Source organism: Cynocephalus volans, chromosome 10, assembly GCF_027409185.1.
Source record: "Cynocephalus volans isolate mCynVol1 chromosome 10, mCynVol1.pri, whole genome shotgun sequence".
Lineage (NCBI taxonomy): Eukaryota > Metazoa > Chordata > Mammalia > Dermoptera > Cynocephalidae > Cynocephalus > Cynocephalus volans.
In genome coordinates this window covers 119,198,229-119,320,124 of record NC_084469.1, presented here as the reverse complement: position 1 = coordinate 119,320,124, position 121,896 = coordinate 119,198,229, and the positions used below count along the sequence as shown (strand labels likewise).

Below are 121,896 nucleotides of genomic sequence, written 5' to 3'. Positions count from 1 at the left end.
CTGATTGGGGTGAGGTGATATCTCAGAGTGGTTTGGATTTGCATTTCCCTGATGATTAGTGATGTTGAGCATTTTTTCATATACCTGTTGGCCATTTGTATGTCTTCCTTTGGGAAATGTCTATTCAGCTCCTTTGCCCATTTTTAAATTGGATTATTTGTTTTTTGCTGTAAAATTGTCTGAGTTCTTTGTATATTCTGGATATATATATATATACATATATATTTTAAAAGATGACCGGTAAGGGGACTTTAACCCTTGTCTTGCTGTTGTCAGCACCATGCTCTCCCAAATGAGCTAACCGGCCATCCCTATATAGGGATCCGAACCTGTGGCCTCGGTGCCATCAGCACCACACTGTCCCAAGTGAGCCATGGGCCGACCCTTATATTCTGGTCATTAATCCCTTGTCAGATACATATTTTGCAAATATTTTCTCCCATTCTGTAGGATGTCTTTTTATTCTATTGACCATTACCTTTGGTGTGCAGAAGCTTCTCAGTTTGATATTATTATATTTGTTTATTTTTTCTTCTGTTGCCTGTGCTTTTGGGGTATTATTCACAAAGTCATTGCCCAGTCTAATTTTTTTTTTTTTTGGTGACAGGCCAGTATGGGAATCTGAACCCATGACCTTGGTGGTATGAGGCTGTGCTCTAACCACCTGAGCTAACCGGCAGCCCCACTATATATGATTTAAAACCCATGTTTCTTGAAAATCATCTCAGCGAGTGTGATCAGATCCTTAATTCTAGCTGACTTTCATTGTGACAGAAACACAGAAGGCAGCCAGGTGAGAACTGCTATAACCAACGGTAAGAGCAACAGCCCATTCCGAAGAAGACACACTGAATCACCAGTTCCAGAGCTTCTGCCATGACCATGGGCTTTAAACCATTCAACCACCTCCTGGAGGTCAAATGGCTGAGGCTCATAGCCTAACTCTTTCTTGGCTTTCTCTAAGCTAAAGTGATGTGTGACACCAATTTTGTAAACCTCAGCACAAGTGAGAAAGGGCTGGAAGTTGTAGAGTCGACTCAAAAAGATATGGATCACCTCTGTAAGGAAAGCAAAGCAGTAGATGAGGGTAAATGGCAGGCGGGTGGATGGGAAGGTGTAGCCCAGGCCCTCCACCAAAGGCCGGAAGAACTCAAAGTTGTTGACAGGCGTGCCGTCTGAGATGAAGTAGGGCTGCCCGGAGGCAATGTGGCCCTTGTCAGGTTTCAGAGCCTCTGAGGCCAGAATGTGAGCCTGCACCAAGTTATCGACATGGACAAACTCCATCAGGCTCTTGGGGTTCCCAAACACAAACCTGAATAGGCCCCTTTCAATGTAGCTCACAATCCTGGGAAGGTGCCTTTGTTCTCCAGGCCCATAGATTCCAGCAGGCCTCAGAGCGCAGGTTCTTAAGACACCATCACCCCTGTCCAGGGCTGTACCATTCGCCTCCAGCACCTTCTTCTCTGCAATGGATTTGGTCCGAGAGTAGTGATCAGGGTAGAGGTGAAGAGGCAGGTAAGGCAGAGATTCATTCCCGTTTCTGATAACTTGACCTCCAAAGACCACATTGGAAGTGCTGGTGTAAATTAATCTGGGCACCCCTCTCCTCCGACAAACCTGGAGGACATTGTCTGTGCCCCTTATGTTGACTTTTTCGATCCGGGCTCGATTCAGTTGCTCCCGCCCTGACATACCATAAGAGGCAATATGGAACACGCAGGTGATATCCGCATCTTGGAAGGCTTTCTCTATGTCAGAGAGGTGGCAGATGTCTCCAGGCACAAACCTGATTCCTTCTGGAATGGTTTCAGCAGGGCTGTGGATGTCAAACAGAACCACACGGACCCCCTTCTGGTTCAGGGCACAGCCTAAGCTGAAAGACAAAGAGGAAGTTAGATCAAGCCACTCTTGAGTCATGCCTAGAAGGGTAGAAAATAAGTCACTAATCAAGTTGAGGCTGAGCCAAGTCTTCTTGGCTCATCCTGAGTCCCTCACTTTATGTGTTCATTGGTACAAGCCTCACATATTCAAGTACTCTAAAATGGTAGTCCTCTCATCTTCCTAAATTATGGGAGAGGCTTTATTTTCAAAGAATGGTGGCATCTATTTTACGTATATTTTTCTCTGTTCTAAGACCCACTATCCGTTCTTTGGAATATTTGTGAATAATAATATAACCATGGGAGAAAAAAGCTATTATTTTAAATTGTTTTTGGTGATGTGAAAAATCGCCCCTTCCCCAATTTAACAGCTGTATGAAGAATTTTTCTTAAGGTGGAATACATCTGAAGTTCTGGTTTAAGACTATACAAACAAGTAGAAGTCTACCCTGTATTAATGTCAGAGTTGACAGCTAACCTTTTTTCAACAACTGTCAATAAAATAATTCCATGGACGTATTTTATAGATGCACTGACCGGAAACCAAAATAGCCACTTCCTCCCGTAATGAGGACAGTTTCCTTTGGAGATGTTTTGGAGTCCATCTGGGGTGGTCAAAAGATAACCGGACCTATAAGAAATAAGCACACAACACTGTTACTGACCCAAATGCAAATATGACTCTCCCTCATTTAGAGTTAACAAAGACAAAAAGGTGGTATGTTCCATTAGAATGGAAAGCTAAGGCAGGGATTCTAGTCATTGCTACGTGACAAAAGCCAGCCCTCTTCACTTCCTGGGCTTCAAATTTCTTGATATGTAATATGGGGACAGTTACACCTGCCCTGCCTACCTGACCAGGTCAATGTGAATGTTAAATAAGATAATGTACCTGGCAGTGCTTTGAAAACTACAGACCATTTTTCAAATGTAAGGCATTATTGTTAATTCTTGGAAGAGATTAGAGCCTTTTTGATAAGAATTCATTCAAATTTGGTAGGGAGAGGCACTTTCCCCTATGCACCAGCAAATCAAAGACAGAACTCTATAAGAACCTTCCAACATCTTTTGTTTAAAATCATATACTGCAGCATGGTTTAATACTGTTTTATTAACCCTACACTTTTTTTTTTTTTTAAAAGATGATCTGTAAGGGAATCTTAACCCTTGACTTGGTGTCGTCAGCACCATGCTCTCTGAAGTAAGCGAACTGGCCATCCCTATATAGGGATCTGAACCCGTGCCCTTGGTGTTATCAGCACCACACTCTCCCAAGTGAGCCATGGGCCGGTCCTAACCGTATACTTTTTTAAAAAATAGAGGAAAAGTCCTTTAAATAGTAATCCCCTCCCCCAAGGGGAAATCCTGCAAGTATTTCAAGTTGCTCAATGCCTTTGAGATCCTGCTTCTCTCTCTCCCCTCTATGTCTCTCCCTACCCCCCCCCCGAAAAAATCCTCTCAAGGCTCCAAGACCCCCTTGTCTCAAAAACAAAACAAAACAGTCCAAAGTGGTTCACCCAACTCCTTCATAAGGAGAGAAATCGAAGGTACTATTGATAACCCTCTTTTTCAGCTGAGGAAAATAAAACACATGGGGGTAAAAACTTTCTCAAGCTTCCTGGATTCACACCCAGTAGTACTTTGGTTCCAAGGGTCCACACCCTTTATCACTAAAACATAGTCTTAGGTGGACAGATAATGGTCATTGGAGTCCACTTGACAGTTGTGTGACCTTGGGCCAGTTCATCAAACTGAATCTGTTGCTTTAAAAAGTGGAGCCGTTAAGAACAGGACGGAGGCTACTAGAGGTGGGAAAGGTGGGGAGGGTAGGGGTTAGCGAGAAATTGGTAAAAGGCCACAAAAAATGACTACATTGTGTAATATTGAATATACTAATTATCCTGATTTGAGCATCACATATGGCACGCAGGTATTGATATTCAGTGCTGTACCACATAGATATGTACAATCAAGTATGTTCCAATAAAATTTTTTTAAAAAAAAGTTCAAAGGCTTATGAAGACTGAATGGGATAATGTATAAAAAATGCTCAAGAAAACACCTGACATAGTATGGGCACTCAGATGTCATTTTTCAAATTTCCTTTTCTTCGAGCTCTAAAGTTTGGAGATTCTGTTAATCTAGCACATTCCCCACAGCATGATCACGTCTCTCAAAAGCAGAGGGTCACAGGAGTTTGGTGCATTCTTCTGGATGCCTGTACTGAGTGCGTCAGATTGCCAGTGAAGCTAATCATTCACAACAATCAGTTGTGAGACACTGAAGTCATGGTTCAGCAAGTGACCGTCTCAGTGGCCTGAGGGTGCACGGAAGAGAATCAGAGTGAGAAAGATGGGGAAACTGAGCAAAATGGTGTGGAGGATAGCTGATGGGTTCCAAAGGCTCCAATAAACAATTGCCACAGTTGTGCTTATGAGAAAATTCCTGCACAGCGAACACACCAGCACGCCTCAAAACACCTAACAGTGACCTTGGGATGCTATTTTTTTCTGAGTGCAGAACAATCCCATTTGGAGAAGCCATAAAACCCAATGCAGTCAATTCTAATATTTAACGTAGTCACATGACTTTGTCACGAATGCTATTTCCAAACACAGTGGATACCCGTTGCCGATATTTCAATCCAGACTTCTTACCTTTGCCTCCATGAACTGGTCGCAATTTCCCACTCTTTTGCCATCTAGACTCAAGCTCCAACCACACAGACCTCCTTTCCTTTCCTTAAAGATATAGAGCTCATTCCTACTGGCCGTTCTCACCTTGCTGTGACACACTGCTCTACCAGGTCCCTGCCTGGACACATCTCCCTTGGTGTTTAAGTACACCCACGTGTCATTTTTGCAAAGAAACTTCTCTGATCACCCTATCTAACCCTGCTTTGTTTTCTTTGTAGTATGCCTCACTATCTAAAACTATTTTTTATTATTAATCTCCTTCCCGTAGATGTAAGTTCCATGAGAACTGAGGCATTCTGCCTTTTTCACTGGGATGTCCCTAACAGAACTAGGACACAGTGGATGTTAAATTAATTTATGGATGATTTTGAACACTGTAAAACACATCCAATTCAGTAAAACTGTGAGGGGCACAAATGTGCAGGGTCCTGCAGTGTCTAAACATCATTGTTATGCGTGCCAACTAATGTTGCTGTTTTTACAAGATATCTCCCCTAAAGTACCAGGTTATGGAATGAAAATTACAAAGCTAAATGAGACAGAGCTACTGCGTTCCAGACCTTAGGATGGAGGGAGGCTTTTGCAAATATCTTCAGGACAAGGTAAAAAGGTGGAAACAAGATTACTATTATAAAGTAAATATAAACAAAGTGGTGGGGGACACTGTGGTGGGGTGTGGAGACTAATTCTGACAGGGCAGAACAAGGAGGATGTCATGGAAGAGCGAGCCTTAGAACTGGACAGGGACCACAGAGGATTTAGCTAGGACGAGAAGAGGTGGAGAGTTATTATAGGCCGAGGGCATGTCACAAGTAACAGAAGAGTGACAGAGAAGGCTGTACTGGGCGTCGAATATGGTGAGTCTGCTGTGGCTGCCATGCAAACTGAAGCCCCAGTGTGTAGCTGGTGCTTTAGGGTGGAAAGATAGCCTGGGGCCGCCTTAAGACAGCCTTTCTTGCCCTTCTGGGCTGTTAGAACTCCATCCTGTAGACAGTAGCACAGCCTTTGTAGGTTGAAAGCGGGGAACGAGCAGGTTGGCCTTGGGCCTTGTGAGAAAGAGCAAGCTTCCCTGCAGGACGGAGAACCAGGAAACAGGCCAGAGTCCTGGGCAGGGAATGAAGACCGGGGCTAGAGGGTCACAGTAGAGGACAAAATGCCAGTGTGCTCAGCTAAGGTCAGGGCAGAGGCTGGCGAGCAAGCAAATGAGGGGCAGCAGGCAGCGTCCAGGTGCAGTTTGAGGCAGGTGACGTCACTAACCAACACAGCGGGTTCTGGAAATGTTCCATCCAGTTAGTAGAGTTTTGATTAATAGGATGCAGATAACAGTTTAAGATATTCTTAATATCTCTACAAGAATTCCACTGTAAGGTATTCAGAAAATAGACGAGGCCTCCAGAAGCACAGTTCAAGAACTGCCAACAGAAAAATCTCCTAATTTTTAATTCTTTTTTGTTTTTAAAATTATACCTTCCAGTCCAGATCAAACACAACCACAGATTAAACACCGCTCATGTGCTGTAGGACTAGGGTAATCGTATTGTCGGGGCTATTGTTGGAATCCTGCTGATGTAGCCAATTGTATGGCCAGGGCTAAAGCTATGACTGGGGTCAGGGCCCACAGACCTTTCAAACTTGTTGTACAGAGTGGGTGACAGACCCCTCATACACCAGGCTGGGTCACTATACCCCTCACGTGGCTGGCTGGGTCATCAGACCCCTCACATGCCAGGCTGGGTCAGCAAACCCCTCACATGCCGGTCCACAAGTTAGGTAACTGGAAAAGATCCCGGGAGCCATTGGCAGATGACACAAGCTCAGTCCTCAGCTTCCTCAGCAGCAGTAGCAGCAGGTTTCAAACAGATGCAGTAGTGGCAGTGGCAGTGGCAGTGGTGGCAGCCTCCCAGAGCACCCCAGGGGCCCTGGCAGCAACAGCAGCAGCCTCCACATGCCCCTACCTCCCCAGGCATCCCTGGGGTGGGGCCACTGTGGATCAGAGCCACTCGTCCTTTATACTTAAGTCTGATAACCTAGGACACCTGGGCGTGAGTCAGAGAACCCAGGAACACCTGAGTGCACATTCATACATACATTAGACAATAAGCAAGAAACACCTGGGCACATGCATGTTTACATCAATTGCTAGGAAAGATTCTGAACATCTGAGGGGGCCCTGACCATTTTCCTATATTTTCCCTACATGTGTCCACTGATCCAGTCAGGACTGTGAAGTTTCAGATTATTAAAGCTTCAGGGACCCACCAGGTCTTTACTCCTCACCTGCCAACTAGTTCCAGAATGATCTGAGGCAAAACCTTTAAAACTGACCTGACCAGGCGGCTCAGACGAGAATGGTACGGAAAAATTAATAATTTAGCAGGACAAACAGCAGTGAAACCTACCGATCAGGTTGGTAAAACCTTCGCAGGTTACCAGCCATTAAACTTGCCATTTAGGCTACCACTGGGAGCCACCCCCACCCTTCTTGATCCCCTACATCAACCGCACATAAAAATCTCAGCAAACACATTCCATAGAAAGCCCCGGGAAATTCTCATGAACGCTAAGCCAGCGGTTTTTCTTCAACCAGCTGTTAGATTTTCATATTCTTTATGGTTTCTGTTTTATTAATTAGTTTCCATCTGATTCCTTCTATGGCTGGACACACAGTCCTGTGTCTACGGTGGCCACTGCTTGAAGGCTTGTTCAGCAATTGCTTTCCTTTGTGGGGAGGGTTATATCTGACCTCAGTGGATACAGGTTAAAGGTATGCACACAATGAAGAAAAGGAATCATAATTACAAAAAGGCATAAACAACAACAACAACAACAAAAAAGTGAAAATCGCCTGACCCTTTGATAATACTAAGGTAATACTAAAGTAAAGTGAGGGTAATAAAGTTGACATCTCCTAAGGAAGTCATGAGAAGAAACTAATAAAAGATGGCTGGAGTCCTTTGGATTAGCAAAAACCTAATTAAATGCTAAGGATCACTAATAAGAATCTTAGATTATGCACACAGTTCCTTGATCCCTGAGACTTCAAAATGATGATGGAACTAATCCTCTGATATTATAATGCAATGTAGAAATCTAAGTGCCACTAGCCGTTGACCAACAGAGACTATGGAACAGAGAGAATTTAAGACTGATTTCATAAAAATTAAAGATTACTATATGTAGGTTAAGAAAGATAAAAATATCTCCCTGCCTTCTCCCCAAATTGTGTAACCCTATGATTAGGTGTTTTAAATTTCTGCACAGGTACTGACCAGAGGTAAAAGGTAACTGTGTTCTTCTTGTATTGAGATCTGGAAAATATGTTGAAGCTAGAGGGCTGGTGACATGGTGCAGTTCAAATTCTATGCATGATCTAAAAATGATTTACTTGTGTTTAATACAAAGCAGTCAAAGCCATAAAGATGATGAAGCCGTTAGAGACGATAAGGGGACGAGCCCTGATGCAGATGCAGGGGACGTGAGGGGTAAAACCTAAAAGGCCAAACACATTTGGGAAGAAGACTGGGGGCACAGCATTGCGTGAAGAGTAGTATTCTCAACACAGATAAGAGAATTTATGCCCACTGTCTTGAAACTAACTGAAGGCAGCAGGACAGCTGTCTTTAACTCAGGGTCATCACCTTAGCTGTATCAAATCTTCTTGTCCAGCTCCCCACTCAAACTCCTTTCACCCAGTTATCTGCTGCACAAAAGATCCTTGCAATTCTTCACAATGCTGATGACAAAAGAGATGAAATAATTTTACAACTGATATTTCCCATCTGTTTCCCAAACTACCGTATAAGCGCCCTATGAACACAGACCAGCAATATCTGCAGGGATAAGGAATATCTGGCAAATTGTAGACCCAGTAAATCTAAACGGGATGAATACTTCGCAAGCTCTTCAAATGCCCCTTTCTGCCACATCTGCAAGGAGTACTACACTTGTACTCCTCCCTCACTAGGTCAGCAGTTTGCCCCTTCAACAAATCAAAGTAGTGTCAGCTGACATTTATCAAGCTCTTACTCTGTGCCAGGCATTGTGCTAAACCCTGTCCATAAATTATTTCACTTGATGCTCATGACAACCCTCTGAGACAAGTACTAATTTGTTAAATTCCATTTTACAGATGAGAAAGCTGAGGTGCAGACACAAAGTGACTAACCCTAAGTCCTAGGGCTAGCAAATGGTAGAGCAGGGAGCCATACCCAGGGGAACCAAGGTGCATCTGACCCCAAGCTCACGCCTTAACCGCATCACCCCCTGGGCCTGTGCAGAATGCCTGAGCTGAAATGCTGGATACCGAGCCCATGCTGACCTGAGTCCTGTGCAGGCTTTCACAGTTAACGCATCCTGCAAGATCATGGGGACCCCCCAGATACCGGAGGAAAAGGAAGAAGGTACCGCATCTCCTCTATGAGGCGGTGATGAAGGTTAACATTCCTAGGTTGGAAATCCGACTCCTAGCCTTGGCTCTTCCACTAGTTCTCTGCATAACCCTGGGCAACTTGCTAAAGCTCTCTGATCCTGTTTCTGCTTCCCTAAAATGAAAATGAAAACCATCACCATCACCACCACCACGGCTACATGTATTATTTCTTCTAGTCTGGGCACTTTAAATGTTTGCCATCTAAGCCTCAGGACAATCTTCTGAGGTAGTTACTAATATTATCACTAGTTCCTCAGAGATGAGGAAGACAGTTCAGAGGTTAAGAAACATGCCCTGAAATTATGTAAGTCATAAGAGATTGAGCTGCATCCAGGGCTTGAAGCCAGGTCTGTACAGCTCGTAACCACAATGTATAATGCCTCACACTAGGGTAGCGCAACGCAGTGCTCACTCAGGTACTGCCTTACCACTTTTACAATTTGTCATATGCGGTACAATGGTTACTCACCTTTTACAACAAATATATTCACTTTAAATGGGAACCTCACATTGCCACTTAAAATGGGAAACCGGAATCATTCTGATGTCAGAGGTAGAGTCAAGGCTGCAGGGGCCCAATATTCGGCCTCGACCTGCCCAGTCCTCTTCCAGGTTCTTGACTCCACCACAGGAATGAATTCAAGAGCAGAGTCACAGTAGAAAGTGAGAACAGGTTTAATGTAACAGATAAGAAATACAGGTTCCATGGAGAGAGTGCGGCCTAGCTCCACAGACTGAGCAGGGTCCACACCACGTTTAACACAAAACTAAGTTCAGAACAGACATCAAGTCTAACACAAAAGCAAGAAACATAATTAAAGATCAGTACAGAGTGCAGGCTGACTCAAGAGAGTGAGCAGCCACCTGTTGAAAGTAAGTCTGATAAAGTAAAGCATACACACCTCAGCCAGCAAGGTACAGCCTGCCTCCAGGAAAATGAGCAGCAACCCTGCCTTCGCCTGGGATTCTGCTTTTACAGCTTCTCTCTCTAATGAGTATTCAATTAAGGGGGTGGTTCCCAGTTTTGTAGTATTAGTCTTGCTATGCTCTGTAGGGCTCTTCCTAGAGCATATTCATTGGTCAGACCCTATCACAGGTACCAGACATATTCAAGAATGTTCTGTGTTCTCCCACCTCTGGTGGAAGGTCATTCAGCTACCAGGGTTATACAACCCTTCTCTACTGAGCTTGCCCGCACACTGGATTTGCATAAGCCACCCCCTTTGTTCTCATTTCCCCTCTTGCTGGTGCTGAAAATAGGTCTAAAGGCAACAGCAAGCTTCTCTAGGGGAGGGCTCAGAGGAGGGGCCTGAGACCTCGGGGAGTGGCTCCAAACCCAGAGGCGTGTCCTGAAACCCCAGCCCAGGGAAACTGAGCTCCTCCTGTATCGATTTGTCATAGAGAGATGCTAATCTTTCCCCGAAGTGCGATGAAAACGAGAGACAGGCATCAAGTTTAGCTAGAAGCTATTGAAAGCTCCCAGCTTGGGGCCTGCTGTCTTAAAAAAAAAAAAAAAAAAAAAGAAAAGAAAAGGAAAAATAAAAGAAAAGAAAAGAGAGGCGAGCCAGTGTTTGACGCACTGCGACATTCTAGAAAGCCCAGCTGAGTCCGACCCCTTGGAAACAGATAGAGAGGTAAAAAGGGGATGATTTTTCCCGCCACCAGGGTCAGCGTCCCTCACTACCGACCCCTCCTTGGGGCTGCCACCTGTCGTCCATATCTGCACCCTGGCGCGCGGCCACAAGGGGCGCGTTCCAGGGCAAGGCCGGCCTTGCTAGCCTGGCCCGGGCTCCCCCTGGAGGCGCAGAGGCCCTCCGACCTAAGCCCGTTCACGGCGGCGACAGACGAGGCGCGAGATAGCAGGACCAGACCTCCCCGGCGGCCCCTGACCCCCGCCTCGGCCCGAGCGGTCGGCCCGACCCCCTGGAGCCACTTCCGGGCCTCTCTAGGAAGCCGGGAGGTCTCGCGTCTCTATGGTTCGCAGGGTCCTTGCCGAGCGGGCGCCGCAGGTTCACTCCGTGAGTCTCGCCCACGTCCCCAGCCCCCTTGTCCAGCGTGGCGGGAGCACTTTCAGGGTCACGTCTACTGCTCTTCCCACCTCCAGTTTCTGCCTTTAGGTTTCCGCCTTTGTCTTTGTGTACCCCCAACGCTGAGCATCCTGGTAAAGGGGCGCTGCTGAGCACAGTCAGTATTGCTTGGATAAACGTGTTGACCTAAAAAAGAAACTGAGGCCAAATCCACATAGCAAGGATTTATGAGCCAATATGACGATCGCAGCCGGAGAGATGCAGAGTCAGGTCACCCTGAGAAATGTGTTCCAAGGAGGCCAGCAGAGCTTAGCGGTTTAGAATCCCAGGAGGAGAAGGTCACAGGAGAGACAGAGAAAGGCAGCCGGATGTGATTACTTCATCAGGTTTTCTGTTGGTTGTACATGATGTATAGATTTGGGATTGTTACCAGGTTACATAGGGTTACAGGAAGAATTTGAAGTTATTTTAGGCTTTCTGGTGCCAGTAAGTCTGCTTCTAAGTAAAAGCGGTCTGTGATCATGTGTTTCAGGCCAGGTAGACGTGACTACTGATATCTCAGATCTCTCAAGACAGTGTGATCCAGCTGATCTGGTCCCAGCACATTCCTCTGGTTATCAGATGGACGGAAGGATGGTGGATGAGACTCCCTGAGACAACTGAATATTCACTGTCCATCAATCTTTTTCAGCCTCTGTTATCTCTGAGTCTCCTCATCTATGTGTGTCCATACGTTCTCCTGTGTCCCTGATTTTCCTTATATTTTCCGGCCTCACTTGTTCTCGTCACTAAGCAGGTAGTGGTGCCAAGACCTACTTTTGTTGCCAAAGGAACCAAGAACTTAAAAGCCCACGAAAGGGGGCAGGACCCGTGGCTCACTCGGGAGAGTGCGGGCTAGTAGCTCCGAGGCCGCGGGTTCAGATCCTTTATAGGGATGGCCGGTGTGCTCACTGGCTGAGCGTCGTGAGGGCAGCACCGTGTGGAGGGTTGCGCTCCCCTTACCGATCAGAGAAAAAAAAAAAAAAAAAGCCACGAAAGGAAGGTTGGAATTGTCATTCTTTTTAAAAATTTTTTATTTTATTTTATTTTTTTTTGGAATTGTCATTCTGAGCCATCCCTGAGAGGCCCACCTTTGTCTCCTCATTATGAGGGTGATTCTACAGAAAGTTGCAAACTTTGTGCACACACACACACACACACACACACACACATGCATGTGCTCACACACTCACACGTCCTGGAATGGACCCTGGCTGGGGAGGATTTTATTTTGGTGGCTCAAAGGATGGAGGTTTTGACTTCGTGTGCTGCTCTTGCCAATGAAACTGGTTCCACATTCAGACTCAAAGAGGCTCCTGTGATTTACAATATTTGTTGCTCAGTTTTCACCAAGAACACAAAGTCACGAGGACAAACTCAAGGCCTGGGATACAAAAATTAACAAAGGCCACGTGATGAAAACCAAGTTCCTGGCATTGGCCTCTCTGATAGGATCCTCTGACTTGCCTTCCTGTCTTGTCCTCAGCTGTGATCTGGCCATAAGTCTTAGGAGACTGAGATATGGTTGTACCAAGCAGTCTTAAGGGACAGCTTTGCTGTGGCTGCTCAGGATACATAAAGATTAGAAGAGAAGAGGAAGTGTATTCGAGGAGCTGGGAGACAAGCAATATGCTCTTGAGACCAGCTATGGAAGAAAAGTCTCCTGAGGATGCAGCACAGAAAACAGATTTCCCTGGGGGGAAATCAGAATGTCTTGGGGGATTTCAGGATCCTCTGAGGGATACCCAGATTTACTGTGTGATAAACATGAGAAGTGGTGAATTTAAATGTTAATATTCTTGTGCCATCAAGGATCTTTTAAGATATAAGCAGTTAGGTTTTTAAAGGAAAATTACAAACTTTATAATTACTTCCTTAGCTTCTACTGCAATTTCGTGAGTTGATTTTGTAAAGGTCTGTACAAGAAATCTAAGAAAGGACCAGAGAAAAAAGTTGACCTCAGTGTGAGTTTATATGTCAATCTTTGTTTAGTTTTGTTCCCCCCAATAATATATCTTGACAGTGGGTGATTTGAGACAGATCAGTTCGCTGTCATAATTTCTCACAGGTGTGCAGCACTATATATGTTACAAAGCACTTTCACACCATTAGCTCACTGAATTGTCACAGATATTGGTGTTAAGGTTCTTTGGGTTTCAAGTGGTAGAGAGCAGCTTTAGTTAACTTCAGATAAAAAGGGCAAGTTTTAGAATCGCCGAAAGAGTTGAAAAGCTGTTAGTGTTTATGGTAAGCAGTGCTAGCTTCTATAACGGTTAGCCCTGCAATGTCAGTGGTTTAGTGCAATAAAAGTGCATTTCTCACTGTCCTCACAGTCCGGTTCAGTCTGCAGGGAGGGGAAGAATGCTGTCTGGTCCACACCATCACTCAAGGACCCAGGCTTCCTTCATCTGTTATTCCATTATCTTCTACATGTTGCCTCCGAGGTCGCTGCAGAAGAGGACGTTAGAACTTGGCTCCCTTCTCCCCCCCAGTTAAAGTCTCTTGCAGACACTCGAGATTCTTCAGTCCCTTCACAGCACTTAGCCCATCTGAAATTACCTTGCCTATTACTAGAATGAAGTCTCCATGAGGGAAGAGACCTGCTTTACGGACTGGTGCATCTCTGCTGCCTATAATAGCGTGTGGCACAGAGAGAGAATTTCAGAAGTACTGCCGAATGGGGCTGGCTGGTTAACTCGGTTGGTTAGAGCACAGCGTTATAACACCACTGTCAAGGGTATAGGTCCCTGTAACAGCCAACTCCAAAATAATTTTTTTTTAGATTTAATTTCATTTTTTATTTTAACTTCTCAATGTACATTGTAGTTGATTTTCGTGTCCCTTTACCTGTTCCTCTTTCCCCGCTCCCTCTTTCCCCTCCCCGCTGCTATATCATATCTGTTCACTTGTCTTTACAAGTTCAAGGAATTGTTGTGATTGTTGTGTCTTCTTCCCCCACTACCCTTTATTTGTTTGTATATTTATTTATTTATTTGGAGCTCCAACAAAAAAGTGAAAACATGTGGTATTTCTCTTCTGTGCCTGACTTGTTTCACTTAATATAATTTTCTCTAAGTCCATCCATGTTGTTGCGAATGGTAGTATTTCATTCTTTAAAGTTAAATTATTATTTTTAAAAAATGAAAAAAATATTTTAAAAAGTATTGCTGAATGAAAGAGCAAGTGAATAAATGCTACATCTTTGGTTGTTCCTGTTCAAAACTCCAGGTTTGCAGGTGAGACTTTCTTTTACCCAGTTTGTGTCAGAAATCGCTTCTAGTATAATCAGCTATGGCAAGGGGGTGTAAGAATAGCTATTAATGTCTCGCTGCTGTAAACTGGGGCAATTTCTAAAGAAAATCATTTCGAGCTTGAAAGACACTCTAAAACCCTGTTACCTGCAAGTGTGGACCAGTAACATCAACATTACTTGGGACCTTATTTAGAAATGTTAAGTCTTGGGTCCCACTCTAGACCTAATAAATAAAAACCTACATTTTAGCAAAACCCCTAAGTAATTCCTATGCACAGTAAAGGTGGAGAAGCACCTAATAGGTGCTTTTATTAAAATAATAAAATAATATTTCATATAATAAAATATGAAGTAATAAAATATGGTAAAATAATGGCCCTAATAGGTGTTTACCATTATGACCATCTGAGGTGGGTAAGAGAGTATTTGTAATAGTCCCACGCTGCTCCTGGAAACCGAATGAGATTAAGGGACTTGCTTTAGGTCACAGAAATAATAAACGACAGAACTAAGATTAAAAGCCAAGGCTTCCGACTCCAAATTCCTCCACACTCCATGCTCTTCCCACTGTACTGCTCTATTTCCTGGATAAACCTATTTACTCTCACTAATTAAAAAAATCAAAAGGGGAAAATAAATAGAAAAAATAGAGCTACATTTAAATGTGGTTAATGGTTTCCAGAACTGATTTGTTTTAGAAAAGAAACAAGCATTTGTCATTTACACTGCATTTGTTAAAATGTTTTTCCCATTTCATATTGAAGACCTCTGCAAGGAACAATGAATGCCTCTCTCAGTCCTGATTAAGCTAAGTGTTTAAATGGTGCTGATTAAAACTACATGTTCTTTTCAGTATTTTGGCCAAGGGCTGCCTCTTCAGGGCTCAAGCATTTGGAGCTTTCCTAAAAGGGCTTGAAGGACCCTCTGAAATAGTAAAATAGTCTGCCACTTTGTTCTATAGTGTATTCAGGAACTGAGGAACATGGATACCAACTATGTTAGTTAGGTATCTTTGGGTAGCAAGTCACAGAAATCCATCCCAATACAGGCATATCAAAGGTAGAAGTGATTGGCTTCTGTAACTGGAAGCTCAGAAGTTGGCTCTAGCATCAGGGCCTCAAACATCAGAGGATTCTCTGCCCACCTCTCAGCTCACCTTAGTAATGTTTGGCTGGACCCCTCCCTGTGATAACAAGATGGGATTTGTTGGCAGCCAAAGCTGATAACTTCCTTATACCTTAAATCTGTTTTTCCTATTAGTTCCAATAAATGTCCCAGGGAAGACTCTGATTGGACAGTCATGGGTCCTGTGACCATCTGTTAACCAATCATTGTAGCTGGGAGATGATATATTCTTATTTGCTGGAGCAGATGATTATTCACCCAAGATGATGTATTAGTTTCCTGTTGCTGCTGTAACAAATTTCCATCAACTTGATGGCTTAAAACCACACATGTACTCTCTTATTATTCTGTAGGCCATAAGTTGGAAGTCACGTTCACTGGGCTAAAGTCAAGGTGCTGGCAGATCTGGTTCCTTGCGGAAGCTCTAGAGAAGAATTTGTTTTCTTGCTTTTTCCAGCTTCTAGAGCTGTATTCTTTGAATCCCTTGGCTCATGGTTCTTTCTTCCTCTGAGTCAGTAGCATAGCAGCTTGAAATCTCTCTTTGCTTCCATTGTTATCACATGACATTTTCTCTCTTCTGAGTTTGATTTCCCTTTGCCTCCCTCTTGTAAGGATACAGATAAAGATACATTAAGGACCCATGCAGATAATCTAGAATAATCTCTTCAAGACACTTAATTTAATCACATCTCCAAAGTCCCTTCACCATGTAAGATAACATTCATAGGTTCCAGGGAGTAGAACATGAATATATTTGGGGGCCATTATTCAGCCTAACACAGATGGGATTTAGTCCCACCCAACCACTGGATGGAGAAAGATTATTATAGAACATGTAAGATGTGGTTTCCCCGAAGGAAGGGACTTTTGGCACACATCAAAGAACCTACTCACTGCATCAACCAACAAAACTAACTTGTGCTTTGTAGAAAATTGCTGGTTGTTACCCAAAATATGTCCTTCCCTTCTTCCATAATAATGTTGTTTTACTAGAACATGTCCATCCAGGATAAAGCCACATTTGCTAGCCTCCCTTGCAACTAGATATCCTGTGTGGCTACATTTTTGCCAATGGTGTGTGAGGGAAAGTGATGAGTGCAATTTCTGCATCACATGCTTAAAAGGACATTGATTGCCCCCTTCGCTCTCTTCCCATGGACCAAAACTCACCTTAGTCAGTGACTTGTCTTCAAACTTGTCAATGAAGATAGCACCCTTGGGGATACTGGAACAACAAGATGGAAGAAACCTGAATCCCTGAATGACCTTGTAGAGTAGAGCTGTCTAGATTACCTGTACTGTTACTAATGATACAATATATTTTTAGTTGAAATTTTAGTTGAGATAATTGTAGGTTCATATACCATTGTGGGAAATAAAATAGAGAGCTCCTGCATATAGTTTGCTGAGTTTCCCTCAATGATAACATTTTCCAAAACAATATTATAATATCACAACCAACTTACTGACACTGATAGTATCCACAGATCTTATTCATATTTCTATTTTATTTCTACTCACTGGTGTGTGTGTTTAGATTTTTACAATTTCATCACGTGTAGGTTAGTGTATTTAGCCACTATATTTAGAGGGTTTACTTTTTTATAGTAGCTTAGACTTTATGCTAGCAAAGATAGTAGAGCCACATGTGCCAAGAAGAATGATGTATTAAAAAGCAAAAGATCCTGAAATGCATTCTCCTCACTGGTCTGCAAATTATATCCTTATGAAAGATAATCAGAATTTATTGGGCATCTGCCGTGTACCAAGCATCATGTTAAGTGCTTGGACAATGCAGTGAGAGGTAAGACAATCCCAGGAATGAGAACTGCAGTGGTTCCATTTATCATCCAAGAAGAGTTCTTTTATCTACTCCTGATTCCTCTGCAGCAACCCAAACATAAAAGACACTCATCCCCTAATGACTGGATCCTTGAGAAGACATCAGCTCCTGACCTGCTTCTTTTGGACTTCATTAAGAAAATGAAGCATAAACCTATTATTACATCCTTGTTGTGTGTAGGACCTCCCCTTATGAGTGTGTGTTTCAGAATAGTTTCTGCAAGGAATTCTGGTGTGATTGGATTGTAAGAGATAATCACCATGTGTTAGTTTGAGTTTTCTCAGAAACAGACCTCGAGGAAAGGATTCTAGTGCAAATTGTTTATTTTGGAAGTGATCCCAGGAAATACCAGTAGGGGAGTGTGGAAGTGAGACAGGAAAGGGAAAGAAGCCAGTTATTGCTGAGGATAACAGGATGGTGAGCTCACTCCTTCTGGAGAGACTCTGGAATGCAGTGTAAATGCCTTTCTGAGATTTACCCTATCTGAGGGGTAAGGCTGCTTGCTATTTACTCAGTAACACCCATTGGTTACTGGTTGAGACAACGTGTGGGGGGTGCATTTATTCTCCATCACTTCCAAGCTTCCCTGGACAAAGAAGTGCAAAAGAATTCATTCAGAAGGTGGGCAGGCGTGCACTGATGTGGTGTTGGGGGAAGGCAATGGGGCACCAGTAGCATCTCCACACTCCAGGATCTTGTAGTGCCTTTTGAGGGTGTTCTGTACTGGGGTTGTATCCATTGTCTCTCCTGCTCCAGTGGGTTCTTTGGGCACAGCTCCCAAAGTGTCTATTGAGGACGTGGCATGTAAGATGAATCTTGAAGAACACAGAGGAGTTTGCCCAGAGAGAGACATTTTGGTAGAAGAAATAACAGGGCAAAGACAGAGAATCAGCACTCGGTGCCACATGTTAGAGGAATGAAGAGGTGCTACTATGTCTGTGATGGGAAGAAAAAGGAAATAATATTCTGTATACTATTCAGAGTAATCAACCTGAAGGGGAAGGCCTTGTCCATGTGTTGGGAGTATCCAATAGGCCATTGAATGGTGGAAGAAGTCTAGAGGAGGGTGAAGGTTTACTCCAGATCCCTGATTCCACACTTTTCCTGAGATACCGTCTGTCATAGTCAGTTCAGGCTGCTATGACAAATTACCATAGACTGGAAAACATAAATGTAAACAACAAACATTTATTTCTCACAGTTCTGGAGGCTGGAAATCTAAGATCAGGGTGCCAGCATGGCTGGGTTCTGGCAAGCGTTCTCCTCGTGGCTGACAGTTTGCTCTCCTCTTCCTGTGTCCTTACACAGTGGAGAAAGAGCTAACTAGCTTTCTGGCCTTTACATATAAGGGCACTAATTCCATTCATGAGGGCTCCACCCTCCTGACCTAATCACCTCCCAAAGGCTCCACCTCCTAATACCATCACCTAGGAGGTGAGGATTTCAACATGAATTTTGGGGGACACAAACTTTGAGACCATAGCATCCTCTTCCTCAAAATAAGCATCTCCACCACTACTGGAGCATCTTTAGAGCTCCAGCATCTGACAATACTGTCCTGATACTCTTTGAGAGCCTCTCTCTAGCCCACGATCTATTCCTCTAGAGAACCACATGTTAAGATGTGGTGGTTTTCAAACAGGATGGTTGTGATCAGCTAAGAGGTGTTATAAGTAATGTCTTACTCATAGTATAGTTCACTAGAAGTAATGACTTCCCTTTCTAATCTTTCGACTTAGAGGAAGTAATGCAAAGAGATTAGAAGCATGGCTTTTGGAATCAGAGTGTTGGAGATTTGGATCATGGCTCTGCAAATAGGGGCTCTGAGCAGATGAAATGAGATGGTGCATGTGACCCCTACAGTCACCCTCTGGTGGTATTAGCTGCTCTTGTTATAGATTAGGTTCAAGATGATGTGTGCAAACCTTGTACAGGAGTGTTCCGTGACTGAAGCATTATTCGTAATAGCCTCAAAGCGTAAATAACCGAAATGTTCATCAACTGATGAATAAATAAATTAAATATGATATGTTTATACAGCAAAATATGATTCAGCCATAAAAAGCAATGAAATACCGATACATGCTCCAACATGGAGGAACCGTGAATAAATCATACTCATATTTTCATTAGCCAGTTTCAGAAGCCCGTCACTAAAGGCCACATATTGTGTCATTTCATTTACATAAAATGTCCAGACTAGGCAAATTCATAGAGACAGAAAGTAGGTTGGTGGTTTCTGGCAGCTGGGTTTTGGGGTGAAATGGGGAGTGACTGCTAATGGGTATGGGATTTCTTTTTGGAGTGATGAAATGTTATGATGGATGTGCAACTTGTGAATACTAAAAGCCATTGATTTGTACACTTCAAATGGATAAATTGTATGATATCTGAAATACACCTTGTATTAGTCTGCTTCTGTTGCTCATAACAAAATATCCAGAACTAGGTAATTTTCAAAGAAAACAGGATTTATTGCTTACAGTTTTGGAGGTTGGGGAGTTCAAAGTCCAGGTAGCACATCTGGTGAGGCTCTTCTTTGGCGGACTTCAGCAACACAGGGTATGACATTGAGACCTTTGTCTAACTCCTCTCTCCTCATTTTAAAGCCCTCAGAACCACACCCATGACCACCATTAAACTATCAAGGGATTGATCCAATTACTTAGGCATGGCCCTCACAATCTAATGTCCTCTTCAAGGCTCCACCTTTCAAGTATTGTAGTACGAATTCTCACCTTCTTAACATTGTCACAGTGGGGACTAAGCGTCCAACACATTAAAGTTTGGAGGGATACAATTCTGACCATGATATTCTGCCCCTGCCCCCTCCACCCAAAACTCATGTCTGTTTCACACACAAATACATTCATTTCATCCATAAAGTCTTAACTTGTTTCAACTCAAAAGTCCAAAGTATGAAGATGCCATCTGTGAAATCAAAACAAGTTATTTCCTTCAAGACACAGTGATGGGACGAGCATAGGGTACATATTCCCATTCAAAGAGGGAGAAATAGGCCAAAAGAAGGGTGTAGCAGGTCCTAAGCAAGTCCAAAACCCAGCAGGGCAGGCCTTGAATCTTAAAGCTGGTGAACTATGTATCTTGACTTGATGTCTGGCATTCTCTGCACACTGGTGTGGGGGATGGGTCCCTGAGTCCTCAGGCAGCTCCGCTTCTGTGGCTTTCCTGCTCTCCAGCCATGCTTCAGTTCTCCCAGGCTGGTGTTGCAGGCTGGTAGCTCTACAATTCTGGGGTCTTCATGGCAGTCCCACTCTCAAGGCTCCTCTAGTCATGGCACTGGTGGAGGTTTCCTGCTGCAACTCTTACCCCACGTTTCCTCTTGGCATTGCTCTAGTGAAGGTTGTATGTGGTGACTCTGCCCCTGTGACGGATCTCTTCCTGGGTCCCCAGCCTTTTCCATACATACTTTGAAATTGGGGTGGAGCCTGTCCTCAATGCCAAGTTCCAAAGTTGCTTCTCATTTTCAAATATTTGTTATATGCAACACCCCACTTCTCTGGTACCAATTTTCTGTATTAGTCCGTATCTGTTGCTTAGAACAGAAATGTCTGATACTGGGTAGTTTATAAGAAAATGAAATTGATTGCTTACAGATTCAGAGGCTGGGAAGTCTAACATCCAGGGAACACATCTGGTGAAGGCCTTGTTGGTGTTGACAGTGGCGCAGGGTCTCACATGGCAGATGGCGGATCAGAGAGAGAGCTAACTCCTCGTTCCTGCTTTTCACACCCTCAGAACCACACTGACGACCACCATTAAACCATCTATGGATTCATCCATTTACGTAGACATCGTCCTCACAATCTAATCACCTCTTCAAGGCCCCACCTTTTAATTACCATAAAGGATTTCCCACCTTCTTAACACTGTCACAATGTGGACTAAGCCTCCAAGAAATGAAACCTTGGGGAGACAAAATTCAATCCATAATACATCTTGATAAAGCTGCCGTTAAAAAGAAAGATACACCCATAATAGCATCGTTCTCATTCTAATTTCAATGTTGTGCTTGTGGGAGAGGACAGGATGGCCTCTCACCCTGGACGTGCCCATGGAAGTGTGTTGTGGATGGCAAAATCAGTGTGGGTCAAAGTTAGGAGGCACTGCCTTAGAAACATAAGCACGATTCTTCTTCTATTCCACTCTCTCAACTTGAGACTTTGCCCCGGGACCCTCCTGTCACTTTCCTCTCTCTCAGGGCAAGGAGAACAAGCACAAACCGGGAGGGAAAGTGATCTTTGAATAGTAAGTGGTTTTCAGTGAGCTGTACTGAAAACTGAGAGTCGACTTGTATTAGTTTTCATGATCCAATTACTTCATTTTGTCTCTCCTCTGACTGCGAGGGTAATTTTATGCCAGAATTATTTTAGTCATTCTGCTTATGCGTGCCTCAATATTTAGTGGGTGTTTACCTGGTCCACAGCAAACCCAAATGCTTTTGCTCCTTCAGAGGCCATGGCAGTACGCTGAGATATTACTAGGGGGCACGCAGTATAAAGTCCTTTTATTTCCTCACCCTTGTTTGGAAGGAATGTTGGGGTGGTGTTTCTTGGAAAGCAGTGTGTATGCTGTTCAGATGCATCTGCAAAACTGAAAGCAGTCCTGTGAATGCTGTGGGTTCAGTGTATGATACTAAACTCCATTCCACCACAGATGTTTCATTAGGGATTCAGCTATGTAAGACAAAGTAAAGTGTACCATTTGTTTCGACTTTCCTTTTTGCAAAGAACCTTTCCTCTCTGTCTGTCCTCTATTTGAATTTCTCTGTCACTGACGATATTGCTCATCCCCTTTTCCTGTAGAATCCTTTCTCTTTTATCTAACATGTCCCTGCGTACCCTGTGCTGTGTCGTCTCCTCCATTACTTTGTCCTCTCTTCTCCCTTCTCCGTGCTCTTGTTTTTGGTTCCTTTGACAGCTCCTAACTGGGTAAAACCTGGGAATCAACCTTCAGCCTTTTTTTCTTCTACACCTACATCCTTTTTCTAGAAGAGCTCTTCAGTTCTCTTGGTTTCAACTCTGAACCCTAGGCTGATGACTCCCAAATGTATATGATCTCGCCACTGGGAATTGTTTATGGGACGGTCCAACTGATCTTAACCCAGGGTCCAGAAGGGGACTCCTTATCTCCAGCAACATTTGGCACTGGTCGTACCATTTTGACACCCCCTTCTTTCCCTTCATGCTCAGATTAGTTTAATTTTGCTTTGCAAAATCTCTCAGACCCTTTTTCTCTTTCTATTCCTTCTACCACCTCCCTGTCTTCCTGATGGCCTCCTAACTAGTGGAACAACCCAGAATGCCAGCAAATTAACTTTGACAGTCTGCAAGATTTGAGGATCTCTTTGACAATCCATCCTGAGGTCAGACCACAGTGCTGTCTTCTAATCCTTCCACTCCCAGGCTCCAGAGACACCTGGCCCTGCACTCCTGCCCCAAGTTTAAGTATTTGAATTCTTTTTGAGTCATATGCCCCAAATTATATTTAAATGACCAACTATTAGAAAAAAAAAACTTCGTATTTCAGTTCAAGTAAACATGTTAACTGTACTCTCATGAAAAGCATTTAATTTTTGATGGATGAATAGTGTCCTACTCAGTTTGGGCTGCAATAACAAATTAGCATAGGCTGGTGGCTTATAAACAGCAGAAATTTTTCTCACAGTTATGGATGCTGGGAGTCTGGGATCAGGGTGCCAGCGTAGTCTGGTTCTGATGAGGGTCTTCTTCCAGAGTGCAGACTGCTGGCTTCTCTTTGTACCCTCATATGGCAGAAGGAAGGCAAGAAAGGTTTCAGGAGTCCCTTTGTAAGGGCACTAATCCCATTCAGGAGGGCTTCATCCTCATGACCTAATTATCTCCCAAAGACTCCACCCCAAAATGCCATTACATTGGGGGTTTAGGATTTCAACAAATGGATTTTGTGGGGACACAAACATTCAGTCCATAGCAGGCAGACAAAGCATGAAATTTGTTGTTGTTGTCATGAGTTTATCATTTAGATAATTTTTGTGGGAAAATTTTGAACACGTTAGGGAGGGTCAAGTGCATTAAGCAGGGGATCTGTGAGAAAGGAATTACAGGAGGTGGGGGATTAGGCAAGTGGACAAGAGCATTCCAAGCAGAGGGAACCACCAGGGCAATGCTCTGAGGCGGGAGGGTGCCCTATCTGTCTAAGGAGTGTCAAGGAGGCCCTTGCAGAGTGAGTGAGGGGACAGAGGTCAGAGATGGGCCCAAGAGCTACGGGGCGAGATCATCTAGCCTTGTAGCCTTTTGCATTTTGGCTTTTCCTCTGAGGAAGATGGTGAGCCTTTGCCAGGTTTTCAGCAGGTAAGTGATAAAATAAGATTAAATTTAAAAGAATTCCTCTGTTGCTGTGTTGAGAATGGACTGCAGGGACGAATTAAAGGGCAGAATCAAAGGGACGTATTGGAGGCTGTTGCTGGATCCAGGTAAGTGGTGATGATGGCTTGGACCAGGTGAGCAGCCGTGGAGGTGGTCAGACTGGTCAGGTAGTGAATATATTCTGAAGGTGGAACCAGCAAGACATCTTGATGGATCGGGTATGGACTTAGACAAAGAGCAGAGTCGAGGGGAGTCCAGTGCTTGTCTGCTGTGCTGCTAGAAGGATGAAGTTGTCCTTGCTGAGATGGGGATGGCTGCGGGTAAAGTAAGTTTGGAATGTGTCATTCGGGGCATGGAAGTTAGGGTAAACTATGAGATAACTCTGCAGTATAGAAGGAGAAGTTGAATCTGCAGGACTATATGGGAGAAAGGAGGAGGAGGAAGTCAAAGAGAACGAGAGAACCAAGAGAAATTCAAGGAAGCATCTATGAGGTGAGTGAGACCCCACAGTAGCAGAGGGAAGAGACAAAGGACCTTGTTAGTGAGTAGAGTTGTCTTTCCTGTTATATGTACTTTGGTGATTGCATTAGTTTCCTTGGGCTGCCATAAAAATTACCACAAACTTGATGGCTCAACAAAAATTTATTCTGTCACAGTTCTGGAGGCCAGAAGTCCGAAATCATTGTGTTGGCATGGCCATATTCCCTCTGATGGCTCCTGGGAAGGTTCCTTCCTCTCCTCCTCTGGCTTCTGGGGCCTCTAGGCATCCCTTGGCTGTGGCACTGTAGCACCAGTCTCTGCCTCTGTCTTCTCATGGCCTTTGACCTGTGTCTTCCTCTTCTGTTTCCTATAAGGATGTGTCGCTGGATTTAGAGTCCACTCTAATCCAAGATGATCTCATCCAGAGAACTTAACTTAATTACATCATCAAAGACCCTTGTTTTCCTAATAAGATCATACTCACAGGTTCCTGGAGTTAGGGTGTGGATGTATCTTTTGGAGGCCACTATTCACACCACTATAGGCATATAAATACTTCCTCTATCCCCATCTCTCCCACTTTAATTCTCAAGCCACTCAAGGTAGGAGGAACTTCAGTCAATTTTACTTTACTGCTATAAATTTTGTTTTGCAAACAGGCAAAAGCAGTTGAATTTCATATTGAAGTCAGAATAGTAGAGAGAAGCTGTGTCTGACAGGAGGCAGAAGGAACTGTGAAAAGGTAGGTCCCTAAGAATTTGAAGAAATCTTGGCCAGATTTAAGGCCATGGGATTGGGGATTTGAGCCAATCTTATCCAGATCCCAAAGTTTAGGAGGATCCAGCTGATATCTGGGTTATAATGACATAAAATATAACCGTATTATATATTCTACTTTGTAACCTGCTCTTCTTGCTTAAAAAATATTGCAAACATTTTCTCAAGCCATTAAATATTCTTCAACACGATTTTTAATGGCTATATAGCAGTCCATCTAGTGTAAGTACTGTAATTTATATAACAGATCCTTTATGGTGAGCCATTTAGGATGTTTTTACATTTTACATACGATAAATAACACCAAAATGAGCAACTCTCTTTATAAATCATTGTGCACATCTTTGATTATTTTCAAATGGGCTCATTTGAAATAACCATGAACTATGAATTGCTATTTTGTGATAGCAGTTTCTACTCATTGTTTTCTTTATGAACTAAAACTTTTCCTTCAGGCAGAAAAAAAAAAAAAAAGGAACATCTGGCTTATAGTGTAATTTACTTTCGGTATTCAGCTGTGCTCTCAAATTTTGAAATGTCTTTTTTCTCATAGACTCATCCTAGATTTGATTTCCCTCCTGGAGATACAGAGGCAAGTATGTTTCTTTCTGTGAACTTCGGCCTGGAGCCATGACTATGGGGGAGACACAATGCCAAAGTTTTGCATTAGTTGCTTTCAGTTCCTATTTCTCAATTTGTAAAACCCAAGAAGGAGGGAAAGAAAGTGGAAAGAATTCCATTGCAGGAGTTTTTGTTGGGACCCAAAAGACTTTTGTGATAATGGCTTCCATGAAAACTGTGATATACCAGATCATTTTTTACATAGATTATCCTTTCAACCAATATAAGGTACACGTTATCATCTCTATTATTGGCTAGCAGGCTGTAGCTCAGAGCAGAGAGGGCAAGTGACACAGTCAAATAAGTAGCAGAGTTGGAATTCTAACCCAGGTTGGTCTAACTCACACCCACGATGTTGTATGTTGGTGGGGTTCCTATATCTTTGAATTTTGAACACTAGTAAAATTTCAAACCAAAATTTGGAGTCACGTATGCTTTCCAACTTTTAATTTTGCAAAATAAGGGCATCCAAGCAGGAACAACCATTAAACTGTGATCTCCTATCACAATTTTATAGACTAAAAGGTATTTTAATGCCAAAAAGAGGAGGAAGGCTATAATCTCTGAAGACAGTCCTTTAAATGAAGTGAATTCAATCTTATGGACACTCAGTACAATTTTCCTTGCTGGTGATCATCGTCTCACCATGGCCTAGTTAAAAGGGGGCACTCTCTCCAGACCACGTTTAAGAACCGCTTCTAGAGATCCTGCTGTCATCCCTGCCTTGACGAATGGTTGCTCTAGCTTGGCTGGCCAACTTGGAAGGAGATGCATGGGGTCTATATCTCCCATTATTGGCCTAGGATGAACACTTTTTTGTAAATAACTCCTGAACCTGGAAGTGGACTAAAAGCCAATTGTGAGGTGAATCTGTTACTATTTAATTTCAGTGGATTGTCCCACCATACCCCATGTTTTTATTCTTGGATTTATGGTCATAAGTGCTTTCTAAAGGCAAAGTTAGCTTGTGTAGGTTGTCCACAGACAGAAAGACTATGGGAAAGGAAAATAAAATGCAAATCAGGCTGGTCTTCTGACTCATCAGTAAGGATGGGTTCCTGAAGTTAAACATTAGATGAGAACTCTGCACTGGACATTGTTCTAAACACTTGAGCTGCAACTCTGTCTCACCATCCTCCTGAGAACACCTGAGAGAGTGGTAAATATTATCCCCAGTTACAGCCCGCACAGCCCACGGAGGTACTGACAGCTGGGCTTGAGAGCTGTAAAGGAGCAAGGTTGGAGCCCATGTCAGCCTTCAACAGCCCTCCTGTGGTCCAGCAGCTGTGGAAGGCCTCCTTGTCGGAGGTAAGCTGACTGGTTGGCTCATTGGCAGTGCATTCGTGTGCACAAACACACATAACAGACACGCACACTTAAATACAGATACAAAGACAGACACACACCCCTACATATATATACACAAGTACACATACATCTACCCAAAGACACACACATATATACATATATACCTGCACATATTCACACCCACACACCTATGCACGTGTGCACACACACATACCCACACATATATACACATGCGCACACACACACACACAGACATCCCTCATATACCCCACACATAAACATAGACTCACACACCTATGTATTTATAGGCATACATATACTCATGCACATACACGTGCATACACACAGAGACATACTCTCATCCCCCACACCCAACCACTCAACCCACAGATACAATCACAGGCGCACACACATACATATACACCCCCCCCAATACTCCTGTGCACATGCACACACATACATGTATACACACAGACACACCCCCAGACAGACAGACACACATGGTACAAGCCCTGGTTATATGCCCAGTTCTGATGCTTACTGTCCCTATGATTCTATCAATTATTGTCCCCTGTCTGTTCCTCAGGCTCCTCACTGCAAACTGCAAGTTTAGACTAAATCAGTGACCATGTGCTTATGTGTCCAGGAGCCTTGGGGCTGCCTCAGGGCTGAGGGAAAAGCCCACACCTCACCCCGGCTTCCACTGGAACATCTAAGCTTTCCTTTGTTTCCCCAGTTGCTATTCCACTTAATGATTGCATTTTCACGATAGAGGCCATGACTTAAAAAGTTTGGAAACAAGCAGAGCATAGAGCTCCAGGAGAAAGGGTCAAGCTGGGGCAGGCACGGCCAAGGGGTCTCGGCGAGCAGCGATGGAGAGTGGTCAGTGCCCTGGCGTTCCTGGTTTCTCACAGCACTGTCCCGGTTCACCTCTCTGTTCAGGCCAACGTGGCGGTTGCGCGGCTGCATGAACAACACAACCTCTTTATAAATATATATTAAGATATTATATATTTTAGAATAGTTTTACAGTTACAGAAAAATTGTGAAGATAGTAGAGAATTCAACATAATAAAATATTCTTCAGTCATTTCAACAACATGATTTTTAAAATGTTTGAGCTGTTAAAGATGTGGTTGTTTAAGGCACTTAACACCAGACAAAACATATTCTACTGTATATAAGGGGCAAATACCTTTCCAATATCTGAAAGAAATAGAGCTAGGTGTCCTCTATGTGACTCCAAGTGGGAATGGAAGACAAATGCCAAGATAAGCTCAGCCTGGAGGACTTTCTTATACCTGAGCCATCCTGGACTGGGACGTCAGCCTTCAGAGGCAGTGTCTGTTCTCAGAGGTGTCTGGCAGTAGACAGGATGACCACTTGGGGGGGATGTTACAGAGAGAATTCCCACTTTAGATGGGAAGTTACTTCTTCAAATTCCTTTCTAATTTCAAGAGCCATTGATTTTAAGAAAGCATACATTTGAGGATTCTCAGATTTTTTTTTTTTTTTTTTTTTGCTGGCTGGCAGAAGGAAATAGCACATGGACCTGCTGGCATCATTAGCAAGAATGAGTTGATCCAGTTGGCTCTGTCCCCACAGAGAGCTGAGAGCAAGCTTGCCAAAAATGGGACACTGGCCAAGTGAGGATAACTTTAGGACAAAATGGTGGGGACAAGCGAGGATATAACTTTAGGACAAAATGAGGAAGTCCTCATTCAAAGGCAGAGCCACTCTCAGCTGGACGAGGACATTCACAGCTAGAAGGGGTTGTGTTAGATCTCACCTGAAAATCCTGCAATTCCCTGTGTTCCCCTATTGGTAAAAAGCCTTCCTTTCCAGCCCCCAACACCCCCAACTGGTCACTGCTCCTGTGGCAGTCCCCCCACTCCCCAGCAGCCCCGAAAGCTCTGCAAGGTCAGGAACCAGGTCCATATTATTCACTGCTGAATTCTCCTATGGCTGGTGCAAAACCAGTCGCCTAGAAGGCACTCAGAGACTTGCTCCTTGCTGTACTCATTTAACAAATATTAATTAAGTACCTGCATGCACCAGACGCTAGGCTAGGCATTTGGTGAATGGTAAAAGAGAAACAACAAACAGATATGATCTTTGCCTCCATGAAGTTCATGGTCTGGTAGGGGAGACAGAAACATTTCTTAGAAGGAACAAATTAAATATTTACTTGTGAACTGAGCTAAGTGCGATTGTAAGACCCGTGCACCATGCACAAATCCTACAGACTGGGACGGCTCACCTCACCAAGACCAAGAGACTGAGACCGATGCAATCAAGCAAGAGGGAGTTTATTCCAGCAAGCTGGGGTCACCTTGTCTCTTTGACAGAAGTGACCCCGCATTTACAGCACAGAAATCTTTTATAGTTTTTCTGACCCTGATAAGGAACAGCTCATTTCTCAATCGTTTGTCTTCCCTGGGGTCTGGCCAGGTGGCCTTTTGATAAGGAACCAGTTAGTTCCTGGAACTGGGTGGGGGACTTTCCCTCCCTTGGAATGTTTAGTATGCTCGGGCCTGACCTTCATACAGCCTTTTAGAACTCGCTTTACTTAGGCATTCGTTACAAAACTGTGTACATTAAAGATATATATATATATTTTTACTATTTCACTACAATTTCTTTACGTTCCCACACGATGAAGAGAATGGGAAAGGGGGTGGTGGAAGATATTGAGATTGGGTGGTGAGGAGGTGACATTTAAGTGGACATCTGAAGATGACCAGGGGAAGAGCTGCGTGATGCGCCCAGTGGAGAAATGGAAGAGGAGGAGGAGGCTAGCGAGGATCTCTCCTCCTGCCCACAGGAAAAGGATGAGGAGGCAGTGAGTGTTGCTAACGACGGGAAAAGTGGCACAAGGCAAGGATTATGTCATTCACTAATCAAAACAACCCTGGAGCACAGGGCCCTACCCCCATTGGACAGAGAAAGAAACTGAAACTCAGGCAGGACGCATAACTTGCTGATGCCCCCCCCAGCTAGTAAGCAGCAGAGCCAGGATTCCAACTCAGTTTAAATTTCACAAGACTTTAAAGCTCATGTTCTTAATATCATGCAGCCCTTCTCCATCAGGGTCAGGAAGCATCCTTACGTAGATTTGCACATTGCTGAGGGCAGCTTTTGCCCTCACCTTGAGACCCCCTGGGACTGAGCAGGTCTAGGACAGGGCTTCCAGCTGGGAAGTCACATGGGCTGTCTCCAGGAGGGTTACCTCATCTCAGGTGGGTGTGCACCTGGCAGGAAACCCACACAGGTATGTTTGCGCCAGCCCAGATGGGGGATCCACTGACAAAGTGCCAAAGGCCTCCAGCAAAGAGCTGTAACTAGTGTTGTATCCCCACCTGGGAAGCCAGGTATCCTTGACTGGCACTGACTCAACTGACTCCCAGCTGGTGAAAGGTGCCCTGTGCCTTGGCTGGCTGTATGTACAGCTGACAGGAGGGATGGGGTCTGTGGAGGAAGTGGCGTGCAGCCATAGAGAATCCACATCCTCATTCCTGAGCTTCCTGGCCTGGGGCCAGCAGCCTCTCTCCCTGCCTCAGGTGTCCGTGTGGCTGAGAGGCAGACAAGACTTGCCATCACCCCACGTGAGACCCTTAACCACTTTGTCATCCCCCTCACAGTCCCTGAGCACAGTAGGTTCACAAGCACTGCTTCCCACCCTGTCTTTCTTGGGTCTGGTGATAGTCCTGAGCCCAGGTGGGCTCTGCCTGGCCTCCCTTTATAGCTGACTGGCCAATGCAGTGACTCGCCATGGCTCACCAGAAGTCAGAAGCCAGTGTCCCTGACCCTGTCTAGAGCTCTGTCTATCTTCTTATCTGATATGCTGCTGGCACCCTCCTCCACAATTCCTGCCTCCTCTGCGTTATCCACAATGCACGTCCCTCCCCTCCCTCACCCTCAGCTAACTTCAGCATATATTTTGGGACAAGTCTATATTCTACTCGACACTGTATTTTATACAACCTCCTCTTGTTCTTTATTCCTCTCCTGTTTAAAGACAAGAATCACCAGCATTTATGAGGCTCCTTCTGGAGTTCCCAGCAGGGTGTGCTAAGTGCTTTACCTTAGTACTTCTATGATTATTATACAGCTTGAGAGGCGGAGGTCTAGGGAGATGAAGTTACCCACCCAAGCCTAGTGAGTTAGTCTGTGACGGAGCTAAGATTGGATTTGAATACAGGTCTTCTGATTTCACAGTGAGAACTTTTCTTGTCTCTCCAGCATGCCAACACCCAGCCTTTATCAGAATTCTGCATCTCTCCCAGCCAGGTGCCTGGCACACACAGGGCTCAGCTGCAAAGGGCTGGCTTTTCAGCTGGTAAGTCATAGATGTAGGTCTGATCCGCCACTCTTGGATAAGTAACTTATCCTCTCCCATCCTCAGTTTTCCTCTCTGTAAACTGGGCATAATAATATCCACTCATTTCAAAGGGCTCCAGTGAGGTGAAAGCAGGAAATAGCTAGCACGCAACATGACAATTGTTTGTTATTTTGCCTAACATAGGCAGCAGACTGGGTTCAGGGCATACAGCTCTGAGATAAGGCTGCTCGACTCCTCAGTGGTGTGATCTTGGGCATGTCTCTCAACCTCTCTGGTCCCGTTTCCTCACCTGTACAATTACTGCAATAATAAAATCTATTTCATAAGGCTGTTGTGTTCACAGAGAATGAACATACTGGCTGCTGTGTCCTCGTGCCTAGAACAGAGCCTGGCACAGCTCTCAATAAAGAGAATAAATGAATAAGTAGCTGAACACAGACCCTACTACAAATTAGTACCAGGAGATATTGGGTGCTACTGGTTATATTGCTGATGTTATTATCTCTGCCTGGCACCTCTCCCCCCGGAAAGACCAAAGCACTTTTCGTCTCACAAGGTCTCTTCCTGTGACTCCATATGTCTGCTCCATCCAACACTTCAGCCCGCCTGAGCAGGGAGATGCAGGCATCTTGCAGACACGAACCACATCAGTCCCACCTTTCCTTCCAGAATCTGTCCTCCAAACATCAGTGATTGCCTGGATTTACACACACACGCACACTCCTGAGTCAGAAAAAGGACTCAACAGACAGACGTGCCTCAGGCTTCTAAAGGAGAAAAGAGTATTTTCCTGCAAGCTAGAGGTTTTACTGTTCTCCGTTCAGTTTGAATTCTGTCAATTATTATCCAACTAGTCATCTCTTCAGAAGTGTAACTGTCACTAAAAAAAAAAAAAAAAAAAGCGTGTGTTTGTGGGTGAGTGTGTGTGCATATGGAGGGAGTGGGGAGTGATCAAACGGGAGTGCCCTGGTATTTATATTAAAGTGCACACCAGTTTAAATTCCATGGGAATTTGAGCCTGTGTGATTATGCATGCTTCATGCTCATTCGAAGGGTGCCGGGGCTTTCTCCCCCGCCTTCTTGCCTCTCCGTTCATATAAAAGGCCTCCAGGTAGCCTTTGCCCACTGAACTCACCAGCCCTGAGCACGTGAAGGTTCAGTGTCTTGCTGAAAATGAGCACTTTCTTCTCTGAGATGGTGTGGCTCTGCCTGGCTGTCACTGCGGTGCTGGGGGGGACAGTTCTTTTCAAATACAAGAAGAGCCCAGGGCAGGTGGGGAGTCTGGCGGCCTGCCTCGCTGGCCTCTGGGGAGTGGCTTGCCTGCTTAGCTGGTCCCTCTTCTGGGGCTTGCTCTTCCTCTCCTTGTCCTGTTTCCTTGTGCATACTTACTTCTCTGGCCAAGCGTTGTTACCTGTTGATGGGAAGGCAGTCCTGGTGACAGGTAAGCAGACGGCACGGTGATTCTCACTGAGGGCAGGATCTGACACTAGCTTTGCCTTAGGGGGACTTTTCCAAATTGGGCTTAAAAATAAAATACTTGGCATGGAGTAAGTGAAAGCACATACCCAGTGTGTTCTACTCCACTGTTTTGGCTTACTTCTTCAGGAGGTGCACTTGAAGGGGCTGGTGGTAAGAGGAAAGGTGAAGGTGAAACGCACCTAAGCAATGATCTTGTTAATTTCCCAGAAGTAGATATTAATAAGCAAAATTGGTATTTCATGTGTTTCGTTGTACCCAGGTTTCTTTAGGCTTAAATGGAATTTTGTTTGAGATGAATATTTGTCCAGCTTCTAGACCTGGGCTTGTCTTCCTTAGATGTGCAAGAAGGCTTATAAAGACTTCTTATAGGAAGTCTTATAAGGAGCCTTATAAAAGCTCCTGGATCTTGCTGTGTTTTTGAAACAGCAAAGGGATTCACCTTCACTGGAGACTGCAGTAGGACTGGCTGCTGCCGAGAACCTTGCGTCCTGTCCGAACCTTTTGTCTTCAAGCCTGTCATTAGATCACGAATGTTCCTTAATTGGGTCAAGCTAGCATTGTGTCCAAAATCCAGTTGCTCATTAATTGAACTGCCAGCTTTTCCCTTCTTTTGTGTTTTTTTCTCACTTCAAGTGTGAGGCCAAATTAAATTCTTCTGCGTTGTAAAACTGGTTTGTTTGGTTATGAAGTTGGAGTTTGGATAGGTCTTTAATTAGGATTATTCAGCATTATTCTAAACCAGAAAGTCCTGCAGAGATAAGGAATTAACTGCAGAATCATTTGCCATTTACCGGGCGGTTATCACCCCCTGAATGCAACCTGCTGGGGTGAAGGAAGTGTGGGGCGTGATTGGAAGAAAATCAAGCATTTTGACAATTCACTGAGAAACAGACTCTAAAGTGACTTTTTCTATTTTGCTTATTTCTTTAACCCATTAACAGAATTCTTTCTTGAAAAAAAATGCAAGTTGGCACTTGGAGTTTCAAAGTGCTACAGAAAGCAAGCTTCTTTAAATTAAAAAACAAACAACAAAAAAGGTTATAGGTAGAAAATTCAGTCAATGAACAGGATATTTACATGAATGTCTAGTATCACCTGGAATCATGCATCAAGGAGACTGGGTGGATTTTCCACTTTTTCACTAGAATTCTCAAGTGGCCTCTGGGCTGGGTTAAAGCTGTAATACATTCCAATTGTTCTGTTCTGTGTACAGCAGCATGCGTCCATGGACTTCAGAATAATCTTTGTGCTTTTCCATTTGCATAAAAGAAGACAGAACAATTAAGCATATTAAAAAATAATAGTAACGCCTTGGTTGACACTAACGGGACGTGATCTCCTGGAGGTCAAAATAGTCCTGGGAAATCGAATTCAGAGAGCAGCACTTCTAAGGCTAATAAATGAGAGGACTAAACCTTAGGATACCCTTAGGAAAACCTCAGAGTAGCTGAGAAAACAACAGTTCAGTCTTGCTTGTTTATTTTGCCAACACTCTTTATCCTCTCTGCTTTTAAAGATTAGGCATGCGTTAATGCTTGCAAAATACACACCCAGCACCGTTTGCTCACATCAGCCATTGAAACGTCTGGACTGTATTTAGTGTCCAACAGGATGACTGAATCAGTTGGGCAACTTAAGCCCAGGGATTAATCCCGAAATGAAATGCTCAGCAATTAGGAAGTTTAGAATCTAAGAAGAGAACTACATACTTTTAAGGGTGACTGAAATGTTACTTTCAGGTTCTTTGCCATTTTCGCAAGGAATGCCATAGGCTCAATATTCTAGAGAAGATTTCAAGACCTTTGTACTAAATGGAGAAATTTAAAATGAATTTCTTTAACTAGACCAGAACTCATCAAAAAAGGAGAAGCCACCCTAAATTCGTAATATGCTTTTTTTCAAGTTGGCTGATGTGACAAATTGGCACGCATTTTGGTGGGGGTGGGGCAGAGTAAGTGTGGCAAACTCAGAAATATTCCTTTATTTGATAATTCAAGTCTTGGAAATTTCTCTAAAAGATATCATCTGAAATATGGAAAAAGAGTAGCAGCAAAACAAAATGACATATTCAGCACAATCTTATTATTTAAAATAGTGAAATATCAAAAGCAACCAAAATAATTTTGATAATTACAAAATATAATTTACCATATGTCCTCTGGGTGATAATTTACAACATATCCTCTGGGTGTAACAATGTGTAGCTACCAGAAATGAGAAGGAAAACCGCCTGGGCTAAAGAAGATCAAACATAAGAGTTCCCAGTGTTTGAACAGCCTCAGCCTGTTCAGATACAGAGACCTCTGGGCTGGGTGGAAGGAAATTGTAAATGGTTGGATTAGAGTACTGAAAATAGTTTGTAAATAGAAGGAAATAGTTTGCACATGGTTGGATTAGCATATTTGGGTGTTTCCTCCTCTGGGTTTCAGATTTCTCTAATGTCATTATATTACTCGTATAATAAAAACACTTAGGGCCGAACCTGTGGCTCACTCGGGAGAGTGTGGTGCTGGGAGCGCCAAGGCCGCAGGTTCGGATCCTATATAGGGATGGCTGGTGCGCTCACTGGCTGAGCACGGTGCGGGCCACGCCAAGCCAAGGGTTACGATCCCCTTACTGGTCCCCCCCCCCCAAAAGATAATAATAATAATAAAAAAAATAAAAGCACTTAAAGAGAGATAAGATTAAATGGATTAAGTCCATTTTAGTTTCTATTTAATTATAGATCCAGGTGAAGGACAATTACAAAAACAGGGTTCAAAAAAGAACCTTTTTTTCCTACTGGGTCAGCAGCTACTGTGTGCAGGACACACACCTGGGGCCTTCACAGTCCAAGGGGTAGACACAGCCACACCTAACCGTGGCTGTGAGATCAGGCACAGGAAGTAAGTACAGGGGAATTCCCAAAATGCCCTGGAGCCTGTGTGGGAACGGATCCTGTGTGTGGCGCTGAGGAAGGCTTGCCAAAGGAGGGGCCTTGTTAAGAATCAAAAAGTCTCTTTGCAGAGGAAAAGTGGAAGGTATTCCAGGCTACTGGGTTAAGTAGCTACCATGTGTACAACTAGCACTCAGTAAAAGTTGTTGCATTAGATAATTTTTAATTGAAATATTCACAACTGGATACCATAGAGAATGGATCTGGGAGGGGAAGTGAGATCTGTTTTAAGTGAAGGTTTTTATTTTATGTTCCAAATAAAGGGTCCAAGGCGGATGGTGAGTTATTAAATAGTCCAGTTAAGGTTCTACTGTTGAATGCCCTTGGCATCATCTTGGGATTTGGGCTCCTTTGGATTTAACATTAGATTATTTAACTGGACAAACATCGACAGCAGACTAAGAGACTGAGGGAAATAACATCTCTGTGCTCAGAGCTTTACATGAATTTCATATTTGATTCTCACATCCCTAATGCCCTACGTTGTTTTTGTGAACAAAACATTTTGAAACTGTGTCCAAAATCACTGAGCTGCTAAGTAGCAGAGATTGAACGAAACCTAGATCAGAGTCATCTGCCACCAAAAGCCATTTTCTTAACCACTGTCATTAGCAGTGTTATAGCCATAGTTAGTATGAACCCACAAAAGTTCCAGGTTATAAAATGTGTCCACTCAAAACAGAAGGTAGATGTTGAAAATCTGTTATGTGTCCAAGAACTTGGCAATTGATTGGATGCAGGTGATACGGGGATAGGGATGTTTAAGGAGGGTGATGATTTGAGAGGTGCCATTTGGAAAGTTTGCTTTCAGAATTGAATTTGAGAGCAGTGAAGGGTGTTTCAAGTGGGATGTCACTGGGAGTTGGAAATAGAGAACTAGAACTTGGTTAGGTTTGGAGGTAGAGGCTGGAGAGGCTTGAGCACCAGTGACGGCTGATGCTGCAAACAATGAGTTAACTGAGGCATATGTTAAGGAGTCGGTACAGTCCTCAGTAAACCTAGTATCCAGTTTATCAGATTTTTTTTTTTATATGAGCACATATTCTTTTTTATCATGCAGTTTAAGCTGTACCTTAATTGTCTACAGGGAAGCATGAAAAGGTATTGTGAACCCAGGTGATTTTGTAAAAGTTCGCATGTGATTTTATTAGGCATTGTAGATGCGGTGTTTTGATCAAGGGATATTCTCATGGGGTGAAAGCGCAGGGACCAGGTCTCGTATGACCATGTCCCCCTTCTCAGTCTCTGAGCAGGTTGGACCCAATACAATGTTAGCGAGTGAACCAGCCAAGAGGGAACAAACCACGCTTGTGAGATGTCCTCCCCTTTTTATAGCCATTGTTGTACACAATACGATCATCCCAACCTGCCCACTCTCTTGGGTACTGGTCTTTGCCAGTTATTTTTGCTGGAGTCATCTGTATACAAAGGGCACAGTGACATGGCTGAGCTGTGGGAGGCCCCGTTGTTCTGCAGTGACTCAATTGCTGGCTTGCTCTGGACAAGGCTTCGTTGACTTGGTTCTAAGCGTGCTCCTGCTTACCCAGGATGTGGCACAAACTGAACACCCTCTGGTCCCCATCCGGCTGCTGAAACTGCTCTCCCAGGGTCACTGGTGCCCTCCTAATAACCAGAGCTTGCCTTCCATTCCTGCCCTGCCAACCACATTTCCCTTCTGGACATGGCCTTTGCCTTCCCAGATTACTGCATTTCGGGGCTTCTCCCCATTCCTCTGTCTCTTGACTCTAACAGGTTCTTCCTCCTGCTCTTCCCCCAAGGTAATCTCTATGACTTTGTCCTCAGCTCTCTTATTTTGCTACATTTTCCACCAGGAAGCAAAGTCTACCTGCTTCTGTGGTATCAGCTGTCTCCCTGGTGCGAGGACTGGCAAATCTGTGGTTCTGTGCACCTGACCTTCTTAGGACCTCCTGACTCGTATTTCCAGGATTTTAGCCTGAAACTTTACACTCAGCATAGACTAAAGCAAATGTGTCATCTTCTCTCCTGATCCTTTTCCTTTTCTTATATTCTCTGGTTCTCAGCCTTCCCCCTATTCTGTCCACGCCTCTTCTTTCCTTCTCCAGCTCCCGCTTCTCGATGTCAGCCACCGCTGGAGGTTCTTTTACTCCCTTTTTGATACTTTCTTCATAGATCCATCTTCCTCTGCCTCCTCTCCTAAATGCCACCATTCCTCATGACCCCCCATTCTCCGCACCCGCCCGCAGGCTCTATTGACACTTCCTGCGCCCTCATTGGCATTGGTGGCTTCTGCTGTCACCCGTGTTCTGGTGATGCTCAAATCTCTCTGTCTTGCTCTATTAGTCTGTTTCTGCTGCTTATAAGAGAAAACCTGAAACAGGGTAATTTATAAAGGAATGAAATTTATTTCTTACAGTTTTGGAGATGGAGAAGTCCAAAGTCCAGGGAACACATCTGGAGAGCAACACAGGGTGTCACATAGTGAGAATGGCAGGACAAGAGAGCTAATCTTCTCACTCGCTCTCCTTCACCAGAATCACTCCCATGACTCCATTCACAAGGGCACAGTCATCACAATCTAGTCACCCCTTACAGGTCTCGCCTTTGAAATACCACAATAGGATTTCCCACCCTTAACACTGTTACAATGGCAGTCAAGTTTCCAATACATCTACTTTTGGGGGACACATGTCACCCATAGCACTTTCCCAGCCTTGTCTCCTACACTCTGGACACATACCCACTGCTTCCTGATATCTCCACCTGAATGTCCCAGAGTCAAGATGTCCCAGCCTGCACTCACCAACTTACCCCTAAATCCTATACTCTCTGCTCAGTTGAGGGTGTCATCACTGTCCACCCATCTGTTCAAGTCAGAGGGTTCACAGTCATTTCTGAATCCTCTTATCGATTGGCCTAAATCAGAAACTCGAGAGTCCTCCTCGACTCCTACTTCTCTTTCATTGCCTCATCCGTCCAGTTGTGGATTCATAGCTCAATGACCTTTCATTACCTCTTTGATCTCTCTCCTTTTAAACCCCCTGCCACTCCCTGTGTTCAAGGCTTCATGGTTTCTCATTTGGGCTATGGTAATAGTGTCTTGGGCATTCTCCCTGACTTTCATTTCTCCATCCTCACCCTGTAGAATAACTGCTAAAATATAAAGCTGACTGATCCATACTTCCCTGTCTAAAAAATCCTTTCACAGTTGTCCATCCCCTATGAAGTCCTCACTTTGGTGTGCAAAGGTCCTTGAAAATAGAGGTCATCTCACATACTTTCTCAATCCCCCTCCGGCCCTGCCGAATTCTCAATAAAGCTCTGGATACCTATTAGCTGTTTGGAAAGTTGTATGATATCCAGGCACTGTACTAAAACATATTACTACCTTTAAGACAGGTCACAAGTTCCCAGGGAGGTAAACGTGGGGTTTTCAGGAGGGTGCCTGGTACGAACGAGTTCTTGCTTTGACTTTTCCTTGCCCAGCCATAGAGAGTCCATTTCAGATGGCACCTGGCAGGTCCCTTCTGCCTTTGGCCTCTCTCTTTTCCTCTGCTCCCATGATAACTCTGCAGTCTCCCCTGCCTTCTCTTCAGCTCCATTCTGGAAGGAGACACTGGAGCTTGAAGCTGTAGGCCAGGCATCAAAGGAACCAAACTAGATTGTGACAGTCAGAGGGGAGGTGTGTATTAAAAATGGTGAGCCTGGAGGGGTGCGAGAAACACACCCAATCCCCTGACCAATTTAATTCTACTCATTCCCATAGTAACACAGGAACAGAGAGGTCAATGACAACAGAAAGTGACAATTGACACATTGATACTGGGCCTCAGTGTCGAGAAGCTGGTAGCGGGAGGTGAGTCCCACACCAACAGGAGGGTGCACCCTTTACTACAGAAGGCAGCCACTTCTCCCCTCCAGACAATTACTGCCCCCTGCCAGGTTTTGTGATTTCTCATGGCAAGCAGAAAATGTGGATTTTTGTGTGTGAAATCTTCCATTTAAAAAAATTTGGCAGTAATTTCTTTCCTATATTTTAAATAAACCTGCAGGTCAAACAAATCACATCCTCATTGCTAAATGTCAGGTTGCAACCTCTGCTATGTTTCCTTTAAATTCTTCAGACAGGAGCAGGTCGAGAATAAACATTCCTCTTGCTCGTACACTTGTGTCTCTTGGCATCGCTTCCAGGGGTTACTTTGCTGTCAGGGCCTCTGGCTTCTAACTCAGGCTTTCTACAGACTCCTGCACTGAGGAAGGACTGAGGAAGAAAGAAATTCCTCTTGGGTCAAACTTTTCCTTCGTGAAGCTCGTGCAGCTCTGAGCCTTCTGTGGTCCCTGCCATTCATGAGCACGGTGCGGGGTTGGGATTCCACTGTGTCCTGTTCCTCAGACAGGGTCTGGCTACACACAGAGGTCTCCCTGGCCTGCCCTCCTCCTTATAGGACAGTTGTGATAGAGGGGATAATAGTGGCGAGGAGGCAAAAACATCTCAGTCTGCCACATTGGGGTTTATAAAAGTCATAGATGAACTTTATTTCAGGCCCACCATCTTCCAAAAACAGAATGCCCTTTTCAGGATCATCCCATTTCAATCTGTTTGGATAATCCCACTACCTATTGAGGGAAACCATTACATTTTTAGACAATGCTAGTAGTTGTAAATATTTTCCATCTAATGAGCCAAAATCTTCCTCCCTGGAGCTTACTTCTGCTCTTGGAAGTCATGTAATCTAATTAAAGTACATTTTCTTCTGCATGATCACCTTTGAAACATGTGAACACTGCACCATATCACAGCCAAATCTTTTTGAACTAAATATTCCCATTCCTTTCATCATTTCCCCTATGGCCTCATTTCCAGAACTTTCACCAATTCTATTCAGTCTCCTCTGACCCATTTCTAGTTTTTTTGACATTCTTTTTAGATGTTGTCTCAGAGTTAACATGTACCATCTTGGTATGATCATTTACTCTCAGTTGTCCTGAAAGAAAAAACCTTTGTGCTAGGTGAAATGCTCATGTCCAGTCCTTTCTGTCAAACTCACCCCACAGACACCCCACAGACACTTCTCTCCAGGAGTGTCATGCTGATAGGTATCCCTCTGTGCTGCAGAAAACATAGGAAGTGGGGAAGAAGAGTTCCCCCCTCACATTAGGCTCAGGAAACCAACTCTCTGGTTAGAAAATGCTACATCTAAACCGCACTTGTGTAAGAATGACCCAGGGATGTTTGATCATGAACTTCAATGGGATCAATGCTGGGCTGTTTGCCCGGAGCTCCCTCCCTCTGACCCCCGTCTTAAGCTCCACTCTTAACATACATAATATCTAAATGAAGACATTAGACCACTCATTAGCTCTGGGCTCTTGAGCAAGCTACTTCACCTCTCCAAAGTTAATTTTCCTCATATACAGAATGGGAATTATGGTTGATACCTCTTCTAAGGATTAAGCAAGATTATGAGTATACATTGCTGCCTGGTACATAGTAGACTATCCATGAAGTGCAATGATTTTTACCTTTCCTGTCTTTTCCAGTGCAGGAATCCTCTTGACAAAGGTGACTAAAGGAAACAGGAATCTGGTGGCTTTGACATCTTTGCCACCTACTAATGCTACCTCGTGGCATTGGTCAATGGTGCCTTAATTCTTATTCTTTTGCATTCTGGATGCTCCCTGGCTGGCAAACTCTCATTCTGTAGTTAACTTGTTTCTGTAGGCCTCAGTCTAATCTGGGTTTTCACCAACAGATGCTTTCTGTAGATGTGTATAGGGCTTCCCTCGTGTCGAGACCTTGGTTTTGTGCTCTATCTACCGTTGATTCTCGCCCTCTTAAGCCCTGGCCTTATCCAAGAGTGCTATGGGTCAAATGTGTCTCCCCCAAAATTCATGTATTGGAAACTTGACCCCTTTTGTAACAGTGTCAAGAAAGGGGGAAATCCAATTATGGTATTTGGAAGGTGAGGCCTTTGTTCTAAAAAGTGATTAGATTGTGAGGACTGTGCTTTCTGATGGCTTTAGATTATTTGGAACCTACCTGGTATACTGTTGAGATGTGAAGTTTTGGGAAGAGCTAGAGAAGATAACACTTGCATAGGAGGAGTTTTTTAAAAAACAAAAAACTGCAAAACTCTGGTTGATAATATGGAAAGGGGATTAGAATCCATTCGTTTATAATTTTAACAATACTTATTAAGCACTTCTGTGCCAGGTACTGGGAATACAGTGGCAAATAGAATGCATTCATTATGTTTAATAAGCGTGTAGTGCAGTAGGGGAGATAGACAAGAAACCAAGACATTACAAGGCAGTGTGACATGTGAGAGCTCTGAGGAGTGGGCAGATGTGAGAGGAGGTAAGACCACCAGGGAGGCTGAGAGAGAGGCCATGGATTGGGAGAGCAAGCAGCTGATTGTAGGGACTTTCTGATGGAAGAATCATAGAACTTTCTGGCTCATTGGATCTAGGCAGAGGTAGAGGAAAGACCTGTTGCACATTGAAGTTTTCCTGTCATAACCCCTCAATGCCCTTTGCAATCCATGGCCTGTCTGGCTTGCCAGATGGACTATGAGCTCCCGGAGAGGAGGCGACATCCCCAGTGTAAAGCAGGGTGCACAACAGGCTCAAGAATGGATGCATGAGCAAAGGAAGGTAGAGAGTGATTCTGAGGGTCTGAGAGTGACTTTTATCACTAAGAGAAATGATAGATCCCGAGAGACTGAGGGGAAGGAACTGACTTTGAGGGTACAGCCTATGTCTGAGACCTGGTGAATTTGAGATGCCAGCATTGTTTCCAGGTGGAGATGTCCTGATGAAATTGGAGAAGTGAGGCTAAAATCCAAGAAAGAGCCCAAAACTGGAGACATGATTAGGTTAGTCTTCCAAATTGGTAGGACAAACAAAGCTTTGGAAGCTACAAAGCCATCTGAGAAAAGCATGTAGACAGAAATTAGGACAAGGGACTGGGCAGTGGAGTCTGTCCATATCTATAGGACAAGAGGCAGAAGGTAGACCTGGGTGGTGGAGGGTTCCAAGAAAGGGTTATAAACAACGTCCGGTGTGGAGGTGTGATTGAAGGGGATGAGAAGATAAGCTCTGGATTTGGTGCCATTGGGGTACTGGTGAGAGAGAATTGTCTTTGTCAAGCGTAGAGAAGGAAACTCCAAAGCAAAGACAGTGAGGAGAGGATGCTGGGGGCAACTCTGAAGTTTTGAGAACACCGATGGAAAAAAGAAAGGAGCAAGATGGGAAATTACCTCTACGGAACAGTAAAGTCAAAAGAAAAAATTGCAGGGAGTGGGGCAGAAATAGTGGGAGCATTTGGAGGTCTGAAAGGAAGGACTTGGAGAAGAAGGCATTGACACTGCAAAAAGGATTGTGATAATTGATGAAGTAGGAAGCTGTTGTCTAAGGAATAAAGAAAAAGTAGAAGCCATGGGTGTCTCAGCTTTCATTCTGATTAGTTTACAAGACTCACACGTGAAGCTATTGGTTAAAAAGGCAATTCACTTATATAGCAAATCTCCAATTGTTTGTGGTGCTAGTTGCGGTTCTCGGTTAGCTATGATAATAAAATGAAACAGAGCATGCCAAATGCTGAGTACCGTGCCTGGCTGCAAAGCACACAACTGGCAAGTGCTACTGTAGGAAACTGGAGAACACGATAGACAATAAAGGAATGAGAGAAAGAGTCATGATGGCAGTAGCACCAGCTATTTTCTGAGCTGGAACAGGTAGTCTGATATTGAGCTCTTATCTCTCTGTTCCTGCCAAGTTCAATGAGATCTCTCCTGCTTATGCCCCTTTCATCAACTTTATCAACATTCTCCCTGAATATTTGTTTAATATCTTCTTCCCCCTTGAGCAGTGGTTCTTGACTTGGGCAATCTGGCTCCACAGGAGAACACCTGGCAATGGCTGGAGGTGATTTTTGGTTGCTGCAACTGGGGGTCATAAAAACATGCTACTAACATCTAGTCGTTGAGGCCAAGATGCTGTGAAATATCCTGCAAAGCACAGGACAGCCCCCACCACACAGAATTACCTGATCTCACGCATCAATAGCTCTGAGGTTGAGATACTTTGTCCTTGAGTGTGAGCTCCCTAGACCAGGGGCCATGTCATTCACATGGATCATGGTATCTAAAAGTGCCAGGTACAAAGCAAGTCACATGATGGGTGCCCCAAAATAATAAACGGAAGTGGAGACTGAACCAGACCTTGAAGAACAGGCCAGGTGTGAGTGTATCTTCTTTTGCTTGGAGTACTCAGTGGCAGAGGGTTTTGGGAGTTGTTTGGAAAGAAAGTTCACAAAGGAGATTGCAAGTGTCCTGTCCCCTGAAGGATGGAAGAGAGGAAGCAGCCCTGGGTCTTCATCAGGAGACTGATGTGGCCATAGCAATAGAGTCTTGGGCAAAAGTTCTGCAACTGCAGCTAACACGAGCACCCAAGACTCCGAGCAGTTGATGGTTTTGACAGATGGAATTCAGCCAACCACTGAAGCAGCAGAGATAGAATTATAAATAGATGCAAAACTGAGAGGGTTTCTTTGGTAACGCACAAAGGTGGAGCTTCTCAGCCCACTGTGGGGCTGCCATGCATACAGAGAAGGCCTTTTTGGAGCAGCTCCTCCAGCCTGGAGGGTGTCAACCATCACTGCACATAGGAATCCCCTGTGGGGCTTTCAAAGCATGCTGATGCTCGGATGCCCACTGCTAAAGCTAGGTTTACCTGATCTAGACACGTGTGCCTGGGCATTGCTGTGTCTTTAGAGAGCCCTCATCCCAGGAGGGCTTACAGCAGATATCTGTTCTCTCACGGTTCTGAAGGCCAGAAGTCTGAAATTGAGCTATTGGCAGGGCTGCGCTCCCTCCGAAGCCGCTAGGGAACGATTCTTTCTTGCCTCTTCCGGCTTCTAGTAGCCCAGGAGACCCTTGGCTCTTGGCTGCTTCTTCCCAGTCTCAGCCTCCATCTTCACATGGCTGTCTTCCGTCTGTGTCCGTGTCCAAACTTCCCTTTTCTCACGATGATACCACTCATATCGGGTTAAAGGCCCACAGTACTCCATCTTAACTAATTACATCTGCAACAACCCCATTCCCAAATAAAGTTACATTCGGAGGTACTGGGGATTAGGACCTCAACCTATCTTTCTGGGAGACACATAACATCCCCAAACCAAAACAGGATCCTATTGCCAGAGAAAGGTGGGTGGACATTGGGCAGGTGTGTTGGCTATAGGCAGATCCACCCACACTCTTCCGGCTGCCTTCTCAGCCTGCTCTCTGTCCTGGAGGCTGACCTCAGCCAGCGGGGAGCATGGGCTGGAGGTTGCAGACAGGGAGGGGTGTGAAGTCAGAGTATTTATTCCCCGTGGCGCCCTCCTGCAGGGTCACCATGGGCTGCCTGTGTCCCTAGTCTGAAGTCACAATTCCCTCTTTCTGAACTCCAGTGATTGATTAATCCCCCCCCCCATCTTGCCCCTCCAGGCCTTGGAAACTGGCTCGCAACTTATACTTGCCTAGAGGTATCCACTGTTCTTTGACCCCCTTCCACACCCTTTATTAAATTTTCCTCAAGTCACCTCATTTGCCATTTCTTTACTGCAGAGATGCTGACTGCTACAGCAGCAAAAGCAGCAGGTGTCCACTAGACATCTAAGGAATGCTTGTTCCAGATTAGACTTCTGGTTCTCAGTGCAGCCTCGGTGCTGCATAACTCACTACCGTAATTTATTATCTGAGAGTCATAATTCATTAACTAAATCTAGTCAGAATTCATTAGCTGAAAGTGTTTTCTAAATTCAACAGGGAAAGCCCAAAAAGCCCACAAAGCCCACACACATCGGGAGTTAGTTCTCAGAGTGACCTGAACTGCAGGGAAAATAGCCTAACTGAGAAGCATTAAAGGCAGGGAAGATCCAGAAGAGGTACACGTTCCAAACAGGTTAAGATCAACACACCCTTTGTGCAGAGTCTGCAGGGAAGAGGAGACATCATTGATATCACCATTTTTTAAAATTCTCCTGAGTTAAAAAAACAAAAAGAAGAAATGGAGATTGAAATCCAACTCAAGAAATACCAGCGTCACCAATAGTAAGTTTATTTTAGCAGGGTTGGAAAAAGTCCATAGTGCTAGCCATGACCTCTGAGATCCCCACTAGACTGTCGGCTGACAGTCCCCTTGAGGTCAGGGACTCTCCCTCCAGCACCCAGCCCAGTGTGGGGCAGAGAGAAGCTGAGCAAATTAAAGAGCGAGACTCTGAGGTGGCTGGCCTCTGTGGATGTTCTAAATCAACTCTGAGGCTGTGCATAGAGAAAACTTGACTTTGTGTGCTGTTGGCCGTGTAAAGGGAGACTCAACTCAGGGTGCTACTGGCAACTAACACAACACTAGGTATGGAGGGTGTTGTGTGGGTAGAGTATTCCCTTGTGCATTACATCAGGGAGTTGTAACACAGAATGTATAACTATGAATAGAAGCTCATCGTTGTTGTGATCGAATTAAGCATTTATTCCTGATAATCAAAGTGACTCAAATATCACCTAAGGCCTCCATGCCTGTGAGGTCAATAAACAAATGCCTGTGGTGTCACAACATGTTTTCAAAGTCCCAAGCTCATCTTTCTCCAAGTCACCTCTGGCTCTGATTTCCAGCAAAGGTGATCTCTCATTCCTTACCCTGCTCTCAGCCAAAACTTGTGAGTCCCTTCTCCCTAATTACTCACCCTCGACCCACACACATTAAAACAAAACAAAAACAAAAACAAAACAAAACAAAACAAAACAAAACAAAAAGCCACACACAGATTAAAGTAGTAAGCTTTCTGGAAAATTCAGGGCTCTCTCTTTCATTGTAATTATTAGACTGCCTTTTTTTAAAATCTTACTTTTTATTGAGATATAATTGACATACCGTGAAATAATTCACCCTCTAAAGTACACAATTCAGTGGTTTTTTAGTGCAACCATCACCAATATCTAATTCTACATTTTCATCGCCCTGAAACTCATACCCATTACCAGGCTGTACTATTCTTCAATTGTCACTTAGTCATTTCTGTTTTCCCTCCCCACCCCCACTTCCTCTCTCTGGATGTCATTCTTCCTTCCCCATCGGTGTCCGTAGCCGGGAGGAGATGGTACAGGGGAGCTCTGTCCGGTAGAAATTTAATGCAAGCCATGATTTAAATGTTCCTAACAGTGTCGCATTCTAAAAGTAGAAAAGAAACAGGTGAAATTAATTTTGATAATACATTTTATTTAATGCAGTACATCAAATATAGTACACCTCAATATAAAAAGTGATTAATGAGTTATTTTTCCTTCTTTTTTCTTGTGTTAAGTGTTTGATGTTTGTACATTACTGCTTCAGAGAAGCCCCCCCAGTCAGCCTTCTTGAGGCAAGCCCCCTTCCACCCTGAGTACTCATCACAGCACTTATTTCAGTTCCTTTATAGCACTTAGCACGATACATAATTTGCTTATTTATATCACGCACACAGTGTCTACGTCCCATACGAGACTGTAAAGTTTGTGAGGATGGAGCTGTGGACTGAATTGTGCTCCCCACCCCCCCATTCATATGTTGAAGCCCTAACCCCCAATGTGGTGGTATGAGGAGGTGGGGTCTTTGGGAGGTAATTAGGTTTAGATGAGGTCCTGAGAGTGGGACCCTTGTGACAGGATTAGTGCCCTTATAAGAAGATGCTCTTCCACTCTTTCTTTCTCTCTCTCTCTCTCTCTCTCTCTCTGCCATGTGAGGACATAGCAAGAAGGTGGCCATTTGCAGACCAAGAAGAGAGCCCTCACCAGAGCCCGACTCTGTTGGCACCCTGGTCTTGGACTTCTGGCCTCCAGAACTGGGGAGGAATGGATTTCTGTTGTTTAAGACACCCAGTCTGTGGTATTTTGTGATGGCAGCCGGAGCTGATTGATACAGATGGGGGACACATCTTCCTTGCTAGTGTATCCCCAATGCCTAGCACAGAGCCTTGCACATTTGGTAGATGAATTAATGAATGAATAAATAGATGCAAAAGTCAAAGACTAGCAAGATGTAGCAAGAGCGACTTGGACAACTCACCTGCAATATTACCCACTGGGAACTGTCCTTTCTGGGGATTGTCACCAAACTTGGAGATTATTCTCTTTGAAATGGGCCAGGAAACACAGATTTGCTTGTGGCTGTGGTTTAGGGAACAGACACTGAGACTCAGTTCTCCTGTCTGAAGTGAGAATAAACAGATCAACCCTAGGAGCCATTTATTCATTTAACAAATACAGGGTGCTCTTTGTATACCTGGCACTGTTCTAGGTGCCGGAGATTCAAAAGCTAACAAAGAAAATTCTTGCCCTCATTGAGCTTGCCTTCTATTGAGGGAGGCAAAGGTTTGAAAATTAATGGACCAATGTGTAACACAATGTCAGATGGCGGTAGGAACAATGAAGAAAAATACTGAGATATCTTAGGTAAGGTGATCAGACAGTGACTCAAATATAATGTTTTCAATAAGTGGTAGCCTTTGATATCACTCATTGTTCATATTATGATTTGCTACACTGTATCTGAACTGACCTTTTTAAAACCTAAGTCAGGTCAGGTCACTTCTTTGTTCAAAACTCTCTGATGACATCTCATCACACTTTAGAATAAAACTCATGGTCTTCCCCAGAGCCTAAAGCAGGATTTCTCTACCTTGGTATTGTTAACATTTGGGGCTGGATTGTACTTTGTGGTGGGGGTTGTTATCGGCATTGTAGGATGTTTAGTAGCATCTCTGGCCTCGACTCACTAGATGCCAGTAGCACACCGCAGTTGTGACAACCAAAAATGTCTCCAGACATCATCAGATGTCCTCTGGGAGGACAAAACTGTCCCAGTTGGGAACCACTGACTTAAGGGCCCCACAAGAACTGGCCTTGAACTACTGCTCTGATTTATCTCCTGTTATTCTCTTGCTCACTTATTCTGCTCTGGCTAAAATAGCCCCCTTCCTCTTCCTCTGAAAATTATGCTCCATCTGAGAGGCTTGACACCTGCTCTGCCCTGTGTCTGGTCCACCCTTCTCTGGGATAGCTGTTCAATTGCTACTCCCTCCAAGCTGCCCACCCTGACCTGCATATGGAACATGGCATACCCCCGAGTCATCAAGCTATTTCTTAGCACTCATTACCATGTGACATCATAGGTGTCTGTTTACTGAACATGTCCCATCTCCCTCTACAATGTAAGCTCCACGGGACAGGGACTTAAATGGTTTTGTGTACTGCGGTACCCCCATGATCTAGAAGAGTGCATGGCACATAGTAGTTTCTTAATAAAGAGCTGTTGGAAGAATGGGTTAATGAATAAATGAATGATTATTGGATGATAGACAGAAACACATGGGATGTCATAAGCTGGACATGTGGGAGAGGATGGAGATATCAGCCCAGCTGGAATAGAAGGGAGGCCCTGAGGTTGGGAAATAAAGAAAGCTTGACTGGGTGTGGGCAAACCATAAAGGTTATTGAAATCCAGGCAAGGGCTTTGTCCATTACCAATCAGCAAGTAGGAGTCAGAGTAGGTTCATGAGCAGAGGCGGATGTGGTAACGATGGTTGAGAAATGAGAAGGCTGGATCCAGCTAGAAAATAACAGTTTTCCAGCTGTGAGTAGAGATGGTAAGTAGCTTTCCTCTCTTGTGCCACCTCTGATTGGTTAGGAGTATTGGGCTGAGTAGGTTCTAAGAGAGACAGTGCTTTGATAAAACAATGTCCATGGTGGCATGAGAGAATTTGGTGGCATGAGAGGGCTTGGTGGCATGTGCACCAAGGTTTTGCCATCTCTGTTGTGAGAAACTAGGTCAATGGCAGTGATTATTAATGAAGCAGAAAATAGAGAATTTCTGTAAGCCACAGATCTCTTGGGTTTCTGGGCAGTACTTTAGTCACATTTGGCAAGTATCATCTTATACCATTATATGTTAGAAGCAGCCAAGTGAGTTTTTGGCCACGTGTTAGCAAGAATGACATCCTATCAGTCAAGGAAGCACCTTTCCTGTGCAAAAGGGACATTAGTAAGGCTGCCCTTTGTAGATAAAACTACAGATAATGATAGAGAGGAGGAACTAAGCCACCTTGGGAAAATGAAGCAATTTGTGTAAATCTCTGGGTGGTTTTCCCTTCTTTGTGTTATGTTAATCTTAAGTAAATTTACCTTTTATGTAGTAGTGCTCTTTTTTTTTTTTTTTTTCTAAATGTAGTTGCTTAACATGGTTTTTACAAGGGTTACTTTGCTTGTAACCTTTCTTGTAAAATATATGGGTGGAGCCTTTAAAAAAAATTCACTAACCAAGCCACATCAAAACACAGGAGCAAAAAAGCCAGTCACAAAGAGGACTGATGTATACTTCCATTTATTTAAAGTAAAAATCAGCCCAAACCAGTCTAGGATGTTAGAAGTCGGAACAGTGGTAATCTACAAGGGGGGCATGGCTGGAAGGAGTAATATTCTGTTTATTGATCTGGGTGCTGGTTACATGAGTGGATCCACTCTGAACATTCAGCAAGCTGTACACATGTGTTCTAGGCACTTTTCCATATGTACTTTAAAAAGTTCACGGAAAGATTCATGTTATCTTTTAAAGCTATTTTCCCACAAACTTTTTGAAGTAGCTTCGTATATTTACTTAATAAAAAGTTTAAAAATAACTAAGGCAGTTTCTCTATAATGTACATAGCAGATAGGTAGTCTAAAAAGTGCTATTGCCTAAGTAATTCTATCAGGTGAAATACACCCTAGTTATTCATTTACAAAGGTTGACTATATTCAGATAGAACACGGTAGACAGGAAAAAGGAACAAACAAATGAACACGTGCTTTAGAATCTTACAGATTGTAGGATCAAACAGCACCTCCCCTCTTGCTAGTTGGGTGATTCTGGAAACTTTTTATGTTCTTTCTGAAGATTTGTTTCCTCATCTGTAAAATGGGGAAAAACATACATTTTCACAGGAGCCAACTGAAAGAGATCCAAATGGCCAAAGCTGGAATAATTTGAGCAATAAAATAAAGTAGTATTGGATTACAGCCCAAAGTATAAATTAAATATCCATGAGTTCATACTGATATAAACAAGCAACTGAGTAAATCAATAAGTGAGGGAGAAGAGACAAATCTGCCATCTGGAATTCCAAATAACTTACATAGATACTTCACCCTAACGCAGGTGGAATATAACTACTCATTCGAGTGTGGGCTGCCCACAGACTTCCTCCCGAAGCATACCGTGTACAAAGGGGGTGGGGGTGGGGGGAAGAGTAACTGTGCAATGGAGAAACCTGACAAACACTCCTCCGTCCAGGTGACCAGGGCCAACAACAACAGTCATAAGTCATATTGATAATATGGACCCTGAAGATGGTTTGACTTAACAAATGTTTGGCTTCATAATGGTGCAAGAGCGATGTGCATTCAGTAGAAACTGTACTTTCAGTATCTGCACAACCATTCTGTTTCTCACTTTCAGTACAGCATTCAATAAATTACACGAGATATTCAACACTTTATTTTAAAATAGGCTTTGTGTTACATGACGCTGCCCAACTGTAAGCTAATGTGTTCTGAGCACATTTAAGGTGGACTGGGCTGAGCTATGACGTTCTGTTGGTTGGGTGTGTTAAATGCATTTTCAACTAGCAATATTTTCAACTTATATTGATTTTATCAGGATGTAACCTCATTGTAAGTCAAAGGACATCTGAATAAACATAAGGCTCTCAAACTTTTTGAACCTAGTCCCTTTAGAATGGCAAAAGTCATTAGGGCCCACCTACTCCATCCATGCCCACATCAGCTTTTGGTTGGTTCACAAGTGCCCTAAGAACACTGCAAAATTTTCAGGGTGCCCAGATCTCAGCAGAATGCTGAATTAGAGTCATCTGTACACTCCCCTTTCCTTTGTAAATATAAAATTTGGGAACCTTTTAGTAAGTTAGGTACACATAAAAAATGAATGAATGAATGTGGTCATTAAAAAGAAAGGATCTGTACTTTTTAAAAAATCTTTTTGAGGCTAATCAGTGCATCGTTGGCTATACTTTGAGAATTTAATTTATTAACAAAACTTATTGAATACCTATAGCATGTTAATAAGCACCGTGGTAACATAGAAGTACTGATTCCTGAATATTTAACAATTGGCTCTCCAGAGCCTGGGCATGAGATCCAACATACCCCTGGAAGCACAGGAGCTTGAGGAAACATGCTTGTTCTACTGTGGGTGCAGTGATCTCTCACTGTAGTCTTGTTTGCATTTCCCTAATGGCTAGTGATGTGAACATCTTTTTATGTGCTTATCTGCCACTCACACAAACAATCCTATTAGAAAGCGGGCAAAGAACATGAAGAGACATTTCACTGTGATATCATCATCATTTTTGATGCTCAAATTCTTCCATCTGTGGCCAGAAGGAGGCTCTTCAAGTAGGCACCTGTTCTTTTGATTTGACCTCAGTAGTCCTTGACAGCTTCCTTGCTTTCTAGAACAATAAGGTGTCTCAGGCTCTGCTTAACCCAGCATTTAAAATTAGCTGTTTCTTGAAGGGGCCCTGGTTCCTTTTTGATGAAAAGGTGCTAGTGACCACAAAATAGACATTTAGAGTGCTCACTGCTATTGGACTGTCATTGCTTTAGATGTTCCAGGAGATAGATCGATGGAATATTTGAGGAAAAGAGGAAAGAGAAAAATAAATCATGAATTCATATTGATACTTTCAATTCAAATTTAAGATTTTACTTAAATTCTTCAATTTTAGACTTACACCTCTTTCCCTTTTTTGCTGAAAATCTTGGTTCCTAATGACACTAACATAATACTTTATTTACATGTGATATGTATGTATATGATATGTATGTACATGTGATAATTCAATATAATAACAATAAGAATAATAATATTCATAATACTAATAGGCTAATAAATGAAATTTAAATTTTTTGTCAGTCTTCATGATTCTAGCTAATGAATGCAAAAAAATAAAATATGAAAGTCATCATTTTTTAAAATCCCACATGAAATAACGAATGTAGGTGACAATCATTAATGTAAAAGGATGAAAGGCTGTTGGGGAACTTTGTAATAGACAGTTGGGTTGACAGAATCTGAACATGCTGGTTAATCAAAATTACTAAAAATGGGACACCAGACCCAGCCTTGGGTCTCCTGATGTAGGGCAGCAGGAGGGACCCAGCACCACCTCTGAGGCAGCCTTGCCCCTCCCCTCAATGCACTCAAATCTAACCAACCTCCAGACCCAATTTTATAGGAAATATAGGGAACAGAGGAATAGTTTAAACAGCACAAGGAAGCAATTCACCCAAATTGGGTGAATATGGGATGGGGGATACTCTAAAGGACAAATGTCCCAGTTTCTTCAACAAATAAACAGCATGGAACAAGGGTAAACAGAATTTTACAGAATAAAAGAGGCTTAAAGACATAAAAGTCAAATGTGGTGTGTGGACCTGGCTTGTGTCGTGAGTCAAATCAACTGTAAGAAGACATGTTTGAAATAAGCTGGGAAATTTAAACACATTCTGAGTGTCAGATGATTTTAAACACATTCTGAGTGTTAGATGATTTTAAACACATTCTGAGTGTTAGATGATTTTAAAGAACCGTTTATAGTGATATTACAGTTATATTTAAAAAGTCCTTATCTGTTAGTGGTGTTTACTGACATAGTTACAGATTTACAGGTGACATGATATTAAGTACGGGATTTGCTTTAAAATACTCAGAAAAAAGAGAAAAAGTGTGTGGGGAGGAAATGAATAAACAAAATGTTTATAATTCTTACAGCTAGAAGATGGATACATCATTCATTACACAATTCTCTGTTTGTTTGTAGAAAATAGTTTTTAAAAGTTAAAAGGTTAAGGATGTTGAAAGGGATGTGACTGAGCATTCCAGGCAGGGAGTCCGATGTGAGCAGAGATGTGGGTAAGACAACACAAAGGAAATTCTGGGTATGGCTGTGGGTGGCATTTGATGCAGGTGGAAGATAGTGGGAGATAACTCTGGAATTGTGGATTAGAATCAGATTGTACAGCCTTTGATGCTGGGTTTAAGAAATTGAATTTTATTCTGTGGTTGATGGGAGCCGCCGAGCAAAGGAATGGTCGGCTCAGAGACACTGCAGGGATGCAGAGCCAGGCACCGTGGGCTAGGCAGGTGGCCGGGCAGGAGTGGGCTCAGGGAAGAGGAAGAGTGAGTCCAGGAAGCCGGGATAGGGAAATAACACTAAGGTATGAGAAAGCTGATAGTACCTGGACTATGATTCTTTCATTGAATCAGCTGGTTGTTTTGTCACTTGACAAATAATTACTGAGCAACTACAATGTGCTCAGCACTGTTTTAGGCATGGGGGACAGAACAGTGGCTCCGACTGCCTGATAAAGTTCATACCCTCATGGAGGTGACCTTCTCTTTGCTGCCCATGTTCTTTTCCAATGAGTGTTCCCTTAAGGAAGGACTATGAGCTGTTTGTAGACATAGACTGTGACCCAGAGTTCCTAAAACTTTTCTATATGTAACATTCCTCAGTATCGTAATTATTAACTCAATGTCCATCTTCCCCCTAGACCAGGGTTTCTCAATCTTGGCAGTATTGACATCTGGGGCTGGAGAATTCTCTGGTGGGGGCTGCTCTACGCACTGGAAAATATTGAATAGCATCCCTGGCCTCCCCCCACTACATGCCAGTGTGCTCCCAGTGATGTGACAATCAAAAATGTTTCTAGACATTGCCAAATATCCTCTGGAGGACAAAAGTGCCCCTGGCTGAGAATTCCTGCCCTACGTCAACAGTGCTCAATCTGACTGCACTTTGAGATCACTTGGAGAGATTTAAAAACTGTTATCTGTGAGTACTGACCCCATCCCAGACCTGTTAAATGAGACTGTCTGGGGGTAGGGCCTGGGCATTGACATTTTTTAGATTCTACTGGGACTCAGGATTGAGCATCTCTGCTCTCGGCAGTAAACTCCACGAAGTCAGGTTGTGTTTCTCTTTTATGTGTGCTATTGCTAGGACCTAACACAGTGATCCCTGATGAATGAATGAATGAATGAATGAATGAATGAACCAAAGAGGGTGAAGAGAGGCAGGAAGAAGTGTCAGAAGTTAAAAGTGGCCTTTAGGGCAAACCAGAGTACTACCTTAGCTTGTTACCATGGACATCAGCTGTTGGATGGGCTTTCCTTGTTTTTCTTTCTTTGTGGGGAGGGAAACTAAGAGATTAAAGAAAAATTCCCTGGGTTTCTGCAAAGATGCCCTGAGAAGAAATAGGGCTGGAAAGTCATGGCCAAGTCCCCTAAGTACCATCATGGAGTTTTTCTACCCTTGTCTAGATGCATAAGTCATCTCTTTCTAATGACCTCTTGTCTTGACTGGGAGTTTCTGAAATTCTGGATATCTCAGCTCACCACACATCACACCCATCAGCATCAGTTTCAGGGATGTCAGTATGGAGAGTCATGTCCGTGTTTCGTAAGTGGTTTGTGATGAGGCACACTGCTCTGTGTATACCCTTGACTGAGGTCATATGAAAATACGAACAATTATGATGTTGATTTCTGCTGTACCTGAGAATGTGTATCCCCAGCTTGGTGGAAATCTCGTGGCAGGCTGAGCTGAGGTGGCTTTTTTGCCATAAGGTGCAGAAAAGGAAATATGGAGACAAATGCCAAAAGTCTTGGGATGGAAGGTGTGGGTCCTGAATGGATAGGGGGACTGTGAGAAAAAAGACGTTGGTCCTGGGTGACTGGACGAGGGGCCGCACTTAGGAAAACAAGGAGTTCCAGAAGGTGATGCCATTGGGGGTAATCAGTGAAGAATTCCTTCTAATGGGGGGTGGGCAGCAGGTGGATTTGAGGAGAAGCATCAGGACTGGACTGTCTTCTGGGAACAGTCACTTGCACAAACCCAGCTGGGCCTCTTTGGTCAGCTGCTTACTTTGCGGCAAGGCTTAGAGTCATTTCCTCATGCACTGAGAACACATCCCTCACCCTTTCCCTTCTGGAGGAGCAGCTCTATGGAGTTTGCGCTGCTGCACGAATGATGGGCATCCATCCTCTGTGAAGGGAGCTGGCACCAGCGAAGGGACCCTTGACCAGCAGAAGTGCCCATCTTTGGTCCCCACTTTGTGCATGCCGCCCCCACCCTGGCCGGGTGCTCATGGAGGCAGGTATCCTAGCAGGGAAAGAATGTGCTTTAGGAAGAGCAAATCTGAGCTAGAGGGCTGACTTTAGCATATGCTGCTGTGCAGCCTTGAACAAGTGTTTAATCCATTGGCATCCCAGTTGCCCATTTTCACATAGGAATAACAAGAGTATGGGAGAACCATTCATAAAGGTTGTGCTCCAGGAAAAATGCATTTGTTTCCATGGTCAAAAATGCATTTTGACCCCTGGCATGAAAGACCTAGCTATTTCGCAGGGCCTCACCATCCAGTGGTTCCTACCCTTTGAGAGTGCTGAGGGCAAAAGAGGCGCGATGCCCAGGGCTTGCTCTTCCTGGATTGAGATCTCAGAGAAGTCCTAATGCACTAGAGTTTTATGTTATCTATCTACCATTTTTGTATGTGTTAACCTATTTTATGGGAAACAGGCAGTGTCAACATGAGGGTGGCAATCCAATGATTGCCTATGTCTTGAACAAAAGAGAGGGCAAAGTCCTTTCCCCATGAGTTTGTCACAGCCCTCCAACCAGATAAACAACTCTTGACCCAGATGACTTTTGTAAGAGGGACAATGTATGTGAGAAGTCTCGGGCTCAAAGGTCTTCAGGGACAGATGGGTCACATTTGTGACTCGTGCCACTGATGGAAATGTGTGTGCACACTGTTGAGCAGTGAGTCTTGTTCCCAACTGAGAGCACATGTCCCATCAGAGGGGCAGCCATTGGGACCCCCAGCCTCAGCTCATGGATCACTCAAAGGAATGCAGACCTGAAGTTGGCCCTTCCCCTGGTTAATCAAGAGAAATGGTGGATATGGATTTTCAGGTGAAATCTCCTGATTCTGAGTTTTAGTCCCAATATTTACAAAGTATATTGCATAGGCCAAGTGTGACACATATTCAGACCATGTCCTCTTATGGATGCATAGTAGATTCTCAATGTGTGTCTGTCCATCCCACTGTTAGAGGTGGACTTCCACTAGGGGAAAGGCTTTGGTGCCTCTGCAGATGCTGACCCCATGAGTAGCTCCACTGAAATTGCTGTTGGTAGAAGATGTCATTAGCAAAGGGGGTGCTCAGAGGAACTTTGGGGACAGGATGGGGAGAGATGTGACCCCTGGCAGAGAGCAGAGCCATAGTCCTTGGCTGATTCATCACTGTAGTTAGAATAGGTGAACTGAAGAGAACTGAATGGAAAACCTTTTGGTTCCAGAAACTAGAAGTAGCAATGAAAGGAGTAGCATGGGTTAAAAAGAGATAAAAATGCCACTTTCTTAATAAACACCTGAATAGAATTCACTATGTGCCAGGCCCTGTTCCAATTATTTTACTATATCAAATCATTTAATTCTTCTCACAGCCCTAAGAGGCAGGTTCTAGTATTATCCCCATTTTATAGATGAGGAAACTGAGGCACAGAGAGGTTAAGTGACTGGCCAAAGTCACACAGCTGGTAAGTGGCAGGCTGCGATTTGGACCCAGGTATCCCGCCTCCAGAATCCACACTCTCACCATGTCTCTTGGCTGCACTTTAACAGAAAAATTTTGCCTAGCAATGAACAATTATGATTTTGAAGACTGTAAAAATATGTAAAAGTGGTTTATATCATATTAATTTAAAAATTAGTTGTCAAATTATATGTGTGCTATAACTCTGTCAGAGAATAATGCATAGAAAGACTAGATGTACAAAACATGAAAATTATGAATGTTATGCTAGATTGGTTATGGATAATGCCTTCTTTTATTGATCTCATTGTTTACCATGAAGTTTTATTACTTGCGTGATGTTTTAATAATGACTAGAAACCATTTACAGGTTTGCAAACTCTTCCCCCTCTTCTTTCTCTCTGACTGTAGCTTACAAAGAACTCTGCTGGTGTCTAAGAGCACATGCATCCCATCAGCCAGTACTGTATTTACAGGGTGGGTGTGTTTCATTCAAGGGACCCAGCCTGAGGAACTCCCAAACTCACAACTTGCCTAAGACTTGACCCAGGAATGATGGGGTGTGCTTCTGTTTACCAGCTAATATTGCATTCCCATGTGGCAATAGCATAAATACAATTTGAAACGATACAATTCTTATGTCGTTTTAAAATTCAGGATGATTCACATTGTTTCCATTTTGCACATAAATTGAGACTTTATTAATGTTTGGAATTAAGTGCTGTTTCAAATTCACTCCATTCTTGCACTAATAGGACTCTAGTGCTCATTGCTTGCTCCAAGTTGATAGGTTTCCAGGGCTACTAGAGATAGAATGTTCTTAAAGGGCTTAGCTTAAAACCAACCCCAGCATCTCCCCTACTCTGTGTTGGGGTAGGCACGCCATGCAGCAAACATTTGTCAAGCACTTACCGAGTCAGGTACCCTCAACATCGGCAACAGGGACTTCAGTCTCTGTTCTCAAGGCACTCACATTCCAGTGACTTCTTAACTGCCAGTTCATTCAACACCTGCTTTTTATTGACCATTTACTATGTGCTAAGCCCTGTGGTCTGGAGGATTTGAATATTTTATACCCCAGATGTTTATATCCCAAGCCCTGCCTGGATCCACACTACCTGTGCTCTGTCCTTGCTGAGTGACTTAACCTGTCCATGCCTCAGTTTCCCACACCATAAACTGGCAATAGTAACATTACTTGCCTACCAGGGTGGTTGGGAGGATTAAATGAGTGAATCATGAGAGACTGGCTGGACCTTGGTAAACATGCAGTGCATACTAGGTATGATTATTTTAGAAGCTGCTGTTGGGTAATTCTTATGAAACCCTTTTGCCTTTGGATAAAGGCCCCAGCCTTATCTCTGGATTTCTGGTACGCACAAGGGTTACCCTGTCTCAACAGGGAGTGGACTCTTAGCTACATACTTTCCTAAGGCTCTGTGACCCCTACACAGACTTCATAGGCACCAGGGCTAGCACAGCGTGATCTCTAACATCATAAGTCACAGATGATGTCAGGATTAGAGCCACTTACAACCTGTTGGGCTTTGTGCAAAATGCTCTGTCTTGTTGACTTTCCAGGTCAGCCTGGGAGGGGGGTACAATTAGAATCCCACTTTCCATGTGAGGAAGTGGAGGCTCCACACAGTTCTATGAAACTTTTCCCAAGGCTCATAAGTGGAAAAGACAGAATCAGGCAGTCTGAGCGTTAACCAAGATGTTTGGCTGACTGTCATTAGAGGCAAACTCTTCATCTACCAATATCCCACATGTAAAGGCCTGAAAATCAAATGGCACAGTTTTATTAAAAAAACAAAAAACCAAAAAACACAAAAACACTAACGCAGAAATTACTTGGAATAGGCACTGTAAATATTAACTGATATAGGTCCCATTATTAAGACCATTATACAGAAAAGGAAGCTGAGACACAGAGAGCTTAAATAACCTCTCCCAGTTTGCACAGGTGGGAATAATGGGGTAGGACTCACACCCAGGCCTCTATGCTACGCTGCCTCTCAGGTAAGCACATGCAGATGCCTCCCTGGACTTTGGTTTTATTATATAACTCACTGCTAAATAAGAACAAACGTGGATTTAGTTAGGAGAGACTTTATTCAAAAGGATTATTGCAGGGGTGGGTGGAGTTTGGGGAAGGGACTATTGCAATTGTGGAATGCTCTAACCATGCAGTCTGCAAGTATCTCAAGGATTAGGCAAAAAGCATTTTGCTTTCACAGGGAGGAGGAAACAAGGCAGGAGAGAACTGGGTGGTGGGGGTGAGTTCTCAGTAGTGGCATGATCAGACAGCAGGTGAGGGCTGATCAGGAGGGGCTGCACAGTGGGGTTGTTTGCTGGCTGAGGGTGGGCCAGGGCCTGGGGCAAGGAGAGAATCTATACCAAAGTTAAGTTAACAAATACTTTGTTCTGATCGATCAGTGGGGACAAGCAGATCAGCTAATCATTTACGAGGTAAAGAAGGAGCACTTGGAGACTCTGAGTCTGGCTTTGTCTTAGGTGATCACAGGGGCGTCTTGAGTCTCATGGAAGTCATATGGGGAAGGTGGGTACCTTACAGTGAGCCATTTCCCAGAACACAAAGGGTGGGACGATTTTTTACTCTTTGCTGTTTTCCAGGATCACAAGGCTTGGGTAAAGTTCACCATTTCTGTGACTTGGTTTATATCTATCACCTCCTATGTGCCAGGCTCTTCCTAGAGAGTCAGATCCTGGATTTGCAAAGCTGGCCAAAGACACTACCTTCAAAAATGGCTGCGACGTTATTCTCTACTTGGGGAAAATGGGGTCAAGATCAAAGGATCTTCTCCTTGCTCTCAGCCCTTTATCTGCCACGCTGGCATCTTTCACTCAGTACATTGTTTTCAAGGTTTCTCTAGGTCACAGCATGTATTGAAACTTCATTCCTTTCTATTGCTCAATACTGTCTCATTGTGTGAATCGATCATGTTGTCCATCCACTCACCAGCAGATGGACATTTGATTAGTTTTCTTATTCCTTTTTTGGTTGTTATGAGTAATGCTGCTAGGAACATTTGTGTACAGGTTTTTGTGTGGACATGTGCTTTCATTCCTCTTGGATACATACCTAGGAGAGAAATTGCTAGGTCATCTGGTGACACCATTTTTAACCTTTTGGGGAACATCCAGAAAAGCAGCAGTTACTAGTTTAAGTGTTTATAATGAGTGAAAAAGGTGGATTTTAGGCAAGACACTCAAACTAATTTGAGAAAGAAGGGGGCTTATTATGGGGCTGTTGGGTGTCTTAGGCATGTGTGAGGAGGAGAGCACTTGAGGTTCACCAGAAACTGGGATGCCATCATGAGCCAGGACGACTGGTCTCCACTGCCATGGATGCCATCTGGTTTGAGGCTCGGCTCTTTGTGGCTTTACTTTATTACTCTTCTAGGATTTAGCCTAGATCTCCATGCAAAGGATGAAAGACAGCCAATTGCTCCCTAGTTAGCTCTTGAGTTTAATGTCCTGGGACAAACAGTAATGAAGATTGCCTGGCGTCTTGCAGCCACAGTTCCACATTTCTGGGAGGGAAAAGCTGGTTGACCCTGGTTCAATCGGCCACATCAAGGGGTGGGATCATGCAGGACAATTGTTACCTTAAGGCCTCCTGTGGGGAAGGGGCAGCTCTTAGCATCATGGGTGGGGGCATGCATGCAACAGCACTGAACACACCAGAATGTTTGTGGGATGTGAGGCCAGAAGAAGGACTGGAAAGTGCAGAATCCAGGTTCCTCACCTGGACTTGGGCAGCAGGTGTTGGACTCCAAGTTTGGGTGCAGGTGACTGTTTGTGTGATTTCGCGGTCAGCAGACCCACATGGGTGAATGACCCTTTGTCACCTGCCATGGCTCTCCAGGGAGCAGCAGGTACCCTAGCTGAGTGTGTATGTGCCAGGGCCACGGCCTTCACCTCTGCACTGCAGAAGGTTCTCTCTGCATAAAGGAAACATGAACTGGGAACTTTGAACTCTATGGCCCCAATACGTCCAGCTTATTAAGACAATAGTAAGACAGACGCACAAAGTCTGGTGTGTCACAGAATGGGAGGGGCCCTCCATGAAAGTCCTGGCCTCAACCTGCAGAGTGTTCATAATCAGGTGCCAGGGACACTTTTCACTGCAACTTTGTTCTAAGTTAGATATTTTCAGGTTGATTCATATCTTTCCTTGTGGACCACACAGGATCATTCTGGGGCTGGCTTCCCCTTATCCTCCTTGGCTTCTCTCGTTTTCACTTACCTCATCTGGAAAATGGGAATGATGATCTCTACTGTAGAAATTTGGGGGATAATTTTACAATAAGACAGACTTAACTACCAGTTACATTTAGGAGTTTCCAGGGAAAGTCTGCACAGCACCGTGTCCACTGTCTGGTGAACTTGCCACCGTCTAGTATCTGGCCTCAGCACTGTAGACCAGGGAGTTGGATTTGTCCAGCAGCTGGTCAAGTTTTTCCAGGCAAATCCCCTTTTACTGGGCTCACAAAACCATTATACACATTTATTATTACATACCAGAACCAGAATCCCAATGTATTAATTTGCAACATGGAAGGTGTCTGTCACATGGCCCAGACACATGTGCCTGCCTCCGTCAGTACTGTCTCCTCTTCTGGCCAGGCCTGGGTCGGAAACCTTGTACACACGGGGTGCTAGTTCCTGGGCATCGATGCATGAAAAAGGAGGAGAGGGAGCAAAGGTCAAATGAAATCAATTACGGAAGCCTGATACGGTCATCTCATAATATGGGCGTCAGAAGGACAGGAGGGCCCATAACACTGTAGCTCTTTCTTGGGCAGTGTTTGCAGATGCCAGCTGTGCTGGACTTTCTCTCACACCCTTTTCTGCACATACAGAGATGGCCGATCTGCATTCTAATCAGCATGGCCTTTAAACGAAATTACACAAGAAAAATAAGTACTTTCTTGTAGCAAGAATAGAAAACATGAAACAAAACCCCCTCCATTCTGCCTCTCCTCCTGGGGGGGAGCCACTGTTACCATGTTGGTGTCTCTCCTTCCAGATCCCTTTTTTACATTTCCATACACAGGGAGGTACAGAATTAGCATTAAATTTGATTCTATTAATAAGTGGTATCTGCAACTTGCTTTATTTTGCTTAACAAATTATCCTGGAGCAATATCTCTGTCCATGTATATAGTTCTATGCCATCTTTTAAAATTGCTGTGTCACTTTTCGTTATATGTACCATAATTTGTGTAACAGTCCTCCTATTCAGGGACATTTCAGTTAATTTCTTCTTACACTTTTATGTACAGTGCTGTAAAGAACATCATGTATGTGTCTCAGTATATGGGTTTCTCTAGGATAGATACTGAGACTTTTTGGGTCAAACGATATGCACATTTAAAGTGGTGGTAGAGTTTAGTTGTCCACACTTTATTAACAATGTATGTAAATGCCCATCCTGTCTTTGAGGACAGTAGCCCTGTGGTCAGATTCCAGGTGTTCTCGTTAACTTGGAAGTCAGACATCTTTTCACACTGATCTTTGAGTTGATTTTCAGTGTGCACTCTGATTCTCCTATTTTCCTGTCTTTCGGGGGGAAACCTGACTATAGCCCCTGACTACTGACAAGAAAGAGCCCTCACTGAGTACAGGAAAGGTCACATGACACAGCCGATGTGAAATGATTTCTCATTGTGAAAACCGGAGAGACGTGTTAACTGTTATAAAGTTATTATGGTGTGATTCAAAGGGCAGTTTTATGTCTGTGCTGTCTTCAACTCCCAAACTTCAGATAGCTATGTTTTGTACTTGTGGGCATAAAACGTTTCTTCCAGGGTCCACAGTATCTTCCCAACTGGGTTGGGCAAAATCCCATCTCAAATTCTGAGAGGTCTGACACATAACGTGTGTTTCACATATTATATCGTCCTCTGCTTTCCAGAAGCAGGGTGCTGAGGGCTTTCTATCTGATTTCTGTTATCACAATTTCTAGGGTTGATGTCTAGTCAATGGCTTGGGGTGGGGCGTGGGTGGAGAAAAAGAGCAGGGGAGGTGAGACGTGCAGGTGGCTAGAAACCCTTCCTCTTTTATAATCCAGAAGGAACTGGCTGTGTGGGCAGCCCCTGCCCTGTGTCTCCAAAAAGCAAAAACAAATCCAAAGTATTACTGTGTAATGAATGTTTGAATGTACGGTTTATAGAGTAGAGGTCACATCCAACACTACACAATAGAGATTAATAAAAAATCTTATTAAATGTCTTGGTTTTTCCTCCCAAGTTCTTTGGCCACCAGCCCCTCCCATCCCACCCCACCCCAGGGCCTTTTTCCTTCTACCTGTGCCTCCAGCCTCACCCCCTCAATTCTACCCTCTTCTCTTTCGTTATCTGGAGAAATGTGCCGGTCTCGGCTTCTCCATCCATTTCCCCTAGCAAAGAAACTTCCTCAGGGCCCCCTCTCCTCACAGAACGTGACAACCATAAACGAAAGACAATGCTTTCCTTATTAAATAATTTCTCCTGTCGCTCTGGTTTGAGCTCACTCTGTATTGCCTTGACCCTTTGCAGGTAGTGATTCCGGGATTGGCCATGCTTTGTCCAAGTATCTGGACACACTGGGCTTCACAGTATTCGCCGGAGTTTTGAATGAAAAGGGCTCAGGAGCGGAGGAGTTGCGAAGAACCTGCTCCGAGCGCCTGTCGGTGCTCCAGCTGGACATCACCAACCCGGAGCAGATTAAAGCCGCTTACAGCAAAGTTGTAGACAAGCTGCAGGACAGAGGTACCACCTTCAGCCACCAGCACCCTCTGTGGCCGTCACCCTCCTCATCGACAGCCAGCTCTCGTTCAAGCCCTGGGTGACCATGGTGACCTCCTCCCCTCTGACCACTGACTGCACCTGAGGACACTTGTCCTGACCCCCTACCACATGCTGGGGCCCCTACAGACATGAGGATGTTAGGAATGACTCAGATGTGGGTCCTGTCCTGACAGATCTTACAGGATTCCCTGTCCTGTTCCTTCCAACATCTTCTCCCCATCCTCTCATCATTACTTTCCTCTCCACAATACTAAGATGTGTTAGATTTCCCCAGCTTGGGGAAAAATGACATTGTGGTCACTGTCCTCCCTTAACCACTGCCCTTTCTCTTGTCCCTCCTTTGTGGCCGTATTAGTTTCTGTTGCTTATAACAAAATACCTGGAACCGGGTAATTTGTAAGAAAACAAAATTTATTGCTTATATTTTCGGAGGCTGGGAAGTCCAAAGTCCAGGGAACACATCTGGTGAAGGCCTTCCTTGGTGGTGGCTTCAGTGACACAGAGTGTCACATTGTGAGATGGTGGAGCAGAGAGAGAGCTCCTTGAGCATTCTCCTTTTAAAGCCCTCAGAACCACGCCCATGACCACTGTTAATCAATCAATTTATTACTCAGAGAATGGATCAATCCATTCACTAGGCACAGTCCTCACAGTCCAATCACCTCTTCAAGGCCCCACCTCTCAATTACTATCGTAGGATTTCCCACCATCTTTACACCGTCATAGTGGGGACTAAGTTTTGCGGGGGGACATCAATCCACAGCAGAGGCCAAGCCCTTTGGAACCCTGTTGCCCTCTGTTTTCACTTCACCTCCAGTTCGACGTTGGCTCTCACCATGTCTCCCTAACTGGTCTGGAAAGCTCATTGGTATCATCCTGAAGACCAAGCTCTGAACCTCTCTCCAGTATTTAAACATGTTGATCATGCTCTTCTCCTTGGCTTTGGGGTTCCCAGGCCCCTATTGCCCTCCTAGCTCTCTGATCATTCTTCCTGCTTCTCCTGGATGAGCCTCTTCCTCTGTCTTCCCCACAAATGTGAATGCTTCTGAGGGCTTCATCCCCGAACTTCCCACTCCATGTTCCTGGGCCATACTGTTCTCTTCCTGTACCTGGGGTTCTCAGTCTTGCTGCATGTTAGAGTCACCTGGGGAGTGTTTAAAACTACCCATGCTCGGGCCCAGGATGGGCTATGTAACTTGGTGGACCCAATGCAAAATGGAATTTGGGGCTCCTCATTTAAAAAATGATTAGGAATTTAAGGTGTTGACATCAGAGAATTCAACCAAGCAAGGGACCTTTCGGAAGCGGCAGGCCCTGTGTGACTGCATGGATCCTAAATCTTGCCTGGGTGCCCTTACCCAAAGATCCAATTAAATCTGTATCCCTAGAAGGGGATCCTAGGCATCAGTAGTTTTCAAACTTCTCAGGTGGTAGTAATGTTAGGTCAGGGCTGAGAAACACCAATTGATGTCAATAACTTCTACATCTCCATTACCAACCTAATCCTTCTTCTTGATGTCTGGACCTACATATTTAAAATTGTCTCCCAGACGTTTCCACTTATATCCCAGAGGCTCAACCTCAACCTGTCAAAACCTGCCCTCATTGTCCTTTTCCTCTGCTGCTGCTGGTCTGCAAATCAGTTTGCTCATGTGCATTCCATGGCTCAGACACTAGCACTGTGTTTGAAACCCCCAGCCCTGGTCCCTGCGTCCTGTTGGCCCCAAGTCCTGTCGATTCTAGCTCCTACATATTATCGTCCAGCCCCTTCTCACCATCTCCTGGCAGCTGTGGCTCAGCGCAGGCCTGCATCACCTCCCTCCTGGGTCACTGCAGATGCCTCTCTGCACCCGACTGTTGTTCCCCATTACTTTCTGAATAGAGAGTAACCTTCACAACATGCCCATCTCACAAGATGACCCATCTCCTAAAGCCTCTTTGACAGGCAGAGCCTCTATGTGTTGGGTTCCTCCCACCAGCCAGAACAGAAAGTGCTACTTTGCACCTCTGCATATCTAGCTTCCTCTCTCTGGAATCTTCCTCTCCCTTTCAGTCCCTTTTGGGACCCTTGCCTTTGTCCAGCTGCACTCTACTCCCACGGGAGACGCAGCTCACACATGACATCTCTTGCATGACTTTCCTGGCAACTCAGGTTGCATTATTCCCCTCCTCTTCTGGACAAGCACTCGTTATGCCTTGCATGTATCTGTATTACTGCACTATTGAAAATATCTGTGCATCTCCCACTCCTTACCTCTAGCTTCTTTGAGAACAAGAACCATGTATCCATCAGGATTCTTTCAGATGCAAGTGACATAACCCAATTCAAAATTGCTAAAGCAAAAGGGAACATATTTGCTTATATAATTGAAAAGACCTGTTGGCTTCAGACATGGCTGGATCCAGGCACTTAAGCAATGTCATTAGGACTCCATCTCTGTTTCTTAGCTCTGCTTTCTCCTGTGTTGGCTTCATTTGGGGGATTTCCATGGAGGCCTCAGGCACTTCCAGCTCACATCCTCTTTACAGTTGATATCCCAACACTAGGAGAGTAACGATACCTGCCTCACTTGGTAGTTGGAGGATTAGTTATTATGTAGAGAGTACTTAGAAGAGTCCCTAGTGTGAGGTAAGCACTCAATAAAGCCTCCTATTTTCCATTCATTCAACATTCAGTACCATCCCTGGCACATAATAAATACTCAGCAAACATCTAATAAATGAGAAGAGAAGAGAAAAAAATAGGTTGTTGGCTATTAGAAATTACTTTTCAGCAAGTTTAGTAATTTGCAGTCATTTTTCTAGAAAGGCAGTTTTCCTGGCCTGGTCTTTTGCCATCTGATAGGGTTGAGCTCATCCCTCTTATAAGTCTGACTTCATGTTGTCTTATTCAATGCAGACCCCGTTAGTGAGGCCCACGAGGGCAGTGCTGACCATCTTAAAGGATAACGCAGTGGGTTCTAGGTAGGGAAATCCCTCAGTGCTGTCCAGGCATGGGGTTGTGGTAAGTACAGTTTTTTAGCTGTGCGTCCCTGTTGTTTTGCAGCCAGCCTCTCTCTGAGATGGGATAGCTGGTACTCCTGGCTGCTCTCCTTGGGGTTTCCCTGAACTTCAGCCTCCCAAGTCAAAGAGTAACTGGAGTTTAAGACCAACAAGAAGGATGTTTGCCAAAGAACCATCTGGGGTCTGTAGAGAAGCTGGAAAACCTCAGCTCCTATAAAAGGGCCAGCAACTCTCCTGTGTTCCTACACAGCATATTATTCAATGAGTATTAACATATTGCTAATTATTAGCTAATTTCATTAGTATTAAACCATTATTAAGTCCTACTGGCCAGCTTAGAATTCCACTACTAATTGCAAACTATAGCCCCACCTGTGTTTTTAAAACATTTTACTTTGAAGTAATTGTAGATTCATAGGAAGTTGCAAAGAAATGTACAGAGATCCTATGTACCAGCCTCCCCCAATGTTAACATCTTGCCTAACTATAGGACAACATCAAAACCAAGAAATTGACCTTGGTACTACCCACAGAGATGACTTAGATTCACCTGTTGTACATGCACTCATTCGTGTGTGTGTGTGTGTGTGTGTGTGTGTCCACGCATGCAGCTCTGCAATTTTTAACACGTATAGCTTTGTGTAACAGTCCCCACAATCATGACACAGAACTGTTCCATCACCACCAGACTCTCTCACGCTACCTTTTCAGAGCCATACTGCCGTCCCCAACCCCTGGCGATTGCTAATCTGTTCTCTATTTCTTTAACCTTGTTATTTAAAGACTGTTATCTAGACCCACTACCTATGAGCTAAGAGTGGTTTTTACATTTTTCAATGGTTAAAAGAAATCAGAAAAAGAAGGGTATTTTTTGACACATGGAAGTTATATGGAATTCAAATGTCAATGTCTGTAAATAAAGTTTTATTAGAGCACAGCTACTCCCATTCATAAACATATAGACTGTGGCTGCTCTTGTTCTGCGATGGCAGTAGGGCCTGCAAAGCTGAAATCTTTACTATCTGGCCTTTTACAGAAAACGTTTGCCAACCCCTGTTCTGGGACATTCTCCAGCTGCATGTTGACTGGTCAAAGGTGTGCATCAGGCTGATGGATTAAGACCATCACCTGCTGTGAAAGAGACGTCCTCTCCCCTCATCAGCATGCTAATAGCTATTCAGCTCTGAGTGCCAGGCATCATCTCATGTAATGTTCACAATCATTAACATGTGTAAATGTCACACTGCAAACTCAGGTGTGCAAGAAATGTAATTTTACTTTCTGTAACTCAACTCAATTTCTGTTTTGAGCCATCTTTCTGCCATGTGGCAAAAACCATTTCAGTCACTTTGAGCCTCACCTCATTACCCCAGGGTAGCATTGGGGTAGCATTTAAATTCCCGGGGATGGGGCATTTGGTCTTTGATGGTCCATGCTTCATGCCGGCCCCAGCTGAGATGTCCAGTGTTCTGTCCAGTCCTCATGCAGGTTGGCTGCGGCCACCTCTTTGTTGCCATCAGCCAAGCACTGTCAGGCTGGTGCCATCCTTTCTAGCACTGAGACTCATTCGGCTCCCATACTGTGGGTTCTTACCCTTCAGTGTGCACTGGGACCACAGGAGGCACGTTCTGTCACAGATGCTGAGCTCAACAGCACTTTCTGATCAACACTGTCTGATCCAGCAGGTCTGAGATGGTGTTCAAGGATTTGCATCGCTAACAAGATGTCAGGTGATGCTGATGCTGTGGTTGGGGACCACACCTGGAGAACTACTGTCCCACACCACACTGGGGCTCCAGAACCTCAGAGAATATGTTCCGGGTCTGTGTAACTAAGAACACCCCAGATCCTGTCACCTCTGTTTCTCCTGGGTAAAAAGGACCAAGATCACTCACCTCAGTTCCAGACCCCTCCACCCCAAGCATCTGGAGTTTATGTATCACCTCTTTCCTACTATATAGGGCAGTGGTCCCCAAGCTTGGTTTTACATTGGAATCAACTAGGGAATTTTTAAAAAACTACAAGTGTCTGGGCCCCTTCTCTCCCCACCCCAGAGTTTTTGACCTAATAGGCTGGAATGTGGCCTGGACATTGGGTTTTTTTAAAGCTCCCCAGGTAAGCCTAATGGGCAGTTAAGGTTGAAAACAGCTACTTGTGGGCAATCGTAGCTGCAGGATCAGCATCACCCGAGAACTTGCTAGAAACACAGATCCTCAGGCCCCACCCCAGACACCCCAACTCAGAATCTCTGGAGGTGGGGCCAGCAGTCTGTGTTTGAACAAGCCCTCGTGGTGATTCTGATGCATGTCAAGGGGTCCAGGCTGGTTGAGGCAGGGAACAGAGCTCAGAGACTATCAGGGACCCTGCAGTCACCCCAGGTCTTGCCGATTCTCCTCTAGTTTTCCTGTCTTTTTGGACTAGGGAATCTTTTCTAGTTTAGGGACAGTTTATATCATCCTGCATTGCTGTAAAATACTATACTGTCTCTATGCATGCCTTGCAGGGAGAAACAGGAAGTACTCTTGAACTTCAAAGCCAGGCAAAGACTCATTACTTTCCACTTGCTATGTCAGCCCTTCTCAGATAACACAAATATACAGCTGCCTGCATGTAGGAAAAGGCTTTGAGGCAAAAGAAAAAAACCTCCAAAAGATCATGCTTAATATTTCACACACTTATAACTCCCCAAAGTAGGTAGTCTTAGGTATTCAGGGCGACGGAGGTTCAAAAGTTTGTTCGAAAGGATCTGCCTAGATCCTAGATCTCACAGGGGTGTGCCTGACTCCAGAGGTTGAAGCACTAAAAATCCTCTCACTCCCTGGTCTGGCCATCCTCAGAGCTGTTCCTTTCTGTCCTCAGGACTGTGGGCTGTGGTCAACAATGCCGGGATCATTGGCTTCCCAGCCGATGGAGAGCTCGTTCCCATGACCATCTACAGGCAATGCATGGCCGTGAATTTCTTTGGAGCTGTGGAAGTTACGAAGACCTTTCTGCCTCTTCTTAGGAGAGCCAAGGGGAGGTTGGTGAATATCAGCAGCATGTCAGGTGAGTCGGCCTTTCCCCACATGAGCGTGCAGTGCCTGTTGCAAGACATGACTTGCTGTACTCTATGTGGCTGAACATGAAAGCAGAGCATGCAAGGGCAGAGCTGGGTGGGGATTAGTCAGACTGTGTTGACCTTAATACAATAAAAACTTTCTTCCCTTCCAAATCCTTTCACGTACAAACTCTTATCTACCTTCTAACTCATCTAGTCATAACCGGGGATTTAGGGCTCCTAAATCTTCACAATGCGACTGCCCATGTAAGAGTTTCCTAGATCTAGACAGAAAATCCCATATTCCTAGTAATGTCAGCATTACAGGCAATCTGTTTTCAACCCCCTCTGCACATAGCAAGCAGGTCCCTGTGCCTCAGTCAGCCACCTCCTGGACTTTACCATAAAACCATCCCCAGCATTTTGCAGTCAACACATTTGGGTCGGGATGTGACATTTGATGACCTGTCTCTCTCCACTTCAAAGAACAAAGAGTCAACATCTTATGCAAGGGTGTAACAATCTCACTTCTTATGAAGGAGGACCGTGCATGTGACATCTCACACCCACGAGTATAATACATTTTTTCTAGGACAGACATTTTCAAACTGGGGTTCTACAGAGCTTTACTCAGCTTTGAAGAACATCTATGGGCTTCTATTTTGGGTCAGTGTGTGGGTGAGCGGGAAGCCAAAGGAGTGGACTCTGGAATCTACCATCCTGTCTTCAAATAGAGGAATACCCTTCCTCACTGTTGGACCAATTGGTTCTAAGTAAGAATTTTTAAAATAAAGGGTCCAACCAGTTGGTTTTATTTTTGGTTGGTTGGTTTTGTGTTTGTGTGTATGTGTCGTTGTTTTTTGTTTGTTTTTTCTTTCTTTGTAATGTGCACAAGAGTTCAGAAGGACTTCTTTTTGCAAGGTTCTTCATATTTCCCAGATGATTACTGTTACTCATCACATTTCCTCTTCTGGCTTTAACTCAGAAACTTTCTTGAAACTAACTGCTATATGTGTCCAACTAGAGTCATTGGTTTTCCTGAGGCATAAGCAGGGGCGAGAGGGAGAGAGAGATTCCTCTAGAGTGGTTAGGAGCAATGAGTATTGTATGGGAACCCCAAAGTATTTCCGATTTTCTGCTGCCTTGCTGAAGCAAATGAGCCCTGAGGGAACACACTTGTGATGTTTTACCCTCATCTTTGTCGTGAGCTCAGCCTTTACATTTCTGACCTCTGTGAAAGCCTCATCTTTCTCAGTTGCCGGTACAGTCTGGTGCTTCTGGAAAAGTCTCCCATGCTCCTTACCTGGCTCATTCACCAAATATTTTCTTTTCTTTTTTTTTTTTTTAAATCTATTTTTTATTTTTTAATTTTATTTTGTCGATATACATTGTGGCTGATTATTGCTCCCCATCACCAAAACCTCCCGACCTTCTCCCTCCCCCCCTCCCCCCCAACAATGTCCTTTCTGTTTGCTTGTCGTATCAACTTCAAGTAGTTGTGGTTGTTATATCTTCTTCCCCCCCCCGTTTTTTTTTTTTTTTTGTGTGTGTGTGTGTGAATTTATATATTAATTTTTAGCTCCCACCAATAAGTGAGAACATGTGGTATTTCTCTTTCTGTGCCTGACTTGTTTCACTTAATATAATTCTCTCAAGGTCCATCCATGTTGTTGCAAATGGCAGTATTTCATTCGTTTTTATAGCTGAGTAGTATTCCATTGTGTAGATGTACTACATTTTCCGTATCCACTCATCTGATGATGGACATTTGGGCTGGTTCCAACTCTTGGCTATTGTAAAGAGTGCTGCGATGAACATTGGGGAACAGGTATACCTTCGACTTGATGATTTCCATTCCTCTGGGTATATTCCCAACAGTGGGATAGCTGGGTCGTATGGTAGATCTATCTGCGATTGTTTGAGGAACCTCCATACCATTTTCCATAGAGGCTGCACCATTTTGCAGTCCCACCAACAATGTATGAGAGTTCCTTTTTCTCTGCAACCTCGCCAGCATTTATCGTTCAGAGTCTTTTGGATTTTAGCCATCCTAACTGGGGTTAGATGGTATCTCAGTGTGGTTTTGATTTGCATTTTCCGGATGCTGAGTGATGTTGAGCATTTTTTCATATGTCTGTTGGCCATTTGTATATTTTCCTTAGAGAAATGCCTACTTAGCTCTTTTGCCCATTTTTTAATTGGGTTGCTTGTTTTCTTCTTGTAAAGTTGTTTGAGTTCCTTATATATTCTGGATATTAATCCTTTGTCAGATGTATATTTTGCAAATATTTTCTCCCACTCTGTTGGTTGTCTTTTAACTCTGTTAATTGTTTCTTTTGCTATGCAGAAGCTTTTTAGTTTGATATTATCCCATTTGTTTGTTTTTCCTTTGGTTGCCCGTGCTTTTGGGGTCGTATTCATGAAGTCTGTGTCCAGTCCTATTTCCTGAAGTGTTTCTCCTGTGTTTTCCTTAAGAAGTTTTATTGTTTCAGGGTGTATATTTAAATCCTTAATCCATTTTGAGTTGAATTTAGTATACGGTGAGAGGTATGGATCTAGTTTCGTTCTCCTGCATATGGATATCCAGTTCTCCCAGCACCATTTGCTGAAGAGGCAGTCCCTTCCCCAGTGAATAGGCTTGGTGCCTTTGTCAAAGATCAGATGGAAGTAAGTGTGTGGGTTGATTTCTGGATTCTCTATTCTATTCCATTGGTCAGTGTGTCTGTTTTTATGCCAGTGCCATACTGTTTTGGTTATTATAGCTTTACAGTATAGCTTAAAGTCAGGTAGTGTTATGCCTCCAGCTTTATTTTTTTTGCTCAGGATTGCTTTGGCTATGCGTGGTCTTTTATTGTTCCATATAAATGTCTGGATAGTTTTTTCCATTTCTGAGAAAAATGTCTTTGGAATTTTGGTGGGGATTGCATTGAATTTGTATATAACTTTGGGTAGTATGGACATTTTCACTATGTTGATTCTTCCAATCCAAGAGCATGGGATATCTTTCCATCTTCTTGTATCCTCTCTAATTTCTCTCAGCAGTGGTTTGTAGTTCTCATGATAGAGATTTTTCACCTCCTTGGTTAACTCAATTCCTAAGTATTTTATTTTTTTGGTGGCTAGTGTAAATGGGCAGGCTTTCTTGATTTCTCATTCTGCATGTTCACTATTGGAGAAAAGAAATGCTACTGATTTTTGTGTGTTGATTTTGTATCCTGCTACTGTGCTGAAATCATTTATCAATTCCAAGAGTTTTTTTGTAGAGGTTTTAGGCTGTTCGATATATAGGATCATGTCATCTGCAAACAGGGACAGTTTGACTTCATCTTTTCCAATCTGGATGCCCTTTATTTCCTTCTCTTCTCTGATTGCTCTGGCTAGTACTTCCAACACTATGTTGAATAGGAGTGGTGAGAGTGGGCATCCTTGTCTAGTTCCTGTTCTTAAAGGAAAAGCTTTCAGCTTTTCCCCATTCAGGATGATATTGGCAGTGGGTTTGGCATATATGGCTTTAATTATGTTGAGATACTTTCCCTCTATACCTAACTTATAGAGGGTCTTTGTCATGAATGAGTGCTGAACTTTATCAAATGCTTGTTCAGCATCTATAGAGATGATCATATGGTCCTTGTGTTTGAGTTTATTAATATGGTGTATCACATTTATTGATTTGCGTATGTCGAACCAACCTTGCATCCCTGGGATGAATCCCACTTGATCGTGATGAATAATTTTATGTATGTGTTGCTGTATTCTGTTTGCTAGTATTTTAGTGAGGATTTTTGCATCTATATTCATCAAGGAAATCGGGCTGTAATTTTCCTTTTTGGTTATATCTTTACCTGGTTTTGGTATCAGGATGATGTTTGCTTCATAGAATGAGTTTGGGAGATTTGCGTCCGTTTCAATCTTTTGGAATAGTTTGTAAAGAATCGGTGTCAATTCCTGTTTGAATGTTTGGTAAAATTCTGCTGTGAATCCATCTGGTCCAGGGCTTTTCTTTGTTGGGAGCCTTCTGATAACAGCTTCAATCTCCTTTATTGTTATTGGTCTGTTCAAATTTTCTACGTCTTCATGGTTCAGTTTTGGGAGGTTGTGTGTGTCCAGAAATTTATCCATTTCCTCCAGATTTTCAAATTTGTTGGTGTATAGTTGTTTATAGTAGTCTCGAATGATTCCTTGTATTTCAGATGAATCAGTTGTAATATCACCTTTTTCATTTCTAATTTTTGTTATTTGAGTCTTCTCTCTTCTTTTTTTTGTTAGCCATGCTAATGGTTTGTCAATTTTATTTATCTTTTCAAAAAACGAACTTTTTGATTCGTTGATCTTTTGAATTGTTTTTTGGTTTTCAAGTTCATTTAGTTCTGCTCTAATCTTAATGATTTCTTTCCGTCTGCTAACTTTAGGTTTGGATTGTTCTTGTTTTTCTAGTTCTTTAAGGTGAAGTGTTAGGTTGTTCACTTGCCATCTTTCCATTCTTCTGAAGTGAGCGTTTAATGCAATAAATTTTCCCCTCAATACTGCTTTTGCAGTATCCCACAGGTTTTGGTATCATGTATCATTGTTTTCATTAGTTTCAATAAATTTTTTGATTTCCTGCTTGATTTCTTCTTGGACCCATATGTCATTAAGTAGAATGCTGTTTAATTTCCGTGTGTTTGTATAGTTTCCAGAGTTTCGTTTGTTATTAATTTCTAGTTTTAATCCATTGTGGTCTTAGAAGATACATGGGATAATTCGAATTTTTTTGAATTTATTGAGACTTGATTTGTGACCTAATATGTGATCTATCCTGGAGAATGATCCATGTGCTGATGAGAAGAATGAATATTCTGAGGTTGTTGGGTGGAATGTTCTGTAGATATCTGCCAATTCCAATTGGTCTAGAGTCTTGTTTAGATCTTGTGTTTCTCTGCTGATTCTTTGCCTAGATGATCTGTCTAATATTGACAGTGGGGTGTTCAGGTCCCCTTCTATTATGGTATTAGTGTCTATCTCCTTCTTTAGGTCTAACAGAGTTTGTTTTATAAATCTGGCTGCTCCAACATTGGGTGCGTACATATTTATGATTGTTATGTCTTCTTGATGGATCAGTCCTTTTATCATTAAGTAGTGTCCCTCATTGTCTCTTTTTATGGTTTTTAGTTTAAAGTCTATTTTGTCAGATATAAGAATAGCTACTCCAGCTCGTTTTTCTTTTCTGTTTGCATGGTAAATCTTTTTCCATCCTTTCACTCTTAGTCTGTGTGAATCTTTATGGGTGAGGTGGGTCTCTTGTAGGCAGCATATAGTTGGGTCCTCCTTTTTGATCCAGTCAGCCAGTCTGTGTCTTTTGATTGGGGAATTTAAGCCTTTTTCATTAAGAGTTGTTATTGAAAGGTGTTGATTTATTCCTAGCATTTTATTGGTTGTTTGGTTGTCTTAGGTGTCTTTTGTTCCTTGCTTTCTGATTTACTGTTTGGTTTCTGTGTTTGTTGGTTCCTTAGGTTGTAGGTAGTGTTTTTGTTTGCTTATTTTCTCTTCATGAATGCCATTTTTATTATACTAGTGGGTATTGATTTTTCTTGGGTTTTTATGGCAGTGGTAGTTATTTTTCAGGAACCAAACCCAGTACTCCCTTGAGGATTTCTTGTAAGGGTGGTCGTGTGTTAGTGAACTCCCACAGTTTTTGTTTGTCTGAGAAATATACTATTTGCCCTTCATTTTGGAACGATAGCCTTGCAGGGTAGAGTATTCTTGGCTGGCAATCTTTGTCTTTTAGTATTTTGAAAATATCATCCCATTCCTTTCTAGCTTTTAGGGTTTGTGATGAAAAGTCTGATATTAGCCTGATTGGGGCTCCGTTATAGGTGATTTGACGCTTCTCTCTTGCAGCTTTTAAGATTCTCTCTTTGTCTCTGAGTTTTGCCAATTTGACTATGACATGTCTTGGATAAGGCCTTTTTGGGTTAAATACGTTTGGAGATCGTTGAGCTTCCTGGATCTGAAGATCTGTGATTTTTCCTATACCTGGGAAGTTTTCTGCCACTATTTTGTTGAATATGTTTTCAATGGAATCTCCATTTTCCTCCCCTTCTGGAATACCCATGACTCAGATATTTGAGCGCTTAAGGTTGTCTGATATCTCTCTCAGATTTTCTTCAATGTCCTGATTCTTTTTTCTTTCTTTTTGTCTGCTTGTGTTATTTCAAACAGCCCATCTTCACGTTCAGAGGTTCTCTCTTCATCTTCGACAAGCCTGCTGGTTAAACTCTCCATTGTGTTTTTTATTTCACTGAATAACTTCTTCAGTTCAGCAAGTTCTACTACGTTTTTTTTCAGGACATTGATTTCCTTGTACATTTCCTCTTTCAGATCCTGTATTCTTTTCTTCATTTCATCATGATGTCTAGCTGAGTTTTCTTGTATCTCATTCAGTTTCCTTAGAATTATCACTCGAAATTCCTTGTCAGTCATTTCAAGGGCTTCTTGTTCTATAGGGTCTAGAGTTTGAGATTTATTAACTTTTGGTGGTGTACTTTCTTGGGTTTTTGTATTTCTGGTATCTTTTTTTTGGTGTTTATTCATTGTGGCAGGGGGTTTCACAGTCCACCGGTTTGAGACTAATGACTAACTAGGATGTTGCTGTGGTTGCCAATTTCGTATGGCTCCCTCCGTGACTGCTCAGTTGGCCTCTAGTGCCTTGTGTGTGTGGTTGCCTCGGGTCTTGGGCTTCTCCGGGGAGCCACCTTTCTGGTCAGCTTGGACTCTGTTGGGCTCGTGGATCATGTACCACAAGTTGTGTGATCTCTATTGAGCTTTCACTTCCTGTGCAGGACTTCTCCCTGTTCCGTGTGCTCTCGCCCAGGCTGTTGGATCATGCAGTGGCGACCCCACCGGGTGTGTGGTTTCTGTTGAGTCTCCGCCTCCCTGGCCGCACGTCTCCCCCCTCTGTGCGCACTGTGCTGGGCTGGGGCGTGTCTTCTGCACCCCTCGTCTATCAGCTGGGCCTTCAAGACCCTGCTCGGCACCGCTTCACCCAGGAAGTCCACCAAGTTTCTGCTAGGCACAGATGACCGGTCACTCTGGGTGCCTTTGTAGCACTGTGTAGATCTTTCTCTGGGCTTGTTCACCTTTGTATCCCCCCCGGCATAGACCGAATCTAGCGCCCACCTGCAGCCTGCTCTCCGGCAGGTTCAAGCGGACCTGGGAACTCTCCTACCACACTATTCCCAACCAGAAATTGGTTCGGCTTTTTTCCGAACTGGTGGCCGCAGAGATGGTATCTGCCTCCCAGTAACAGGAAGTTTACCAAGGGCTGGAGTCCAGGGTGTGGTGGAGTGACAGTCGGCCCGCCCGTACTTCCTTGCCCTCCCGACACTGGCCGGGGACGCCCCCCGCCACCAGCCCCGCCAGAGAACCGCGGAGGGAGTGCGAGGGGAGGCCGGCCCGCAGGCTCCGGAAAGCCCCGTGCCGGGCCAAGCAAGTGGGAAGGCTCAGTGAGGGACGAGCCGGGCGGAGCTGCCAGCACCTGGGAAAATGGAGGCAGTCTCGGGGCGGTGAGTGGCCTGGTGATGCAGGCGGGAGCTGGGTGGGCGTCAGCCCCCCAAACAGAGCTGGGCCAGGGGTCACTCACAGTGCTGTGCCAGGTCGGGTGCTCACTCTCTGCCTCTGGTTTGTTGCCTTCCCTGTTCTCGGCCGCTGCCGCCTCGGGCTGTTCAGTCGCAGCACGGCTCGGGCGCTCCCAGGAATCTTCTTTAATGCCGGCCTGAAACCTCGAATCCTGAATAGGGCAGCTGGCCACCTTCAGCGCGGCCCCGGCCTCCGGGATCCTGTCTGCATCCACAGCAGCCCTGGCGCTGTGTTCCCTGTTTCGAGACTCGCTTTTGCAGCTAAGAAATAGTTCTTTTCCTGCTCCACACTTCAAAGCTGTTGCCTGTAAATGAGGCAGCCTCTCCTGCCGGGGGCAAAGTGGCGGTCACCCCCCACGACCGGCCAGCAGCTGCAGTCCTCCCTTAAGAGATGGCGAGAGGAAGGTCCACAAGTTTCCCGGCTGCCTGAGGCCCAGTGGCCGCTTTTTCCACCTCAGCTACTCCGCGCCAACCGCTGCAGCCACCGCCATCTTGAAACCCCTCACCAAATATTTTCTAACATGACTGGTCATTGCCTTCTCCTCGGCACATTGACAGGGTGTTTCTCTCTTTGTTCTTAACTTTGAGCAGCTCATTCATTCATAAAATTATACTCTAGTTATTGCTAACGTGTAGGGTATGTGCTGCGGGCCTGGTGTCTGGCATGCAGTAGCAGCTCAATTAATAAATGAAGACGTGCAAGTGTGTGAATGGGTGAAAAATGAAAAACGGATCAATGGATGGGCGAGTGAAGATGCCCCTTTGCCTGTCTTCAGCTTGGCCTCTAAAGCTCTCTCCCAGCCAGAACTTCTTATGCATTCAATGGACATGCATTTCCATTGAACAGAAACTTTGAGTGTTAAAATAAATCTCGCGTCTCACTCCTGTTCTTATCCCCTGGTTGTGCAAATTCTTAACGTCCAGGCTGATTATTTCCATCCCATTTTCTTAGGATTATTGCCAAGTTAACATGTCTGAAAGCAAACTTGCTATTAGCCCTTCTGAGCTTGCTCTCCTGACTTGATTCTGTCCTTCTGGTCTTCCAGGCTTCAGAGCTTTGAGCCTTCTTGAACTTGTTCTTCCCTATTCCTCTGTCTCCTCTCTCCCACCGAGTCACCAAGATGTGTGAATCTTCCTTCTTCACATCTAGCTTTGAATCTGCATGTCTCAGAGAAACTCTAGAAATAAATGCATCTGTAGGATGCAGAAACTACCCACGATATTTTACAAAGTTGTTAAAACGGTAGCAAGAGATCATGAGAAATAGGAGGCCTATGTATCCAACAGGGCAGGGAGTTTGTAAGAAGACAGAAACAAAGCTCTTAAATGATTAGAGTGTCCCCGGTATTAGTTTGCAAAGGCTGCCATAACCTAATACAAAAGACTGGGGGCTTCAACAACAGAAGTTACTTTTTTCACTGCCAAGAGGCTGAAGTCCAAGATCAATGTGTCAGCAGGGTTGGCTTCTCCTGAGGCCTCTCCCCTTGGCTTGCAGATGGCCACCTTCTTGCTGTGTCCTCACATGCTCATCCTCTGTCTGTGCTCACATCTGTGGTGTCCTTCCTATTCTTATAAGAACACAGTCATACCAAATTAGGGCCCACCCTTGTGACCTCACATAACCTTAATCACCTCTTCAGAGGCCCTATATCCAAACACAGTCACATTCTAAGGTCCTGGGGGTTGGGACTTCAACATTTTCCGGAGGGAGAGGGACGTGATTCAGTCCATAACATCCTCATCGGTGAAGAACAAAGGAATTCAGCAGAGAACACAACGAGGGACTCTCTAGCACTTACTGGAGAGTTTTGTAAAATGATAGAAAAGATTTGAGCAGGAAAAAGAAATTAGGCTGTAGCACACGTGACACAAGGATTCGGAAGGTCAAGGATGTGTAAAAAGCCATATATAACCAACAAATCCACAGAAATTAACACCCAATGTGATGCCAGCCTGACGCTGTATCTCTTGGCAAAATGAACGTAACAGTGATTTTGGAAAATGTGCTTATTTGGGAGTTCTTCTCAGTTTGAAGCAGGGAAGCATGGAGGGAGAGACAGGTGGTCAGTCACTAAAAAGTGTTCACCCAAAGGACCTCAAGGTTGCCCTGACCCATCAGATTATCTTGAGTCTGGTACCTCTGCCACCCTCTGAAAGACAAGAATTTTGGTGGTGTAGATTTATCACAGAACTTTGTACCAAACAGAAAAAGCTGAGCTTGAATTGATAACTCTGTTCCAGTTATTTGTTGCTGCAGGGCTGCTGTGAGTGGGCAGCTGGTCTGGTGGGCGGAATAATGGTCCCCTGTGGATGGGCACATCCCAATTCCTGGAACCTGTGAATATGTTATCTACATAGCAAATGGAGAATCTTGAGATTGAGAGATAATCCTTGATTTTCTAGGTAGATCTGATGTAATCACAGGGTCCTTATAAGAGGGAGGCAGGAGGGTCAGAGTCAGAAAGAGACTGGAAGATGGTACCCGCTGGCTTTGAAGACAGAGGAAGTGGCCATGAACTGAGGAATGCAGGTGGCTTCTAGAAGCTGGAAATGGCGAGGGAACTAATTCTCCCCTTGTATCTCTAAAGGAACTAGCCCTGCCAACACCTTGATCCTAGCCCAGTGGGACTTCTGATGTCCAGAAGTGTAATAACAAATTTGTATTATTTAAGCCACTAAGTTTGTGGTAATTTGTTATAGCAGTAATGGGAAACTAATACATCTGGTTCAACCTAAATATCAGATCAAATACCTCTGGACCCATGCCAGTTCCTTGAAAGGTGGGAGGCATCTACACTTTCTCCACGTCCACTCTCCCATCCCCCAGACACCTGTGGGGGCTGGCCTTTCTTCCAAATACCCAACCTTGGCTGGCTGTCACGTCCAGGCTCTCTCTGCTCCAGGCCTTCCAAGCACTTCTGGATGAAATCTTTTGGTAGTTTCCACTCCCAGGCAGACACCCTTCTCAGCAGGACATCGGTTCTTGCTACAATGAGAAGTGTGAGTTTCACAATCCTGATTTGGCTCTCTATAGGTCAATCTTAAATATCTCTAATTTACAATATGCTCCATGCACCTAATTACCTATTCCAAACATTTTTCCTTTTCCCTAGGTTTAAAGTCCATTCCTCCCTCTCCACGTAACCCAGGTCCCTGTGGACTTTTCTCTTAATTCTTTACACCATGTTGAGTGAACACTTAGCATTTAACTGCATCCTAAAAGGCAGAGCCAATTCCAGAGAATATAGATTTTATTAAAGATTCTGTGGAAAGATGAATAAGAGGGGCTTTTATTCAACACCACAAAGCACATTTGAATGAACATCTCCTTAAGATGCTTTTTTTCCTCCTTCCAAAGGTCTTCGGCTGCTTCAGCCTCATTCCCATTCCCAGGTGGGAATAAGGTCAATATAACCCACATCTAAATCTACTCCTCTGGGGGGGAAGTTCCAGGATTGGGGCTGGAGAGGACCATTGCTTCTTTAAATTCTCCTCCAGGAGATGCAACATAGCGTCAACCACACTGTGAATATGCCCTTCCCTGCCATGTCTCCCATCCTTAAAAAAAAGGAGCAAAAGAGAGAGCCAACGAGAGAGACATCATGTGGGTGTACAGGCAGAGTCCCACAGGAGGCCAGCCAAGCAGAGTGGAGACAGATCATCCAGGTTTTAATCCTGTCTCTACCACGGACAATTGCATGACCTCGGGTGAAGTCCTGAACCTCAGAAGTGCAGCTCCCTCATTTTAGAATGGGGATAATAAAAATTGCTTCTTCTGGGGGCTGTGGTGAGAGGAGATGAGATCACACATGTTTAAGCATCAGCCATGTGCCTAGCACGTAGTGAACGGCACAGTAGCTTTAGGGACCCAAAAGCCTCTCACCCTGAAGTCTGGGGGAGATGCTGACGGTCTGAGCACCTGCCGCTTTTTACCCCGCCAGCTGCTGGCATCACTGCCTCTGACTGTGACCCTGAGTTCCATCCTTTTGCTCCCGGTCACACCCTACTCCTGGGCAGGTAAGTCCAACAGGTCGCTGCTTCCAGATTTGACCACACCCAGTCCTGCAGACATTTCTCCCTGGAGTAGGGTGTATCTTGTGACTGAAATTAAGGCTGCTGAGGCAGAAATAATTTCGTTAAGTTTATCGGGAGCCAAATGTGAGGGATAACCCAGGAAATACCTCGCAACACAAAGTCAGAGATGTGCTCTGAAGTTTATTACAAATAACAAAAGCTTTAGAGACAGAAAACGCTGAAGAAAGCAGAAACAAAGAACAAAAGGCAGACTCGTCATTTCAAAGTCACTTTCCTTGTAAGGTGGGGAACAGGGAGACAGAACGGTAGGAAAATAACTGACTGGTTAACATCAGGTTACTTCAGGCTATCTCTTTTGTGTGCATAACTGAAGATTTACCTCTTTTTCCTGACTTCTCGGAAGGGGAGATCACAACCTAAGTGACGTGGAATTTAGCAGGGGTGACTCCGTCTTGATTTTTAGTCTGGACTTTAGGGGCCTAGTGCAGGAACTTAGTCCATAACAATGGCCTCTGATAATTTTTATTGAAAATTATCATCCTTCCCATGCAAATAATATATCTCTTTAACTCAAATCCTGGCAAGACAGTGGATAAATATGTAACCAAAGATCAGAGGACCTGTGAGGCAATTCTGATCGTACAGAGGGCAGTTGGAAAGTCTTTCTGTTCGAAAGGTCTAAAAGCTTTTTCTGGCCAGTTTTCCTCTTCAGAATCGTGGAATAAACACTTGTGTAGAGTCGCATGCTGTGCTTGAACGAGAACGGGTGAAAACAAATCCTTCTTAAATGACTGCAGTCTCAGGGATTTTGAGTCAGTCGTGGTTCAAATCTTGCTCTTCTGTGACTAGCTGGGTGACCTGGGGCAGATCACTTCACCTGTCTATGCCTTTATTTTATCATCTGTCAAATGGGGGTGACGTAACAACTGAGTCAAGGGCAGCGTTTCCCAACCTTGGCACTGTTGATATTGGGGAGTAGGATTATTCTGTGGGGGGTTGTCCTGTGTCTTGAGGGATGTTTAGCAGCATCTGTGTCCTCGACCCCCTACAGGACTCACCCCAAGTTGAGTCAAATCTTCAGACATTGCCACACGTCCACTGGGTGGCAAAATTGCCCCCAGTTAAGAACCTCTGGTGTCAGTTGTTGATTTAAGTGCATTGTGGGTTCCGAGTGCTTAGCACAGTTACTGGTATATAGAAAGTACCCTAGTAAAAGAGTCCTCTCTACTGAGTAATAGTAATAATAGTTGCCCACGACAACAACCTGTTTAAAATACATTAAAATTACTTTACACCAAGGTAAGCTGCCTTGGAGATTCTTACAAGTCTGCAAACTAAGGGAATCCAGTAGAATTCACAGTTCCAGCCTTGAGCCTTGTCTCGATCCAGAGTTGACTGGAATCATTCCTGGACTTTTTCTTGCTGAGCTGACAAGTCATCTAGCCAGTCCCTCAGCTGTTCAGTGGTGTGACAGGAAACCAAGCCTGAGATTCTCTTCCCCAAACCCTCCAGGGTTATTGTGGGTGAAGAGAAAGCGTTAGAGAGAGACTGAGGGAACTTCTCCATGCTGGGTTGTGTTAGATGTTTACATGCCTAAAATCATTTAATTCTAACATCTTCGGGATGCAGATATTAGTTAATTTCCTAGATCAAGCACTCTCTAGCTGGTAAGTGGTAGAGTCAGGGTTTGAAACCAGGTCTGTCTGTTTCCCTCCAGCTTCTGTGTTCTTCCCACTTTTCCAGGCTGTCAAAAAAGAACATATCGGGCAAGCAGGGGGCATGAAAATACAAACCCTAACTCTGGTCTGTTTAAACAATGACTAGGAAGTATTAGCAATTTAGGGCTGTCTCCCACACCTGTGCTTCTCAAATGCTGGCATGTGTGGGAATCACCTGAGAATCTTATTAAAATTCAGAATCTGACTGAGTTGGTCTAGGTGGGGCCTAAGATTCTTCGTTTTTATAACTAGTTCCTAAGTGATGTTGGTGCTGCTGGTCCCTGGACCATACTTGGAAGTTTCAACTGCAGCAGAGTCACCAGGAGGGCTACTAAAAACACAGTTGCTGAAAATCAAAACCATAATAAGATAACACAGCCACTAAGATGGCTATCATAAGAAACAAAACAAAACAGAAAACAGCACATGTTGGTGAGGATATAGGGAAACTGGAACCCTCATACACTGCTGGTGGGAATATGAAATGATGCGGCTGCTGCTGAAAACATTTTATAGTTGCTCCGTGATAAGTTAAACATAGACTTACTATGTGACCCAGCAATTCCACTCCTGGGTATATACCCAAGAGAATAGAAAACAGGTGTCTAAACAAAAACCTGTCCACAGATGTGAATAGTAGCATGATTCATAACAGCCAAAGGTGGAAACAACCCAAATATTCATCAGTGAGTCATTTGATAAATAAAATGTGGCATATTCGTACAATATTTGTCAGGCTTAAAAATTGATGAAGTGCTGATACTTGCTACAATGTGGATGGATCTTGAAAACATTAAGCTAAGTGAAAGAAGACAGACATAAAAGGCCACATATTGTGGGATTCCATTTATATAAAATGTCCAGAATAGGCAAATCCATAGGGTCGGAAAGCAGATTATTTGTTCCTAGGGCTGAGAGAGAGGGATGAGGTTATTAGAGGATGATAGCCTCAGACATTGTATAAGACTGTTTTCTGTTGCTTATAACAGAATACCTGAAACTGGATAGTTTAGAAAGGAAAAAATTTATTTCTTACCGTTTCAGAGGCTGGGAAGTCCTTGGTCCAGGGGTGTATCTGGTGAGGGCCTTCTTCTGGGTGGGAGCTGTCCACAGGGTCCCAGGATGAATAGGCAATCACATGGTAAGGATGGCAAGAGCTCTCTCATGTGCTCTCCTTATAAAGCCACCAGTCCATACCCATGATAACTCATTTCTGCATGAATGGGCTAATGCCATCAGGGATCTTAAACACTGATATAAAATGTTAACTGCAAGGTAGATCTATGAGGTTGAACCCTACAATACTGCCATTTTTTAGGTAAGAAATGGTCTGATTTTGGCAATTTTGCAGGATTTGATGTAATACAAAACACAATGTGTCTTAAATGTTTGGTCCAAAGCATGTTTTTGTTTAGATTGACAATGTGGGATATGATCTAGTCTCACCATAACTCATACAACATATTCATTGTCTAAGTTCATTTTGTGCTGCTATAACAGAATATCTAGGTAATTTATAATGAACAGTAATTTATTGGCTCATGGTTCTAGAGGCTGGGAAGTCCAAGATTCAGGGGCTGCATCTGGTGAGGGCCTTCTTGCTGCATCACAACATGATGGAAGGTGGAAGAATGAGAGAGTGTGAGAGAGAGAATGAAAGGGGGCCAAACTCCCCCTTTTATAATGAACCCACTCGCATGATAATGGCATTAATCCATTCACTCACTCTCATGGCCTAATCACTTCTCATTAGGCTCCCACCTCCCAACACTTGTATATTGGGGATTAAGTTTCTTTTTTTTTTGGGGTGGTGGGGGATTCAGTTTCTGACACATGCTTTTCGGGGGACACATTCAAACCAGAGCAACTTAAATTATACATGAAGCAGTACATCACCATGAAGTCTCATGTTCAGAAATATGTGACAAAAAAACCTAATAGTTCAAGATTTAGTATTCAAAAGAATCACCTGGATTAGTTTTAAATGCAGATTCTGATTTAGTAGTTCTAGAGTAAGTCCTAGTAATCCACATTATAAACAGGTGCTGCTGGAGATTCTAAAGCAGGTGCACTATTACTCTGAGAAACATCGAACATATGGGGCCTTTGGGGTTAAGATATTATTGTGAAAACTTAAATAGCACTAGTAATAGAAAGCCCTTATATAGAGCTTACTTTGTGCCAGGCACTATTCTGATATACTGGTTCAATTAATTTTCACAATAACCTCCTAATGCATGTACTATTATTATTCTTAGCTCACAGATTAAAAGGCAGAGGCACATAAACATACAGTGACTTTCCTGAGAACAGGTCGCTAACCAATGGCAGAGCTGGGATTTGAAAACAGGCAGTGTTGGCTCCAGAATGTAGACCTTGACCACTGCCCTCTGCTAACTGCCTTCTAGTTGGCCAACCTACATCATCTATAACAATCATGGAGAAGTAAGAACTCACTCTAACCCCCCAAACTGGGGTTGCCACACAACCAACAGTGTGACTTTGAACAAGTTGCTTTAACTTTGTTGGCCTTTCTCACCAGTGAAAGGAAGAAGTTGGATTTCAAACGCTAAGAGTTTGAGAAACTAAAAATCACTTAAATAAAAATCAGCTGGTCATTTGTGCCAAGAAGGGAACTAGTTTAACGACAGACTGTTTGATGCCAATGTTGAGTTGAAATTACATCAATTAAGCTTTGGGACTCTGTTTTAAGCAACAGGGTCAAAGTTCAAATGAGCATAAACCAAAAATGGAAGAGAAATTTATTAGCTCACCAATTGGCTGGGACCAAGTTTTAAGATGAAGTCGTTGTAATTTTCCCCCACTTCCAATTTCCGCTTCCTCCTCCAACCCTCCTGCCCTCTCTTCTCCTGCGTGATTTTGTCTGCTTACCTTATCCTATGCTGTAGTAAAAACAGCCCCCAAGAGCTCCAGTCTTCTATTGATAATGGTGTGACAATACACCTAAGTAGCTAGAAATAATAAAACCATCTCTTCTTCACCATCCTTATCAGTTTCAAAGAAGGACTCTGGCTAAATTTGGGTCACGTGCCCACCCCCAACCCAATCTCCCTGTCTAGGCGGTGGAGTATTATGATTGGCCCATCTGGATGTCTCAGTGAGAAGAACAGAATCATTGACTGACAGCCTTCCTCGAAAGGGAGATGAGGATAGGTATGTCTTAAAAGGAAATCATATGCGTCGGACCAAAACTTTAATGATAATGTAAGAATAAAGATGATAGTTGACATGAAGTATTCCAGGTACCTATACTTCAATGCCCATGCTCTTTTTTTAAAAAAGTAAAATTCGTATTGAGATAATTGTATAGATTTACCTGAAGTTGTAAGGAATAAGAGAGATCTTGTGTGTCCTTTACCTAGTGTATCCCAGTGGTTAAGATTTTGCAGAACTATAATACAGCCTATTGACATTGATACACTCTACCAATCTTATTCTGATTTCCCCAGTTTTACTTGTATGTGTGTAGTTGGTTTTATACAACTTTAACATCCCATGTTCTTTCTAATTATGTTGCGTGGCTTTCAAATAATTGAGGCTAGACAGCCAAATTCAAGGCACAGTTTTATTAAGTGCTTGGAAATGGCTGATAGCTCTACTAAGATGGTCTTTTAAGAAAGCAGACCTAGGCAAAGCACTGTGGTCCTTGAACCCACGCTCCCTCTGTGTGAAGAAATGAGATCAATGTTTTATGGGAGTCCAGGAAGAGACAGCTGAAAGCCTCTCTAGAAACAAGGGTCTGTCCTACCCCTGACAAACTGTGAAGTGATGCTTTAGGTCTCCCTTAAAAAATGAGCTTTAATAAATGTTAGATGTGGATAGGAGCCATATTTTGTCATCTCAAGTGCTGATGCTGAAAAATTTGACTTTTGAGTGAAGGTAGGACTCTGTCAAGAGATCTCAGGGTTAAGAAGCTATTCTCCCATGGATGAAGGATGCCTAACTAGAAGAGTAAAAGGGACGTAGGCAGGGAAAGGGAATTAGGTGAAAATGGATGAACAGACATGCAAAGGAATCCGTTGTGAAAGTCAGGAGAACGAAGACAAACACATGCGCAAAAGCCATCTTTGGTTTGGTGAAAATCACCAAAGGCTAGTAAAGTCAGTGAAACCGGGATGCATGAAAAGATAGAAGCAAGGAATACTGGAGTTTCTCCTCCCAGCCCTGAACGGTTGTGCAAATGTTCCCCCCACCCCAAAGCTATATCCACCTGGAACCTCTGAGTGCAGGTTGATCGTGCTGGAAGGCCGGGGGGCTGGTGGTCAGGTGGTCTTTATCCCACCTAAATCACATTTCACTTAAAAGTTGGGTAAGATTGACCCCTAAACTTGGTTTGTCATTGTACCGGCTGTGATGGAGGAACCAGGAAAGGCAGAAGCAGATGAAGCCACAGAATGGGAGTGACCAAGAACAGGCACTCACCTGGGTACAGAGGGCCCCGGGCTGCCTTTGTCTACCTCATCACCACTGATACCAGTTCCTGGCATGCAGTAGGGGCTGATTAGATATTTATTGGATGAACAGATATAAATATAAGACTTGATTTTTTTTTCTCCCATTATTCCCACAGGAAGCGTCCCATTAAAAAAGTTGGCAGCCTATAACTCATCGAAGGCAGCTCTGACCATGTTTTCATCAGTTATGAGACAAGAGCTTTCCAAATGGGAGATTAAAGTCTCTGTCATCCAACCCGGAGGCTTTCGAACGGGTAGGTATCTAAGTTTAAGAGCCCTGCAATGTCCATCCTGGAAGGGATCTTAAAGGTCCTTTTGGTCTCATAGAGCACAAATTGAACCCCTCAGTGTTGTCAAAGATGAGCACAGCCAGACATTAGTTAAAATGGTAAAAACAGGTTTTATTCAGTAACTACTGACAGTAGGGGAAAGAGCTGAGCTCCATTCTGGTTTGTGCGGAGGCGATTTGGGCATGTTCAAGGGAGAATGAGGGAGGGGGGAGACCGGGGCTCAGTAGAGTTGAAGTGAAAAGGTACAAAGGGTCAGTCAATGTCAGTGACATGGGGTCTATGAGCTGGCAGCCATTGAAGTTAGGATTCCATCTTCTCAAGAAACTGCGAGACAGAGGCCCTGTCCTTTTTGATGATTCCATTTTTTAAAAAAAATGGCTCTCTGGTCCTTGCGAGAAATGCTTTGAGTTGCAAGAGATACATATTTAAAATTGTAAGTCTTTTTTAGTGAATGTTCCATAAAGGAAGGTCAGGGCCCTATCATCAAGGGTGCATCGGCTAGAACAAACACTAAATTTTCCTGGCAGCAGCATTGAGCCTTTCTAGGTAGGCATTTTAATGAGGGGCTGGTGTCATCCTAAGGACAGGACCTTATGCTGCTAGAAGCTGTGCTAGAGTTTGGTCAACTCTCTTGAACGGAGTTGACAGGTGTCCAGATTTCTGCAATTCTCAGTGTCCACCGAAGAGGGGTAGGGGTGGGGGTGGGGTCTTATTTAAGAACCAAGGGGCAAGTGCCAGGTTCGCCGACGTTTGGTTGCTCCCCTGCTGTTTTCCACAAAGGAATTGAGTTGGGTCATAAGTCCTAAGCAAGCAGAGACCATGCTGGGTTAGAACACAGGTCTCCTGATGACCATGTGGTTAAGATATGGTTTTAAGGATTCAGTATCATTGTTATAGGTAATATTTCTGGAGAGGTGTTTTTATCAGGCACTAGGCTACCCATGTTCTATAATTCTTTCCCGAGCTTGTTGATCTTATTTTTTGAAATCAATAAATATACCATTTATGCAAAAAATGCATCATACACACATAGTTTAACAAGTTATTATAAACACTCATGTACTTAACACCCAGATCAAAAAATAAAACGTTACCAGCACACAGAAGCCCCCATATGATCCTCTCCCACCCCCCAATAGATACACACTTTCTGTAATGATCATTTATTTGCTTTTCTTTACAGTGTTACATCCATACACACATCCCCAAACAATAGAGTTTGGTTTCACCTGGTTTTGAACTTTGAATGAAATCATTACGAGTATGTATGAGGGTAATTCAACAAGTTCGTGGAAAAATAGAATCAAAAGATAATGTGAATCTTTCCACAAATTTGTTGAAGTACCCTCGTAAGTATTTTTTTGTGTCTGGCTTCTTTCACTCAACATTGTAATTTTACAATTCATCTAAGTTGTGTTTAACTGAAGTTTATTTGCTTGCATTGCCATGTAGTATTCTGTGAACATCATGCAGTTTTTCTGTTGTGGTGGGATGTTTGGGTCAATTAGGACCAATGCAGCGATGGGTTTTCTAGTATACGTACTGTGGTTTTTACGTACATAACTTTTCCAATGACACATACCCAGGAGTGGAATGACTGGATCATAGAGTTTATCTATCTTCAGCTTTATTCGGTAATACCAATCTGTTTTCTAAAACAGTGTTCCAATTTATACTCCCACCCTTTCTACATATGTTTTAATATTCACCACAACTCTGAGTGGTAGGTTTAATTGACATGATTTTGGCATGTGGGTAACACGTCTCAGGGTGGGAGTCTGGCACACCATGACAGTGGGGGATTTGAACCCAGATCCCTAAGTGCACTGCCTGGGTTCTTTCTTTTATACCAGCCTGCCCCCAGTTTAAAGCCATTTGATGAACTCTCTGAAGGCAAGAGGCCAGATAGCAGAGGGCAGGGAACTCAAGTTTGGAGAATAATGTTTCATATTTATATTTAATTGAAGGTGGGGGCAAGAAAAAGGAATCTTCAGGGACACAGACAAGGACCTTCTGAAGGCATTCAAAGAGACTTACCAGATTGTTTTAGTGCCCTACAATAAGAATAGCTAAAACATGTTGCATGCTTAGCAGATTTTTAATCAGTTTCTGTGCATTATCTTGCTTGATCCTCACCTATGAAGTAGGCATCATAATATCCCTGTCTTCCAGTGAGAAAACTGAAGCTCAGAGGAGTTAAGGAGCTCCCCAAGCCATAGGGCTGGTATGAGGCAGAGATGGGATTTTGATCCAGGTCACATTAACATCTTCATTTGTATCTAGCTCCAAAGTGGCCACTGGTGGGTTGTATGTGTCCAAAGTGGCAGATGATGATTGATAAAGGCTGATGGCTTTGTCACCCACAAAGAGAGTTTTGGGGACTCTGGACAGGGGACCTACAAGAGTGGTCAGAAAGTCCATGAGGTGCTTAAAGAGGGAGGCGGTATAGAGGACAAGGACCCCCCAGCCTGTGAAGGCAGAGATGCAGAGGGGTAGCGGGAGGGAGAGCGGCTCACACAGACATGTTTCTCAAGACCCAGAAGCCTCCAGAGTAATTGTCAGGGTAACCATTTCTTTAAGTGAGGTGTTGTGCCTTCATGAAAAGAAACGAGCGAGCGATTGAAATGCCATTCGTGTTTCCAGGAGTATAATTGGATTTCACGGGCTCACATATCACACCAGACTCCCCACTGTCCTGACACCCAGGAGTGACCTGAGCTAGCAAACCAAGGCCAATCCCCACAGCCATCCCCAGGCAATCGTGCACTTTGCAAGAGGGACCATGAGTGGGTGAAACCTGTTTGGAATGTAATCTAGCAGTTCTTGTTAAAATTCAAAATGCATGTGCCTCTTGGCCAGTCAGCACTTTGGGGAATTTTGCCTATAGAAATAAAGCTGAAGTACAAATGGATATACTGTGCAATTCAGCATTGCTTGTAATGAGGAAACCAAGGAACAACTGGAAAGTCGGTTAAAAGGAAAACGGTCGACTAGACGCTGTTCAGTGGAAAATTGTGTGGCTCTTATTTAAATCTATAGCCACTGACCAGGAGGGAGGTCTTTGACTTATTACCAAGCAAAATAAAAAAAAAAAAGCAAGCTCCTGGAAAATATGTTTATTAAAATCCTTTTAAAAATCTTCCTGGCAAAATAAAATTAAACCAAAGCCTTCTGTGTATATATATATATATATACGTTTGTAGGAACAAGGAAGAAATGTAGAAGAGTACACAAAACTGTTAATTACCTCAGAGGAGATAAATTTTAAAAATGTATACATCTCCTTATTCACTTTATATAATGAGCTGGCATTGCTGCTATATTTTAAAGTAAATATATATTACTTAATTTTATATAATAAGTAGGCATTGCCTCTGTATTAAAAACAGATAGATTTAATCATATGTAGTTCATATATTAAAATTAAAATTTATATATAAATTATATTAAAATTACATGTAATATATATATTTTTAAACTACGTTTATTAGATAGATAAAATATTTAAAGTTTTGTGTTTAATTTTAAATATAGAAGCAGGCATAACTTCTATATTAAAAAACTGTATATGTATATATGCATGTATAGCCATTCACTGCATATGACATTTGGGTCAATGAGGGGCTGCATATACAACTATGCCATATGGCCTAATGTGTAGTAGGCTATGCCATCTGGGTTTGTGTGAGTGCATTCTATGATGTTCCCACAACAACGGAATTGCCTAACAGTTCCCAGAATGTATTTCCATTGTTAAGCCACGTATGACTGTATATATATATGTACATATATACATATAGTATATATTATACTGTAGACATTATATGTTGTATACATAATAGTCTCCAAAATACATGCACTAGAATGTTTGTGGCAACAGTATTTATAAGAGCCCCAAATTGAAACAAATTGAAATGCCCATCACAGTACAATGGGTAAATAATTTACGGCACATTTATACCATGGAAAACTATGCAGCAAGGAGAATGGACACACGATACGCGGACGAATCTCACAAACACAATGTTGTATAAAGAAATTGATGCAAAAGAGAAAGTACCCTATAATTCCATTTACGAAATGTTCAAAACCAGGCAAAACTCATCTATCCTGTTAATCAGGGCTGTGGCTACTGGGAAGGGGGCAGAGAGGGGAGACTTCAAGGCTGGACCTGTTCTGTTCTTGATGTGTTTGCTGGTTACACCAGCTGTTCGGTTTGTGAAAATGCAGTCATCAGTGCACTTTTCTGTGTGTAGGTTTAAAAACGACAAAATTGCCACTGAAAAGCGCATATTTTAAAAGGCGTTTGTAAATGCCCATCCTTCCCAACAGAGGTCAATTCACAACTGCCTGCTTCTCTGACTTGGCCGGGCCTTCCCAGCACCTGACCCCTCCTTTCCTCTTGTGTCCCAGGTATTGCAGGCACGACTGACATGTGGGACAAGCAGGAGAAGAACATGCTGGACCACCTGAGTCCTGAAGTGTGGGAAGACTACGGCCAGGACTATATCCTGGCGCAGAGGAACCTGCTTGACTACATGCACAAGTGCTCTAGAACGGATATCTCCCCAGTGCTCCGGGATGTCCATCATGCTGTCCGCGCTAAGAGCCCCTCTGCCTTTTATGCACCAGGAAGCCCAGCTTCCCTGATGCTCTGCTTTGTCTCCCTTTCCCCTACCAGCCTATTTGATTACATTACAGAAAATATGTTTAGCTCAGGAAATCTCAAGCCCAGAGCTCTAAGCATGCCTAAATTGAAGAATAAGGCCATGTAGGCAGCCGAAGACCCCAAAGCAGTAGGAAATGTTATAATCTTGGAATAAAAGGGAAACTGCGAGCTTCCCATTAAAGTTGTTTTCTACTTTGCATTACCTGTGAAATTTGTTAGTCGAATAGGACTTAGTGGTGAGAAGGCTAGAGAGTAGAAACACACACAATGGGGAGGACTGAGTACTTACTGTGCACGGGCTACATTTCAGATATTCTCTAGTTTTCATTAGAAAACCACGGTAGGTGTCTTCACCCCTAGTTAATAGGTGAGGGAGTTAGGATCAGACAGGTTCATTGTCACAAAGCTGGTAAAAGACAGAGCCTGAATTCAAATCTAGGTTGGACTCCACTGCCTGCCAAGAGAGGAGGATCAGAAAGGGAGAGATGAAGGGAAAGAGAGAGGGGGAAGAGTGGAGGAGGCGGACATGGCAAGGGCAGCCGTCCAAATGATCCCCAAGGCCTTTCTCACTGCGCATTGATAATTCGTAAACTACTACATCCAAGGTGTTGGATTCATTGTAAATCACCCGGGCTCTGTGTGCCCCCTCTCCCTTCCTTTAACGGGAAATAACAGGATGAGGTCTCCCATCTTAAGCAAGCCCCAGAGGCCTCCTGCAGACCTAGAGCATGTGGCTGGCTGGTTTGGTGTCCAAAGTAACCATCACTGTCACCTGCATCTGAGCATCCTAGGATGGAAAAGCCAGCATTATTACCTGGAGGAGCCCCATCCAGGGGAGCAATGTCAGATACTAATAGGGGTGTGGCCAAGTTCAGCAGGGAGTGGCAAAAAGGGAGGGGCTGATGAGCCAAGTGTGCACACTGGGAACGAGAACACCTTGCTCATCGTGAGCTTCCATTTGTTCTGTTTCCTTTCTAGAATGTGGAGGCTCTTTTCTATTTTCCATGGAGATGTTGGGAGAAGAGATAAAATAATGGGGCTCTGCGATTTTCCCCAAAAGAAAGTAATAACAATATATTAACATAAATATTTATGGAATATGAATTTTCAATGGCTGGTCATGCTGACTGCCCAGTGGTTATTCACCATCGCTTCAGGGCATAACAGAAAAAAAAAAAAAAAATCAAGGTTTAAGTGTTGATTTCCATAACAGGCATTTTCTGGAGATAACAGTTGCCAGAGCCAAAGCTTTCATTTGCAGGATTCAAGTGTTGTTGAGAAAGCAAATAGTTTGTTTAGCCTGCAGTCCAAAATTTGGAAGAACACAGGATTGTATGCTTCACTAGCAGCCGGTGGTTCTCAAAGTATAGTTCCTGGACCTGAAGTATCAGCATCACCTGAGAACCTATTAGAAATATGGATTCTCAGGAGCCATCCCAGTCCTGTGTTAGGTTCCCATGGCTACTGTAACAAATCCACACACTTAGCAGCTAAAAACAACATAAATTTATTCCTTTACTGTTCTGGAGGTAAGAATTCTGAAATGTGACCAAGTGGTCAGCAGAGCTGCGTTCCTTCTGCCTTTTCCAGCTTCCAAAGGCCTACATTCCTTTGCTTGGGGCTGCATCACTCCAGCCTCTGCTTCCATCATCACGTCTCCTTCCCTGATTCTGACCCTTCTATCTCCCTCTTATAAGGACCCTTCTTATGACATTGGGCCCACCCAGATAATCCAGGAGAACATAGTACATTTTATGGCTTTACATATTACCGGGATCAGTGCGCCATTATCATTGTGAAGGACCATTTTTCTACGGACCACACCTACTGAATCAGGAACGCTGGGGGTGGAACTGGCAACCTGTATTGTCACCAGCCCTCCAGGTGAGGCATACGCGTTCGAGAACCACTGCTCTAAGCTACAGAGTAAGCAGGCTGCTGGATATGTGATCAGGCTACAGAAGGAGCAGGAAAAGCCCTTCAAAGACAGTGGGAGAGAGCTGAAGACATCAAGAGAGGTGGGACAGGAGTGTGGGACCTCCTTTCTGTTCTGTGGCCTCCCGGGGTTGAAAACACTATGAGGTATAGGGCGAATGAATGCTGAATCAAGACCCAGTTGGGTCTGAGAATCCCAGAACAGAGACGCTCATCTCTAGGTCCCCACAGGAGTGATTCCACCCAGTTTGGGGTTACCTGGAGGGAAAATAAGCCACAGCATGGCCTATTTGGCCAGAGAAAGACTGACAACCTCTGACGGCCATCCCCATTGTCTTAGTTCTCTCAGGCTGCTATAACAAATACTGTAGACTGGGTATCCTCTAAACAACAGCAATTTATTTCTCACAGTTCTGGAGGCTAGGAAGTCCATGGTCAAAGTGCATTCAGATTTGGAGTCTTCTATGTGTCCTCATGTGGACAAAAGGGTGAATGAGCTTCCTCAAGCCTCTTTTTTTTGGGCAGCTGGTCGGTGTGGGGGATCTGGACCCTTGACCTTGGTGTTATCAGCACCATGTTCTAACCAAGTGAGCTAACCGGCCAGCCCTCAAGCCTGTTTTAAAAGGGCACTAATCCCATTCATGATGGTTCCACCCTCACAATCTAATTACCTCCTCAAAGCCCCACCTCTTGATACAATCCTATTGGGGATTAGATTTCAATATATGAATTTAGGGGGGACAAAAACATTCAGACCATAGCACCCATCACAACTCCCTTGGCTTTGGGTAGGAGTGGAAAGGTCTGGAAAAGTTGCTGATCTCCTCGGGAGAGTAGGAAAAAGTGCTAGGAATCAAAAACCAGGGTGCCCATAGGTGGGTGGGGGAACACAGCAGCAGAGGCCACTGGGGGTGGGGGGCGGGCCCTTGAGCTGGGGCTGAAGTGAGGACAAGAAATCTCAACTGGAGGATGAGACAAACACCCTTTCTCCAGTGCCAGGAAAACATACCAGCTCCTAGGAACCTAGATCCTGAAGGAAGGAATAGGGAAAAGAGAAGGGGAAAGGGGGAGAAACTTGAATTCAACTGCACATGCATCTGGGAGACCCTGTTTTGAGCCAGAAGAGATTAAGTTACTTGAAAATATTAATACGGTCAAATGCATTTCATTTTTAGAACAATGCATATCATTGTTCAGAAAACAGAAGAGACAAAATGACATACAAAAATGTCTTCCTACCTTGATCATGTCTGCACAGTAACTGATGTCCCTGTTTTACTGTAAGAAACCAGTAAGAGCTAAGGGCAGAGTGAAGCCCCCAATGCCTCCACAATTTGTCGTATTCGTGGGGAAAGCTGTGATGAAAAGGTGCTTTAACAACAGGACTCCTGGAAGAAAGTATTTCTCCCTCTTCATCACTGCTGTCCCACTCAAGGGCAGGATGCGAGGTGACTTTAATACCTGCCTAAATAGCATCACATGCAAAACTCCACCCACTCCTCTTTCTCTCTTCCCTTTCTGTATTTTCCCAATGCTGTCAGCAGGGAAAGGGGCCGTCCTCACAACAGACTCAGGATAAGAGAGAGGGATTAGGAAAAGTAACCAGTGAAAATATGTTTTCTCGTATTACATAAAGAGCCAATAAAAGGCCTACAAATAAAGTTTATATTATTGGAATGGAACATTAGATTTCATCAGTTTTATTATACTGGTGATAAAGACCATGTTCTGGAATGTCCTTCTGGATGGTGTAATTCTGAGAAAGAGAAATTCCATGCAAACAGCTCTGAGGGGGAGTCGGGGGGGAGGTGGTCCCTCCTGCTGTAGAAGTCCCTGGCCCAGCTCACACACTGTGCTCCACTCAGGGGTTTTATCCAGGATACTTGCTCTGGAGTGGCTCAAAATAACGTGTTTCTCGACTGATTTGTCTCGAAGGACAGTATCTTCCTTTGGGATATCTGGGACCGTGGGTGGCCATGGCAGAACCAGATGGGTGTTTCTGAGTCCCAGCACAATACCCAGCTCAAAAATCCACATCAAGAAGTAAGAAGCAGAAGGAAGGAAGAGATGGGGAGCGAATTTGCAGGTTGAAGATAGGGAGACCTCAGTATGCTTGTAGTGTGAAGTTGCTTACTCTTTTGCCTGCCCTGAATTTTTGGGGGGGATTTTGGTAGGACAGTGATTCAAGGGACCCCAACTCCCACCATAAGGGCAGGCATGTGACCCAGGCTCGCCCACCAACCTAGGCCTTTGGCTCCAGTAAATTGGTCCGGGGGTGGGCACATAACTCAAGAAGGGCCAGTCAGAGATATTTGGTGAGAGGATTGTTAATGGGCACTTGAGGGGGAAAGGGTGTCCTTTTCAGTTGCTGAGCTGTAACGTCCACAGTAAACTGAAGTTTCTAGAGTCCACCAAGTGAAGAGTCTGGTAGAGAATGAAGCCAGGTTAGAGGAAGAAGAAGCAGGATGACGAAGAAAAACCAAGGTCTAAAGTCATAGTTTGAACCCCTTGATAGAGATGCACCTGCAGATGTACTCTTTGGACTGGTTTCCAAGTTGAGCGAGCCAATAAATTTCCTTTAAACTAGTTCAAGTTGAGTTTCTATTTTTTGCAACAGAATTAATTACTAACAAATACACACTCTAGAGACAGATTCAGTGAAGAACGAGGAGTAAAATAATGCTTGACAGAGAAAATAGACAATACCTCAATGTCCTAGGGGAGAAAGAAAGAGAGGAAACTAAAGACAAAAAGAGAGAAGGAGGTTAGGCCACCATCCAGTGGCTCTCCCCCATAAAAAAACAATTTTCCTGTTAAAATTTATTTGGGGGGGGGGTCTCATCCCCAGTCTGTGAGCACAGTCTTTCTGGAACAAGAGGAAACAAAAGCCTGATCACTGGCAATTTTAAATTATTGAAATCATGCTTGGCTAGGAAAACAGTGTAAGGTACATTATGTCTAATGTAAGAAGGTATCTTGTCCTGGACCATCACAAAACTTATTTGCCCTATTGCAAAATATAGAGATGACTAAAGCGAGAGTCCCAGTCTACCACGGGAATCAGGAAGATTAACAAGCAAGCTCAAGACTTCTGTCCTAAATTATTCGTTCCTTCCACGTTTTCCCATCTGTGTGATGGTGTTCTGGCCACCAGGCAATTGCCCCAGTAATTTTACTGCAGAGATATTTTTGCTTAGCTCCACTTCCCTTCTTCCTCCTATTTCAATAGTAGGAAATGATTCACTGCTGAGTATAACGCAACCTCTCTCTCTGGCATTTCCCTGTGCTCTCTCTCCTGACTGTTCTAGATGAACTAATTCCACATAGAGAAGGTCCTAAATTAAAAGATGCTGCTCTTTGATTTGGGTATGGTTTTTAGGTATGAATTAAATGTCTGGGCAAGATATTTTCATTGATGAACATGGAACACACATTTTCTTCTTGAATATCCATGGTGAGCAGCAAAATCGTTCTGAAAAATAAGGGCTAGGCCAATACATGTCATTATCATTGCAATGCTGGATTGTTTTCTTGAGGGTGGCAGCTGTCCACTCAACTTCCTCTCTGAGTGTCATCCCCCAAGTTTAAGATCTTGCCAATGCTTTTCCTCCAACTGTAGAATCCACAAGGTCTAAATGTTGCCTCTCCCAGCATTTTAGCCGCTAGGACTCAGTCATATGATCAAACGTGGAAAGTTGACTGAGTGACATGAAGAGTGACGGTGGCAGTCTTCCACACATGATAGCTGTGTGTCCTGTTTCTTGGTCTTTCAGTGACACTTGGTCCCATCAATCCAACTTTTTAAGCCTGGTGTTTCTTGATTATGTGAATTATATACACATTCAAATAACTCCCATTTTGGTAAAAGTCAGTCAGAACTGTGTTTCTGTTACTTGCAAACACAGAATTCTAATTTATATCATCATCATCATTATCATCATCATCATCATCACCACCACCACAGTGTTGTCAAAGGCCCAGTCCTGACACTCAGCCCCACATCTGCGTGGGTCTTCAGGGTGAATGGCTGTAAGAAGGACGTACCCCCTAGAATGCCCCTACGTGTGGGAGAGATGGCACGTGCATTCCCTGTAGCCCTCCCCTCCTCTCCTCCTCTGGTTAGGACTCTGCTCCCCCTGCCAGGACAGAGTTTGATGAGGCCCCAGGCAGGCCCTGGATCCCATCTCTCTTTTTTTGTTTCTACTGAGAAATATCTTTGTAATCCCAACTCATCAAGTAGCCTCCCCCAGAGAGAAGACTGACAGGTGTATGGAAGGGTGAGACTAAGGCTTGACCTGAGCAGTTTGGGAGAGATGGAAGAGAGAAGGGTATTTCAGGGAGCATTTTTTCAGGGAGCTTAGAAAGGGGAGGCATAGACAGAACTGGAGGTTCTTCTTGCTTTAAGGTCTAGGGATTACACTCCCCCAAAACTACTCCCCAGTGTTTTGTTTTTATTTTGTGTTGTGTTTTGAATCCTGGATGATATTGCTCAAAAAGGTCACATTCTTGGTGACAGACCAACGAGGTAGTATGGCAATGGCATTTGGAGTTACACAGTGCTATGAACTGAATGTTTGTGACCCCCGAAATTCATATGTCAAAATCCTGACCCTCAATGTGATGGTGTTAGGACGTGGGTCCTTTGGACGGAGATTAGGTTGTGAGGGTGGAGACTGGTCCCGTCCCTCATGATGAGATCAACGACCTTACAGGAACACACAGGAAAGAGCTTGCTTTTTCTCTCTCTCCATGATGCAAAGATATAGTGAGAAGACAGACATCTGCAAACTAGAAAGTAGGCCTGAATTTGATCTTAGAGTTCCAGCCTCCAGAACTATGAGAAATAAATGTTTGTTGGTTAAACCATCTAGTCTATGGTAATTGGTTATAGCAGCCTAAAGTAACTAAGACACACAGTGTTGGATTCAAATCTTGGGCCTGCTGTTCAACAGCTGGATGACCTTAATTTCTCTGCATCTTAGGGTATTTCTTTCCTTTTTCTTTAACAACAGGGGCAATGGTAATGATAATCTCATAGAATTGTTGTGAGGATTAACTATGATAATAATGCAAAGGGTTTGTAGAGATCCTGGGGATGTCACCTTGGGTACTACTAGTGACCTTACAGAGGTATGTGGTCCATCCACCCAGTAAATGGATTTGTTATAATCAAGACAAATGGGAAGATTAGGACCCAGGAGGAGAAGAAATCATCCTTCATTCATTCCAAGACATCCATTGGCACCTGATATATGTCAAGCATTATTGAGTTCCATCAGAAGATGTCAGGAAATCTCCGCTAGAAGGATCATGAGACCTCCTGATACCACATGTAACCAATTTCCTAAGTGAGGAATTTCCCAGTTTAGGAAATTTCCTGAATTTCCAAGGCCTATATACCCCTTCCAATAAAGTCATGTTCATCCACGTGCACGAAGGGAGACGAATTAAGCAGTGTGTAAATGCCCTTTGTTGAAATGTTCTTTCCTATAATTATGCATTGTTTAAATTGTCAAGATTTTTTGTTTGAAAATTACTCATGACATTTATATATTTTTTGAAAAATTGGGGAAAAAGATGGTTCATTGGTGTTTCGAACAAGGAAAAGCACACTAATTAGTGTCATCATGATCTTCTACTCTGTTCTGAGTGAAATGATAAAAAGGAACAGAACATTCTCCTTTTCAGGACAGCTGTGAACAGGCAGCTCAAGAAAAGCACAGGGAAAGCACAAGGGGGCAGAGGCTGAAGCTGAGCAGGTAACACCTGGCACCGTAAGCAGCGTGTAGTGAAGGGAGAGTGGAATGCGTTGACCCTGCTCTGTCTCTTAGTGTCCTGTGACTGCTGCTTTGTTGTAATTGAGGATGCAATTCCTGCCTTGTTGAAAGATTGAAGACCACCTCACTTTGGTAGAACATGAAGCAACAGCACTGGGTGAGAAGCTGTGGGAGGTGGGTGTGGGTCTAAAACAAAGACCACAGCCCCTGCCCTCCCAGACTTACTGTGTGGGAGACAGGAACATACTTTCCTCAGACTCCTGTGGTCAGTGTCCACCAAGACAGTGAAAACGAGAGTATCAACAAGAGAAACACCCCAAGATTGAAGGTCAAAAGATAGAAAAATATGTACCATGGAAACACTAATCAAAAGAAAGTTGGGATAGCTCTACTAATACCAGACCAAGTAGACTCTAAGGAAAGAAGCGTTTTATACTTTCATTATATATTTTATATATCATACATCCCACACACTCCAACTGGAGCTCAAATGTTTCTGTTCTGTGACTGCTGGTGTTCTGCCTTCTCTGATCTGATCAGAGGCAGGAACGCCAAGCCAGGTCCTGGCTGTCTGCTTTGCCCACACTGTTAAAAGGAGGGAGTCCTCATTCAATCCCAAACTTTAGGTTTTCTCTTTCATCTCTTGCGTACCCTGTTACCAGTTCCTTCTCCCACCCAATGAGTTTTTCTAGTGCTGCTGCCTTGTGTCAGCCTTGCTGCTAGGCACTGGGGGCACGTCTGAGGACACAACTGATGCATTCCTGCTCTCCTTGGAGTTGACAGTGCAATGAGGAAGACAAACACACAGCAACTAAATAAACAAATTGTTGTTTAATGCAAATGTGTGATCAGTGCTATTGAGCTGAGTACCTACGGAGCTCTAAGCACGAGCTGTTTTCCAGCAGGGCAGGGATGGGGAGGGCCAGATCTCTGACAGATGCTCCAACCACCAAGCCAGCCACCACTGGCACTTCAGAAAGAAGCCAATAAAGAAGGAAAGCCTTGGCAACTGGCCCCAGGAGGTGTAAGAAGGGTAACACGTCTTCCTGAATAATGCTTGACATATCAGGCTGCTCAGGTCCCTCTAACTCAGATGCCTGCTGCTCCTAGAATCTCGGGAATTGACTCCAATCCCAGTCTGACACCTGTGGAGGACACGCGGTTCCGCCCAGTCCTAATCATAAAGCCCCAATGAAGGGTTTTAACACCAGGTCCGTAGGCCCTGGACCACAAGGAGGAGCCTGTGTTCTGGTCTGAGGTGACAAGCTGCAGAAGTAGTCTCATCTGGGCACAGGCCAGGTGGCAGAGGCCCAACAGTGAGCGAGAGCAACTTTGGCCAAAGCTGAGTGAATGGATTGAACTTACTGGGCAGGGGCTGTGGCTGTTTTACATTATTTAGCTCACGGACCATCAGGTAATGGGCCTGGTTGAAAACTGGCTCATGCCTTTAGGCTGCCTTCTCTCATATCTACTCAGAGAAACCTCTAAAGCAAGGCTGCTTTGCCCTGATCTTCTGGGCCTCCAGGGCCCTGAGTGTTACAGGGCATCTAAGTCCAACCAAAGCCGGAATCCCTTCCTGTCTTCTCCAGTCTAAGTTTAGAGGAGATGCTAGCACCTATGGCACCTTGTACAAATCAGTAAAAGATAGCCCACCAGACAGACTAAATCCCAAGAATGCACAGCTTGGTAAGGGGAGTGAAGGGCATATTTCAGGCCCCTCTTACTGCCTTAGCAGGGTATGTTGTGAAGCACACGACCTATACAACTATGCATGTCAGCCTTTCTGAGCTTTGTGATCTCTAGGGACAGTTTCTGTCTCCCCTTCTTTAGAATTCATCCTGCAAGGTCTGAGTTAGCATCAGATTCTCTCTCTCTCTCTCTGTGTGTGTGTGTGTGTGTGTGTGTGTGTGTGCGCTCAGTTAGCAATTGGAGAAGAAAAGCTGGCAATCTTGCCTGGATTCCACCTCCCTGATGAGGCCGTCTGCTCTAGGGGCACCAGAAATGATTTCGATCCTGAGCAGCAATTCATCAGGGACCCAATAATCACACAGACTCTGATAGGACACCCAGAGGCAGGGCAAGTTCGGAGTCCCAAAGTCCAAGCTAACAACCAGAAGTGATTATTATTACCTTTTACCTTGCTCTCTTCAGTGTTTGGCAGAAAGCTGTCTGGCAAGCATTCCTAGTAGAAGAAGATGTGGAGGTTGAGATGGGAAGCCAGGGAGACAACGGGTGGAGGAAGGAACTACATGGGGTGGCAGGGAATGGGGCAAACACACAGAGAAGGGGCCCAAGAATAAGGACCGAGCATGGGGGAGGCAGGGGGCTGCAGAGCAGGGGAGATGAAGAATCTTTGCTGGATAACATTGTACCTTTTTCAGGTTGAGGTGGTATAATCCAGAATGCTGAAGGTGCTGAAGGTCTGGATTGAGTTGACTGTAACCTTCCTAGTAAAAAGGGGTCTTGGGCACCTCACTAAAGATGATACTGAATGGATAGTAAATATGTGACAAACTGCTCCATTCCATTAGTCGTCAGGGAAATGCAAACTAAAACCCTTGTACAATATCACTTCCTGGTTACCAGGATGGCTGCAGTAAATAAGGCAGATGGTTCCTACCTACCAAGTGTTGACAAGGATGTAAAGCAACCAGAATGGTTGCACATTGCAAATGGGAGCATAATTTGAAACAACTACTATATTAGTTTGCTAGGCTGCTATAACAAAGTACCATGGGCTGGGTGTCTTAAAAAACAGAAATGTATTATCTCACAGTTTTGGAGGCTGGAATTCTGAGATCAAGGAGTCAGCAGAATTGGTTTCTTCTGAGGTCTGTTTCCTTGGCTGCTTCTCCCTATGTCTTCACATGGTTCCCTCTGAGTCTGTGTTCAAATTTCCTCTCCTTAAAAGGACACCAGTCAATATCAGATCAGGGCCACCCAAATGACCCTACTAACCTTAATTAACACTTTAAAAACCCTACCTCCAAACATGGTCACATTCTGAGGTAGTGGGAGTTAGGACTTTAACATGAATTTGGAGGGAACACAATTGAGCTCTTAACAAACACATTGGAAAACTATTTGGAGGTATCTACTAATGCTGAGAAGATCCCTACTTTATAAGCCAGTGGTTCCACTTCTAGGCACATACTCAACAAAAATGTATACCAATGTGCATCTAAAGACACACTGAAGAATGTTCACAGCAGCACTGTCTGAAATAACTCCAACCTGGAAACAACCCAAATGTCAATCAACAGTAGAATGGATAAATAGTGCTCCATTCATACAATAGAATACTCTAGAACAATGAAATGAAGCAATAGCAGCTACAGGACACAGCAACACAGCTGAATCTCATAAATGTAATTTTGAAAGAAAGAAGACAAATACAAGAAAATGAAATACTGTATGATTCCATTTATAAAAACTAAAAACAGGCAAGCCTAATTTATGCTAGTAGAAGTCAGGATAGTGGTTACTTTGAGTGGGGGGATCATGACAGGAAGTGTACTTGAGGGGGACTCTAGAAGGCTGGTCATGTTCTGCTTTTCTATATAGATGTCGATCACACAAGTGTGTTGACTTTGTGAAAATTCATTGAGCCTTACACCACGGTCTGTGTAATTTTCTATGTTTTAAGTTGTACTCCAATAAAAATTTACAAAGGGGGGAATCTTTGACCATAGAATTCTATGGAGTTTGACACTTTTAGGGTTTCTGTGCTGATAGCAATATTATAAGATCTGTGTCTCCCATGAAGTGTTTGTCTTAGTTCTCTATTATAAGCAAGTGCTGGGTGTAGATAACACCAGCCCATTCAGGGTTGGCAAGCCAGACACGTGAATACTCCTAAATTATGAGTTCTCAGATGCAGGCTGGGAATGGGTAGGGAAGAGAGAAGGATGTACAGTTGAGTGAATGCACAAGGAGAACATCTCAAAGTACAACTATGTTTGGATCCTTGGAAGGTTGCCTTAAGTGCTACCATTTCCATTTACAGGGCATGTGCAGGTGCTAAGCTCTGTGCTCAGTAATTCTCTCGGCCACCCCAGGAGGTAGGCAATACCTCCATTGTACACCTGAGGGAACCAAGTGGGCACAAGACCACACTGATGTGCCATTGGCTGATTGCTGCCAGCATCCATGCACAGCTGCCAGATTCTTCACCGTGTAACATACCTTCTTTCCAGAGGTGCATAGGTGTGATGATCACCTGAGGGGTCTAAGGGCTGCAGGTGATTGTCATAATGACTAATTCACCTGTGTGAATGGCCATCTGCTCAGATTGCCTCGTGGGAAGGAGAAAGTAGCAGATGAACCCACGTGTCAAGTGCACAAGTGAATTTCAACATGCAACACTGGAAAATGCTCCAAAAGAGGATATGGTGCTGAATAGTAACTAATAATAATAATAAAAAAACTAGTGCACACTCCTCTTGGGCCCCCGTTAGAAGTGCTTTTCAGGTATCAACTCATTCACTCCTCAGGATACAAAGTAACACAAATTATGAAGTGGATACTCTTATTAGCCCCATTTTTAAAAGTTAAAGGATTCATTTTGAAATCATTGTAGATTCACATGCAGTTGTAAGATTATGAGGTGTTCATCTATTTGTGCCCAGCTTACTTCACTTAACATGATGGTCTCCAATTCCATCCATGTTGCTGCAAATGACAGTATTTCATTTTTTTAAATACCTGAATAGTATTCCATTGTGTATATACACCCCAGTTTTTCAATCCATTTATCCATTGATGGGCATTTAGGTTGATTCCATCTCTTGGCTATTGTACACAGTGTTGCAATGAACATGGGAGTGCAGGCGTCTCTTTCACGTATTGATTTCACTGCTTTTGGGTATGTAACCAGGAGTGGGATTGATTGCTAGGTCATACGGTAGTTCAATTTTTAGTTCTCTGAGGAAACTCCGTATGTTTTCCACATGGCTGTACTAATTTACATTCCCACCAACAATGCAGGAGAGTTCCCTTTTCTCTGCATCCTCACCAGTATTTGTTATTTTCTGTCTTTTTGATAATAGCCATTCTAATGGAATAAGGCGATGTCTCATTGTGGTTTTTTTTTTTTTTTTGGTCTGTTTCGTGACCAGCACTCAGCCAGTGAGTGCACCGGCCATTCCTATATAGGATCCGAACCCGCGGCGGGAGCGTTGCCGTGCTCCCAGCGTAGCACTCTCCCGAATGCACCACCAGCTCGGCCCTCATTGTGGTTTTAATTTGCATTTCGCTGATGATTAGTGATGTTGAGCAATTTTTCATGTGCCTGTTGGCCGTTTGTATGTCTTATTTTGAGAAATGCTGTTCAGATCCTTTTCCCATTTTTAAATTGGGTTATTGGTTTTGGGGCAGTTGAGTTGTTTGATTTCCTTATATATTCTGGATATAAGCCCCCTTGTCTGATGGATAATTTGCAAACACTTTCTCCCACTTTGTAGATTGGCTCTTCATTTTGTTGATTTCGTCCTTTTCTGTGCAGAAGCTTTTAAGTTCAGTGCAGTCTCATTTGACTATTTTTGCTTTAGTTGTCTGTGCCTTTGCAGTCTTGTTCAAGAAAGCGTTACCCACTCTCATTTTATGTAGTGTTTTCCCTATGTTTTCTTCTGTTAGTTTCATAGTTTAGAGTCTTAAATTTATCTCTTTAATTCATTTTGAGTTGATTTTTGTGTATGGTGAGAGATAGGTGTCTAGTTTCAATCTTCTGAGTGTGGATATCCAGTTTCCCCAGCACCATTTACTGAAGAGACTGACCATTCCCATTGAATAGCCTTTGCATCTTTATCGAAATTCAGTTGGCTGTAATACATGGCTTTATTTCCAGGTTCTCTATTCTGTTCCTTTGGTATCTGTTTTTGTGCCAGTACCATGCTGTTTTGTTTACTATGGTTTAGTAATATATTTTGAAGTCAGGTAGTGTGGTACCTCCAGCTTTGTTCTTTTTGCTCTGTTTGCATTGGCTATTCAGGGTCTTTTGTGGTTCCATATGAATTTCAGGGTTGCTTTTTATATTTCTGTGAAGAATGTCACTGGTGTTTTGATAGGGATTTCATTGAATATGAAGATTGCTTTTGATAGTATGATTATTTGCATGATGTTAATTCTTCTAACCCATGAATATGGAGTGTCTTCCCATTTCTTTGTGCCCTCTTTAGTTTCTTTCATCAGTGTTTCATAGTTTTCCTTGTAGAAATCTTTCATCTCCTTGGTTAAATTAATGCCTAGGTATTTTATTTTTTTTGGGAGCTATTGTAAATGGGATTGCTTTTTTGATTTCTTTTTCTTCTTGCTGGTTATTGGTGTAGAAATGCTACGGATTTTTGTATGTTGATTTTGTATCCTGCAACTTTACTGAATGTATTTTTCAGCTCTAAGAGATTTTTGGTGGAACTTTTAGGTTTTTCTATACATAAGAGCATGTAGTCTGCAAACAGGGACAGTCTGACTTCCTCTTTTCCCATTTGGATGGCCTTTATTTCCTTCTCTTGCCCAATTGCTCTGGCTAGGACTTCCAGCACTATGTTGAATAAGAGTGGAGAGAATGGGCATCCTTGTCTTGTTCCAGTTCTCAGAGGAAGAACTTTCAGCTTTTCTCCACTCAGTATGATATTAGCTGTTGGTTTGTCACGTATGATCTTTGTTGTGTTGAGGCTCGTTTCTTCTATGCCTAATTTGTTGAGGGTTTTTATCAAAGGGATGTTGAATTTTATCAGATGCTTTTTCTGCATCTATTGAGATGATCATATGGTTATTATCCTTCATTCTGTTGATGTGATGTATCACATTTATTGATTTGTGTATGTTGAACCAACCTAGCATTCCTGGGATAAATCCCACATGATCATAGTGAATGATCTTTTTAATATGCTGCTGGATTCAGTTTGCTAGTATTTTGTTGAGAATTTTTGCATCAATGTTCTTCAGGGATATTGGCCTACGGTTTTCTTTTATTGTTGTGTCTTTGTCTGGTTTTGATATCAGGGTAATGCCGGCCTTGTAGAATGAGTTTTGAAGAGCTCCTTCCTCTTCTATTTCTCCTGTGGGGAGAATTTCCTTCTGGTTCCCTTTTGCTACTGACTGTGGTTTGGGGGGGGGGGAGGCCGGAAGTTTTCTTCTGTTCTCTATGTGACTATTCTGAGTTTCTGTGCTCACTAGCATTTCTGTTACACCTTTGATGTACCCCAGTGCTCTTTAGTTATTTTCATCCAACTGCAGTTGTTTATTTATTGTCTTTTCTGACTTTGTGGGAGAGATGAGTGGAAGAGTCTTTTACTCAGCCATCTTGCTCCTGGAATGGTTTGTATTTCTTACCATGGACAACTGTCCAGAAATAAAAAAAAAAAAAAGAAGTTTCAAAACTACTGGTTTAGAAGACACTGTATTAGCATCTTGTGGCTGCTGTAATAAGGTACCACAAAAGTAGTCATTTAAAGCAACATAGATTTATTTCTGTAGGTTAGAATTTTGAAATTAAGGTGTCAGCAGGGCCATACTCTTTCTGAGTTCTTGAGGGTCAGATCCTTCCTTGCCACCCAGCTTCTGAAGGATGCCAGAAATCCTTGGCGCCCCTTGACTTGTGGTGACATCCCTCCAATTTTGGCCTCTGTCTATGCATTGTGCTCTTCCCTCTGTTTGTGTGTCTCTGTGTCCAGGCATTAGGGACCACTCTAATCCAGTACGACCTCATTTTAACTTGGTTACATCTGCAAAGACCCTATTTCCAAATAAGGTCACATTCACATGTTTTGAGTCTACATGCATTTTTGTGGGGAGACTATTCCACTAGTCTACCAATACAGGCACCAAATGATTTCATCTTAAGAGAGTACTTCTGATCAGTGCTCAGCAGCTCTTCCTAAACAGAGAAAAAAGTCTGGGCTTTGGTAACATGTTTAGGTTCAGATCTGACTGAGTACTGTATAAGTGTGGTTTGGGACAAATAATGCTTGCAAAACTTCTTCATCTACAAAAGACAGAGAAGATTGAGTGAGAAAATATATTGAAAGCACTCATTAGAGTACCAGCACATAAGAGGTCTCAATAAATGTTTTCTTTTCCCAGTAAATAGGTTATCAGCTGATGCAATAGTACTTCATAACAAACATGCAATAATAAGCATTTACTGTTCACAAGTCTGTAGGTTTAGGTGGCTAGGTGGCTCTGCTGATCTTGGCTAGGGGAGCCTGGCTGTTGGCTGTGGAAGGCTGGCCTCAGTGGGAACAATGGGGTGACTCAGTTTTGCTCTTTGTAGCTCCCACTCTCCAGAAGCCCAGCCTGGGCAAGTTCTCATTGCAATGGTGGAGGCACAATAGGGAACAAGTGGGTATGTGCAAGGCCCCTTGAGGCCTAGGGTCAGAGCTGGTGCACTGCTGCATTCATGATAGTCTGTTGACCAAAGCATGTCAAGAGACAGACTCTGCCTCTTCAGTGAAAGGAGCTGCAAAGTCACATGGCAAAGGCCATGTGTGCAGGGAGCCACTCGTGCAACCTCTGCCATTGCCTACTGATTCTTTGGTGGGTTAACATTCTTATGGTTTAGAGAATGACCTTTCTGAATGGGCACTGTGCCAGATGAGTGACCACATCATCCCATAGCTCCATAACATCACGACATTAGCCTCCACGGGGATAGTACACAGATTTGGGGACTTGAGGACTATTTTTCTAAGCCCTGAGATGATCCCCAAGACCCAGCTAACTTTGGAGGTCATCCCACATGTAGTCCCCAGCTAAGGTTACTTGGCCTGAATGAGAATGGAAAAAAAGGAAGGTGAAGATTTGACAATATTTTGGAGTCAAAGGTGTGGAGAGTAGTTAGTAGCTCAATCTTCTGCCAATGAGGAGGCCCACAAGACTAATAAACTAATTAAAAAATTTTAAAGAACCCACCATGTGCTAGTTCCTACACTGGGAAGAGGGGACACAATAATTGACAAGATATAGCCCCTGCTGTCAAGGATTGTAGCGTATAGATTAGTAACAAGGCTGCACGATCTAATACAGTAACTACAAGCTGCACGGGGCTATGAAGCACTTGAAATGGGGCTACGAAGCCCCAGATGACACATGCATAAACTATAAAATATACACCAGATTTGATTGTCTTAGTAAACGAACAAAAAAAATGAATGAAAAATACTCAATAGTTATTTATATTGAATACACGTTGGAATGCTAACATTTTGGATATATTGGGTTAAATAAAATATATTGTCAAAATTAATTTCACCCATTCCTTTATACTTTTTCAATCCATGGCTACTAGAAAATTTAAAATTACATATGTGGTTCACAATATATTTCTAGGGGACGGCAGTGTGCTAGACCTTCTACAATGTAGTGAGGAGGTAAGTGTAGTAGTAAAAAACCCACACTCTGGAGCCAGTCTGCCTCAGAGAAAGCTTTAAATCTTGGCTGTACCACTTGCTGGCTGTGTGACCTTGGGCAAGTTTCTCAGTCTCTCAGTGCTTCATTGTTCTCATCCGAAAAATTGAACACTAATAGTCCCTACTTTACAGTGAGTGTTATTATGTCTTAAATGAGTTAATGCATGTAAAACAATTAGAACCTCATGTATGTGGTAGTCATTATTAAGACTGTGATCAGCGCCAAGGGATGGCACAGTGGCAGGCCATCTAATCCAACTAGGAAGGCAGGGGCAGCTTCCTAAAGGCGATAGAAGGCAAAATGGAGAATGAGTAGGTACCAGTTGCATGAAGACTAATGTGCAAGACAAGAGGGAAGAGGTGGGAAACTACATGGGCAAAGCCTCAGATAAAAGCTTGGTGTGTTGTGGGGCTGAAATCGTTCAGTGGAACTTGGCATATACGGAGTTAAGTGTGATATAGGCAAGGGTCAGACCATGAAAAGCTTGAAAGCCATGTTAGGGAGTTAGATTTAATTCCAAGAGCTTTGAACACTGCAGCTGTGGGAAGAAACAGAGATTCATTGGACACTGAGCAAAAGAAGAGGAAATCTTCGGCACTGAGATAATATTCAATCTCAGCACCAGCTATTGACGTCTCTCTACCTCTAGGTCTATTTCTATCTCTATTTCCATCTCCATCTCTATCTTGATCTCTCACTAAATTTTCAATCTCTTCTTTATCATAGGACTCTGCCTCTGAACCTCTAAGCACACTCAGATGTCTCACTCTAAAACATTCTTTTGATGCCATTCCGTCCACCACCCTGGGAAGAGCAGGGTTCAATTCGGTTTAATAATTTTTCACTGAGAATCCACTGTGTACCAGGACCTAGGATCTGTGTGAAGGATAGAACCGTGAACAAGAATGACTTGTTCTTGTTCTGCCCTTTTGGAGTCTACAGTCTAAAAGGCAGATAGTCGATAAAACAGTAACTAAATACATTAATAAAGTACATACCCATTGCAATAAATGCTGACAATGAAATACATCAGGAAATATGAGAGAGAACCGCAGGAGACTTACTTGGCTAGAGTGGTGTATCAGTGAGCGATGACCTCCAAAATGCAGTGTGACAAACCTTTCCAAAATTGAACGGCTTCAACAACCATTTATGTTCACATATCTGCAAGTCACCTCGGGGTCAGCTGTTGAGGATGGGCTCAGCTTGGCAGTTCTGCTGCAAGCTCTGGGTTGGGCTAGTCGTGGTTGGGGTGGCTCTGCTCAACTTGGGTTCATTCTGGGGTCCAGGCCAAAGGTGCAATGGCTGCCCAGAGGAAGCTCTTCTCGTGGCAATAGCAGAAATACAGGAGGGAAAGGAAAACACACGATGCCTCTTAAGATTTAAGATCAGAACCTGTACACTGTCACTTCCACCCAGATTCTTTTAGCCAAAGCATGTTGCACGGCCAATTCCAAATCCAGAGATGGTAAATTATGTTCCACTCATAACAAGAGTGTGGATGCAGGGCCGGATATAGACTGAGTTCTAAAATTTAACTTACCGTGCATGGTTATGGAGGATCTCTCTGAGGAAGTAACATTTAGGCTGAGAACAAAGATTGAGAAGGAATCAGATGTAACCATTTCTAATAGAGATTTTTTAAATTGGGGACTATTTTACATATGATACACACACCCACACCCACACCCCTTAAGCATATGAATTAATGAGTTTTGAGAAAGGCTTACACCAGTGTAGCCCACACAGGTGGGAATAGGGTTCAAGGTTCACTTTTTTTCCACAAGTATATCCAGTTATTCCTGCACCATTTGTTGAAAAGACTTTTCCTTCCCCACTGAATTGTTGTGATGCCTTTAAAAAAAATTACTGACAATATAGATTTGGGTCTATTTCTGGACTCTATTCTATTTCATTGGTCTATTTATCTATCCTATGCCAATATACTTTTTGTTTATTTATTTTTTCCCTTTTTCTCTCTTTTATTGAATATGTTAAGTTTTCTTTGGTGTTCTGTTTTTAACTTAACCATATTCTATTTCAAGTCCTTTGGTGGTCACTCAAAATTTTAGCATGTAATCTTAGTGTTATATTTAAAAAAATAGTATCTACATAAATTTGTATTTCTGGTCTCCTCACGAATAAGATGAGGATCTTAGCACAATTTATCTCCCCTCAAAATGCTCCCCTCTGTTCTTCCATGCTATTTTTTTCTGTTATGATTTTTAAAACCAGATAATTACAGTATTTACGATCAGTGTATATTTAGATTTTTTCCAAATAATGACACAATTCAGAATCAATGTGTGTTTAGATTTCCCAATCAATATTTGCTGATTTCTGTCCTCACGAATGCCTCTTTCATGACACAACTCTGTCTTTACTTTTCTAAGTCCATTCTTTAATGCTTCTTTCAGGGAAGATCTGTGAAGAGTAACAGCTCTTGGTCTCCATGTTTGTGAAAACAAATTCAATCCACAATTTTATACCCAAGTGAGAGTTATCATCATGAGTGATTCCATTTCTAAACGTAAGTTCAAAGGTGTTAGGTTGGCAAGGCAAAGGGATCAAAGGACTCTGAGCCAAACTTTTACCATGCCGGGAAGTTTATTTCCAGTGAACCTGGAGGGAAGACTGAAAGACCAGTTCCCGCCCCTGTACAGACTAGTAGAGGTTTTATAGGGTTTGAATTAGGGAAGGGGTTTGGGTGGAGAGTCTAAGTTTTGAGAAGGGGTTGGGTAACTACTCTAAGCATCCAGAACTTTGCAATGGTTCTGTGGTTTTCCTGTTCTGTACAAAATTCTGTTTTGCACAAAATCTGGTTTTTCTCAGAAAGCACTTGCTTAAGAGAAGGGGAGGGGGGAGGGGCAGGATGAGGAAGCGGTTAGCAAGGCTGAGCTTATGCTAAGCTGATTGTGAGGCTTAATACAAGGTCTAGCTCCTAAAGGATTTATCTTGTCTAGATCTTCATAAGTGGCACATGGTTTTGATTTCTGCTTACTACTGTGGCTAAGTTCCCCTGGTGGCTACAGGAACATGTTTCTTGTTGCATTCAGACTTGGCTGTATGTTCTTAAACTTGGGAAGTATTCTGCATCTAGTTTAGTCATTCATTATGAGCAAGCATATTTATTTTTATTTTTATTTATTTACTTTTCTTGACGGATGGCTGGTAAGGTACAGGCATGTTTGGAGTCGGGAACAACACTATCCAGGATGAGAAAACAGTGAGTACATAAGTCCTGATGTGGTCAGGGGTGTGGAAAGAAGGCCCTGTGATTGCAACATAGTGAGAGAGAGGGAGACCTCATAGCTGGTCCAGATCATGGAGGGCCAGGGTAAGGAGTTTGGCATTTATTCTCAGTGTGATGGAAACTCATAGAAACATTTTAAGCAGAGAAGCTACACTGATTCCAGATTTATGAAGTACTCATTTGGCATTAATTGCTGGCTTTCTCATTCTCTTTACTTATCCAGCTTCTGAGAGCCCTGATTTTACTTTCATGTGCATATGGTTGTTTCCACAGCCCACAAGCATTTAGATTTTAAGAATGCTTTCTATAGTATAAATAAAAGTTTCCAAAATTAGTCTGCTGACAATTAAAAATCATGTCAAAGCACTGGCTTGACCCTTGGTTATAAATTGCATGACTCATAGGAAGCAAAAACAATTTACATTAGATCTGGCCAAGTTTTTGTTAAGTTAAAATGTATCAAGTAATTATCAAAAAGTGCATTGCAAGAAAAAGTGAGAGATGGAGCAGGGACCTATAGATTAAAAGAGACTTATAAGAAATATCAGCCAGTCACAATTATTTGGATCTTGATTATCAAACTGTAAAAAAAGATGACATTTATTAGATAATTGTTAAATTGAACACTGTATATTTTATGGTATTAAGGAATTGTTAATTACTTTACATTTAATAATAGTACTCTATTATTTTAAGAACCCTTATCTTTTAGACATATATACTAAAATATTTTCAGATGAAATTGGAGGACATCTGGGATTTGTTTCAAAATAATATAAAGTGGGGTAAGTGGGTGGAGGTAGAAGTGTAACAAGATGGCCATGAGTAGATAATTTTGAAGCTGGAAGATGGGTATATGGAAATTCTTGGTGCTAGTCTGTCTGCTGTTTTTATAGGGTTGAAATTTCCCATAATAAAAATCTTTATGAGAAAATAAAGGCAATTTTTAAACATTGGGTAAGAAAATACGTATTTAATCAATATGAATCTCCTAGATAAAAATGTCTGTGATGCTTCTCTTTTCCAATGATTCTTTTTTTGATATCATGTGTTTGCCATCCATCCACCATCCATTCATCCATCCACACATTCCATCCACCCACCATCCATCCATCCACCCACCATTCATCCATCCACCCACACATTCCATCCATCCACCATCCATCCGCCCATCCACCATTCATCCATCCATCCACACATTCCATCCATCCACCATCCATCCGTCCATCCACCATTCATCCATCCATCCACACATTCCATCCATCCAGCATCCATCCATCCATCCACCATTCATCCATCCATCCACACATTCCATCCATCCACCATCCATCCGTCCATCCACCATTCATCCATCCATCCACACATTCCATCCATCCAGCATCCATCCGTCCATCCACCATTCATCCATCCATCCACACATTCCATCCATCCACCATCCATCCATCCATCCACCATTCATCCATCCATCCACACATTCCATCCATCCACCATCCATCCGTCCATCCACCATTCATCCATCCATCCACACATTCCATCCATCCAGCATCCATCCACCATTCATCCATCCATCCACACATTCCATCCATCCACCATTCATCCATCCATCCACACATTCCATCCATCCAGCATCCATCCGTCCATCCACCATTCATCCATCCATCCACACATTCCATCCATCCAACATCCATCCGTCCATCCACCATTCATCCATCCATCCACACATTCCATCCATCCACCATCCATCCGTCCATCCACCATTCATCCATCCATCCACACATTCCATCCATCCAGCATCCATCCATCCATCCACCATTCATCCATCCATCCACACATTCCATCCATCCACCATCCATCCGTCCATCCACCATTCATCCATCCATCCACACATTCCATCCATCCAGCATCCATCCGCCCATCCACCATTCATCCATCCATCCACACATTCCATCCATCCAGCATCCATCCATCATTCCACCATCCATTCATCCATCCACATATTCATCCATCCACCCATCCATCCATCCATCCGTCCATCCACCATTCATTCATCCACCACCATCCATCCACGCTTTCATCTATTACCTGCCTGTCTGTTTATCTATCCTCACACGATCAATTACAATTGTTCAAATGTCGGGTTCAGAGTTGCTGTCTTAATTTGAGTTCCCCCAGAAGCAGACCCTGAGATGAGGATTCAAGTGCCAGCAGTTTATTTTGTAGGTGCAGGAAAAACTTGGAGGGGAGTAAGGAGAAGGGAGAGCACTCTATAAGCTGCCATATCAAACAGGTCAGTGCTGAAGGCAACTGGAACTTAATCCCTGGGAAAACTCTACCAAATACTGTTAAGCACACACCTCAGAATGGTCCCACTTGGGTGGTGATGCAATGTTTTGATGTCACCGTTGGTCAGTGACTGGCTGAGGGCTGTTCCCAGAAGTTAAGTCTCTGCCACTTCCAGCGTGCTGTGCCCAGGCCAAGTGCTCTTCTGCAACTTTGCAAAAAGCCATTTCTTATGATTATGATTCCGGATCATATATTTAGATAGGACCCAGCAAGGACGAGAGATTCTTTGTTCCTTTTGATGACTCCCTCCCTTTCTTCCTTTCTTTTTTTCCTGTTTAATTCCTTCATTCCCCCATCCCTCCCTCTCCTTCCCTCCCTTCCTTCTTCTCTTTCATCCTACTCCCTCCCTTTCCTTTCTTGTCTGTATTTTTGTGTTTATCCCTCAGCAAGAAAATAAAGAGTCAACTAGGCTACATCAGATTCCTTGGACTAAGAATAATTTACCATCAATTTGAATTTTTAAATGAAGATAGTACTAATCCTAATACTTTAAATTTTAAAGCAGGATGTTTCCAACCTACAAAACTCACACCAAGAGAAAGATTTTCTTTGCTTCCTTTTGTATTTGAAACCATTGGAATCTATTTAATAGCTTTGAAAAAAATCTCTAAATCTCTATGAGGAGGAGTAAGTTAGGAGAAGTTCAGGTTTTCCTTAATTGTGCTCTCTGGCTACCACGTATAAAACTTGGAAGTGATCCAATTTCCAATTTGAAAGTTGTTGTCTACCAGTCAATGGGTCTGGAAGGTGTTTTCAAGCCTTCTGTCAACTGCATCATCAACATCCCAGGTGTCTCCGCTTCTACCATCAGGAGAGAAGACTTCAGCCTCACTTCTACCAATTAGGCTTCTGATTTCAATGCTGGAGACTCTCAGGTGCCAACGCCACAACCTCAGACTTGTAAATTTGGTCATTCCTAAAATTGTAGGTGTCAATTCCCTGGAATCAAAGGGAAGAAGACATACTCTCTTGATCAGCTCCTCTCTGCATACCAGCAACAAAGTCATTGCAGTCTGGGGCAGGAATGGGGTTGCATTCCTCCAAGAGAACATGCTGGAATGATTTCCTTTCCCTGAAATTTCTTTGTGAAAAGGCCTGTTCTCCAGTTTATTCTTTATTGCTGATATGCCCTAGCTATTTTGGAAGAGAGGTTTCTAAGATTAAAAAGGCAAGACTGTCCACTCTCCACTTCCATTTAACATAAAACTGAAAGTCCTAACAAGTGCAATAAAGGAAAAAAAGGAAATAAAAGGTATACAGATTGGAGATGGATGTAAAAAACTGCCTATACACAGACAGCATGATGGTGTTCATAGACAATCCCAATAATCTACAAAAAAAAAAAAAAAAACAAGAGGTACTAAGTAAATTTAGCAAAATCACAGGATGAAAGGTAAGTATACAAATATTTATTTATTGTATTTCAAAATACTTATAATAAACACTCAAAAAATTAAATTTTAATAATACCATTTACAAAAACACCAAAATTTATGAAATACATAAGAGTAAATTTAACAACATATGTGAAAAACCAATATACTGAAAACTACAGAAAATTTTGCTGAGAGAAATTAAAGGAGACCTAAATAATTGAAGAGAAATACCATTGGAAAACTCGGTATTGTTAAGATGTCAATTTTCTCCAAATTGATCTGTAGATTTAACTACAATCATAAAGAAATTCACAAAAGGCTTCATAGAAATTTATGAGTTGACTCTGGAATATATATATATATACACATATATATTTGTATATAATATAATAATTATATATTTTTATATATAATATAGTAATTATATGTGTATGTATATATAATTGTAAAAGACCTAAAATAGCCAAAACAATTTTGAAAAGAGAGAACAAAGTTGTATAAATATGCTCCTGGATTTCAAGACTTGATATTAAGCTTCCATCATCAAGATAGGTTAATATTACTATTAGCAAGAATAGACATATGGATAAATGGAACTGAACAGAGAGTCCAGAAATAAACCAACAACATATAGTCAGTACCAAGGATATTCAGTAGGGAAAGGATAGTTTTTTAACCAATAGTGCTAGAGCAACTGGACATCTGTATTAAAAAAAAAAAAAAAAGAATCTCAGCTCTTTACCTATATCGTAAACCCAATAAACTCAAAATGAATTACAGACACAGATAAGTTAAAACTATACACTTTTTAGGAGAAAATTTTCATAACTTTGAGGTAGGCAAAGATAAGACAAAAATACATTATAAAATAAAAACCTGACAGATCAGGCTTCATCAAAATAAAACCATCTGCTTTTGGAAAGACAGCATTGAGAGCATGAAGATACAAGCAATAATTTAGGAAGAAATATTGAAAATACATGTCAGACAAGGCCTTGCATCCAAAATATCTAAAGAATACAGTACTTGCAACTTAATATGACAATCAGATTTTAAAAACGGGCAAAACATTTGAAGACACTTCACAATAGAAGATGCAGAGTAGCCAATGATCACATGAAATGATGTTCAACCATATTGTCCATCAGAGAAATGCAAAGTAAATTACCGTGAAGTACCACTGTACACCCAGTGGAATAATTAACATCAGAAATAACTGGCAATACCAAGCGCTAATGAGGATGAGGAGCAAACGGTACTTTCGAGAAGTTTGTGTCTTACACAAATAAGCACACAATGTAAGATCCAGCAATCGCACTCCTAGGTATTCATCCAAGACAAATGAAAATATATCTTTACAAACACATACAAGAATATTTATAACATTTTTATTTATAATTAAACAAAACTGGAAAAAAATGACCATGAACAGATGAATAGATAAAATTCATTTTGTGCATAGTATAGAACACTAATCAGCAATAAAAAAATAAAATGACTAAAACATGTAAACAACATGAATAAATCTCAAAACATTAGGCTGAGCAAAAGAAGCCAGGTAAAAAAGCTGCATATGTGAGATTCCATTTATCTGAAATTTTAGAGCAGGCAAAACTAATATAATATAAAAGAAACAGATTAATGGTTGCCTGGGAGAGCGGGTCAGGAATTGACTACAGAGAGGTGGGAGGAAATTCCAGGGTGGATGGAAACATTCTATGTCTTGATTGTGTTAAGAGCTATACAGGTGAATACATTTGTCAAAACTCATCAAACTGTAGACTCAAAATGGGTGTATCTCATTGAGTATAAATTACACTTCAGTGCTGACTACAAACAGCAACAATTCATTCTACCAGTTGACAAAGCTTCAAGGTAAAAGAGAACCATGTGTTGAAAATTTGGTCCTGATCTTTTTAAAAGGGTTATTGTTAAAATCTTCAACTTCAAGCCAGTCTCTTCTTTGTCCCTTCATCTCTGGAAAGTTCAGAAAAGAAAAAACTTTCCGTTCTTCCTCTTTTCTCCCTTTTTCTTTTTAAGAGTGAAAGTATTTATTCCTCATCAAGGAAGTGAAGAGTTAGTGTATATTCAAATTTCTATACTGAGTTGATTTAATATGAATTAGAATTTTTGGAATAAGACAGTACTGATTCTAACACTTCGAGTATCAAAACCAATAAGCTTCCAGGGTGCATATTTCATATTCTACAGAGAGCTTTTCCTAGCTTCATAATTATTGCTTCCTCCCACAATTGAAATCATTAGCATCTATTTCGTGGCTTTCTTTTTTGTAATCTTATCTACGAATAGAAGTACACTCAGGGAGAGAGACTACAGGCATTTCTCATTTTGCTGTACTGCTCCAAGGTATAAATATTGGAAATATCCAATTTCTGATTTGAAAATGACTGGCTGCTAATTTATGGTGCTGGAGGGTGTTTTTCAGCCCTCCACCAAGCCCAGTCTTAATACCCTGGGTGCCTCTGCCTCAACACGAGGCTACGAGGTTTCAACTTCACTTTCTTTTATCAGCGAGACTTCTGATCCAGTGGTTTCATGTTTGATTCCTGCTGGAGGTCTTCGGGCTTGTCTGCTGTTTTGATACAGATGATAGAAGCAGCCTCAGACTTGTACATTTGGCCATTTTGGATTGTAATTCTGAAAATCCGGAAGCCAATTTTTCCCTAGAATGAAGGGGATAGATAGAGGCCATAATTCTCCTGACCAGCTAAATCTTAGCACTGTCTTGTAAAGGATAAGTCAGCTGGCAACTTAACATTCTGCAATTATTCTCTTCCCTTGAAATTTCTCTCCAGTAGTATCTGCACTGTGGTTGATACCATATTGCTGATTTAGCCTGGCTAATTTAGAGAAAATTTTTCCTCCCTCCAAACCTTGTCATCCAGTTCATAGGGGGATGGGGCATTCACGGGGATTCACAGAAAGATTCTCAAACTCACTAGTACTAAGAGCAATGCAAATGAAAGTAACATGGAGATCCCACACCTTGTATGCTTACGATTCATGACATTTTAAAGTCGGTGTTTCAGTTATGTACTTCTGCACAACAAACTACCCCAAAACGTAGTGACAATGAATGCCCTTAAGCTTCTTGGAATCTCTCTTACGTAGCAAGGAGGGTCTAGGAGGCACACCCTCAAATCTTTCACTGACATGTCAAAAAATGGCCTTACAGCTGCATCCTTGACTTTGAGGATTTACCTCAAAATTTATCCTGAGACCAAATTTTACTAACACCCTGGATTTGATCTTTGCATTTTCCTACTTTGAGAACCTTCTGCTTGCTAGAAAGACCACCTGGGACCTCAAATTTTCTATAAATTCTGTTAAAAGTACTGAACAACTCCTTCCGCAGTTCACCCCTCTGTGCTGTATCTCCCTGTAAGCAGCCAGAAGCCATTTGTCACTTTTAACATTCTGCCTGGAATTTTCCTAACCAGATCTTACCAGAGGAGGCAAGCTCTGGAATTAATTTCTGGAAAGAAACAGTCTCAGATGTCTTGCATCTTCTGTTTGAAAGAAGAGATGAGAATCTGATATCGGCATTCAATCAGAAGGGAGCAGTACATGCCAAACTAAGAATTTCATAATCCTGATCTAGGGAAAATACTGAAATCCTACTCCATTATTTTTGAGCTTTGAGCAACTAAAGATTTTAAGTTTATGAATATGTCTTCAGACACAGAGAGAATTACCTTGAAAAACAGTGAAGTATGCAAAACCTTTGAGGAATCCAAAACGTATTAAATGAATTCACAGATAGTCACTAAGAACATTTATGTGAAGTTGGGTAAATAGAAAAAATTTTTCATTCATTTTACTGTTATCTATTAAATAGCTACTCCTACAATGCATTGCATGTGAAACTTGGGGTTGAAACTGGACAAAGAGTGAGGCATAATCCCTACTTTCAAATAGGATATTTCATAGACTACAACCTAAATAAATATATGCTGGCCTACTGTTATATGCCAAGTGAGTGCTCATCAAATAATTGCTTTCATAATTTTTTTGTTACTACAGATTCACATGTACAATCTTTCTTCATAGGGGATTACTAATATTGAGAATATTCTATTTATAAAATAATCACTTGTGCCCCAAACTGATTGTTAATGTAAATTTAACCCATTTCACCTGTAAAAAGTCAATTTATAAAAAAGAAATATTAAAAAATACTGGCTAAGACAATATGATTCTGAAAGATTCAGTTTGGAAAAAATTAGGATCTTTTGGGGCTAGGTTATTTTATACCTGTTTCCCAGTTATTTTCTTTTGCTTTCTCCTACAGTGTGATATAAGAAAAAGACCACGGGCTTGTGCTCAGTAAATCTGGATTCAAATCTTTATTCTATCTCTTACAAGCTGTGTGACACCCGGTGTACTGAATGTCTCTGTACTTCTGTTTCTTCACGGGAGTAAAATGGGGATAATACTTTACATTCCCAGCCCATAATTCAGTGCCTGGCCCAGTGTTGCAACTCAATATTGATTAAACAAATGAATGATATCAGAAATGTTACTGGTGTTTATGGACCGATCTCCTTTGCATGGCCATCACAGTGTCACTCTTCTGGGGCACATCCATCAGTGCAACTGCCTCCTCCTTGCTTTATGTTCTTGGGCCCATCATTATCTGCTCCCTTCTTGACTAAATACCTGATAGGAGCTCTGAGAGCTACGTGAGGCTTTTGCTTCACCTTCCCCACACAGCTTACTGCGGACTCCAGAATATGGTCTATGGTTTGAACTGCAGACTTGTTCCTACATTATTCTCAATTTTCAACTTTGTGGCCATCCCAATGAGGTTAAATAAAACTACAAGATGGGAGCAGAGAAGTGTCAGGTTCAAGGAGAGCGTCCATTTGA

The 121,896-nt window shown here is 43.1% G+C and overlaps 2 protein-coding genes across 2 annotated transcripts; one reads left to right on the top strand and one right to left on the bottom strand.

Annotated features, from left to right (window-relative positions):
• Positions 1-762: 762 nt before the first annotated feature.
• Positions 763-2,485, bottom strand: LOC134387700 (short-chain dehydrogenase/reductase family 42E member 1-like). Its single transcript, XM_063110095.1, has 2 exons — positions 2,418-2,485; positions 763-1,873 (listed from the first exon to the last, which is right to left on the bottom strand). The coding sequence occupies exons 1-2, from the start codon at positions 2,483-2,485 to the stop codon at positions 763-765; spliced, it is 1,179 nt and encodes a 392-aa protein (XP_062966165.1).
• Positions 2,486-32,361: 29,876 nt separating this feature from the next.
• Positions 32,362-93,020, top strand: HSD17B2 (hydroxysteroid 17-beta dehydrogenase 2). Its single transcript, XM_063110094.1, has 5 exons — positions 32,362-32,629; positions 63,823-64,035; positions 69,937-70,122; positions 88,072-88,209; positions 92,659-93,020. The coding sequence occupies exons 1-5, from the start codon at positions 32,362-32,364 to the stop codon at positions 93,018-93,020; spliced, it is 1,167 nt and encodes a 388-aa protein (XP_062966164.1).
• The last annotated feature ends 28,876 nt before the right edge of the window (positions 93,021-121,896 follow it).

Coding starts and splice junctions, on each gene's coding strand:
- LOC134387700 (XM_063110095.1), bottom strand. CDS start 2,485: ATGGACTCCAAAACATCTCCAAAGGAAACTGTCCTCATTACGGGAGGA. Junction 1,874..2,417: donor AGTGGCTATTTTGGTTTCCG/GTCAGTGCATCT, acceptor TTTGTCTTTCAG/CTTAGGCTGTGCCCTGAACC.
- HSD17B2 (XM_063110094.1), top strand. CDS start 32,362: ATGAGCACTTTCTTCTCTGAGATGGTGTGGCTCTGCCTGGCTGTCACT. Junction 70,123..88,071: donor GAATATCAGCAGCATGTCAG/GTGAGTCGGCCT, acceptor TTATTCCCACAG/GAAGCGTCCCATTAAAAAAG. Junction 88,210..92,658: donor ACCCGGAGGCTTTCGAACGG/GTAGGTATCTAA, acceptor CTTGTGTCCCAG/GTATTGCAGGCACGACTGAC.